Below are 144179 nucleotides of genomic sequence, written 5' to 3' on the forward strand. Positions count from 1 at the left end.
CTTGAGCCTCAGTTTCCTCATCTATAAACTGGGGGGTACCAAGAGTACCTACCTGGTAGAGTTACTGTGAGGTTGAAATGGGTTAGTTTCTATCAACATAAAGAATTTGGAACTTGCTAGGTACTGCCATTTTCTATTATGATTACAAGGCAACCGATACATTTCTATCTTATTTGAACTTCTTAAGAGATAGGCAACACCTGAACACGCCCATGCCCCTGAAATCTCCTTGAGCCATAGCTCTTGCTGTTTGCCTCTCTGACCCTTGCTTATCAGGATCCTTTGTGAGACCATTTTTCCTGCTTATCCCTTAAATGTGGGCGTTTCCCTAGGTATGGCATCAGCCCCCTGTTTTCCTCATGGGGGACACTCCATCGGGGTGACCTTATCCAAACCCTTGGCCGCCGCCACTTCCCTATGGCCAGGACCCATGCTGAGCTCCAGGACTGCACGTCTAGCTTACACAGCATCCATGAGCACCTCACACCCACCAGGCCAGACTCCACATCTTTCACGTTCCATTATAAGCCTGCTTTTGTGTCTTGCTGAAGGGAAGCACATTGGAACTGACATCAGAAATCCGTCCCTCTTTCCATTCCCCTTTCACAGCACAGTTGGGGAATCAAGGTCTAAGGTCAGCTCAGTGTCTCTTTTTCACCCTTTCTCACCATTCTCACCTCCATTAACTTAATCCAGTTCACCACTCTTATGATCACCACATTAGGCTCCCGACTATTTTATCAAGTTTTGGCTCCTTTTCATTTACCCTTCACTGAGTCTTCCCACTATCTTTCCAAAATGTAAATCTTAATCACATCTGGCCCCAGAGTAGTCCTGTAGTGACTCTTCATAGTTTCATTCTTCATCAGAGGATGAAGTTCATGGTTTTTGGCAGGAACGACTCTTGTTTATCTCTGTGGTCTTCCATTCCTGTGAGGCCTTGATTCCCTAGCTGTGCTGCACTACACACCCTTCCCTAGCTGTGCTGTGTTGAACAACAGCGTGGTTCATCTGCTTCATGCTGGTTCCTGCCTCTAGCCCTTTGCATGCCTGCTTTTTCCCTCCCCCTCTTGGTCCTCCTCTCTTCTGCATGCCTCAGAATCTGCCAAGTCTTTGCGGAAGCTTCATGAGGCCATTGTACAGTATGATCAAGGGTCTCCTCTGCATTCAAACATCACCCTGTGCAGACTTCTGTTAGAGCACATATGATGATTTTATCTTTGACCCCCTGATGTGTCCCTCTTTCTCTGCAGATCCCATGAGGACAGCATCTGTGTCTTGTCCAACTCCATATTCCTAGCACCAAATAGAGCACACTTGGCACATAGTAGGTGTTCAACAAATACTGCATGAAAGCTTGTACTAAGAGCACACATCATCTTCTTTTGTCCTCACTAACTGTGAGCATTATCACTAAAACAGAGTCTACCAATAAAGGTCATATACTCATTTCTCCCACTTGATGGACTTTCAAATCATCACTGGAAAAATAGTGACTATCAAGGAGCAAACTTGAAAATGATTGTCCCCTCAGTGTAGTAATTCCATCTATAGGAATCTATCCTAAATAAGTGATCAGAGGCAGGGACATTTTATTCACCAAGATCATCACCAAGTAATTTATGACAGGAAAAAAACTGGAAAAAAGAGAGGAATGATGAAACACCCAGAATTATGGTACATATATAGGGTGGACTGAACATTATGTTACCATTATATGGTATGTTTCCAAATAATTGATAATGATTTGGGACAATGCTTATGTTATGATTAGTGAAAAAGCTAGATAGAAACCTACCAAATATTGTAAAATCTTAAATCATATAATGAAAAAAAAAGTTAGAATAAACAGAGAAGAAAGAAAAGAAACATAACAAAATGAACTCTTTGGTAATTATACCTTGGGTGATTGTTGTTTTGTTTTATTCATTATAATTTGGGGTATTTTCTAAATTTTCTACAATAAGCATCTTTACTTTTACAATCAGAAATATAAAAGTTTCAAATTACAGATTTGGGCTGTGTGAGGCTATAGTGAACCTTTCTGATTCTCTTTGTGCAGCAACATTCCTCCTCAGTTTTCCTTTGAGAACACAGTCCTCCACATTCTGAAGCCTTGTGATATGGATGAAGTGGGCCCCCAACCCTGGCTCCAGGGATAGGCATGTGACCCAGGCCTGGGCATGTGACCCAGGCCTGGCTGATCCTTATGTTCCATCTGTCTGGTTTCAGAGACTGGTTCTAGATGAGCATGTGACTCAAGGCAAGTCAGCACTTTCGTAGGAGATGTTCCTGAGGGCAGAAAAGCTCTGCTTGCATCTGCAATGAGCTGTAAGTCTAGACCTGCATATGAAGTCAGGAAAGCAATACAGGGAAGCACTGCTAGAGGATGGAGACGAAGGAGAATGCATGTGTGTGTGCACATGCATGTATGCATACACACACACATCTTCAAGTCCTGATGACTGAGCTCTGAGACCTAGGAAAGTCTGGAACATCATAATCCCTGGACTCTCCAGTTATCTGAGCTAATAGGTTTTATGTTTTTTTTGTTTGTATAAGTCAGTTTGAGTTGTTTCTACAACTTGCAATCAAGAGCCCTCACTAATACAATTATGAAAACAATAAAAATATATAAAGTATAACTCATGAAAGGGTGCAAGGGCTATCACAAAATAGTACAGAACTGGTCCCATACATTATTACCTGAGATATAAAATATTTCCATTATTGTAAATGATTCTACTGGACACAATCTAAAACACAGTGCATTCCACTGGCATTTCACTCATAGCACCTTCTACCTGCCTCCTTTTAGGACAGAGCTAGCAGAGGATATTGTGAAAAATAGTTAATAAACCTAAAGGCACTAGGACTGGTGGTTCTCTGCCATGCCTGGTATTAAACCTTTAATTGCTATATCTGGGGAGATTTGGGGTGTTCTTAAGGGGAGTTGGGATGAGAAGGTGTTTAGGGAAGTAGTTTTTTGTTTTTCTCAATGAGTACAGAAAGATTTCAATATTCTCCCAACCAATATGGCCACCCTGGGTACATACAGGCTGAACATGGCCCCTGTTAACAAATATTATAGTTTCTTATTGGGGTATCTGTTTTCCCTCCTGGAATGAAAATCCTCTAGGCAGAGACTCCATCTTATTGGTTTTTGTAGCATATGCTTACCTAGATGCTCATAGGTGTTTTTGAATGGAGAACATGAATGATAGTCCAGCATTGTATAATTCTCTATTTTTTTTTTTCTGGATAGAAGTTTCCTGCCTAGAATTAAATTGCAGTATGGTCTCTTTTCATCCAGTCTTCTGAAGACTTGTTATCCTCTCCAATATCAGTTGACTGAAGAAGAAAATTGTAAATTTTCTCTCTCAGGCATAATGTTGATATTTTAACACATAGTGATTTTTCTCCCTACTATGAAATGATTTTAGAAATAAATCAAGATCCCAGAAACTTACTGCTCTGAGTGGTACCTTATCTCTGTCATTTTCAGAAAGAGATGTGGTCTGATGGCCCTGAGTACGGTACCCCTTGAATTTCAGTCATCCCATAGCTGTGTGACTTGAACCTTTTGCTAGGTCATTGGACTGTGGGTTCCCACAATTGACTCTAAGGATTGTGGCAGGGTGCCCACACCTAAGAACAATGATCCTCCCAGTGCCTAGCTCCTCCTTGCTCTCCGTAGACACTTAAGTGCTTACTGAATGAATATATTTAAAGAGAGGTGATCATATATCCATATTGATCGAGTAGTGATAATTTTTAAGTGATTAGCTAACTTTGAAAGTTACATTTCTTAAACCAGTTTAGGCCCTACAAACATGGAACAAGGGAGCTTTCAGTATGAAATACAGGGGAGGAGGAGAACTGGTTAATGATAAATTTTGGCTGCTACTTTAGAGAAGAGTCTAAATGCATCTAAATTATTCCACAGCTCTTTCTTATGGGCACTTCCCATTTATTTTCCATTCTGAAGAGAATGGAGAGGTGTCTTACTGATTTATTAGAATGCAGAGGGAAGACTCATCATACCTGGAGTCAATCTTATAATGGCTGGGTCTCCCCTCTTTTAACTGTGTGATCTTAGGCCACTTTTAGAACTGAAATAATAAACCTACCTACCTGACAAAGCTGTTATTGTGAGCATGAAATAACATTCAGCATAAGGAGGAACTATAAAACTCTACACAGATACTGTTGTTTTCTTGGGTAAAGCACTTTCTAGGCCGTGAAAAACTTGGCTTAAGAGGATCATTTACTATTGTTCTGCTCTTGGTACAGGCTAGGGCAGCTAAGAGGAATACAAGAATCCCCACCCTTGTAACTACCTTCTGATAGGCACAGAAACAGTACAACGGGGGGGAAAAAATAGACGCTCAGAGGGCCTTTAGTACAAGAACTTTGGCGCAAATGGGCTTAAAAACTCGAGCTCGCAGAGTAAACTTCACAAGGCCCCTCCCTACCCCAAAGCCCCGGTCTCCAGAAAGGTCTCAGCAGAGGCCAAGCCGACCAATAGAAACCAACTGTGCTCTTACAGGTTGAGGAGCAGGTGCAGAAACTGAGCATTAAAAATTACCTACGCCTGGGCTCAGCCTTCTACCGCAGCTCCTGGCGCCACGCTTGGTCCCCCTCGAACAACAGGAATACAGAAGAATGTCGGGGCCCAATTTCGCTCCCCCCAAATTCCTGTTCCCCGCGCCCCTCCACCACCAGCGGCGTCCAGCCTCTTTCCTCTGGAGCTTGCTCGAGGGGCGGTGGCGGACCTTTATTGTCTGGGGAGCATCTGCCAGGTGGCGGGCCGATCCCCTGATGTGCGCGCGGTGCCCAGCTTCACAAAGCGCGCGGCGGGCAACACCACTCTCGTCCGGGAACATCACCGGGGAGGAGAGGTGGAGAGATGTATGGGCTCTGGGGTCGTGAGCGCGGGGCGAGGGCCGACGTGCTCAATCATTCCCCGCGGGCTCAGTCCCCGGGGATCAGCACCTCGAAAGAACAGGGGTCAGACACCGCCACCAGGGAGCTAGACCCAGACCAAGGCGAGGAGGGGCGCGCAGAAGGGGCGTGGCCGTCGCGCAGGGGGAGGGCGCTGGGAGGAGCGGCCGCGGCTTGGCGCTCGCGGCTCTGGGGGCTCGGCTTTGCCGCGCTCCCGGCACTCGGGCTAGAGCCGGAACGTGGAACAGAGCTCCGGTCCCAGCGCAGCCACCGCGATGAGAGGCGCTCGCGGCGCCTGGGATTTCCTCTTCGTTCTGCTGCTCCTGCTCCTCGTCCAGACAGGTGGGAGGGCGCTGCGGGTACTCGGACCGCGCCTCCCCATCCCCCCGGCGCAGCCTGTGCCCCGTTAGGGTCCGAATACGTTGGGGTGGCTGGGGAGAGGTGGCTGCCGGTGGCGTTTCAGTTTCGGGAAGATTCGGGGCGGCCCCAGGACTCTACTGCGCCCTGCCCTGCTCACCTGCGCCGGGAGCCCTCCTCAGCCGGTGGTGGGGGCGCTGAGCTGCTAGTCTTTCAGGAAGGCGGGCGGCGAGGGGCTTACGCTGAGGGCAGCGGGTTGTGTGTGAGTTTAGGGCTGCTTTTGTGAGGAGGGCGAGCTGAGCGGGGTCAGAGGCGGGCGGCGACGGAGTTCTCACGCAGCGCGTTATCTCCGCCGGCTGAGGCGCGGCGGTTGCGTCCTTTTGTTAAAAGTTGTGCGTGAGAACCGGCCCGCAGGTTCTCAGCCGCGCCGAGGGCGAAGTTGTAGGAGAGCCTTTTCTTTGCTCTGCAGCGGCTGCCTTCCAAACCGCGGCGCTCTTTGTGCCCCAGAGCCGGGGACGCACCCGCTGCCTCGTCTGTTCCAGGCGCCACGCTGGACCGGAGTCGAAGGCTGCGGCGTCCTCGGGTTCCCGGGTTACGCTTTTAGCAGGGGGGAGCTTGCGGCTCTGTGGCCGCGAACCTGGAGGTGCGGCTCCGGAGACAACTTGGGCAGGGGTGTGGAAAGCAGCCGCTAGGTTGCAGACTTTGCTTTTGTATATCCCGTGCCCGAGGCTCGCCCCTTTCTGCCGCGTGCCGTTTCTTTCCTGCAACGCGCCTCGGAGCGGCTGGTGGCTGCGTTTGCTGCCTGCTCCCGGGGGAGACAGGGATGGCGCGCCTAGACATTGCGGTCCCCGACCCCAGCCGCCGCCCGCGCCAGGCCAGGTTGACGGGGCTCTGCCAGCCCCTTCGGTGTCTGCGACCTCTAATCCCAGGTCCCTGTTTTCTTTGGGAATATTGAGAATCGCAACACAGCCTCTCGCGTGATTTACTCAACGGCTGCCCGAGGTGGGGGGTGGGAGATGGAGTGGAACTTTGAGCAAATCTTACTTAAATCTTAAAGCTGTTGTGAAAATCGGTTATATCTGCGCGGGAACTTGGGTCTTCAGGTGGAGAGGAGGATTTGTAGATTCCTGGAAGCCCTCAATCACATTCCTGCCCCCTCTCCCTTTTTCTGGGTGTCTCTGGTGCGCAAGCGAGTGCAAGTCGCCCAGCTAACCCCCTGAAGCTCTACTATTTCCCACGTCATTTTTTTTTTAACCCTTAAGGCTAACTTGATGATGTTAGGATAGAAAGTGAGTCTGAACTGGAATTCAAGGGCTCCAGAGGAAGCATCGCTATGAACTATTGTGGAACTGTCTCGTCAGTTTTCTTTCTGCTGGTCAGTTTTCCCATAAAATCTTAAGGCATTGTGAGGGCTTTCCTGTTGGGGAAAAGAGGTAGGAAGGATCATGACGAGTGGCCGGGTTCCGGTGGCTTGTTTGACTGCCTAAGCTTCAAATGAGATGTTTAGTCCCTTACGTCCTGGTGCCTTGATATTTTAATTTCATTTAAGACATGTGCACTGGACCTGAGGGGGGAACAAGAACCACCACACAGACTGTTTCCCATTTTTTAGAAAATTAAATGAATAGCTTCCTTCTTCCTCAGAATTAGCCTGCGCCATCCTAGAGAATTTTTTGGCAGAGGGGATTTTAAGGTCTGGCTCACGGGGGGCAGTGTGGTCTAGTGACAAAGGCTCGTGCTGCCTTTCTGGTTCTTTCTCAGCTTTTATTGGCTGCCTGCCATTGTGCCAGTCCCTTAAACTCAGGGGAGCACAGGGTCCTCCACAGGGTAGTGAGGGATCTGCACCATGAAGGATCCTTTGGGTCCCAAATTCTCCTCTTTCAGTGTCGTGAGCATAGACTCTCTACTTCTGAGCTCTTTCCCTGAATCCTTCCTGCCTCCTTGAAATTCCGCTGCCTCTCCTGGTCACGGAGACTCCTTGGTGGTACCCTACTCGCCTGCCTCTGGTTAAAGCAGCGAGGTGTGTGTTCTCTCACATGCTTGCCTACAGTTTCCCTTTGAGGGCTAGGAGGTGCCCACTCTGCAGGATCCTCCATTTCCAGCACCCCCCACCCCCGCAGTGTTTACAGCTCCTGTACCCAGCAGGATGAACCTGCAAGGAATAGTGAATCATACCCTGCCCTCGCTCCTGCAGGTGTGAGGCTAGAGTCATTCTCAGCAGCTGGACACAGAACATTCTGGATTATTATCCTGCTGGAAATAACATGACGGTTTCATACAGGAAACCCAGATAATTCATTTAATGCCCTCTCTGGTTTCTCCCACCCATCCACACATTTTTTTTTCCCTCAAGACTTTATAAATCACTCATGCTGTGTTATTGCAACACGTTTTTCTAGTGTGCCTTAAATTTCACATTAGTGCCAGGTCCTGTGTTGGGTTCCATTGCCTGAAATTTCCAGTCCCCTCGATAAGCCTTGGAGGTAGTCCTGTTACCATCCCTACCAAATCTGGAGAAACTGGCTGAGAATAACCCAGGGTTCCCACAATAATCAGTGGTGAAGCCTGAGATTGGCCCCATCTGCCCAGGTGTATATCCATTCACATGATTTCTCAATCAGTTGTAAAGTGAGATTTATTTGAAACTATTATATGTCATATGCTAGGCATTGTTGGAGGTTCTGGGAATATAGGCTGGTCAAGATTATTACCTTCCCAATGTTGGTGAAAAAAGACCTTGAATTGCCTGTCGCAGGGTGTCTGAGTTAGAGTTCTCAATTTGAGGGAAGTTTCATCGAAGGGGGAGTTATTCAGTGATAGCTCCCCAGGGCTATGTATGATATGTATGTATGATAGCTCCCCTTTTGACGCTGGGTATGAGGGCACCCACTTCAGTGTTCTTGCCTGGAGAGTCCCATGAACAGAGTAGCCTGGTGGGCTACAGTCCATGGGGTCGAGAAGAGCTGGACATGGCTGAAGGGACTTAGCACAGCATGAGGGTTTTAGGTGTGAACTGTCCTGTTCCAGTTAGAATCCCTCCAAAATGAAGATGCGCTGTCTCTAAAATGATGATGCATGTTAGTTGAAATGTTTTTTCCATCCCCACTGTATAAAAAAAAAAAGTGGTCTTTGCATTGTATAATTGTGGTGAACTTGTGAGAGAGAAAACCCCTAGTGGTGGATAACACCATTGGCCGTTTACCCTGGATGAGCACCATGAGTTATAATGCAGTTAGTTTACCACTCAAAACCTTTCTCTCCCCCAAACAAATGGTGTGCCAGATTATTCTGTGGGCTTCCCTTGGAGCACGTTTATGTACAGATGTTGTTGTGATGGATTTTGCTGCTGTTGTTGACGGCCACTAAAAGTTGCCCTTAGGATTTTGACTCATTTCCTCAAGTCTCCACAGCTGATTAAAGGATACCAGGAAATGAGCCATGGTGTCCTGAGCAGAGTTCTTGAAGCTGAACTGCAGTGCGGGAACCCCTCAAGGCAATAGTCAAGGCTGCAGCGGTATTTTCCAGAATGAATTTAGTTTAACAGCTGACAGGCTAGGGAAGTGCTAAATGTTGCTGTGTTCATGTTTGGTGTCTTTTTAAAAACAGGCACCGAAAGACATTTGAAGAAATCTTAGGCATGCAAAATTTCACACGTGGTCACTGTAACTTGAATAGGTATTTTTATGGCTGCAAATCCAGAGTGAAGAGGGCCTACAAGGGAGTTAAAGTTTGAATATAGGGTGAATTCAGTGTAAATCATTGTTGAAAGCAGAGAGGACTTTTGAATAAGCCTGGCTTAGCAGCTCTGGTTTCTGACATTTTGGACCTGAGACAGCCCATCTTTTGACTTCAGACACTTAATTGTAAACTGATAGCCCTTACTTGGATGTGTTTTATTTGGCTCACATAATACTTTTTTAGAAAATACTGGGGAAGTATTTAAAATATGGAGAATTTGTATCAAAATCTAGATTTCTCAATTCTCTTGAAGAGTTGGAAATTGCCTCTTTACATGGGACCTAGACAATCCCTCTCCACTGCCAGTCAGGCTTTTAGGCGTTTAGCCTTGGGCTCCAGTGAGCACAGGTGGGATATTGCAGGTACCTTGTGGAAGGAGCACAGGCCTAAGCAATGAAGACAGCCGTGTCTTAGTCTGCTGACTCCATGACTGACAGCTTTGTGACCTTGGAACAAATTACTTACTGTTGCTTAGCTTCCCTCTTTCATCCTAGTTTTAGCTGTGTGACGTTGGGAAAATTACTTAACCTCTCTGTGTCAGTAAGTGTGTGGCTACATACAAAGTTTTTAGCATGGTGCTGCCTGGCACACTCATGGTACAAACTCAATACATGTCAAGTTTAATACGTAATTATCTATAAATTAGAAATTATTGATATCCCTAAAATGGGATTAATGCCTTCTCTAATATGATTACTTTAAAGATTAGAAACAAATTATTGTAAAAATACTTGGCGCAGGGTATGGGATGGGATAGCCACCTAACAAATGAAGAAACTTCATAAATGTGTAGAATTTGACTATTTCTCTTTATAATCCTTGCATGCAGATACCAACATTTTGACAACTTTTAAAATGAAATAAACTTTAATTTTTGTCTTGAATTTTATATAGCTTTTGACATAACAGTTGGGAATCACTAGTCTTAGAGATTGAACAGATCTTGGACTTTTTTTTACTCAGGAGGAAAAAAACCCCAGATTTCTCCAGTGAAAATATTTATCCCTCCTAATTTTTTCCATTCATCTTATGCTTACCTTTTAGTTATGAAATTATTTTGCTAGATATCTTTGGCTGTATACCTTTCTGACAGCTATGTTTTTAAGGCGTTTGCGAACTATAAAGTTTATGCAAAATTGCTATTCAGGGTATATGGCATCCCAGTTAAGAGCTTGGGCTCTGAAATTGACAAGCTGGGTTTTTATTCAGTTCCACCTCTGTGGCCTGGGATGAGACCCTTCTCGCTCAAGCTTCATTTCCTCACCTGTAAAATGGGAATGATGGCATAGGGCTACTAAAAGGAGAAAATTAGATTATGCAGAAAACACATTTTGCATAGCGTCCCTTACAGGGAAAGCATGGGAACACCACCACCAGGCTGATTTTAATGTTTCTTTTTCAGCTTTGTCTCTTAGGAAAGAAATTCAGAAATGGTTTAAACCCAAGTTATATAGAGGGGTTTGTCTTAGTATTAATCAAGACAAGTTATTAATCAAGTCGGGTCCAACTCTTTGCGACCCCATGGTCTGTAGCCCACCAGGCTCCTCTGTCCATGGAATTCTCCAGAAATACTGGAATGGGGCAGGAATACTGAAGTGGGTTGCCATTCCTTTCTCCAAGGAATCTTCCGGACCCAGGATTGAACCCGAGTCTCCTGCATTGCAGGCAAATTCTTTACCATCTGAGTCACCAGGGAAGCCCAGATCAAGATGAAGTTTATCCATTTACTGTTATTTTTTTACTTTTATATGTATATTTTAGACCTCATGGAGAGGTATGTGGGATCTTAATTCCCTGACCGGAGATGGAACCTGCACCCGCTGCAGTGAAAGCATGGAGTCTTCACCACTGGGCCACCAGGGACGTCCTGAAGCTTATCCATTTAATGTCTTGGGTTTAAAAAAAAATTTTTTTTAAAGATTCAGTTAGCATTGTGCGTAGTTCCCTCCCTGATTCTGTTTAACCTTATTCATAGCTGCTTTCTATAAAAGGGGGTGCAGCTTTCTGGATAAAAGTTTAGGAGGGGAAAGTTCTGTAGATAGCCGTTTTCTCAATGTGAATAAGTAAGTATAGCTCACAGAGGGTCCCTGAATCCTGTGCCTTGTAAAGTGGCATTGAGAGAAAGCCTTGAGAGGGAGAGGCTCCTCTGCGACTGTAAGAGTTTCTTCTCTGGCCGTTGAAGGACCAAGCTGGGCTTGTCCGTTGCCCCCAGTACTGGACACACAGCAGTGCTGAGTCAATACTAGTTTGAACTCTCGCCTGTTCTCCAGCACTTGTATAGAGCTTTGCTCAGTCAACATTTCAGATTCAGTTTGGCAAAGGATGATCAATCCCTATGCTTTGGTCCTTGCAGGTACTGTACGTGTGGACTCCTGGGCTGCGGAGGAATAAAGTGAGAGCAGAACCATCAATTCAAAGTAGAATTTGGTGTCATGAGTGCAGAGTAGCCAGGCAATATTTCAAAGGAGAGGAGTTTACATCTTGGTGGGCATGTGATAGATCAGGGATCAATAAAAGTGTCCATATGGGAGATAATATTTGACATTAAGTTCTACACTTTAAAGGAGGGCAGAGTGTCTGAGGCTTGTGTTGGAAAAAAAAAACTGCTGAAAGAGGGAGCAAGAGATTAAGATCTTATTTGAAGATTCAGTTCCTGTTAGGACTAGGGGGAAGGAATTGGCGGGAAGAGGCTGGAAAGGTGGACTTTGGTTAGCCTCAAGGATCATTGGTGGGGGAGGGTCATTTTAGTGTTGGGTTTGGTCCGGATTCTGCAAATACTTTTGTAGTCAGGGCTACGGTAGACTTGACCCAGTAGTGGCCCTCCCAGCTTTGCTCACTAGTCCAGGGCCGTTTGCTCCACCATTTTGTCCTAATGCACACTCCTCAGCCAGCTCCAAAAACTTGGGCACCCCCTTGCTGTGGGCAGCTGAAACTAAGGAGTGTGTGTGTGTGTGTGTGTGTGTGTGTGTGTGTGTGTGTAAGTTTTAGTAAAATACACTTAAAGTTTACCATCGTAAACATTTTTTGATGTACAGCTCAGTGGTATTATCTTCACATTGTTATTTAAGATAGAACACTGTCATCTTACAAAAACCTAGCGCTCTCAACCCATGAAACAGTCCGCCAGCCCCTGGCACCCATCATTCTACTTTCTGTCTGTACGACTGTGACGCTCCATGGACCTCAAATAGGAGAAATCATTCAGTACTTGTCTTTGTGACTGGCTTATTTCACTTAGCATACTGTCTTCAAGGTTCAGGGCTTCCCTCATAGCTCAGTCCAGTAAAGAATTTGCCTTGTTCGATTCCTGGGTTGCGAAGATCCCCTGCAGAAGGAAATGGCAACCCACTCCAGTATTCTTACCTGGAGAATTCCATGGACAGAGGGGCCTGGTGGGCTACAGTCCATGGGGTTGCAGAGTCAGACACGACTTGGTGACTACACCACCACCATGTGGTCGTGCATGTCGGAATTTCCTTCCTTTTTAAGGAAGGCAGTGCATGTACATGGACGTGTCTACCACAGTTTATCCATTCATCCATCAGTGAACACTTGGCTTCCCCCTTTTGGCAATTGTGAAGAATGCTGTTATGAACATGGGTGTACAAATACCTAAGGGAGAGTTTCTGAGCCTCTGTTAGAGTGGAGTTAAGCCTTTGAGCGTTATATGTTAGTGGGGAGCTGGGCAGGGGTCCATCAGTCACACGCTTTAGATGATTAGATGGTCTTTGGATGAAGAACTGAGCACTTGGGTGTTAGAGTGCATGCTCTGGAGAGAAAGAGAAACACTTTAGAAATAAGAGGAAGATAAAGGTGGCAGACTTGGTTAATTCACTTGGCCAATTTACAGGCATCTCGGATTTGCCAGTCACTGATGAGATAGTGAGGAGGGGGAAGAGGAGTTGCTGTGGGTGTGGTAACAGCACTGGGGGTGCTATGGAATTCACAGAAATAAAGCTAAGAGGATGAGCCCTTTTGAAAGAGGGCATGTGATGCTATGTTGTTCTTTGGTTACTTACAGACTGCATTTTCTTGAAGGCCAATTTCACAGAAACTACGACAGATATAAATGAAATTCTTCTTAGGGTCAGGTCCAAGTGAAAAACAAAACTTAAGCTCCAAAGGTCAACAAAACATGGCTCTGTAATGTTACAGTAGGTTTTGGGGATTAGAAAGAATTGTGTGTTGTGTACCAGTCAGTCATGTAATGAAAAGTAAATTTTTCTGAAAAGAAATCGATGACAGGAAGATAATTCTGCATTTATTCTCTGCATTAGACCATTTAAAAAGTATGTTTATTGGTTTTCTCAGAGAATAAAATGGATGTTTTAGGTATAGAAGAGGATATAGAGTTGATTAAAGCTTTGGGAAATAGGCCCTTTGAAAGCAACTTAAAGAAATTGGATTTATTAAGCCTGAAGAAGATAAGGTGAAGGGAGGTTTAGTGAATGACAGTCTTCAAATATTTGCAGAATATGAGTGAAGAATGGGACTAAATAAGACTAGTTTAAATTGCCCCAGAAGGGAAGTCAGGTTTTTTGTTTTGTGTGTGTGTGTGTGTGTGTGTATGTGTGTGTGTGTGTGGAAAATCCTTTGATTGGAAAGGTTGGAAAGACTTTATTGTGTTACCAGAACTAGTTATAGGGTCTTGGCTGCAGGTATGACAAAAGCCAAGTAAGTAATTTTTGTCTTTAAATGGTTACGTCCTGCACCCCTCAGTTGGTATGATGACTTTTTAGGGGCCTACCTGAAATCTTTGCTAAATAAAATAACCAGCCCCTTCACTGCCGTGGCTGTGGAGGGTTTCTCATCCATTCTGAGTAGACTAACAGGATCTTCACAATTTTTGCTAATGTTGAAGGTAGCTAATAAAGAACTTGCACCTAAAATTGGGTTATTGATTGATGTATTGGAGGTGGGGGTGGTGAAAATAACCACAGAATGAATTGTACAGTGCTATAGCTTAAGCTGAGGGCCAGAATAAAAACAAGGAAGTCTGAGGTCTAAAGTAATCTATAATCAGCTGTAATTAGCCCTGACCTAAGAATGGCTGTGCTCTGTGATTGCTCCACCGACTGGTGATTCTGAGACACAGTCAGCCATGCTGCACACAGGCTGAGGTCTGTAAGGATGAAGGAGCCCTTTCCCCTTGATTACTCAGGGATGGACTATTTGCTCTGGGGCTGGCCCAGCATTCTCACTTCCCTTCGCATCTGCCTCTTCCCTTTGGTCATTTGGTGTTCATGGTTCAGTGGCAGTTGTTAAATCAGCCGACCATCCAGCAGGGGAATGTGGTATGGAACTGCAAGTCAGCAGTCTCTCGTTGATTACATCATTGCACCTGTCATGTCGTCATGCATGAAGATTTCTGAGATGTGATTTCCTGCCTTGAAGGAGCCGGGAATCTATGGAAACAGAAGTGCGAGATAGATGCTAATGTAGTAAAATTTATAATAAGACTTTAACAGTTGGGGTCTAGAAGCTAAGTAAGACACATAATGTATAGCATTGGGCTGAAGGACTAGGTTTCACTTTTCAGGTAGAATAGCTGATTGCAAGGAAGATTTGGAATCCAAGTTAAACCTTGAAGAGTGGGGCGATTGGTCAGGATGTGAACAATAGACGCAGAGGGTGACAGCTGACAGACTCCTGTAGAAAACAATCTCTGTGGGGACTAACAGAATACGAGATAGGATAAGTTTTAGGGCACCTGGGTTTTTCTTCAGTAATTGCAGTATTTCCTATAATGCCATATGTGATGAGATTTTTTATAAGTGTCATCTGGTCAAGTAGGTGCTTACTCAGAGAAGTAATTTTAGGAAGAGTGTAGATCTCACTTTTGCATGGTATTACATATATTGTGGGCTTGCTAGGTGGCGCTAGTAGTAAAGAACCTGCCTGCCAGTGCCGGAGGGTGAAGAGACTTGGGTTCAATCCTTGCGTTGGGAAGATCCCCTGCAGGAGGAAATGGCAACTCACTCCAGTATTCTTCTCTGGAGAATCCCATGGACAGAGGGGCCTGGAGTTGCAGAGAGTTAGACACGACTGAGCGACTAACACACACATCTACACTATGCGCAGTGTATGCACGTGCGCGTGTGCACGCACGCACACACACACACATACACACACACACACACACAGTATGCACGGTGCGCATCCAGAGTAGGTCCACGGATATGTACTTGGAGTTGCTTTTAAGTCCAGGGCTAATTACCCTCCTCTACCTTCCTACCTACCCACCTCTGCCCCCAGCCAAGATCACAGATTTTGTATGCTCAACATCTGATAGTAGCAAGAGATAATCTTTGAGTCTTAGCTTATTAACAAATTTTCAATATTTATTATAATGGTAACTCAAGTATGTAACATAAATTTGTGCATAAATATGCATAAATTCATTTGTTTAACAAACAAACAAACGCAGCAGCAAGTAAAACCCTCAATCCTTGAAAAGAATTCTCATCTGCTCTGGATTCCCTAGCCCTGCATTAGAAGGTAATTAAAAGGTAATGAGAGGTGCTGGTTACTGCCCTTTGCAAAGCACTGATCCTCGGGGAGGAGGTAGCTGTTTGTGAGAGGTGGAAATCTATTATTTGAGCTAAACATGTGAATGATGGTATTTTCCAGGGAATTCCTTGTACTTGACCTAATGGATTAAAAAATAATAGGGTAAATGAAAAGAGGAGAAATCCTTACTTTTTCCTTTGCATCTCTTAAAAAAACATTTGGTTTTACCCCAGGTGACTCAGATAATTTCAAAGGACGTTTTAAAATTCTTGAAAACAATCAGGGCTGCCAGTAAGTTAAATATAATGGCCTATGCAGATTTAGCAGAGGAATCGCTTTGCAGGGTTTGAACAAAGGAGGCGTTAGTTACCAGGTTTGCTAATTGTTTGGTGTCTCTTTTTTATTGGAGGGGAAGTATTTATACAAACGGATCTAATGTAGATTTGACTTCTGGGGAAAATATTAGTGGTTTTGTATAGCCTTTGGCTGTTTTTCTACTTGGCTAGGATATGTTTTAAAGAAAACAAGACTAAGTGGTTTAAAAAATTGGGAATTATTCTACTTGGAAAGACTATGGCTCCTTTTAAAGCATGTTTTATAGTTTGTAAAATGTTAAAAATGTGTTTCCATCATGTTCTTCACAATGTAGATTTCTTTTTCAATGGCTGATGGAAGATTTTCATCTCAAGAAACAGCCTGGTAAAACCGCACAGGCTTTAGGCTTTTCGTCATTAGTTAAATTAAACTAGGGTCCTTTCTCTAAAAATACGTCATTAGAATCGCCACTTGAAAACAGTTAATTGGGATGTTTAAGTGGTTTTCTTGTTATTTTAGTATAGTATATTTACTACAGGGAAATTGTAGGCAAGTTTCTAGCTCACTTTCATGAAAAAGAACCCTTCTTTCCAGTCTTTTAAAATAAACTAGCATATGTAGAAGGGTTTATGAATTTTTTAAGGAGATCTGAATGCGTAGCCTAATTTCCATTCCAGCATTTTCAAGGGATATTATTTTAAATGATCACTTTAGTTTCAGAATGAGTGCCTTCTAAGGAGAGGCTAGCCAGGATGCCGAAAGTGCTACGGTAGTGAGCAGCCTGCCGTCGGCAGGTGAGCACAATCCAGGCAGGTGAGCATAATCCAGGCAGGTGAGCATAATCCAGGCAGGTGAGCACAATCCAGGCAGGTGAGCATAATCCAGGCAGGTGAGCACAATCCAGGCAGGTGAGCACAATCCAGGCAGGTGAGCACAATCCAGGCAGGTGCAGGTGGCTTCTCTCTCCATGTGGAAATCTTGGAACAGCACCTCTGGGCATAAAGCTGTAGTGCTTAAGGTTTACAGCTTCATTCTCTTCGTCCCTTCAGTATCTTTTCAGTGGACCCTACATCTACCAGGAATTTGTAGATTTGTTTACAAATAATTATTGATATGCTTGAGGGGCATAGCCATGAACAGGCAAATAGCCTTGTCCTTTTGGGGCTTATGTTCTAGTGAATTCTTTTCCTTTCATGAGCCCAGGTTTACAAAGAGCCCAGAAGAAAGAAAAGGTCTAGGGTCTCTCTGCGAGAAAGCAGCTTTATTTAGATTTATTTCAGTTTTGCATTAGGGTCAATTGAAAAAGGAAGTAAAGAAAGGCAAGATTTCTCAGAGGGTTGGGGGTCACAGGGAAGGAGGGGCCAGAGGAGGCAAAATGGAGAGAGATGGGAGTGTGGGAAGGGAACCGGGTTGCGACAACTCAGGAGGAGCTTTGTGAGATGTTTGTCTCCTGAGCCCTGTCTGCCTCTGTGGTGGCCCACATACCAGTCTCCCAGCTTGTTATGGCTCTAGTCTTTGTAACTTCAGCCTCTAGCAGGTATGAGACTGTACTGATGAAGGAGGTACCAGAGTGGGTGACAGAAGTGTCCACAATGCCAGGGAATGTCTTCACTTCTCAGGAGTCTGCAGAGCCTTGAATGTGCCAAAAGTCCGTCATCCGTCTGTAGGTTTGGAACCATTTTTTCCTCCGAATGGACCAGAATGGTTTTTCACAGCTGAGAGAGATGCTTCAGGGATGCAGGCTGAATGCTCTCCAGTCTGTCTCCAAGGACGGGAGGCTCTGTACCTCCTTTTCACCTTCTTTCTTTTTTTTTTTTTTGTTGTTGAAATTGACCATCTTCAGTTTCTAATGATACCTGTATTTAGCAGTTTGAGTCTGACAAAGCGCGCAGGTCGTGGAGAAGCTAAAACACAGTTCAGCCACTGTCTTGTCATGCTGGGTGTGGTGTATCCACTCCACTGTTAACTGCAGTAGCGTGGATGAGAGGACAGGATGACTTTTTTGCCTTTTAGCCTTAGGATGAACTTTCAGAGGTCCATGAAGTGATAAGCCCTCCCGTTTCAAATCAAGGACTCCCCCCAGTGAGAATGGAGACTCTGGGTACACAGGACAGGAAAGCTCCTCCTCTGTCCGCTCTTGGGCACGGAGTAGGACTCGGGCTGCCTTTGGTGGCGGTGGTGCCCATCCTCAGAAAAGAATCCAAGATGAAGACTGGGGACGGCGAGTGGTACCCCCAGGAGTTGTGTGTGGCAGAGAAGGCCTCCCCCCTGACTACAGCTGTGGTTAATGACAGCATTAAGGTGGGTACTCACGTGCTTGGAACAGTGTCAGTTAACCATTCTGGTGAAACTGACCGCCTTAGGCATACAAGTGCGGGTGCTTAAGTAATGATGAAATCAGTTGCTTTAAAGCGCTTCGTCTAGATTTGACGGAAGACTAGTGTTTCTAAGCTGAGAATAGAAATGAAATAAAAATCCAGTGTCGTCATCATTCATTAGCACCTGTTGTTTTGGGTGAGAACATCAGGGCCTAAATATAATACACTTTAAGTTTGCTCTCAGTTGACTAGGGAAGGGTTGAAGAAAACAAGAGAGGGGCCTGTGACTTCTCAGCTATTTCCTGGGTTATTTGAAAACTTATTAGCAGCCATTTTATTTCAAGATGGAGGAATTGGATCTCACAATAACTTTAAAGACTATATAAATATATACCTTTAAAATACACAGAAATTTAAGTGTGTATATATATGTGTGTGTTTGTATGTATGTATATATATATACTGGGGCTTCACAGGTAGTGCTAGTGGTAAAGAACCTACCTGCCAATATAGCAGATGTTAAGAGATGTGGGTTCTATCCCTGGGTCGGGAAGATCCCCTGGAGGGCATGGCAACCCACTGTAGAACTCTTGCCTGGAGAATTCTTCGGACAGAGGAGCCTGGTTGGCTACATTCCGTAGGGTCACAAAGAGTCAGACATGACTGAGTTGACATAGCCTGTACACAGGCATGTTTATAATTATGGGACCATCTCACACCTGGAGACAAATGGAACGAACCCTCATCTACCCATCCATCCAGCTTCAGCAGTTGGATCAGTAGCAGTCTTCTTTTTCATTTTGTCCTCCCATTTTGTTTTTCCTTTTTGGCTGCGCCATGTGTCTTGTGGGATCTTAAGTTCCCTGGCTAGGAATCGAACCCGGGTCTACGGTAGTGAAAGCCTGTGTCCTAACCACTGGACTGCCAGGGAATCCATCCCACCTTGTCCTCCCATTATTTTAAAGCATATCTCAAGCATTGTAGAAATTCATTTGTGAATGTTTCCAGTATGTAGTTCTAAAATAGATTCCCTTCTCTGGACATAACGATGGCGGTGTCACAGCCTTCAAAGTCAGTGAAGTTCCACAATGTCATTGAGTATCCAGGATTTACGTTTCCCTTATTGAAAATAAGTATGAAAGCATATGTGGTGAACATATAAAGTTTTGCTAGAATCCCCACAAGAGCCACGTTGTCAATTGGTTGATAACGGCCTTTTCAGTCATTTCTAATTTGTAGGCTTTATTCCCCAGTGTTTGTTGAAGAAACTGAGGGTTTGTCCCGTGCAGTTTTCCACAGTCCAAATGCTGCTGCTGCCTGCATTCCTGTGGTGCTGTTTAACATGTTCTGTTCCCTGAATTTCCTGTAAACTTGTCATATCGAGGTATGATCAGACTCAAGTTTGATTTCTTTTTTACCAAGATAACATCAGTAGATGGTATGTTCCTCTATAATTGTATTTTCTTTCTCTGTTTTGGATATACTGTTGAGTACTTGCAAAGTTTTTGGCTTTTGTTCTAATGGTTGCCTTTACACTGACACCTTTATATAATACTCTTGGTTCACTCTTTCTGGGCCCACTTTCCTACTGGTTGCCTTGTGTGAGCAACATTTAAATTAGTTACTAGTCTGTTCTTTCCCTTTTCTCTCCTAGCTTGGGATTTGAAGAGATACTTTTGTACTCCTAGTTACTGTCTATAAGGCAATCGGCAAGCATATTCTGCTTTGCAGATACTCCTCTATCCCCTAACTTTTCTGAAACTACACCGAAATTACTTTATCACAATGTATAGCAGTCACATATTCTGCTATCTCCTTTTTTAATCGTCATTTAATCTTAGTTCTGCAAGTAAATGTATATTTAATGCTTGCCACCACGGCTTATGTCTTGTCTTTCCTGACATTTTGGTTTTCTATAGCTCATTCTCTCAAGTACCTCAGAAAGCACTCATGGGAAGTAGTTCCTGAATTATGTTCACAGGAGCTTGTCTGTAGCCTTTGCTTTTTATGCTTAAAAGTCAGGTTGTTTGATGTAAATCCTTGGCTCATCTTTTCTTTGCTCAAGGATCTTTAATATTTTACTGTATTGTCTTTTGCCATAAAGTGTTGTCAAAGTCTGCTGGCAATCTGATTTTCTTTCCCTCATATTTAGCTTGATATGTTTGTCTAGATACCCAAAGGACTGTTTTTTTACCTTTATTCTTTGAAGTCTATAGTTCTGTAGTGTTAGATGCTCTGGGTTGATTTCCCGCCCGCCCCCACCCCGGGACATAATGTGCTATTTCCCTGGTAGCTCAGCTGGTAAAGAATCCACTGACAATGCAGGGGACCTGGGCTCAGACTATAAATTTAAATTGCTTACAGTGCAGCTTTTGCTCTTGGTTCTATTTTTCCTCTTGGCTTTTAGAGCTCCCATTGTGTGCATGTTAGATCTTCTTTGCCCATCTTTTATTTTGACCTTTTTCTCTCAAACCCTTTTAATATCTTCATAATTTGATAGAATTAAAACATTTTCCTCCTTCTCTTCTACTTCTTTTGAGGCATTATTCATTTTATTTGCTCTTGTGTTCTTTTTATTTACCCTTTATTTCTAAAATGATTTTTTTCTTTCATTTTTCTTAGTTTTTTATCTCCATTTTTCTAATCTTTTCTCCAGTCAGCTCATTTTTTTTTCTTTTTTATTTAATTGAAGTATAGCTGATTTACAATGTTGTGTCAATTTCTGGTATACAACAAAGTGATTCAGTTACATATATATATATATATATATATATATATATATATTTAATCAACCAGCTCATTTATGACTAAAATTCCTATTTAGTCTATTTTTTATAACTTTTAAAATTTCTTTTAGCTCATTTTTGAAGTATTATAGTTTTCCTATGTGTTTTTCTGGCATGATTTTATCGTCTATACTAGGGATGTGATTCTGTCCCTTACTCTTTCTTTAAATAAAACATTTGGAATTCAATTGTGATTCTTTTCTGTTGTTCACTATGAGTTTTAGTTTTCGTATACTCTTAGTAGAACCATTATAGCTCTTCTTGCTTCACAGTTCTAAAGAACCCACTTACATTGTTTTAATGAAGTGGTTTAAAAAAATGGACTTGACTTTTCCACTTCTAAGATCTTAACTTTTTGGTCTCTGTCCCCAGCTCTTACCTGACTGAATCTTTCCTTTGCCCCAATTTACTCACCTTGGATTCATCCTTAGCAGTTTCTCCGCAGCGTGGAGCTTTGGCTTAGTTTGTTAGTTCATAGGAATTAGACCTCCCTCACGCCCAGAGCATCCTCGCACATTAGAAATACATGGGACACAATCCCTCTACACTTCCTAGGGAAGTTGGAACCTGCAGAGTACTCTGCCAGCTTCTGTGGGTGTTCCAGAATGGGGACTTGGAGCTTTCCAGTGAGCACCTGGTGGCTGTTCCTCAAGCTCCTGGTGGTCTGTCCCATTTCCTTCATACACAGGGTTCCTGGGGACACCTTATCACTTGGGTTTGTTGTAGCTCCTATCTATGGGTTTTTGGTGCTGCTCTATTTGTCCGTTTTTATGGTTAGGATGAATTGGGGAGATTCAATGAATTATGCTCCCACCACCATCTTGCCAGAATATCTATGGGCTTTTTAACATGAAATTGATAACCTTTGGGTCTGCTAGCAAAATAGCAAAGTCTTAAAACATTAAATCACTAATAATAGCTGCCTTATTTAAAAGTAATTTTCTTTCAAAATATAAGAATGTGTGATAGAAAAGTTAGTGCTTCTAACTATCTGCAAACTGGTCACTTTATGGGCTACGTAAGCCATATTCTAAACTTAGTGTTACAAAATGTAATGGTTGGAATTATCTGAGGACCAGGAAGTCATCTCTGGGCTGTTGTTTCTGAGGAAAAGGTGTAAAGAGCCACCCACTTTTGCCATTATTTGTTTGGGTTGATATTCCTTGAGTTCTAAAGGAGACAATTCTATTTTATAGTTTTAAAAGGATTAAACCACATTTGCACTTTTAATGCCATCTAATAAAGATAAAATCATTACTTAATTAGGTGCATTTTTCTCTTTGAGCTTTTTTTCCCCCCAGTGAAGAATTTGCATATCTCTAATTATAGTCATTTGAAAAAAATGCTGCCAGGATTTGACATAATATTAATTTAGATTTCCAAAAATACAAAATTTCCTTCCTCCAATTTGAGTTTCCTCCAGTTGGCCATTGATTTAAATTACATGCTAAAAGGTGACAATTTAGAATTGGCCCCCTTTTCCTCCTGTATTTAGGGACAACCATTATTCTAAAGCCATTGAAAGAAGTAAAACTTACTCAATGGGCGTAGTAGAGACTTTTTTTTTAAATTCTGGAAAATAGAGCAAGATCATTTTCAGACATTTCCTTCTGGTTTTCTATGAAGAGATTGAGAAGAAATCATTTCAAAATGGAGCTGGTCTTTAAGAATCCTTTGCAAAGGGTAGCAGGCTTAATGTATAGCTCTAATTGAATGTCACCCAAGAAAAATTAAGGGAAAAGTCAATACTCATTAAGCAGATTGACCAGCCAAGTGTTTTGATACATGTTGCAACAAATTTGAATAAACTAATTTTGTCCATTAATGTGCTTTTAGACCAATGTGATTGTTTTGGTCTAATTATTTTTTATTTTGTGTGTTCAAATGTAGACTGGCTGCAGAATTAATGATTGCAGTAATTATCTGATTAGCAATTTAGAAAATTGGTGAGTGGTATCTGACTACTCACCAAGCAGTGCCTGGCATTTCACAGGACTTTGTGCAGGAGCACACACAGTTTAAGGACAGGCTTGGGCTGTTGTCTGTCTTTGACCCACTGCAGGTGGGGGCCCTGAGGTCGTCACTGGTTAGCCTGGGCTGTGGATGTGGGCTCTTGCATGCCATGCACCAGATTGAGGTCTGGTGTGCTGCAGAAGTTGTATTTGCCACCCTGTGTCACTCTTCCGGAGTCCTGTAGCTGTGACTGGTGAATTCTGCAATATTTCCCACTTCTAAAGCTTGGGGATTCGAGAAATCTGTGCCCGAGTGGCTGCCAAAGCTTGTCAGGGGGACCCAGCACGAGGCCGATTTCTAGGTGTAAAAGCCAGGCAGATTTGCTCACTCAAGAAAATCTGTTTTTGCAGGTTTGCTTTAAATTCCAAGATACAGATCCAGATTAATGCTGGTTAAAAAGGATTTTGTTTTTTTTTGTTGCACTAAAGCCATAGGTTTCTCCTGGTAACTGACTGCCTTGTCGGGGAGGGGATGGTTGGTTCTCCAAGTGTGGTCCTAGACCTGCAGTAGCAGCAGCATCACCTGGGGCTTTTCAGGGGTGTGCAGACTCCCTTCCCACCCCAGACCCACCAAATTTGGAAACTCTGGGGATGGGGCCCAGTGGTCCCTTTTACCAAGCTCTCCAGCTGTATCTGGTGTAGGGTAAAGTTTTAAAACCACCAATCCTGAGTATAAAAATGACTGAGCTTTGTTACAGTGTTGGGCTGAGATAGTTAAAATAAATTGAAGCTAATGTAGCCTCTTGCATATTAGAACAGTGTGCAATTCTCTGTTCTCTTTCTGTTGCACTGAAAAGATAGATAGGCCTTTCAGTTGCTCCAAATAGGAAAGCAGACAATTGCAGTTCTGAGGGACAATGCCCCTGGTAGAGGCTGCAAAAAAGTCGTTCATGGAAGTGGGAGTGGGGAAATGGTGATAGAAAGGCCCCTCTGGATTGTATTTTAAAGGAATAAATGTGATTGTGTTCCTCTCTGATTCAAACCTTTCAGAGACTTCTCAGTGTTCTTGGAGTAAAGTCTGTCCATGTAGATCCCATCCAAGACTTCCGGTGGCTCCACTTGATCTCCACTTTGCACACAGTACCTGCCGCATCTTCTGTTCTCAGGGCTTGCTTCACTCCTTTTCCCTCCTTGAAGCTGTCCTTGCTCCTTGGGGCTCCCTGCCCCTCTGCCCCTGCCAGGGGCACCAGTTCTCCTTGCTTCCTGGTGCCCTTCAGACCCCAGCGAGTGTGTTTCTTTTCTGACCCCCTAGGGTAGGTCAGGTCAGGGCACCTTGTATGATGCATGTCTCCCCACTCTGCACACTGTAATTGTGTGATTGGACAATTACTGGTTGACCGGTGCAGCTAAATATAAATTCCGTGAGAGGGAGAGAGACCCTGCCTTTTTCACTGCTGCCCAAGGGTCCAGCCTATAGCAAACATTCAAGAAAAGTTTTTGGATGAATGAATGAAAGGTAGGGAGAAGTAGTCCCATTTTTATCCCTAGGACATGTGGAATGGTTAATGTATGCAATTTTGATGGTGTGTCACCTAGTGAGTTTTATTTGTAAGACCAGTTGCCACCATCATCTAATCCTGCTGGAAGGGGGAGTCCCTTGCACAGGGGAGCAGAATCTCATGATTTCTAGTTTGGAATCTGGCTTATGGGACGCCCAAGAGAGGTTCTTGAGTATTATGCATTCAGGAATGTGGGAGAGGGGGGAAATCCTCTGATCACGGAGATATTCATAATACACAGGCCAGTAGCCCGAGTGGTAAAGGTGGCACCTGGGGGGGGGGGGGTTCAGGGAAATGACTGTTGTCCTCTGTTCCCTCAGGGCTTCCAGGAAAACCTGCTCACTCTGCTCACAGAATTGATATTGGGGTACCATCTTTCTCCCCACCCACTTTCAGATCTGTTTGATAGAATTCACACGCACTCCTTTGCCTCATTTTGATCAATTTGTCTTGGCCTAGATAAAGCTAGGATTTTTCATTCCTATTGTAGAAGGTGACAACATGCGAGTTACCTCCCAGAGGTGATAGCTTCAAAGTGGGAGCATTTTGCCTCAAATCAGAAACTAAGTAAGCCTTGGTAACAATCAGTGGAAGGGTTGGCAATAGCATCTATGGATATAATTTATTAAAAATACACATATTTAGAGGAGGGCTCATTTGTTTTTGGGGGGTGCTGCACAGGGGATCTTAGTTCCCCGACCAGGGATTGAACTGGTGCACCCTGTAGTGGGAGCAGAGAGTCTTAACCACTGGACAGCCAGGGAAGTAACTTAAATCCTCTAAAGATGGTGGTTTCAATATCTAGAGTGGCTTGTTGGCACTCTTGATTTTGATACAGGAAGCTGATAATCTGCTCTCTGTATTTGCCAAGGCAATGGCACCCCTCTCCAGTACGCTTGCCTGGAAAATCCCATGGACAGAGGAGCCTGGTAGGCTGCAGCCCATGGGGTCGCTAAGAGTCGGACACCACTGAGCAACTTAACCCACTTCACTTTTGTGTTTATTTTACATCTGGGATTCAGCATACTCTCATACCCAATGTAAACTCCCGATAGATAAAGTGAAATGGAATAAACACAGTAAGTTTTGGAACAAACACCGTAAACACTATTTCTCATTGGCAGCCATTTATTGACCATAAGGTGGGTATAGGATTTAGAGATAATGTCTAAATCCTGATGTAGCTCACTACTGATTTATAGATGTTGGAACTCTGAAGCTTGGAGAGGTCAGATAACTTCCCCAAGTTTCACATCACTCAACTTGGAATCTCTAAAACCCATACCTTTTCCATTTTATTCCTGTGGCCTGCCTTGCTCATCCAAGCTCAGAAAAGCAGAGTCATCTCCAGTCTCTGAATTGGATTCTAGACTTTAAAATACTGTTGAATAAAGTTACAGAAGTTGCAAGATGAATGCAAAGGACTTGACGATACCCTTCACCTAGATTCACATATTAACATTTCGCCACATTTGCTTTGTCATGTATATACATATTAGTTTTTTTTTGACTCTTTTGAGAGTTAAGTTGCTAATATGCCTCCCTGAAAACCCATCTGAGCCTCAGCCTTGGGCTTATGAGAATATGGAGGCCACCCAGGATGAGTTCCTTTTCTGGCCCCAATCCATATGGTTCTACCCTCTCCACCGCCCCCCCCCCGCCCACCCGCCCCAAGCAGGGAGCCTCAGCTCACTCTTGCCCTCAGCCTTAGTCCCAGTCCTTTAATTTAGATCCTAAAACCCATGCAACTGCCTTTTTGAAAATGGGCTGTCTTCAGCAAATAACCAACAAACCTTCTTCTATGGCACCTAGTATAGGCAAATAAAAAGGGGTTCCTCATGTTTCCACTTACTTTGTGAAAAAGGGGGAGAATGGGGTTTCATTCTACCTTGTTCAGGGCTGCAGATAAACTATTTGACCCCTTCCCTTTGACTTCTGTTTTCAAGAGAGTTGGGGCTTCCCTTGTGGCTCAGCTAGTAAAGAATCTGCTGGAAGTGCGGGAGACCTGGGTTCGATCCCTGGGTTGGGAAAATCCCCTGGAGGAGGGGACAGCTCCCCACTCTAGTATTTTGGCCTGGAGAACTCCATGGACTCTATTTTATAGTCCATGGGGTCGCAAAGGATTGGACACAACCAATGCTGGTTACCTTTTCTCTGGCAAGTGCTTCAGATAAAATTCCTTTTTTTTTTAAAATCAATAATTTTGTTTTTATTTCCTCTGTTTTAAACCAGCTATAAAATGACATTTTGAAAGTGGAAACAAAAGGAAAAAGTTCTGTCCTCCTAGTGTTTGGGATAGAGGGGAAGGTGCAATTTCCCTTGTCTGACAGGTCTGTTAAAAGCAGAATTCAGAGTATAATCACTAATTAAATGTATTGACTTACCCATTATGGTGAAAATTAGCTTAAACATCTATTTAAGCCATGTATTATTCCAAGCATTTTTCTGAGCTAGAAAAGCTTTCAAAAATATAGATCACATTTGAAGACAGAGTTTAAAAAGCGCCTCAGGAAAACAACCCAAATATCAGGATAAATGGAGAAACTAAAATGTAATGTAATACGCACAGTGAAATATTATTCAGCCTTAAAAAAGAAATTCTAACACACACTAACAACGTAGGAGAACCTTGGAGACCCTGTGCTGAGTTAAGTGAGACACAGAAGGACAAGTATTGTATGGGTCCACTTACGTGTGATCCCTAGAGATGGCAAGTAACACAGCGGTCACCAGGGGCTGGGGTGTGGGAGTGATGGTATAATGGAGAGTTATTCCTGAATGGGTGCAGACTTTGACTTGGGAATGATGAAGAAGCTCTGGAAATGGGTAGTGGTGGTGGTCACATGACATTGTAAATATATTTACTGCCATTCCATTGTTTAATTAAAAATGGTTAAAGTGATAGATTTTATGTTCCATATATTTTGCCAACAAAAAAATGTTCTAAATACCCCCATTGGCATATATTTCCGTTATATATAACAGTCCTTTGTTTATTGGTAACAGTTTGATGTCATTAGAATGAGATGCTGTAGAATTAAAACTAGAACTTCTACGTGTCACATTTTTATTTTGTATAAGCTTTCATTTGCTTTTAACTCTGCCTCATTTCCCCATTTGAGCCTGGGAATTGGCATTTCGAGGAATTGTCAGTTTCCTGGCTGGTGGACAAGGTGTGGTGATTAGGTTAGAACTCTATGCCCACACTCACTCTCAACCGCACATGTCCAGGACAGCGCTGGCGTGAAGTCAGTTTCTGTCTGACAGGTCCTTCAGCAGGTCCCTTCAAGAGTCTGGCTGTCCTGCCCTCTGTGAAGCTAGGGGGGTCTATTTAGAAGTGAGATGCCTGCATGGCAGTTTTCCGTGGCCCTGGGTAGGTCTGGGGTGAAGCTGGCCTAGGGGGGTCTATTTAGAAGTGAGATGCCTGCATGGCAGTTTTCCATGGCCCTGGGTAGGTCTGGGGTGAAGCTGGCCTTTGACCGGCATGGCCGACCTTCCATGCCCTTCTTGCCCTGTTCCTTTTCACTTTGCCATTAGAAGAAGCGACATCTGTCAGAGCTCTTCTCAGGTTGGAGATGATGAGCAAAGTTATTAATTGTGTCTGCTAAGATATTTAATATTTGTTCTTTAAGTCGAGGAAGTTAACATTGAAAGAAATCAAGAGCTCCCCCACCTCCACCCCCAACCACAGACGTCACAGATGGTAAGGGTCTTGTTCTGGTGTTTATTGATTTGAGTCCTTCTGCTGCTTATGTGGTGCTTCTTTCTGAAATTGCTTTCCAGAACTCAAAACATGGACATCTACATATTTACAACAAGAGCTGCACTAGGCTGTTGGGGAAAACCCACTGGAAATGAGGAAGTTCCTCTTTTCTGCTGCCCGGGTGGATCCTGATACATCGTGCTTGTCAAGTCCAGACCTTATCTGACTCCCCCAAGACACACTTCATAATGGCCTTGCAGATCTTTGTCTAAGATCAGAAGGGGAAGTTCTGCTTCCTCAAACAATCAGGTTGTATTTTCCTTAGGATAAGTGAGTAGGAAATATATTAAGTAGCCTTGTGAAAGCCTTTGCTGTGGAGGATGTGTGTGTATCTGGAAGAGATTTTGCAGGATAATAAGATGAGAAGGATCCTCCTTTCTGAATGACACATGCTTACTGTTCACTTTGTAAGATGTAAGACCTAGGAACTGAATTCCATGTTTAGGCCCTTATTCTAATTCTGTGTTCAAACAGTAGTTTAAAAACAAAGCAGGCAATTAATTGTATTACTTACATAATAAGAGAATCGTTGCTGTTCATTATTGCCACAAATAGTTGAGTACTTTTTATGTCCAGCTACTGGATTTTTTTTAATACTTTTAAAAAAAATCATGACTCTTTTAAGGCCTAAGTATTTGATTAGGTACAGATCCTAGAGCTTTTGATGGCTTTCGATGCCCTCTTTTTAGTTTTTCAGAAGAGGAAACAGAGGCCTGTGGACTTGCTCAAGATTTAGAACCTAGAATTTCTCTATGTCCCCACCATTACATTTTTTCTTCACATCCTTCATGAACTGCTTCAGAGGAAAAATATCCGATTACACATTTCATCTAAAACATACAGATAATAAATATCTTAGCAGATACCAGCCAATTAATAACTTTGCTTGTTGCCTCCAACCTGAGAAAAGCTTTGACAGGTGTTGTATCTTTAAAAGGCATTTATTGAAAGCTCGAATCCTTGATGCTGAGTCCTCTTAGTATATTTCCTTACAGGTGTGCAGAACGTCTAACATCTCCTTGATCTTGGCTGTGCTTTTCAAACATCAGAAACAGCCCAAGGATGTCTTCTCTTGCCACCAGATGGCACACTTGTGAGTGGAGAACTGATGGAAGGAAGGAGTTGAGGGTTCAAGCACGGGGAGGCTCCCAGCTGGGGACTTGGTGGATCTGAGTGGGGACATGCTTTATAGCAGAGCACCAGGCCTGCATGATATGGCCCAGGATCATAATCACAGCCAGAAAAGCAGAAAATGGCAGCACTGCAGGAAAGGTGTGACCAACACAGGTGATTTATTAGTTCTGGGTTAGTCCATGTGGTTAAGGCAGAAAATAGAGGGGCTGACTCTGGCCCCAGGAGGAAACCACTCTCGGGAGCAGAGGCAGGAAGAGCCCAAACCACAGGTGAATCCACCCAGGCTGAAAGCCTGCAGAAGGGTGAGCCAGTGAAGGGGGTGGTGGGGATATAATCCTGCCTCCTGGAGAAGGGCACCCCCGTTCACAACGGGACATCCCTTCCTAGCATGAATGAATCACTCTTGCTCAGACGTCCATCAGAATGTGGGACCCACATGTGGCCCCATGGCTCCTTTGTGCGTGAATATTTTTCTGAAAAGAACAGGTCCAAAGAAAGAGGGGCTTAAAAATAATAGTGTTTTTACTCTGCCTCTTGCACCTCGTGGCCACATTCATCAGCCCTTGCGGTCAGGCAGTAGCTCCCCTGGTGCTTCCATCAGGTCTGCCGAGGGACCCTCTCTGCTGTCTCTCCTCTTTGTCTCTTCTTCCCGTTCCCTCCTCCTTTGCTGTTCACCCTGGCTGCCTGCTCCTGCGGATATTCATCCTCCCACCTTTTCACAGGGGCCTCCTCTACTCGCTGACTTCAGCAGTCCTCCCCCCTCATCTCCCCCACTCATCCCTCCCCTCCTGCCCCTCCTTCCCTTGCCATGCTTTCAGGGCTCCTCTTCTCCCATAGCCTATGACTGCAGTACCATCAGAGATTCTGCAGGAATTGGCGTGGTGTAGGGCTGGGAGGTTGGGGTGCTGGTGTGCAGTCAGGGGTGCGAATGAGTGGTATAAGTTCTATGACTCATCCCTCCTCCCTACTGTCAGTGATCAGTTCTGTGCTGAAGACTCTGAGACTGGTTCTCTGACCATTTCTGCTCCCGCCCCCCCGCCCCCCCCCATCAGAATCTAGCATCCTTCTAGGAGTCTCTCCTCACCATCTAGCTTGGAGTTTCCTGCTTCTTCCTTACCAATCAAGTCTTCGCCATCTCTACCCTACTCCAGCCACCTTGGGCCTTGTCACTTTCTTCTTGGCCCCTCTGTTCTTTGTAGTCTCCACTACCTTCGTGGATGGCTTCATGGACACCCCTCATACCACACCCTCTGACCACCCACTGGGTGCTGATGAGTATGTCTCTGGCCCTGATCTCCCCCACCACCCCCTCTCGGTTTGCGGGACCTTCTAGCGACCGCCGGCTGGTCCACATATCTCTAAGTCAGTTTTATCCCCCTCTAGTCTTTTGGCACCCTTTCTTCTCATAGGTGTAAGCCCCAAACTGGGCTGTCTTCTCTCCTTCCTCTTACTTCCTCACTGCTCAGATCCAGCGCATCCCAAGGCCCCGTGTTTACCCAGGAAGCCCATCTCTCCTGTCCATCCCCACGCCTGGCTTATGCTCTCATCAGCTCCGGTCTGGGTCTAGTCTCCTGGCTGTTCTTGTCTCTAGTCCTGTTCTGTCAGTACTGTCCTCCCCTGCTGCCAGAGGGGTGCCCCCGAAACATGCACCAGTAGCTCCCCATCAGGGCAGGCTCACTTCCTTAACACGACAGAGACCCTGCTGGGTCTCTGGCCTTCCACACCCTGATCCTGCAGGGATTCTGAGTAACACATGACTTCTAAGCGTGCACCTTACTGGTTCTGTGACATTAGCTCTTGTGGTCCCTGACCTGATAGACTTTCTCTGTCTGCATGCAACCTGGCCAGGTCACACACATTCTTTAATCTGAGCTCTAGGAATCCTTTCTGACCCCTCTTCTTACCATCCCCGCCCCCATCGCCCTTTTTTGCCTATGCTTGCTTCATTGTACTGTTATCTGTGTGAGTCCAGCTTCCCCACTGGGCTGCCATCCCCTGCTCTGTATTCCTGGTCCTTGGCCCCACCCAGGCGAAATAGTAGACGCTCAATTACCATTGCATCTGTGAACACACATTTCAGAAGCACTGGCTTTGTTTCTGAGCCCTTTCTCTGTGCGATTAATGACTAACACTCCAGCTTTTCTTTCTCTGCCCTTTGGTTTCTTTCTTTCAATTAATTCATAATCTTTAGACCAACATTGAAAGACACTTGAGTTGCTTAAAAAAAAAAAGCTGTGCTGCAGGAAATCTTTGTTATTTTGTGATTTTTAAACTGACTTTCAAATGACTGATCATTTTACAATGGTCTATTGCTATTACTTGAAACCCTAAACCATCTTGAACATGGAAACAGATTTTGTGTAATCCCTGAATATCCTGGACCTAAAGTAGTACCAAGACCTTGCATGCAGAGAGAAAATTTCTTTTATTTTCAAAAGCTAAGTACAAATTTGCATTATACTAAGGAAATGTTTTTTCAGTCCCCAAACATGGGAATATTACAGTGAGAGACTTAAAGGATGGTGAGGAAGTTTTGTCAGTTTTTATTCATCTCAAGTCTAAAACCAAGTAGATTTAGGCAGTGAGTTCTACTCAGTTGAGTCCTTTAAATCTCTGTGTTACAAAATTAAAGATAACTCTGAACTTTTCTCTTACCCGCCCCCTCCCCCCCAACAATCCATCGGAAACAGAACAATTGTAAATTGGAATTCATATGATCCATTTAGTAATGTTCTCAGATTTACCTGTGGGGGTGCTCTTCAAGGTTGGAGATACTCAGGATTTGGGTGATGTGTTTGGAAGTGTGTGGTTGGGATGTAGTTCAGTTTCTTTGAAAGCTCATGTTTTTTCCCCCCTGAAAAGATGCATTTGAGTTTTTTGTTTGTTTTACTGTATGTATTGTAATATAAAACAAACGTTGACAGTAACTTGTCACTGAGTGAAACTGACCTTCAAGAAGACCGTTATGCAATCTTCTAGCTGAGAAAAGCACTACTCTGTAAGGTGACGTCCTAAATTACCTTCCCCAATCCTGCACCTCTGCATTTCCTGTATGTAGTCATTCCTTCACTGTGCACTTACTGAGCACTTTCTGTATTCCTGGTACCCCGTGAGGCTTTGAGGCTAGAGATGGGTGCAAACCTTGCTTTAGATTCTGAGAGCTCGCAGTTTAGCGGGTGGGATGGGGTCTTCGTAGGATGAACTTTTCCTCAAACACACATACAAATAGACACATACAAACGCAAAGTCTTCCTGGCTCAGCTCTCACAGCGCCTCTCCGTGGAGCTTTTCATGTTCCTTTTGGGCAGAATGACAGTTGCCTCCTTTGAGTCTTGGGACCTGTTTGTCATCTTTCAGTCTTTTTGCTTCATTTGCATTGGATTTGTCTCCTTTGCAAGACTGAGTTCCCCACCAGCATCTAGTTCACTACCATGGTAATAATCCTGCGATAGATCCATGTTGACACCAGTGACTTCTTAATGGTTCTGGTGGCATGGCTTCACCACTGTGGGATGGGGGACTGTGCTAGGGTCCAGGGCAGGGCTTCCTTCAGTTTGCATGAGGATCCAGAGTGGATTCACACTCTCCCTACCACTGGGCAAGAGCATTTTTAATGACTTGTGTGGTTTTCACTGAGCTCATACCTCCCTCCCCCAGCTCTATTCTATTTCCAGTATGATCCACTTGTTTTTAAAGCCTCATGGGTGTTGTGGGCAATTACTACAATCCTTCCATCTTGATTTTTATCCAGTTTGCTCCTGTGGGAATATAAAAGTATGTCAGAAACAGTAGGATATACAAATCATTAGCTCTTTTATTACGAATTGTGGTTGAATAGTATGTGAACCAAAGAGTAGCTGAACTGCAGTAGAGCTTTGCACTTTGCCTTTACTTCCCCCCAAAACTAGAATAGCCTCTCTACGTGGGTCTTCAGTGCCATTATTTTGCCTGGTTCCTTATATTTGTGTCCAAAAAGGAGAAGGTTTTGTAATGACTTCCTTACTTTGAACTTCAGCTGTAAATCTGGTTTTGGCAGCTTTAGATATTTGTGAAGGATATGTTAGACATTTGTGAAGGAGGACAGGTGAGACTTGTTTGAATAAACAGTTGACATGGTCCAGCCACTACTGTAGATGCTTGGGGAGCCTCCTGTGCTCAAGCAAGTCACCCATACTTATGCGGGTCATTAAGAGCCTCCTCTAGAAGTCCAGTGTGGACTCTCAATGAGTCTTTGAATCCAAAGATTACAGAAAATAGCAGGTCTACCTCGAATGGGCTTATTTTGCTTAAGAAAAGTTGATAGCTTTGTTCTTTTTGATGGAGAAGCAAAACCTTTCCTGAGTTTGGGTTGACTGATGGGCATTCTCAGACCGTTCTGAGCTGCTGTCCTCCACACCCACAATTTTTAATTTTAGCTTGGAATGCAGAATCCCCCCGTGTTTGCAAATTGGAGGCCCTCTCTCACTCTTCTAGTGTTTCACCCACATTTAACTTGAAGTACTTGTGGGTTTGTTTTTTTTTTCCCCAGTCGAGCCACCCTTGTAAGAGTGTTGCTTAGTTATCAGAGAATCGACAGCTTTCCCCGCAACACATACTCATATTTCATCAGCTTTCATAACATGTGCTTAGATATAAGAGACGTGGGTTCGATCCCTGGGTTGGGAAGATTCCCTGGAGGAGGGCATGGCTACCCACTCTAGTATTAGACAGAGGGACCTGGCGGGTTACAGTCCTTAGGGTCACACAGAGTCGGATACTACTGAACGACTTAGCACACACACAATTTATATATAATATACTGTCAAGTCCAAATTCTATAAACAGGTTTGAAAATAAAACCAAGGGACTCAGATAGTGTGAGGAGAGAAGGAAAAATAGATGGAAGAAGAATCTGGTAGCCTTGGGCATTCAAGTCTCTTGGGCAGTAGTCAGTGTGATTTAAAACTCTTGGGTTATTCAGCCCAGAGAGTTAAAGAGCTTCTGCTATGAATGCCTACTTTGTATAAGGTAGTAGAAAGCTAGGAAGAAAAGGTAGTGTTCATGCCCTTAAGCACAACTATGTGGAATGAATAAAAATAATAACAGTGATTAATTTTTAGTGATGTGGATTTAAGATAAATTTGGGGGGCTCACAGAGGCTGCTACTGAAGGTCTGAGTGGTCAGATAAGAAAGAGCCAAGGAGGCTGAGAAAGTTTGAGGCTTCACCTGGGCCTTGATTTTAAATTAGATCAATTTTAATTATTATTGATTTTAAATCTAAGAATTACTGATTTTAAGTTTCTAAAAAATTGTGGCAAAATATACATAATATAAAAAGTACCATTTAGGAGTGTCTAATTCAGTGCTATTAAAGTGTGTTCATGTTTGGGAACGCATGTAAGAATTAAAGATTTTAAAATTTAAAAAATAAAAAACTAAAAAAAAAAAATTAAGTGTGTTTACAACGGTGTATCACCGTCACCATGTCCTAAAGAAAATCATCCCAAACAGACACTCTGTAGCCATTAAAAGAATAACTCTCTAATCCTTCTTCTCTTTAGCCCTTGGCAACCTCTCTCCTATTTTCTGTCTCTATGAATTTGCCTATTACTCGTACCTTGTATATGAGGACCCATACAATATTTAACCATTTGTGTCCGGCTCATTTCACTTAGCGTAATGTTTTCAAAGTTCATGTTGTAGCATGTCAGAATTTCATTCCTTTTTAACTCCTGTTTTGTGTATACACCACTTGCCCATTCATCTGTTTGATGGACAATTGCGTTATTTCCACCTTCTGGCTATTGTAAATACTGCAGCTATGAATGTTGGTGTACAGGTATCTGCATTCCTGCTTTCAATTCTTTTGGGTATGGTTAATTTTATACTGGTCAAAGAGATTATAGAGGGTACGTTGGTATTTGTTTTGAACAACTGTTAAAATCTTGCATTGTTGACTGTTCGTAAGTGCCCTTTTCCTTTCTTATTTATGCTTTTTGAGATCAGGGACTGTCTCCTAGGTCCAGCACTTACCAGGATAGCTGGAATGAATATTTTCTGAATAGATCCTGGAGTTCCTAGCCCCCAGCCATCATTCACTCTATTAGTTGGTCCTCAGAATGGTGGGTTTTGCCATCTGTCATATTTGGGGGACTCATTAATTAACATATTCAGGAAACAGAAAATAACTCAAGTGTTTTTATTAGTCAAACATCATTAGGGAAGTACATTTCAAACACAAAAAGTCCTGACATAGATAAAACCTCATTCAGCAAATGTCTGTTGAGAACTTGCTATATACAGATACATTTCAAAATGTATGATTCCAGAGCAGTTTCAAAGCTCAGTTGGACTAATTTATTGATATTGACTTTTAAATATAAAGGTATGTGTGTGTATATATATATATGTCTGTGTTTTTACACATACAGACACACATACTGTGTGTTTGTATGTATGTGTGTGGGTGTGTGTATATATATATATATACACATATATATATATTTAACATGAACCTCTAATCTTTGTGTGTGTGTATGTGTAAGAGAGAGAACATTATAACAGCACTCAAGATAGTTTGGAGAAAAGAGAATAAATAATATCCGCAGCCACGTTCTAGTATATGCTCAAGTTTGTGGGTTGAACTTACATTTTATTTTGAAAAGAAAACCCTGAATGCCTCTGGTGGTGACTGTTTTAAAAATTTATTCTTTTAACTCTGAAAGCAAAGTGTAAGCTGCTGCTGCTGCTAAGTCGCTTCAGTCGTGTCCGACTCTGTGCGACCCTATAGACGGCAGCCTACCAGGCTCCCCCGTCCCTGGGATTCTCCAGGCAAGAACACTGGAGTGGGTTGCCATTTCCTTCTCCAATGTGTGAAAGTGAAGTTGCTCAGTTGTATCCAACTCTTCGTGACAACATGGACTGCAGCCTACCAGGCTCCTCCGTCCATGGGATTTTCCAGGCTACTGGAGTGGGTTGCCATTACCTTCTCCAAAAGTGTAAGCTAGTGATCTCAAATTTGGAACCTTTTCTTTTGGTGGTACCTATGGTAATTTTAATGGATGAATCAAGCCATTACTTTTTCTTAGTAGAGCAGCAGAATAGACATTGTTCTCCTTTGGAGAAGAGGTCAGTAGACTGTTGACATCTGTTACTGGGGCTAGGTGTTTCAGAACCTGTCCTTCCACCAATCTTTTATATGGTCAGTGATTGAAGGGAACTTTTGTGTAACTGTGCTGGGGTGGAGAGGGAGTGCGATTTATGATCCTTGTTCTGAGGGCCCTAATACCCCAGAGTAGGCAGAGGTAAGGTCTAGATGTAGACCACTGTTGTACATCAGAAGCCAAATGGGTGATGGAGCTGAAGGTTTTTAATATCCATGAAGATTGGGCTTTCTTCTTGATAAGGAGGCAAAATGATGGAGTAGTTATGTCCTGGGTGCATGGACAGAGAGGTGGGCATAGCATGGAATGAGGAGCGTTCACAGGATCCTTAGGCTAAAAGGATTGGAGAGGCAGGTTGGGTCCAGAGGAAACAGCTAGAAATTAACACCATGAGAGTGCTCTGTAAGCTGTGCATAATGTCAGCGTTAGCTGCTGCTTGCCTCTGTTAGGGTTTTTGAGGCTGGTGTTGGGGCTGTTGAAAAAGTGTTTTAGGCTGACGGATCTCAGGGTTATGAAGCAGGATGATTTGGGGGTGGGGTAAGTGGAGGCTGGAGACATGGAGATCTTTCAGGAAAGGATTTTCTTTCTGGACATTGTAAATGACGTCTGGGATCAGGGCGGCAGGAGTGGAGAGACGTACAGGGATGTGTGACAGGCTCTAGGGAATGACTGGTATGATTTATTGCAAAGGAGGGAGAAGTCAGGCAGAAATCTGGGAAATGATGGGCCCAGTTACTTCCATAGGAAATGTCAGGACTGATTGGAGGGAAGATGAGACTGTTTCTAGAGTAATCGTGTCTTGTACATATTACGTGTTTTCTGCATGCCTGAGGACAGTTCTGGGTGCTTTCCATAACAGCTTTATGAATTAGGTGCTGTTACTGCCCCCACTTTCCAGATGAGGAAACCAAGGTAGAGATGCTTGGTAACTTTCTTAAGGATCACACGCTTGCATTCTGGCAGATGCAAATCTGGACAGTCATACCTCTAAATGTGATGGTACTGAGGGAAGTAAGTTAGATGGATAAACAACAAGGTCCTACTGTATAGCGCAGGGAACTATATTCAGTATTCTGTGATAAACCATAATGGAAAAGTGTAAGAAAAAGAATATATATATATAACCAAATCACTTTGTTTATAGTAGAAATTAACACATAATTGTAAATCAACTATACTTCAATAAAAAAAAATTAGAACCCTCAAAAAATAAAGAGAGTCAAGTTCTTACCTAGGATGCCTTAACTGCTTTCACTATAGTAACTAAGTGAAGAAAGAAATACTGCGGCACACTCCAGTATTCTTGCCTGGGAAATCCCGTGGACAGAGGACCCTGGTGGTCATTTCCTTCTCCAGGACATCTTCCCAGCCCAAGGACTGAACTTGCATCTCCTGCATTGGCAGCTGTGTTCTTTACCCCCGAGCCACCATGGAAGCCCAGAATGAAATATATTTGCAGTATAAATTCTTAAGAATTTTTGAATTAAATTGAAAGTACTTCATTTTTAAAGGAGATAAATACTTGAAAAACCAGCATCTTCACTTACCACTGTGCCCATTTTCATTATTTAACAGTCTGTATGACTAAAAGTCACCCCAACTACTTCATTTCCATAGTCTGGTTCCACCATTTAGAGCTTCAGTATGGGGACACACACAGTCTGGGCCATAGCACTTCTCTTACTCTTGGTGCTCGGTAACATGTGATGACTAATTCACCTTATTGTTCATGACTCAAGGCTGCCCAGAATCTTCTGATCTGGGGTGTACTTTGCATGACGTCATGGGGCTATAATTGATGGCATGGTTGGAAGGCACTCAGATGAAATACTTATCTGGATAACTAAACTGAGACTGGTGATTTATACACACCTTCAGGGGACAACTTCAGCCATTCTGTAGAGCACTTTTGGGCCGTCCCTCTCTGTGGATTCTGTTCCTGCTATCCTCAGATGTCAGCATGCCTCCTATTTTTTTTTTTTTTTGATAAACTTATAACCTTTTAACTGCTACTGAAATTTTAACTACAGATCTATTTCTGTGCTTTCTCCTGCCATAGTTCTCCAGGAAGAGGTCTACACTTGCAGGCTTAACCTTGAAGCCAACAGAAATTCCCACTCAACTGAAATTGGATTTCCTGTGGTGTCTTCCTAACCAGATCTGGGGACCTGTGTTCGCTCCCTTTGATCTTGCTCAGCATCTGCCCTGGGACCCATCTACCTTCTCTTGGAAACCTTTTGATGTGTTGCCTCCCTTGTCTTTTTTAGCCTCTCCCCCTCCTTTCTGATGGTCCCATTAAAAAAAAAAATCTGTCTTGGCTCTTTCCTACCCACTCTTAGCTGGAAAAACTCTGTGACCAGTACTCATTGTGTCCCTCTTTTTTTTTTTTTACAAAACCGTTTCCTTGGATTATTTGATCCTGTCTTATAACTTCACAGGTACTGCTCTTTCCCCACCATCTGAATTTCACATCATCAGGTGAGAAGTCCACCTGCTGGCCAGGTGTAGCACCTGGGAGCAGGTATCTCGCTTCTCCCATCTCTGTCCCTTTCTCATCATCTGAATTGGTGGTGAGAAGTCCACCTGCTGGCCAGGTATAGCACCTGGGAGCAGGTGTCCCGCTTCTCTCATCTCTGTCCCTTTCTTACCATCTGAATTGGTGGTGAGAAGTCCACCTGCTGGCCAGGTGTAGCACCTGGGAGCAGGTGTCCCGCTTCTCCCATCTCTGCCCCTTTCTCACCTTTTCTCCATCCCTGCCCTGAACGTGTGCAGAGGCTCCTGCTGTGGCTTCCTCTGGCCGCCCCTGCCTCCCACTGGCCCCTGCCGCCCACCCGCTGCTTCCTCCACTGGCTTGGATGGCTTTTGCTGCTCCTTCAGAACCCACATCAGTTCTTGTCTCTGACCTTGTATGTGTGGAGGGGAGCTTGTGCCTCTCCAAGGCACATGAACCATTTCCCCCATGATCCTGCAGAAGTGGCTGAAAGCCCCCCAAGGAGCTCTGTTATCCTGGTGCCCTCGCCCCCCTCGCCCGGATTGTACGTGAGTCAACCTTTTGTGTTTTTCACTGCGCCGTCACCACTAGTGTGCTCTTTCTCTGGCCGCCTCACATCGTCCTCTTGTCTAAATCCTTAACTGTCAGTTCTGTGGCTTCTGCTGGCCTGAGGGCCAGAACTTTTCACTGATGTCCTTGAGTCTAGTTGACCTCGGGTATCTCACTGTGCACGAGTGTCTCTGGTGTCTGTCTGTGGTATCTGTCTGTCTGCTCTTTCTCCTCTTCTGATACTGTGGAAATCCAGCCCACTTCTTTCTCTGTAGCCTGAAGTTGTCTTGAATCTATGTTTCATTATTCTGACATTGAACGCTGTGTACTTTAAGCTCTGGAGTATAAGGACTTTGTGTCCCTTCTACGTGGATTTTCTCCCAGCATCTAACACAGTGCTTTTGCAGCTCATAAGTAATGAACAGATACTTACCTCCATGCAACGGATGCATGTATGCACTTGTATGCACAATGAATGGATTGGCTGCTGTGATTTTTCTAAGGTTCCAGTTTCATATTCAGAGTCTCTAGTTTTGTATCTTCAGTCTGACACTCTCCCAACTGAGCTATTTAGGCACTCCTTTTAGTTTTTGTATCTTTAGTTTGCTATGTAGCAAATTTCTGTAGGCATTAGGTTGATCAGGCTGCAACCCAATGTCTGCTATGAAATCTCATGATCTGATCATTAAAATAAGATTTTCATTTTCTGCCTTATCATTTGAAACACAAAGATCTTCTTTTTTTTTTTAAATGACCATCACCGAATAAAGAGAAATAACTGAATTCACAAAGCTATAAGAAAAGCCAGGCTAAAATGATCCTGTAAATTTTGCCTAAAGAGTGATGGGCCGGTAGTTTTTTTGTTGTGGTGTTTAATCATGTGAGGTTTTGTTTTTGTTGTTTCTAGACTGGGTGTCAGCATGTCAGTGTCATCACAGTGGCCCATATTCAGAGTGGAAACTTGACCCTGTGTATTTAACCCAGAGAATGCCATCCAGCATGTCTTGGCTTGCATACCAAGGGTGACCCTCAGGATTAATTGAGAGTTGCTGAAAATAGCTTAATTTTCTAGATGAACTTTAGAAACTTTAAACAGAACTCTCTCACCATAAATAGCTGGGCAGCTTTGTCCTATTTTTATTGTCGAGTACACAGAAGATGGAAATCAATATTGGAAAAAATGCTTTATTTCGCCCAAGAAAAAGATCATGTTCAACACGATTTTCGTTTTTCTTGGCAGGCTCTTCTCAACCATCTGTGAGTCCAGGGGAACTGTCTCTACCATCTATCCATCCAGCAAAATCAGAGTTAATTGTCAGTGTTGGCGACGAGATTAGGCTGTTATGCACTGATCCAGGATTTGTCAAGTGGACTTTTGAGATCCTGGGTCAACTGAGTGAGAAGACAAACCCGGAATGGATCACCGAGAAAGCAGAGGCCACAAATACAGGCAATTACACGTGCACCAATAAAGGCGGCTTGAGCAGTTCCATTTATGTGTTTGTTAGAGGTAAATGCTCAGCTTTCTTTGATGCTATGCTTAGAGAACTTTATATCCTGTCCTTAATTAAGGATGACATATAGATAGCTGAGTCATGGATAAAATATGGCTGGGTCTAGAAAGCATAAAACACAATTTTCTTGGTTAGTTTTCCTGCATCTTCTGATACAGTGGCTTCGGGTCTAACTCCAGCTGAAGGTCTTGTAAGGCTGTGATGCTCTTCCTAATGAGGTTACAATATGGTTTAGCCCATTTGTCCTGGTGGTGTCAGTAAACCCTGAGAATAAATTAGGCCCTTTGGGAAGACAGCATTTTAATGCTTTGAGATCCCAGATATTCCTACTTAGTAAAAACACTTCAGGGAACTAAAGGCCTCTAAAGGCCCCAAACAGACCAAAGCTTCAAATGAATTGCCCCACTTTTAGAGAGTAAATTCCAGAAACAATTCAGTTGGTTAAGCACCCTCTGTCCTTCCTGAGTTCTTAATAGTAGTCAGTTCATTCATTTAAAAAATTGTGACCTTTGAGAAATAAAAGGAAAATGTGATGGTTGGATTTCTGTACCTCATTTCCTGTGATGAATGCAGTGATTCATCTGTGTTTGTGCTTTTAATAACCTTGTCAGAAGGAGGTTTCCTGGTGGGGCCAGGGGAAGGGGTAGGGGAGGGGTCTTTTTGTTGGTATAAAAACTAGAATACTTAAAGCTTAAGAGACATACGAAGGTTATAGGAGGAGAAATAGTTTCAGTTCTCGTCCTGGGTTTGCAACCTCGTCTATGATATTGTGGAAGAAGACCAATAAATTTGTCCTAGATTGTGAATCTGAGTAACCTCTGGAGTCACAGTTCCTCAGAGCAACACTTGGATAAGATCACCTGCTCTGTCTTCCTTATATAATTGTTTTCAGGGAGACAGAATTAATGCACATGCTAGCTCTATGGAAGGTTAGTAAAACTGACTCTGCTGTTCGCTATGAAGAAGGTCGCCATGAAACTGAAACTGCCTCTCTTTAGTTCATCTTTTACTCTTTCCTGGGTGGATAGCTGAAAAGAAATACACGTTCACAAGCCACAGCTAGCCTCTGGGTATGTTTCCATAATTGTTGAGCCACCCGTGTTCTGTTCTTTGACATTCAAGAAGGTACTCCGTAATTTCCAGGTTGTAATGAAGTGTCATTCTGCTTATTAATAGGATGGATAGACGTCTGAATAAATAGGGAAACTGCTGCATTAGCCAAATCAGTCTCACAGAGTGCTCAGGTTTTCTTTATAGGGGAAGTCATCCTCAATAACTTAGAACTATATTTAATTATTACCAGTTTAAGATGTTTAGATGCCTATATAGTTTGTCTTATGGCAGTTAAGGAAATCGGGGCATTAGCTCAAGTGACTGAGAAAAAATTAAGTGGGAAAATAACCAACTATAGCCTCAAACCCTATTTCAGCCATTATGAGATAATTTATTTGCAGAATAAATTAGTTAGGCTGGGAGGTGCATAATTCATTTAAGAAAACTCTTTGAAAATTGGTCAAAATTATATGATAAGTGGATTTCAATTATGTCATTGGTTTATGTGGAGCACTCAATTTGCATGTGGAAAGGACATTTAAAAAACATTTTAGGGACTTCCCTGGTGATCCAGTGGTTAATATTCCACACTTCCACTGTAGGGGGCACGGGTTCAATCACAGGTTGGAGAACTAAGATCCCGCATGCTGCACAGTGTGGCCAAAAGATGAAAAAACGTTTTTAAGTATAACCTGTTGGCTCAACCATGCGTCTGTATGATCATTACACAGTGTAGAGGTGGCAGCGTATTGTGTGTACAGAATGAGGTTTGTATAGAGGTCCCAGTCGGCCTAAGGCTTTCTCAGTCCATGCCAGGTATCGCAGCATAATTGCTAATTGTACCTCTTTCACATCCAAGTGTCCTGGTTTGGACAATCATGTATTTACCACAGCATTGCTGAACCTCATAAGCTTCCTTTGTGCATATCAATTTATTTGATTGCCAGAAATTCTATTTGTATGTCTCTTTCAAGGAATAGAATAGAGCACGGACCACATGTTATTTGTACTGTGTGGCCCCCTGATGGTTTTCTAGATTCTTTTCAGAAGCTGGAGGGTCCTGGAGACTGTGAACTCTGGAAAGAAGGTCACTCGGGTTAGTGGAGAACACTTTTCCCCACACTACTAGATGTCATCAGGCTGCCTGTTCTTGGCCTATGTTCTTTGCAGTGTTATCCGTTTTAGAAAGAAAGCAAATATTATATAAATATTACAAATATTTATATTCATAAATATAGTGAAACATTTATATGTATAAATATTTATATTTATAATTTAAAAATAAAATTTAAAATAAAAATAAAATTTGTAATATTTATATTTATGGATATTATAGTAAAATATTCCCAGAGTTGAAGAGCTCAGATTGTGGTATCAGTCAGACCTGGGTTTGAGTTCTTTCTAGTCATTTCTGGGCCACATCACTTAAGGAGAGTTGCTAGTTTTGAGACTTCGGTTTATCTGTAAAATAGTGATAATGATAGCGCCCATCACATTATAGGTGTTTTGAGGATTAAATGAGAAAGGTAAATGTGTAATGGTCCAATCTTAGTGCCTGACATATGGTTTAAGTGTTACCTTTTCCTTATTAGTATAGTTCAGATAAATTCTACTTTCATTTGCAAAGAATAAAGTCTGCAGCCATTTGGGCTACTGGGGATTTTTGCTGTGTGAGAGCATTTTTTTTTTTTTTAATTTTTTGGCCGAGCCACACAGCATGTGGAATCTTAATTCCCTAAAATGGCACCCCACTCCAGTGTTCTTGCCTGGAGAATCCCAGGGATGGAGGAGCCTGGTGGGCTGCCGTCTATGGGGTCACACAGAGTCGGACATGACTGAAATGACTTAGCAGCAGCAGCTGCAGCCAGGGATCAAACCTGTGCCCCCTGCAGTGGAAGCATTTGACCACAGGATTACAAAGGAAGTCCCTGAAAGGCAACATCTTAGATCTTTATAAAGTGTTTTTATTGTCACTTTGTATACGTGCTGTTTGAAATACTGATTGTCGGTTATGCTGTAGACCCTGAGAAGCTTTTCCTGATTGACCTTCCCTTGTACGGGAAAGAAGAAAACGACACGCTGGTTCGCTGTCCCCTGACAGACCCCGAGGTGACCAATTACTCTCTCACGGGGTGTGAGGGGAAACCTCTCCCCAAGGATCTGACATTTGTGGCTGACCCCAAGGCAGGCATCACAATCAGAAATGTGAAGCGCGAGTACCATCGGCTCTGTCTGCACTGCTCAGCGAATCAGAAGGGCAAGTCCATGCTGTCGAAGAAATTCACCCTGAAAGTACGGGCAGGTACAGGCCCTTGTTTGCTTTCTGCTAGGTGTCGGAACATCCATTGATTTAAAAGACTTCTCTTCTCGCTGGTCCATCTTAGTATGTTGGTCACTCAGGCGGCTGCTGTGATCTGTTCTCCCAGCCTCAAAGTAATGCCAGCTGCTTGTAAATTCTTAATTTCACATTTCTCATACTATATGACTGGCCCAAGACCCACCTCCAGCTGGGTGGGTCTACCAGGGAAGAGTAATTCAATGGTCCTGGGGACAGTCATTAAACCTGCTGACATCAGGACATCCCAAAGTTTCGTAAATGCACAGTGTTCCTTTCAAGGAAAACTTATTGGGAAGCCTTACACTGTTTGAAAAGATTAGCATACAGATTGTTCACTCCTTGATTCACTGTTGATCTATGAATTGACTTCCTCCTTAAATATTTAATTCTAATGCCTTCTTAGACTGTTCACAATATGAGAAAGAAAGTACCAGCTGACAATGGACCTTGTTATGAATTCGACATGAGGTAGAATATTTTGGTAGCTGGAGGATACCTAGAATTGTATTACAGAGAACAACTAACTCAATACCAGAGGGCATTTAGCTATTGAGTAGTTACTGTTAAGGCTTTTGAAAAGGGTTCTCTTTGGAGTTAAGGAAAGTTTGATTGTTTAAGACCTGTTATTTTAAGAAGTAATCAAGATATTAATTTTACAGTACATGGGAAAGTTGCCTGTTTGGTTAAAAGGATATAATTAGTTGTTGGTCACATCCTCATGAAAATCATCACGTGAAATAAAGATAAAGGCAGCTTCACTATGCTAGGGTTTCTACCTAGCTTTGTTCAGGATTATTATCATCTCAAAGTAGACATTCTCTCTTTTTCACTTTATATTAATTAATTTACTTGAAGGACACACAGTTTAATTCCTGATTTCTTCAGGTACACAAATAATGCAGATTGGTTAGTGCCATACTTTATATTTTACTTAAAAGACCACAGAGTGAGCTGGGCATGGCTTAGGAAAAATGGTAAGTTAAAATGTTAAGTTACAGTGCAACCAGTTGCTTGAGGGCCAATTTTCCTTTAATTCTAGCCATCAAAGCTGTGCCGGTTGTGTCTGTGTCCAAAACCAGCTATCTTCTCAGGGAGGGAGAGGAATTTGCAGTGACATGCTTGATTAAAGACGTGTCTAGTTCCGTGGACTCTATGTGGATAAAGGAAAACAGCCAGGTGAGTGGATTGTCTTCTCCGTTTTCCTCAATGTAGCATGCTGTGTGGGAGGTTTGAAGGCTTTTCTTTAAAGAAGTGTTATTTTTTTAAAAAAATGTGTTTTATTGATGTCTAGTTGATTTACCGTGTTGTGTTAATTTCTGCTGTACGGCAAAGTGATTCAGTAGTACATATATATGCATTCTTTTTCAAATTCTGAGAGAGTCTATTAATCATCCTGAGGATGGCTCAGCTGGTGTGTCTGTCAGAGGTGGAACTGTCTGGAGTGTGCTGAGATGTGTATTTCTCCATTTCATAGCACCATATGCAGGCGTGTACATTCATTATGAGTAACAAACAAATGTCATTTTATAAATTTATTTTGAGAAAATTGAAAACTGCAGACTTGTTATTACTCTATACTGTTTCTCTGAATGACTTTAGTGGGGAAAATTTTTTTAAAAATTAACAGTTCAGTGAATAGCTACCTTGATTTTTATAAAGTTATTATGGAAACTACTCAGGCCAGATTATTTAAAATACTGTGAAAAGTTGCCATTTTCCCCTTCCATATTAAGAAACATGATCTTAGATATTAACCAGGAAGCCCTTCCCTCCCCCATGAAAAGGCCTGTCCGTTTGAGAAATGGATTTCTTTGTATATGGGTCTGATTTCCTCCTTTGAGACTGCTTACCTGAGATCAGGTTGCTAATGGTTTTCTATTTGTTTTAGTTGCTATTAATAAAATGGTTGTCTTCAGTATGAAGCATTTGGACATGTTTCGGTTATCATTCATTTGACAAATTCATATTGAATGTCTACTATATGTCAGATACTGTGTTAGACATATCTTAATAAATTTTGGCTAGTTATATCTGAAGGGTTTTTTCCCTCTGAATTCACTCACATTAATAGCAAGGACTTTGAAATGTCCAGTTTCCCTAGTATTTTGCTTTTAAGATTCCCATTGACTGATTTTTCAATAATATCTGTTTGTATAATCTTGGCCATCTAGTTAATTTGCTATCATAGTAGTTTTTCTTCAGTACACACGTATGTATTACATTGGAAGGAAGAAAAATACTGTCTTTTCTTCCTCCTCTTCCTCTTCTTCCTCCTCATGCTCTGAATTGGCAATTTTATGCCTGTTTAGAGAATCCTATGCTAAATAAGTAACCGTGGCGATTAGCATAATACAAAGCATTATGATGGTGTTCCTGCAGACTTGTGATGGATGATACCTTGCTAAGTGAAGTCTGCTATTGACTAGGAGAATGGAACCAATGTCTCCGAGAAAGAAGTCCTAGTTTTCATATCATATAACCTAATAAAAACAATAGCTTACATATGGATTTTTGACTAACCCTATAGGACACAATCCCATATTAATTGCCTTTCTATGATCCTTGATTTCAGATGAGAAAACAGTTTAGACTGTGTGTGTAGCTGAGCCTCTGTATAACTTGAAAATTAGCCTTTCTGAGATGAGAAATAAATCGCCCCAGGCAGTTTTGTTCTGAACCATTTTTTCCCAGGAGCCCTGCTTGCCATTCCCAATTAATCCACTGGCACTGGTAGATAAGGCTGCAGTGTTGGGAGCTCTTTGGGGAAATCCCAGTGCGTACCTCCAAGGGTTAAGGAAAACCAAATCACGTGCGAACACTATGTAACGTGTGACTTGCAGATGGGGCTCATGGCTGAATGCCAGAGTTCATCCATGAGTCTTTTGCTGACATCCTTTGGCTTAATTTGGAATACTTGGTGCTATTATAGCACTATCAAATTATTTTAAAAATCTGTAGAATTTGATTTGAATCATTTAGGATAAGTTTAACTCACAATGAAATTTAGGGTGAATTGAGTGTTGGAGAGTTTTTGCAATTGTTTGTTTTTAAAATGTAAGAGAATCTTGGAGTTTATTCAACACTATAAATCTTGGTTAGCTTTTCTAAGGCTTATAAACTCTCATCTTTTAACTGCTTTTAATCATGGTCTCTGATAGTATCCTAAATTATGGCCTCCAGGTTTGGATGTTGATATTGTATCAATTATTGACAAACTATTCCTTCCAGCACCAGTGTATTCATTGTCCTGTTTAGCTCCCTAACAATGGACTCTTGGGCTCTTGCAGAAACTAGAGGGAAGATTTGGTAAATGTAGAATATAGTATGTGACCTGTCCATCGTCCTCTGCCTTTACAGAGGAGAAGTCTGTAACATGATGGACTAGGAGAGGCCAGAGAAAAATGTCGTTTCCCCTTCGTCTCTTCTTAACAATTGCTGTTAGGCAGCAAAAATGTCAGATTTCTGCCGATTATTAGAAGAATCTCTTAGAAGGGAGTATCTTCAAATCAACACAGTGCTCCCAGACTAGAAAGGCCTTTAAAGACTTTTGTTCTCTTATTCATTTTTGGGAATAAAATTTGAGACCATAGTGGCATCCTTGACTTGGCCAAGATCTCACAGTTAGTTAAGCAAGCAGGTTTCTCTTCTTTTTATTTCAAAACATTTAGCTTTGGCAGTCAGCTTTTATGTGTGCTTATTTTAGTGTAAAAAAAAATTTCTAAAAATATAATAACATGAGAAAAAAGAGAAATAGCTATAATTCTGCCACTGTACATTAGCAGCACTGTGCAATAAAAATAGAATGTGAGCCTCCAATGTAATTTAAAATTTTCTAGTAGGCACATGACACTAAAACAAAGTAGAATCAATTTTTAATGTATTTAGTCCAATGTATCCAAAGTATTTTATCATGCAATCAACATAATTATTAATGGGCTATTTTATACTACTTTCTTTCATATTAAGTCTTTAAAGTCTGGGACACATTTTATATTTACAACACCCTTCAGTTTGCATTTCAAGTGCTTGCAGTCTCGTGTGGTTAGTCCTTATAAATGCTATATTGCCCACATTTTTCCCATGTTTCTTTTCTCTCTGTCCCCATGCATATGTATGAACACATGGTTACTGAGGTATACTCATTCTACCCTTTCTACATAAAATAAGCATTTTTAATTTTCATGTATTCATAGTCTTTTTGATACCTGGTACACACTAGGTCATCTCTAGTTTTTCACTTCAGCAAATATCTTGAAGCTTTTGTTTCCTGTTGAGTTGTTTCTTTGAGATAAATTTGCTGGAGTTGATCAGGGCTCTGAACATGCTTCCTAGTTGCTTTCCAGAAGGATTGTTCTGCTTTACAGTGCTGTCAAAATGGTCTAATGCTAATAGGTCCACCATAGCCTGTACAGGGAGTCACCCTTGATCTTGTTCCAGGTCAATATCCGCTGTTGTTTTGGGTTTTTTTAGTTGTTTTCCCTCTCCCTTCTACCCCTCCCCATAGTAATAGGAATGTGTAAAAAAAAAAAAATTGGAAGATGCAGAAAACTCTATGCTATTCCGTTTCATTTTTTCAGAGAATGGTTGTAGTTTATATTACGGTTTTTTTCCCCATGAGGTTTCCATACAAGAACTCTCTCCATGTCTTATGTGCAGACAGATATTAACAGTAGGATGGTGATATCACAAGAGTAAATACACAACCTTTTTTCTTCAGCTCATGTGTAAATAATTTGGGGTTTGGTCTTACATGTCTTGTGTATTTCTGAATGCTCTTTAATAGTTGCCAAAATTCTGCTGGATAAGAACAATAGGATGAATTTTCAAGTTAATCTTACACATTGTAAATTTACTTTTATTAATGAAAATAATATAAATGTTAATAAAATAGAACATGATTGTTAGTAGTGATGTGTTTTCTTTCAATCACTGGGCTATAGAATAGAAAATACATAAATTCCAGGCAAGAGTACTGGAGTGGGGTGCCATTGCCTTCTCCAAATATGTATATAAAACAGGAAATATTGATAGGATGCAGGTATGCTGACTTGTAAAATATCAGTATCCTGTAGTATTTCTTATATACTAGCTTTTAAAATTTGGCACTGTTTTTTAAGAAAATGTTTAGCACTGCAGAGAATTTGGAATTATGTATGCTGTGATTATTAAGAAATGAATTTTCATGTTTTTCCCAATTATTAATAATGACTATCTTTCAATATAATCCTGTAATATGAAGTGTTCCAGTGACAGACTTGTCATGATGTTTTATTATTCTTACTTAAGTAGTGGATAATGAATGCTAATATGGAGAAGTTAATTGCTGCTATTTTTAATTTATCTAGGAAAGATCCTGAATATAAATTGTATGGTAATCTTTGATTTCTTTCTTCCCCTCCCCTTCTGAGAGCAGCAGAGTAAAGCACAGACGAAGAAGAATAGCTGGCATCAGGGTGACTTCAGTTATCTCCGTCAGGAAAGGCTGACTATCAGCTCAGCAAGAGTGAATGATTCCGGTGTGTTCATGTGTTACGCCAATAATACTTTTGGATCAGCAAATGTCACAACAACCTTAGAAGTAGTAGGTAAATATCTCTGGGAATGGGTAAATTACTTGGCATAGTGAATGAAGAAATTACCTAATAGTTTCCTTTTTACATTAATGGAATGTTAACAGATTCTTAGGGATTTTAGTATCACTGAATGAAAGAATGAATGAATACATTAAAAAAAAAAAGTCTTCCAACCAGAGCACAAAAGCAAATCCTACCCATTTAATAGAGGCAAGTGAAAAGCTGTAACTGTGAAGGTGTTTGAACATGTCATTCTCTGCTTAACCCCCCTACCCCAACAAATGTAGGTTGAGCTTTTCCTAAAATTTTACTCCTTGCTGAATGACCTGAGTTTGGAAATGGATGGAGACTTTTTTCTTTGGAGAAAGATGTATGCTTAGACCTCAGTGTATTTCTCTGGATCTTTTGGTGAGGTTCTTTGGCCTTTTGGTTTATTGTTTTACAGTTCATGGGCTCTAATCACTTGGCAGCAGAAAGGGCTGAACTGACTTTTCCTTCTCAGTATGCCCCTCACCTTACCCTGTCCTCTGACCCTACAGGCTATAACATAAACCTTCAGGAAGGCAGCCCACTGGGCATGGCTCCTTGTTTCTACAGAGCATAAACAAACATGTTAACCTGTACCCTAACCTATATCATAAGTGGTATACACAACTGGTTTAATTTTCCCTGATCTAGCAATCTTATTAAATACTTATTTTCCTAGCATCTACTTAATGAGAGCAGATTGGTAAAGTACATGATGTTTTTGAGTTACTGGAAAGTATAGTAATTTTATAATTATTTCTTTTACACTTTTTGGGCTCTCAGTATTGTTTGCATTTAATCTATTTTCTTGGTGTTTTTTTTGGGGGGGATGCCACCGTATTTTCATTGCTTGATTTTGATTAAGTACTTGTAGAGTGGTGAAATTCTTCCTCATAATTTTATCAATAATAAAATTATATATTTGTTTTCATTTCTCTCTTTCCCATATTCAATAATTTATGTAGCAGTGTTAGAGGTTTGCAATTTATCCTACAATTATCTCATATGAGTTAGGTGTTTCTGCTCATGTTGTAATGGAAAGTGTCTCACCAAAATGAACGTGAAAAAGATGCTTTATTTGCAATTACAGAGCTAGCCCAGAGAAAGGGTACTATTCTGTCCCTAAATATGATTGTGAACCATTTATTAATTTGAATAAAAGGCTGTGCTTTTAAAATATTAAACTCCATAAGTGCTAATTTGCTAAGTTGATTAGGGAGCATGCTGATATATCAGCTTCAGCTCCAGAAAGCAATTAGTAAGGATGTTTTGAGCATATTGTTGTATGTAATCAGATTTTTAAAATCCATTCATCAATTTCCAAGAATATAACTGTATAACTGGAAAGACTTGGGGCCATGTAATCTGAATCTGTACTGTTTCGGGAGAGAGTTGGAATGGGACAAGAGCAGGAAGAGACAGAGAAAAGTGATCTTTAGGGGCTGGGAGCAGAATTTGGACACAGAGTGGAGTGATGTGCAGCACAAGACTTTAGGATGACCCCTACCTAGTTTTGAACTGGGGCTCTACCACTTAAATTTCAAATGCACCCCACTTTAACTCTGCCTCTCTTTTCTCTTACGAGACACACAACCTCTAACTCCCAAGGCTGTAGAAGGGAGAAAAGCAACAGATTTTATAGATGTGCCTGGTATAGTGTTTGTACTTGATTAACTGTTAATGTCTCATCAGTTTCTTAAACCATCCTTTATAACAAGCCAGATAGGATTTTTTGATTCTAACAATTCTTACACTTCATGAATTTGAAACTCCGTTCTATTATAGGACATAAAACCATATTGACCAGACTAGACTGTAGAAAACTCTGGAGGAACTAGTATTTTATTCATGATGATTGTGACAGAAATCAGTGCAAATAATATTGCCTGTGATATTTCTATATTTTGCATTGTGTTTTATCTTTGAATTTATGACCTTGAGCACCTGAAAATTTAATGTAGCTTTCAGATAAAACATTTATTTCCTCAAAACTAACTTAAATTAGCTTAAAGAATGACAGAGGGGCACCATTTATGATTCAGGTATTAGAACAAGCTGTTGGTTTCCAACTTGATTTCATTTGGATGTTTTTAAAATTTCACCTGAAAAGTGTTTCTCCATTGATACAAAGGACAGTTGGATACCATTTTTTTTTTTAAATTCTGAATCTGTAGGAAACTAAACAGTAAATATTCTAATGGCAACCTCCTGTGGGGTACCAATTGCATGTTAGATGCTCTCCGGAGGATATCTACTCAGTAGGTGGTGGTGGTTTAGTCCCAAAGTTGTGTCCAAATTCTGTGACCTCATGGACTAGCCCACCAAGTTCCTTTATCCGTGGAGTTTTCCAGGCAAGAATACTGGAATGGGTTGTCATTTCCTTCTCCAGGAGATCGTCCCCTCCCAGGGATTAAATCTGTGTGTCCTGCATTGCAGGTGGATTCTTTACCGACAGAGACAGTAGGGAAGCCTGGGGTGTAAATATTTTTGACTAAATAGTACCAGAGATAGTGAATGACAGTCTTACATGTTATAATTCCATCTTAAATTTTGAAAAAGAAATAAAACAATAAGATTAAAACTCCTTCATAATTCCACTAACTTGCTATAACCATTTTTAGGGTTTGGTATGTGGTTTATGGACTTCCCTGGTGGCTCAGATGGTAAAGCGTCTGCCTACAATGTGAGAGACCTGGGTTCGATCTCTGGGTTGGGAAGATCCCCTGGAGAAGAATCCACTCCGGTACTGTTGCCTGGAAAATCATCTCCTTGCAGTCCAAGGGACTCTCGAGTCTTCTCCAGCTGCAACAGGATTTTAATTATACATGTAATCTTAGGTTCTCTTTCTCACTTAAAGTATGTGGAGGCTCTAGGGTATGCTACAGTAAGAAGCCAGCCTTGGCCTCTCACTGTGTATCTTCACGTTTAGTTTCTGCCTTTGGGTAGCCAGCTATATGGCTTTCCAGGACTTGGTTTCTTTTCTCATCTATAAATTAAGGGTTACAAGGTTCTCTTTCAGTATTGCTGTAAGATTAAATATTTGTCATAATTATTAAATAAAATATGCTAAAGAACTTAATGCAGTTCTTAGAACATAGTAAACATTTCATAAAAGGAGGTTATAAATATAATATTGGCAATTATTTTATTATGGTCTTTTTCAAGTTCTTCATTGTATTATTATATAACCATTTCTAAGGGCTGCTTTATTTACTTAACCAGTTCTCCCTTTTCTCATTTTTAAGATTATTATGACTAGGGTAAATAGCACTTCTATTTTGCATGTAGCTATCTACCTCACTAAGAAGAGTTCTCTGTGTTAAACTGAAAAATAGATAATTTTTTATCTAGAAATGCTTTCTAAAGGAGTTGTGCCAAATTACAATGTGTAATTCAGCATGCTGCTTTAATTACACTTGCAAACTTATTATGTTTATTTCAAATTAGCTTTGCTAGTTTTCCATAGAATGGATATACATTATTTTTAACAGCTCTATTGAAGTTTTAATATGTGAAAAGGGATCCCCTATTTAAATTACTAGCTTATTTTTCCTTCTATATTTTCATGTCTTCTTTTTCCTATTACCTTAATTAATTTTTCTATATGTAGACATTTGAAAACGTTTATGTATTCAGATTTGTCTTTTATAAGTTTTATTTTTTTGATTGCTTCTGAAAAGCCTAGAAAACTGCCCCACCCCCACCTCCACCCCCAGCTTGGTCAAAGTTTAATAGAAGTCAATTTTGTTGTTTAGTTAAAAATAAGGCTTAATTGTTAAAATGTTATTCTGAATCATCTGTGATGTATGATATAAGAGATCTAAGTTTAGTTTTCTTTAAATACTAAATTACATTCTTCCAATATTTTTATTGAACATTGAGGCTATCTTCCCCTCCTTGATTTATGACATCTTCTTATCACATACAATTATATTGGGTCTAGGAATAGGCTACATAGTCCGAATAATTTTTCGCATAATATGCATCAGGACTAGTAGTTCTAAAAGACTTATTCCATGGTGATAGATCTTTAACAGAGTTGCTTAAGAGATAAAAATAAGAGAGTAAACATTTCCAATGTGTGTTCTTTCTCATTTATGACTGTGGTTCTCCAAGAGCAAAACAAAATGTAAAATGGCTAGTTAAAATTCTTACTTGGAGTGCTAAGGGTGTGCTAGGTCACTTCAGTCTTGTCCAACTCTTCGTGATCCCATGGACTGTACCCCGCCAGGCTCCTCTCTCCATTGGATTCTCCAGGCAAGAATATTGGAGTGGGTTGCCATTTCTTTCTCCAGGGGATCTTCCCAACTCAGGGATTGAACCCAGGTCTCCCGCATTGCCGGCAGATTCTTTACCATCTGAACCACCTGGGAAGCCCAAGAATACTGGAGTGGGTAGCCTATCCCTTCCCTAGGGGATGTTTCCAACCCAGGAATCAAACCAGGGTCTCCTGCATTGCAGGGGGATTCTTTACCAGCCTACTTGGCACTACCAGTTAATACTGGAAATCAGTCAGTTACCTTTATAATCCAAAAATGAAGCTGTGTTATTAAGATTTTTGCGGTAACAGTTTCTTTCTGTTTCGTTCTGCTGTGGTTAGATAAAGGATTCATTAATATCTTCCCTATGATGAACACAACAGTGTTTGTAAATGATGGAGAGAATGTGGATCTGGTTGTTGAGTATGAGGCATATCCCAAACCTGAACACCGACAGTGGATATATATGAACAGGACCTCCACTGATAAGTGGGACGATTATCCCAAGTCTGAGAATGAAAGTAACATCAGGTAAGAAAAGGGCCTTTTACTGGCAATTATGCAGTTCTGCCTTTCCCCTTCACTTGTTGTTTCATCACTAACTCATGTCCGAATTTTTTTTTTTGACCCTATGGCCTTGTAGCCCCGCTAGGTTCCTCTGACCGTGGGATTTCCCAGGCAAGAATAATGGAGTGGGTTGCCATTCCCTTCTCCAGGGGATCTTCCTGACCCAGGGATTGAAATCCCATCTCCTGCAGTGTAGGTGGATTCTTAACTGCTACCTCATCCTATTTCTGTAACCGTCAATGTATGAGGAAACAGCTGATACAGAAGGAAGTTTGGGGCGGCTCCCTGTGTCGTCATTTCATTTTGCCATGTGTTTAGAGCGCACAGAAAATTCCATGCCTCGGCTGTCTCATTTGTAAATTAGAGGAGAGTCCGGTCCTAGAGTTCTGAGGATAGTTCAGAGCAGTGACTAGCATGCACTAGGGCCACAGTAAATAATTCTTTTCAGAGAAAGAGGCATGTTAGTGCCTTTAGTTACATTTTTAAAGCTAGAAGGAAACTAAGAATTGTTAAGCATCTTTGGGCCAAGCATTGAACCCAAGTTTCTTTTACATCAGACTTCTCATTCGATTCTCAAATAAGTTGTATGTGCTTGTTTCTGGCCATACGCTGTTCTCATTCCCTTATGTACATTAACTCAATAATTTTAGTCCTCACAAATGCTAGGAGGAGGCACGCTTACTTCCCTCCTTTCTTTAGAAGATGAATTTGAGACTTCGATGAGTTAAGTAATCTCATCAAGAGCCAGTGGCTTATAAGAGGTTGGTGCCTAGTTACAATTGGTGTTTTTTTCCCCCTAGTTGGGAGCTCTTGGCTGTTGTAAAAATATGGGTGAGAGAGAATATTGTCCTGGACCAAAGTCTAAGGGCTGGAGGGAAGAGGATGGATTGGGTGCTGTCCAGGCTTCGTCCTTAAAGGACTCGGTGACTGAAGGGGCAGGGAAGAGGGAGGAGTCTGGCTGGGGCAGCCAGATTGGATGATAAGAGGTGATGCCGTTCCAGTGGGAGGGAGAGGGGCAAATCCAGTGACCTGAGTTTGGAGTTTGTTGAATTTGAACTTGCCTGTGGGATCTTGAGTGGAGATACTCAGGTAGGATGTTTTGTAGGTCAGGTTCCCTGGATGCAGCTCCTGAGAGTGGGATTCACAGGCAAGGGCTTCATTAAGAAGAGAGAGACCAGGCAGAGAGTTGGGGAGGTAGGGTGGGGAGGGGGAAAGGAGGGAAAGAGGATGCGGGTGAGCTGTGGTCCCATCCTAGGGGCTCTTTGGACTGGGGGCCGTGAACATAGGTCTGGAGAGGAAAGAGGCGTAGGACAGGGAGGTTGGACTAGAGGTCAGGATTTGAACATTGTAAGCAACAGTAAGTAGTTCAGGGGAGCGTGAATGCCCAGGGAATGTATGCAGTGTGACAGGAGCCTGAACAAGCCACCCCCCGTGCAGAGTTGGTTGTGGCCCTTGGGGGTCTAGGGCCACCCAGAGTGCTCCGTCCACACTGGAGCCCATGTCAGTAACTCCCTGATGGTGGTGCTGAACACAGCCACCTGTGATAACCTTGGTGTAAAACAGAAGCCCAGGTAGCACATGCTCCCGGGGACACTTGGAAGAAGCAGCAGGGGTAGGAGGAGAACCAGGAGATGCTGGTGTCAGAATGAAGGTGAGTGCCATGGTGTTGACCTTGCTGCATGGCCCTGAAGTGTCTGCTTTGAGACACCTTGATGGGGATGCCTGCCAGTCTGGGGTTTTGCTAGGCAGGTACTGTTAAAGTAGGGCAGGTGAGTTCAGGACACTGGTGAGAGGGAGGCTGAAAAGAGGACCAGGGCGGGGAAGGATGCTGGCCATAAGGACAGCACAGGATGAGGGTGAGGTTGCCTTATGGCAAGAAAGCCTTTCCCGACTCTGTTCTCATATACCAGGCATTTGTCTCAATGAAATATGTGTGTGTGTTTGCATTTGTTAACGTGGATTTTGTTAACACTGAATTACATGGGATGTAGTTTTCTAAAACAGGCATGGATTTCAGATGGAAACTGTGAAAAAGCCACACATTTCGAGGTAGGTGATCCGCAGGTGACTGATGGGTTGTTCTTTTTTTGTAGATACGTAAATGAACTTCATCTAACCAGATTAAAAGGGACTGAAGGAGGCACTTACACATTTCACGTGTCCAATTCTGATGTCAATTCTTCCGTGACATTTAATGTTTACGTGAACAGTGAGTAGAACAAATGGTTCCTTATCTTTTTATTTTTTATTCTTTTAAGTTGTGGCTGGTGTTTGCAACAGCTGCCGCCCTGAGTTCATTGTGTACTGGGTCAATAATGTTTCATGATAATTTTGACCTTAACAAAGACCTCGTGGTTTGGTGGTTGGAAGGATGTGTACAAAAACCAATTCCTTGTCCTACAATTCGCTGACCACATGACCTTGAGCTGGTGCTCAGATGGTGGGTGCTGCCCTTTGAAGTCAACAGAAGAGACATAGAAGTTAAAAATAACAACAGTTCGAGGAAGAATGTATTATTATTGATTGCTGAGATGGGGAGCTGGAGGTTGAATAGGAGCTGGATTATGGTATTAGGTGGGAAAGAGGTGCTATCAAGCCCCGACAAATGATTTCTTTGTTACAGCACCTTTTCTTTCAGGGTTAGGGTATTATTTTGTGTGAAATGAACGCAGTATTGATCAGCTCAGAGTGTCCCTGCTGTGTACCATGCATGGACTGGGGGAGAAGGGAGCAAGCAGGTGGTTTAAGGTGGGAGGATGGCCATGGACACCTGAACACCTGAGCCCTGTGTGGTCCATGTCCCACAACGTCTCTGTACAAAGGTTGAGCCGCAGGGGCTGTCCTCACCAGCTGGGGCTTTTCTCAAGTGCATGACCTGCTCTTGGCTCTACTGTGGGGTCACCTGCATTTCCCAGAAAGAGGGGCAGGTGCCTGCCACACCATACCAGCAGGGGACCAAAGGCTGGAGGCCTCCAAAGACATGGGATTCCAAGGGACTGTCCACAAAATGACCAGCAGAATTAGCTATCCGGGGTGTGTGGGGGGGCGGTGGTGAGATGACAACCTGGAACGTTCCCTGGAAAACAGCTCAGTAATGGCTGAGCCCTTCATATGTGTTGCGCTGCAGGAGGGGAGCCAGTTCCCCATCTTCCAGGAGCTTCCTACTTGCTGTGTGGAGTGATTCTCCATCGTTAACTCCCTGATGGTGCCGCTCACCAGCATGGTGGGGTGGGAAGCATGATCCCCTTACAAATGGAAACAGCTAGCGAGTGATACTCAAGACAGGTTTTTGGTTGCTAATCTGGAGTCTTTTGTCTGTTCCAGAATTTCTAAAATTGTATTTCCTGAAAAAAAGGTGTTAACGTGTATTTAGATAAAGAGCATCATATCCACATACAGATTTTTCTGAGCTACAGACTTTCTCAGCATCCTTAATATGCTAATGTATGTTTTGCCTGCTCAGAAGGAGGCGTGGGATTGAGCATATATCTCAAATTTGTATGACCACAAAACTGCTTTTCCAAGGGAAACTTGTTAATTAACATCTCAGTTCTTCAGAACAGTTTTGATTACATGGTATTCTCATTGGCCTGCAATTCAGGTATCTCTAGATTAATTCAGATGTTAATCAGAGATTAGTGTATTACGCATGGGCAAAATTGCCTGCTTCTGAGAAATCTTCATGTTCAAGTAATTGAAGAGATGATTGCAGGTGAATCAATATCCTTGCAAACATCATATGCATTACTGTCTATACAAAACCTTATTTTAGGCGTCTAGTGCAGTGCTTCTCAACCTATTCCCAAGGACCTTGTGTATTTGTAGTTTCCAATTTGTTCTGAATCAATACTCCTTAACAAAATACAGAAAGAACCAGTCACTAGAATAGAGAGATGGAAAAGAACAAAGATATATAAAATCCCAGAATGGATCTTTTTTTTTTATTACTAGACTCAACAGATATAATTAAGTGAAGTTGCTCCTTCTCAATGCTTAGTCTTGGCTTCTGTGCTTACATACTGTGCACCAGAATTAGTAGATTGTGGCCGTGGTCTATTTGACAGGCCTCCCTTTGAGAAGCTTAGTTGTTGGGAATTTTCTAACATTGTGTCATTTGTATCCATCTCTCTTTCCCTGGCTTCAAGGTCAAGGGCTCATTAAAATCTCTCTCCCCCTTTTTCCTGCTTCCATTTGCCAGTATGTGGCCTGCCGGTCAGTCATGAGTCATTGACCTTAGAAAGACATCTCTGAAGTCACCCTTACTTTTCTCTGGGTGACAAAATTGCTACGTTTTTACTTACCAGCCTAACTTGCCATCCAACAGGATCCATATTGATCATCTCTGCTGGTGAACTCATGCTTATTTGAGGCTAGAGAGGAAATGGCCTGAACCTTCCCAAATGATCCTTTCTTGGATTCCCTATAATTCTGGGGCCTGGGTCACAAATACTTTCCAGCATGTGCTGAGCTCCTGCTTCAAGCACTGGGCACAAGGATGATGGTGTGCAGTGTCTCCTCTCGTTGGCTAAGCTCTTCAGGGGTCTATTCATTGAAGTCGCTTCAGACACTAAGCTGACTAAAGGCATTTACTTCACTTTACCTAACACATTGGAGTTCTTGATCTCTAGATGCTTTGACAGAGGTAGCATTTTTGTGTGAATACTTCATCTGTTTCTTGGGAACTGTGTCCCAGTTGCCCTTCACAGATATAATTAGCTAATTTCTTTGCTGACTTTTTATTTTTTTGGATTGAAAAAAAAAAACAAAACTAGTTGATGCTATCATGGGGAAAGATTTTTTTATGTTAAATTTAAAATCAAAAGCTAAAAATAATTTTAAAATTTAAAGTTGGACCAGTTGTGTCCATTTTGACGTATTATTTTAGCGAGCCAAATGCATATGTAGGTCTGCTGCATGGTTTATTCTGTAAATAAGCTGAGCCCCAAGGGTGAAAGGAACTGTGCTCTGCAGAAACTAGAATGAATAAAAATCAGAATAATAAATGCATGCTGTTAGTGTAGAAATTCAGGCTACTTTTAGTGACAGGGATGCATAATTGCTTAATAGATTCAGCCATGAGAAATGCTCAAGGAAATCCTTGATTTTGAGTAGTTAAATATTTGGTAGTTGAAGACTTCATTTGCTTTGAAAATTTGAGAATATTGTACTTGTGTGTGTTTGTGTTTTAATCACTTATGTTAAGAGAAAGCTATATACATTTAAACTTTAAAATGTTTTAGTACTATTTTTAGCTTCTCTAACAAGGCATGATTTGCATGGGTCTGTTGACTCAGTGACCTTAAAGGTGGTTTGTAATGGCCAAAAAATGAAACAAAAAAATCGGTGATTCTTTGCCTTGAACTTGCATTGCTATAATTATTCTTGAATTGCTTATTGAAGATGTATATAGAAGTCAGATTCTTAATTCTAAAAGGAAGTTTCATATCTTTGATGAAAACGGCCATTTGTTTCCATTTCAGATCAAAATTTGGTGAAAAATAGGGTTTTAGGAACTATAAAACTACCCCAAAGTGTTTTCTTAATACGCATTACCCTTTCCAAGATTCCTGCAGGTGTTAGAAAAAGTGCTAACACCAAGATTCTGTAGGTTAGGTAGCCTGTGATGGTTGACTAGAAATCTGTGGTCTGTTTGGTGACTCATAGACTGGCAGAATGAATTTAATGGTTGCTGGAGAGAAGGGATAGTTAGGGAGTTTGGGATGGACATATATACTCTGCTATACTTAAAATATATAACCAGCAAGGACCTACTGTGTAGCACATGCAGCTCTGCTCAATGTTATGTGGCAGCCCGGATGGGAGGAGAGTTTGGAGGAGAATGGGTACATATGTTGGAGAAGGGAATGGCAATCCACTCCAGTATTCTTGCCTGGAGAATCCCATGGACAGAGGAACCTGGTGGGCTACAGTTCATAGGGTCCCACAGAGTGAGACACGACTGAAGCGACTTAACATGGCATGGATACATGTAAATACAAGGCTGAGTCCCTTCACTGTTCACCTGAAACTATCACAATATTGTTAATCGAGTATACCCCAATAGAAAATAAAAAGGTTAAATTTTTTTAAAATGCAAAAAAATATAATTATAGAAATCTTACAAATTAGCAAAAAAAAAAAAAAACAGTTGGGAGGGAAGAGAAACTTATCTCTTTGGTAATAATAAATGTCAAATAAATGTCATACAATAAAGGTTTTTACCAAATCTAGGACAAATGAAAGGCCAAACATGTATTTTAACCCTAATTAATCCTGACTCTCTAATTTCTGTCTCTCTCTTACACACACACACCACATTTTCTTTATTCATTCATCCACTGAAGGAGATTTGCATTGCTTTCATACTTTGATTGTTGTAAAAATTACTGTGGTGAATGTGGGAGTACAGATATTCTAGATAAGAAAAAGTTCTGCGTTTTCCATAATGGCTATAGCAATTTATGTTCCCACCTTCCTGTTATGTTAAGGAACCAGGAGTTTTATTTTCTCTGCATTTTTGCCTATACTTGTTATCTTTTGGTTTTTTTTTTTTTTGATGATAAATAGGTTGACAGATTTGAGGTGATAGCTCATTGTAGTTTTGATTTACCAGTAACCTAGAATGACACTGGTAGCATTACATCAATAAAATGTTATCTGGTAGCATTTCCAGATCCACATTATGAATTTAAAATTTGTAGCAAATGGTATTTGGAGATTCCTCTTCAATCTCAAAGATCTGTCCTTTAATGACAGACCTACTTCAGCTTCCCTGGTGGCTCAGACAGTAAAGAATCTGCCTGCAATGTAAGAGACCCGTGTTTGATCCCAGGGTCAGGAAGATCCCCTGGAGAAGGGAATGGCAACCCACTCCAGTATTCTTGCCTGGAGAATCCCATGGACAGAGGAGCCTGGCGGGTTACAGTCCGTGGGGTTGCAAAAAGTCGGACACAACTGAGTGACCTAACACTTTCACTAGTTGAGTAAAAGAATGGTGGTACTCAGGCGGTGGTGCAGAATGGCCAGCAGGACAAGAAAAGTCTGGAGAATGAAAGGGCTTGCCTTTCATCTTTGGGCTTATATGGAACACAAATGATGTTAAGCTCAATTGGATATCCACATGACTGCTGAACACCAAATTCTCAGAATCACTGGTTTCCCTTCATTTATGGCAAAGTGTTAACAGAGGGGTTGAAACAATTTAAGGAAATGCTAACTAATGTATTATTCCTAAACCACTGCATCACATAATTAACATCCTGTCTGGTGTAAGCGATTATTTATAGATCATACAGTATATTCAAATCAGTCAAAGTAATAAATCATTCAGAATGAGGCCTTCGATGGGAATGTTCCCTTTGACCACATCTGCAGAATCTGGGCTGCTTTTTATATATTTGTGGTCATTGTTATTATTTAGTCGCTAAGTCGTGTCTGACTCTTGAAACCCCATGGACTCTAGCCCAACAGGCTCCTCTGTCCATGGGATTTCTCAGGCAAGAATACTGGAGTGGGTTGCCGTTCCATTCTCCAGGGGATCTTCCCAACCCAGGGACTGAACCCACGTCTCCTGTGTTTCCTGCATTAGCAGGCAGATTATTTTGCCACTGAGCCACCTGGGAAGCCACCTTCTCCCAGGGATCTTGTCAAACCCACGTGTCTTGCAGATTCTTAACCACTGAGCCACCAGGGAAGCCCATTTGTGGTCATAGTTAAATCCAGTTATGGATGGCTAGACCATCCTTCCAGGGAGAAGCTCCCCAATGTGGAATACCCTGCAACAACTTGGGCAGCCCACCATTTGGCACAGGTGAGTGTAGAGCTGTCATGACAGCCTTGTAGCTAGATGGCTTTGGATAGCCTGCTTGCCAGCCATCTGAGTCACCCACCTGGCTGCAAGTCTCAGTGATTATATTTAGGGTAAAAGTAATGCTATCAGGTTTGGGGCACCTTTCCAGATCTTCATGAGTCAAGAGAGCAGAGTCACTAGGACTTTGCCTTTTTGGATAATGGACATGTTTCCAACCGCTTAACCGTTTTTAAAAGTGATAGGACCTTCCAAACACTTGAGTGTCCAAACCTTACTTGTGTTAGAGGCTAAAATTTTGAGACTTAATGTTAACACACTTATCAGGTTTTGCTTGAGAGGCTTTGCTTTTTAGTATTTTTCTTTTCTTTTTTCTGGTTGCTGCTGCTGCTGCCAAATCGCTTCAGTCGTGTCTGACTCTGTGCGACCCCATAGACGGCGGCCCACCAGGCTCCCCCGTCCCTGGGATTCTCCAGGCAAGAATACTGGAGTGGGTTGCCATTGCCTTCTCCGTTTTTTCTGGTTAGGTGGATTTTATTCGACCTACTTATGTATTAAATTATTGGAGTTCTTCAACATTAAATAAAGCTAGTGCTACAAAGATAAGTGCTAAATAAATCAGAACTCCTTTCTGATTTATTTACTTGCTTTTCAGAGTTTGCTGTAAGACTACCACAGTATACCCGGAATGAGGCCTGGTTTGTGCCTCATTATACACTTATACACATTTGTTTTTAGGTTAAAACAATATTTTCATATTAGAAAATTGTTATATGACAGGTATGATAACTTGAAATTATAAGTAGGCAAAAAGAAGAATGAAATAAGTTTAATTCTTCCTTTTAAAGTTGATTTACATTTTATGGATTACCAGTGCTAATATATCTTCACAGACCACTTAAAAAAACTTTTTTTGGGGGGGAATGACAAAAATGAAGTTCTTTTGCATCACCTTGCGTTTTGGTGCTGAACAGTGAATTCATTGTGAGCCGTTTTCCGTGCCGTAATATTTCTTCTACAGTGCTGTGCTTAGTTGCTCAGTCATATCTGACTCTGTGATCCCAGGGCTATAGCCCACCAGGCTCCTCTGTCCATGAGGATTCTCCAGGCAAGGATACTGGAGTGGGTTGCCATGCCCTCCTCCAGGGGATCTTCCCAACCCAGGGATTGAACCCAGGTCTCCTGCATTGCAGGCAGATTCTTTACCATCTGAGCCACCCAGGAGGCCCAAATATCACTTTGCTATCTCCTTGCATGGATATTTCATGATTTCCTTAACCAGTATGTGATACCATTTTGAGACATTGTGGTGTTATATCGTGAAACTCTGAAATAATGTGAATGAATTTTAAAAGAAATCTATTAAATGATTATTTAAAGTTTATAATTATTTAATCTCAAATGAGCAACCTTACTCTAGTGGCAGGAAGTCACTTATCATGAGCTTATCATCTGTCATTGTCTTTCATGCTCCTATATCTTGAACATATGTCTAGGAAGATAGGCTGCGTTGACTTGCAGGACAGTTCCAAATTAAGGAATAACATTAGTATGGGTAGCTAATCTACGTAAAAATAGTTTCTTGTCTTTCTACATTAATTTTTTTATAGGTAATTTGAGATACTTGACAGTATCTGAAGTCTGTTTTTATTTTCTTTTCCTGAACTTGAAATGAGTTTTTGTTCTTAAATTGCTTGGGAGTTATGAGTGTTGTTTTTGATGTGACACTTTAATATTTCCTCCTTATGAAGAGGATCTTTCTCGATGCAAGAATTGCTATAGACATTTAAACTGGAAGAATAAGGGAATATCGTGGCAACCTACTTTTAAAGCAGAGTTTGAGTCTCATATTTTGAAAAAATTTAGGTGTGTTGGCATGATTTTTCTTTCATGTCTCCTAAGAAAGTTGGTGGTCTGGCTGGGTGTGTAGCTAATTTGGGGGATCTATTCAATCACTGAACTGATTGGAGAACAGGGTAACCTATCTAGATCGTTAGCTCTTTGTTAGTATGATTGGCCATTATTTCATGTGTGTGGTGTGAAAGCAGAAGAGGTGTAACTGCCTACTTCAGTATTCCTGGGCCTTCCCTGGTGGCTCACACAGTAAAGAATCGACCTGCAATGCAGGAGACCGGGTTCATTCCCTAGGTCTGGAAAATCTCCTGGAGAAGGGAATGGCCACCCACTTGCCTAGAGAATTCCATGAACCTGGTGGGCTACAGTCCATGGGGTCAAAGTCTGACCCGACTGAGACACTTTCACTTTTTCATTTTCAAACTTCAGCTAGAATTGACCCTGGCCCTGGGACATACTTTTCTAAAAATAGCCTGAATAGTCCCTTTCATATGAGTGGAACTGCTGCTCTGTGGAAATTTCCTTTCCAGTTGAGCCCCACGTGTTTTTACATCAAATTAGTCTCCTTCGGTTACAGATGTATACATGGTCACCTATAATGTATAGTGGAAATTTAAATTAATCCAAGAATAGGTATGTAATTTTTCCATGGGCATTGTGTTAACCCTTCTCTTCCACTTCTAAATGTGTGAAAATGAATCCACTACTTATACAGAATAGAACGATAGCGCTTTATCACATGTCTGCACTCCTAGGCAGCAGTTGGGCTGCATTGTAACATGTGTACACATCCCCCACCCCAACCCCTGGGTCACTGATGATGGTGCTCTTGTAAATTGAGCACAGTGATTCTGGCTAAGGAAGGCTTTCTCCAAGTAGTTTCATCATTTTTTGTAAAGCTAACTTCCAAGATAGGGAGATCTTTTTAATGGCTGTTTAGAATAAGGATTGACAAACTAGAGCCTTTTGGCCAGATTTGACAAGTATCCTGTTTCTGAATGGCTCATAATCTAAGAATTTTTTTATTTCTTTGGGATGGGTGGGATGTAGGAATGATTTAAAAAAACAAGATTTGTGAGATGTGAAAAAATGATTAAAAAAAATAAGATTTGTGAGATGTGAAAAAATTTCAGTGCGTGTGAATAAAATTTTAGTGGAACACAGCTTTGCACATTTGCATACATGTCTGTGGCTACATTGAGTGTATGTAAGAGAGACTCATAACCCCTAAAATGTAAAATATTTAGTTTTACCTTTCACATGAAAAGTTAGCATACTTTTTATTTAAGACATCATTTTATTAGGAGAATGATTTTTTTTTAATGATAGAGATTCTGCAAAACGTAACTGGATGCAGAAGACTGTAGTTGAAGTTTTGTTTAGTTAAATGAAATTCTGTTAAAGTACTCACACACCAGTTTCTAGATGTCTTTAAGAATGTGTAAAACAAAATGTAATTTCTTTAATTTTTTTATTAAAATGTGGTTGATATACAGTGTTGTATTAGTTTCTGGTGTACAGCAAAGTGTTTCAGTTCTCTGTGTGTGTGTGTGTATGTATTCTTTTTCATATTCTTTTCCATTATGATTTATTGCAGGATATTGAATATAATTCCCTATGTTATACAATAGGGTCTTATAGTTTATATTGTATATATTAGTATCCAAAATGTACTTTCAAAATATCTGTTTTGAAGATTTTTTTTTAAGTATAATACTCCTTTTATAGGTAAACGTTAACCCAAGTTTTTAAATACTTTTTTAGTTGATTTAAATTCCTATATTATAATGATATTATGGCAGGAATGTGGATGTGACCCAGATCCAAATCAGGATAGTGACAAATTGCTACAAAGCATCACTGTGTTGCTGATAAATATCATCAGACCTACAATTGTAAAAACAAATTCATCCTTGTGATTCCTCTTCATTTAGTGTTTTGTTATATGGACACTTGGGCTTCCCAGGTGGTTCAGTGGTAAAGAATCCACCTGCCAATGCAGGAGATGTAGGTTTGATCCCTGGGTCAGAAAGATCCCCTGGAGAGGGACATGGCAACCCACTGCAATATTCTTGCCTGGAAAATCCCATGGACAGAGGAGCCTGGTGGGCTACAGTCCCTGGTATTGCAGAGTTGGACACATGCATGTACATACACACACACACACACACACACGGACACTAAAGTCTGAGTTCTTTGCTGATTAGAGAGTGTGGGCAGATGTGTGTTTGTAGCAAGATTTGGTGGAGTCAGTTGCTGCTGCTGCTGCTGCTGCGTCGCTTTAGTCGTGTCCGACTCTGTGCGACCCCATAGACAGCAGCCCAGCAGGCTCCCCCGTCCCTGGGATTCTCCAGGCAAGAATACTGGAGTGGGTTGCCATTTCCTTCTCCAATGCATGAAAGTGAAAAGTGAAAGTGAGTCACTCAGTTGTATCCGAGTCGGTTAGGGCAAGCCAAAAACTATGCTCATCTCTTTCCCACCAGTTACTTGTATACTTCCTCCCACCCCCAGCTCCTATTATCTGTGCTGTGTTCTTTAAAATTCAACTTGTTCTTGCCTTCCTTATGGACCTGATGGTGGTGAAAAGGAATTTTTTTTTTTAAGATCGTATATCTGTGGGATAAATCAGCAAATGGTTGGGGTTTTTAATTGCATGAGCAGTAAATTCTCAGAAGAGTTACAAGCACTGAAATCTGCCTACGAGCTGATCAGTGTTGTCGGAGATGCCAGATGACTCAGGTCCACAGTGCTTTGAAAGGAGACAAGGCTATTTTTTTATCTCTACAGGAAATACATAACTTATACACCTCTTAGGCTTATCTAAACCTCCAACTTGGGAGGATTTAGGGAATGTGTCATTTGGTATACTGCTGATTGCAGAATATCTAAGAAAACACAGCTCAGATTTAACCTGGCGAATTGCAGGGAGTTATGTATCTTTAAAAGCAAAATGCATATTTAATGACTTAGACGGTGCGTTGAGGCACTTACAAAATGCAGATGAGCCCAGATTTTCATTTTTAGGAATCAGAATTATACCTAGCTCATTCTTTATGCATTAAACATGTTCCTTGTGCAACTTGCCATGTATAGCCCCAGCTGTACTCGTGTAATTTAGCGCTCTCAGAATGAAGTCTCTTGTCACCAGCATTAGGGACAGGGCTGGAATTAGGATGAGGCAAGAGAGATGCCTAGGGTGCAGAATTTAAGGAGGTGCTCACTCTTGGTGTCTACCTGAATCTGCAGGACCTGGAGGATGAGAGCCTTCTTAAATTCCTCACCTTAGGTGTTTTTCTTGCCACATCCTTGTCCTGGCCCTGATGGGGTCCCTTGAAGATTTTCTAAAATAACCCCATTCTGGGTCAGATTCTCAAATTACTTAATCTTGGGGGAGGTGAGGTGGGCCAGGAATGTGCTTTTTAACCTCATCTCTCTGTGCTTCAAATGCACCTTGAAGTTTGAGGGGCCCTCTGAGCTTGGTTGGCCAGCCTACGAGCCAACAGGACAAAAGCTGCTTGGCTTGCCTCAGGTTATAGTTGGGATAGTAGCTTAAAAATGTGCCTGATTAACCAGCACACAGGAACAAGTAGGCCAGCCAGACCACACTGTTTGCCAGCCCTGGCCATTGTATAGCTGCTACCAGGTGTCGCGCTGGAAGGCTTGGATCTTAGGGCACTTGTAACCAAAGCTAAATGTAATTGATTATGTAATTTTCAACTGTTCCAATGTTTTATAAGTTTATTATTAGCTGTGTTCATTGTAAAAAAAAAATTAGAAAATAAGTCAAAAGAATGAAACAGATATTGAGGTATAACTCTACTACCCAGATACAACAACTATAAATCTAATGCACCCTTTCAGCCCCCTCTTTTTTTTTTCCTACTGAGTAATAGTTAATTCCACTAAAAATCCAGGAACAATGAATGACAAGAGGAAGGTTGTTATGAGGAAATCTGTCTTATGAACTTGATTCCCATTTGAATTCTGTCCAGTTGGATTCTATCCAGTTATCTTTGCTATCTGTGTGTGGACCTTCTCTCATCGTTAATCTCAGTATGGAAGAAAAAATCCACATGGCCAGGTTTATGTGCCGATTTCTTATCTCGTGGCCCACTATTGCAAAAATGGTGTAACAGGAAAGTCACCATAGGCTGATATTCCAGGTCCCTTCTTGTGACACTGAATTCCTTTGGAATTTGAAGGACTTTTTTTTTTTGGGAGGACTTAATAATTAACAGCTCTTACTGTGTGTCTGCCACAGGTCAGACTCTGCTAGGAGTCAGAAGTACAGTCCGTAAGACATGGTCCTTGCCCTTGAGAACAGTCGGATGGAGGCAGACCAGGATATTATAGAAGTGCGTCAGGTGCTCTAAAGTGCTTCGGGAGTAGGGAAGCGAGACCAACCAACTTGGCTTTGGAGAGTTGAGGATGGCTAGGAAAAGGAGATGACACTTGAATTCAGTCCAGAGAGACCTGCTGTATGGCGCCTGCCGTCTTCAGCAAATAGCATTCTCCTCAAGTTCCACTATTTTCTGTGTTATGTCCTACTTTTCAGCCTGGTCACACAGTTGCCCATGATAATTAAATGAAACTTGCCAGATGGACGCTTTCGCAAGACGATGGCTTGTCTTCTTGCTCTATTTGTGAAAGCTGGCGTTGGATCCAAACTCTCAAGGATGCCCCTACCTTGAGATTGCTTTTGGAGTGTTGCTCTTTTGTGTGTATTAGCCAAATGGCCTGCCCATCAGCAGGGCCAGGTTGAATGACAGGTGGGTGTGCCATGCATGCAGACACTTTGATCCCTGCCAAGCCATTTTGCCTGCAAGGAGATGAGGTGCTGAGAGGTTGTTCTACAAAGATGTCATTTATCAGCATTACCTTCCTTCGAAGAAATTAGTTTCTGACCTGTTGGCCTTTTCCTCTGACCAAATATATTTATTTTTCCTATCAGTTGCAATGTAATCAATGTCAAATTCCCAGTTCTTTGGGTTAAAACACATACATGTTATCATGCTGTGTTAAGCAGTTTCTCTTCAATATCTAATATCTTTATATATTGAAAAGAATATGTAGAGTGACCAATACAGTTAACTTAATTGGTACCAAACTTGATTAACCTAAGAGGGTGGGTACTCTAAGGAGAAAAAATAATAAATGAGTAGTAATAAAGTGGTAATTAATACTTAAAATTTTTTTTGAAAATTTATTTACTGGCTATTCTGGGTCTTAAGTCAAGGCATGTGGGATCTTCAGTTGCAGCATGTGGGATCTAGTTCCCTGACCAAAGATCGAACCCAGGCCCCCTGCACTGGGACATAGGGTCTTAGTCACTGAAGCACCAGGGAAGTCCCATTAATTAATGCTTTTACTGTTTGATTTCTGTGAATCATTCTTGATTCTTTGTCAAGAATCATTTCACTTCATTGTCACAACATCACTATGAAGAATTCCTGTTGTTTCTGTTGTTATTCCCATTGGATACCCGGAGACTTGGTGGACAGCAGAGAGCCACCAAAAGCCAGAGCTTGGGTACAGTTCTGTCCACCACACACAGGGCCACCCACAGCTCTGTGCACAGGCTTGGGGGCGGCACCCGCGATGCTGTGCCAGGGATGCAGGATGAACTCATCACTGTCCCTGCCGTCAGATGCTTCCAGTGTAGTTTAGTTTACTCATTCTCAGAGGGTTCACATCCTTCAAGTGTATTACCAGTAGAACAGCTGAATGTAAGTTCTTTTCCCGTTCACTAATCTCAAGAATTTGCAGGGTACCTTTGATTGAATATCAGTTGATTATTATAGTTACACAGAAATGTCAAATTAGAGCATTCCTGCTGATACAGTTTACTTTTTGAGTGATTGTACTCAGGTTTAGACATATGTATGAGTAAAACTCTTGGGCTGGTTTCCTCTTCTAATTTTCTATTCCTATTTTGCATTTGAAATAAAAGTTTGGAGTTAAAAGCCCATATTGTGTTTTACTCTGATGTTTTGGCTTCTCTATAAAGGGGTGATTCAGCTGCTCGTCTACACCATCCCTTCCACACCCCCATCAAAAAAAGGAGGAGGGAAATTTTCGAGGGGGGGCGGATCTTATCTCTTCCCGTAACTCCTCCTAATTTCTTCTAGTTCTTGCAATAACTTGAAATTCCAATGAGATTCTGATGGCAGGAATACTTTAATAAACAGTGTTGTTGTTAAGTCACATCTGACTCTTTGCAACCTCATGCACACCAGGCTTCCCTGTCCCTCACTATCTCCTGGGGTTTGCCCAAGTTCATGTTCATTGAGTCGGTGATGCCATCCATTCCATCTCATTCTCTGCCACCCTCTTCTCCTCCTGCCCTCAATCTTTCCCAGCATCAGGGTATATTCGAATGAGTCAGCTTTTTGCATCAGGTGGCCAAGAGTATTGGAGCTTCAGCATTTTCACCTGTTAGACAGTTGGGAACCCTAGAATCCTGATTAGAACCCATCTTCCAGGTTCCCCATCCCTGGGAACAGAAACCTTGCCAGGTGGTCCTGCAACCTCAGTCATCCCTGAGGCAGGGAGAGCTCAGAGACCCCCACATCCACAGGATGAACAGTCCACACGGGGGCTGGGTAGCTTTAACCAGGAAAGCCTTTTTCGTGGTCAGACCTTCACATCCTCCTACCTGTACCTTCCATTCACTGGTTCACATTCTCCCCTTTGAGCAACATGCTCCCTCAGGGTCCCTTTCATCCTTGAGAAAGTTTTTAAAAATTCAGAAATTGTGGAGGGAGCCTTGGTGAGGTTTTCTAGCAGTCTGACATATGGCCGCTTCTCTCTTCCTCCAGCAAAACCAGAAATTCTGACGCATGACAGGCTGGTGAATGGCATGCTACAGTGCGTGGCCGCAGGGTTCCCGGAGCCAACCATTGATTGGTACTTTTGTCCAGGAACCGAGCAGAGGTGAGATGATTATTTTGGATACCACTTAACACTCATCAGGAAGACTGCAATTCAGTTGAATTTCAAATATGTTTTCAAAGTATTATTATTTTTTTAAAACTTTGTTTTGATTAATTTTTTTCTATCCATGTGGCTTTTTAGAGAGCATAATTGCTATATTTTTCTTGGTAGACATTAATTTTGTTTGTTGAAACATGATTACTGAACGACATCTTTATTTTGGTGGTTATCTTTTGGATTTATCATGCAATTTCCAGCCTGCAGGTAGATAAAGCAATTTCCCAGGACAGAGTAATTAGATTTCCAGTATATACACAGAAGGTAATATGTGTGGGAAATGTGACTGTAGTTATCATGAAAAAAATTACCTCAGAAGTTAATTGCCAAGTTACCAAAAAAGTAATGATCGCACAATTACCATACATACGGCGCTGGGGAGCTACATGTCTTAAAAAGGTTTTCTCCTTGATGAGGTGCCTAGCCCCTGAGCAGAGCGCATCTGGAATTGTACTTCCTCTCTTTCACAATCCACACTTAAGCCTTAAATTGTCCTTTCGCATTACCTGAAGATGAAAATGGGGTCAGCTTCACTGTTTTTATCCATCAAATGCTATTTTACGCTCAGGCTTTAAAGCCCAGTGTAACATCACAATTGAGTAGTTACAGTAATAATAGAAATTTCATTTTTCACAGAACAGCTCTTTTTTAAAAAAATAAACAGCAAGTTGGAGAGGTTATGTAAGACTTGTTCTCAGCTGGGTTTTAGTTGAGTGTTTTCTTTGGGGGAGAAGTAGGGAGGTTCAAGACCCCTGGAAAGCTTGCCCGCAGGGGACACAGCCCCAGTAGTTGTAGACATTCGCTGAGAAAATGTTTATGGAATGCCAACTATATGCTGGACATGGGTCTAGTGAACAAAACACACCTGAGTCCCATTAGTGAGTTTATATTCTAGTGAGGAGAGACGGATAGAAGATTGACAACTACCATATGCAGGTGTTACGAGCCAAGGGAGAAAGTAAAACCAGGTATGGGAACAAAATTGCTAGGCATGTGGGGGGGATAATTTAAAATAGAGTCATCTGAGTCCGGTTCCTGGTGATCTTTGCCACCTGGAGTTCATTCAGCCCAGCAGGCACTGTCTCCATCTCCCTCCATGGCACTTCGAGCCAGAGCATCCTCACTTCCAGGGTGTGGGGGTGGCCCTATCTTCATCCTTATAGACTTTATTGCTTTCCTCCTCCACCGTCTTCCTTTTCAACCCTGCATACATCTGTTCACAACTACTTGATTTATAAATGGCTGCTGTGTGCAGGGATGGGAGCCAGCGGTCTTACTGAATTCATCTCTAATCCTTTCAGTAACCCTCCAAGATGGGTATTACTACCCCAGTTTTACAGCTGTAGGAACTGAGTCTTGGAGACTTAAGTACTACTCACAAGTCAACAGAGTAGGTGTTTGAGTCTGGATTTCAAACCCACATCTCACCTCAAAACCTCTTCTCTTTCTCCTCTTCCAAGTGCTTTTCTTGCTCTCGGTGGCACAGACATGTTCATTTGTCATCACACTTCCACTTGTAAAAGGGAATATCTGATTATGAATCTCTGACTTGGTTTTAAAAGTATGCCGTATCCAATGCATTCAGTTGATCTTCTCTGAGAGTAAGTCTGGGCTGCTGTTTCTCCCACCTAGGTGTTCTGTTCCTGTTGGGCCAGTGGATGTACAGATCCAAAACTCATCTGTCTCACCATTTGGAAAACTAGTGGTTTATAGCACCATTGATGACAGCACATTCAAACACAATGGGACGGTGGAATGCAGGGCTTACAACGATGTGGGCAAGAGTTCTGCCTCTTTTAACTTTGCATTTAAAGGTAACAGCAAAGGTATATTTCTTTTTAATCCAATTTAAGGGGATGTTTAGACTCTGCCTGCCATGTCAATCATGACTTTTAAGTCCATTCCATCACTGGCATGTCATTTCCGGTAATATCTACATTACGCATGTGATTGTCATCAAACGTACTAAGTTTCATTCTGTGCTAGTTTGTTAATAAAGTGTGTGCAGTAACCATGCACTTTATGTGTTTTATGTATTTTATGCGTGTGTGCACATATGTATGCCTGTGTGTATGCATGCGTGTGTGTATATGTATAAAATTAATCATGTATTTCCAACTGTTTCCATTAGAAAAGGGTAGAGAAATAAAATAGGGGAAGTAGATTTACCTTATACCCAAACAGAAACAGAATTAGGACAATTAAATTTAAATTCAATTAAAAATCATTTACATTGTTACTTAAAATCAGTTATTTTAACACATCGCCAGATACCTTGTTAGAAAGTTAACATTACCTTTTGTGAAATCATGTTAAGGAGCTATTTTCTTTTAACATCTTTAAAATCTGATTCATGAATGACTAGCTCTCCCAACATAAGTTAAATGATCCTGTAGACAAATTGATGAATTGGTATGAAGTTGGAAGACAAAAGAACTGGGTGCATACATTGTAGGATTCGGTTTTTGTTTTCTTCAGTTGGCAGAGACAAGTGCCAAAAAGTAGTATTTGTTCGGTATTTGAGTGATGAGGAGAAGAGTCTTATATTGTTCTTCATCATGGATTTTTTTTTTTTCCAGGCAGGGCAATGAAAAGAACACTTTAAAAAATGTTTTTCTCAGTTGTGAAAGACACTCAATGCTCCATGTAGAAAATTTGGGAAATACAGGAAAGCATAAAGAATAAAGTAATAAAACATCCATAAAGGAAACATCTTAAAGTTCAAGGCAGGAATTTGAAGTACAAAGTTCACTCAGATGTCACTTTTTACTGGAAAACTGCCTAACGTTATTCTTGTGCTGTGGAAATCTCAACTTCTTTCCCACAGTTTTCTGGTTGAAAGTGCTTATGTTAAAAGATTCCTAGAGTAAGATAATAGCCAAGGCAGGGAGCTCAGATGCACCTGGTTTGACTCCTGCTGTGATGGGTGGTAGGTAGTGTGGGAGGTGGGTGAGTTGGAGGTGAGAGGTGTTGTGTGAAGATCTGATGCAGCTAATAGGTTGTGATTCCACATCCCTCTTTGATTTTAGAACAAATCCATGCTCACACCCTGTTCACGCCGTTGCTGATTGGTTTTGTGATCGCAGCTGGTTTAATGTGTATCTTCGTGATGATTCTTACGTACAAATATTTGCAGGTAACCATTTATTTGTTCTCTCCCTCAAATGCTGTAATGGCAGAACCATTAACCATTAAAAGATGACTCCTCTTTCCCTTTCTCTCTCCACCAGAAGCCCATGTATGAAGTACAGTGGAAAGTTGTCGAGGAGATAAATGGGAACAATTATGTTTACATAGACCCAACACAACTTCCTTATGATCACAAATGGGAGTTTCCCAGGAACAGGCTGAGTTTTGGTCAGTATGCTACAGGGGTTTTCCATGACACCTTTTTGTTTTCACATAGCAGTGCCTTTAGGGAATCCCAATAGCTTTCTTTATTTTATTTCACCTGAAACAATAAGGTTTTTCCTGCAATTTCGCTGCCTTTGGTAGATTTAGTATCAGGTACACTTTAGGGAAGTGTATCTTGACACATTTGTCCCTAATTCCCTTATTGGTTTTGAAATGACACAAATGTTTCTTCAGTTCCACCACCACCACTCACTCCCTTGCCTTCCTTCCTACAGGGAAAACCTTGGGTGCTGGCGCCTTTGGGAAAGTCGTTGAGGCCACTGCTTACGGCTTAATTAAATCGGATGCAGCCATGACTGTTGCTGTCAAGATGCTCAAACGTAAGTTCCTGCAGGCTGTTATGGGTGCTCACCGTCAGTGTCCCAGGTTTGCTTTTTTCTAAAATAAGATGTTTTTAATTTTAGCAAGCGCCCATTTAACAGAACGAGAAGCCCTAATGTCTGAACTCAAAGTCTTGAGTTACCTCGGTAATCATATGAATATTGTGAATCTTCTGGGAGCATGCACCATTGGAGGTAAGGACATGGCCAACCTGCCTCTTGTAATTGGTCAAATTATCAAAAGGTGGGAGATTTTGATATGATTTTTGACAATGCTTGATTATAAGCTCATTGCAGGATTTTGACCCAAATGTTTAACCTTTTGCTGGATTCCCCCCAACCCCATTGAATGTTAAGAATGTATATTTTAATGTTTATAAGAATATATGGGGCTTCTCTGGTGGCTCAGACAATAAAGAATCTGCCTGCAGTGTAGGAGACCCAGGTTCATGTGTCTTGTTCTTAAGAATTATATTTTGTGTTTATCATCATGGGGTAGAACACCCAGGAGGACGTACCTAGTTACTGTCGTGTATATCACACCAACATTGACCTCTTGAATATCTTGAGAATGTCTCATCTCCTCCAGAAAGCTTTTCTTTTATTTTGCGAGCTTTTATTTAGGCTGGATGACTCTTTAGCCACTAAAGAGTTAATGTTCATGTGCATGCTATCATTGAAAATAGGCCTCTAAGCCTACCAGCCCTCAAATCTACACCAAAAGAGCAAAGACTTCACTTCGATAAAAAAAGAAATTTCCAGTTTTGAAGCATTCATTAGTCCTCCCATCAAGACTTTCTACGATGTTTCCAGAAAACATTTTGGTCCAAAGGAACAAAGATGTATTAAAATGAGCCATTCCTCAAGATCTGGAGAGATCCACGGTCAAGTTGACAGCTTTCTGTAATTTCTTAAAACAGCCCCCATAAATGTTGCTTCACTGACATCATGAATTGTTCATGAGAGATTTTTGCCCAAGTTAGTTAGTTGTTAAATAACTTCAGAGCTATAGTGTTTTAGGCTTTTACAACAGGGAAAGAAAACAGAAGTTCAACTGATAGGGCCCCGAACACACGTGATGGCCCTCCTTTTCAGGGTTTCTCCGCACCTTCCAGTCTCAGCTGGTGGTTCCAGTGGTTGGTTTTCCTATTATGCTGCCGTTTGTGCTTATGCTCATCATCATTTCCATAATGACATTACAAAAGGCGTGAAGCCCTCTCTGTAAACAGAAGTGAATCAGAGGACTCACATAGGAAGCTTGATAACTAATGATGAAGGCTATAACTCCTGTCTAAAACCAGCAGTCATGCCTGACCCCTAATCAGGCAGAAATTCAGGTTACAAAGGTTGTTTGGTTTTACTCCACAGAATCCCGAGTTCTGCTAAGCAATGTTCATAGATAGGATTGTACTCGTACTTGGTAGGCTTAGCATTGACCCTGAATGTGAATGACTGATCGCCCTTGAGTATTTTTATGGAAGACTGGATGGTCTGTATATTTCACCTCCCTCTAATTTTCTCTTAAATGCTCATAGGGCCCACCCTGGTCATTACAGAATATTGTTGCTATGGTGATCTTCTGAATTTTTTGAGAAGAAAACGTGATTCATTTATTTGCTCAAAGCAGGAAGATCATGCTGAAGTGGCACTTTATAAGAACCTTCTTCATTCAAAGGAGTCTTCCTGGTAAGACTGATTGACATAAATAGCTGTTGACAGGTAGTTCATGGGGTCATAAGGGTTTGCAATCAAGGCTGATTCTTTAAAAAAGTGAACTGAGGTACTTTGGGGTGCAAAATCAGAATTATTAAATCATTTAAATGTGATTAATGGTTTAGAAAGTTCAAACTTTTTAGAGATTCAAATAGTCTTGAACTTAAATTTTTGTTGCTTTTTAAAAATGTATCTTTAGTGTTCTCTGAACTTTAGTTCTGTTTAGTTGAATGAATTCTGTACCTGTTTCTCTTAGAATGGTTCTTTCCTGTTGGTCATTCTCTTTATACTGTTGAGCCAGGGTCCTATATAATTTCTGTACCTGTTTCTCTTACCGTGGTTCTTTCTTGTGTGATTCTCTTTATACTATACGATAGGGTCCTATATGCATCTTTAGAGTGAGACACACTGTTTATAGGGAACATGGGGAAGGCTGCCAAGTTGTCACAGTGAATTCCTTTAAAACCTTTAACAGAATGGCAGAGAGCTCCAAATAGCTCTCTGCACCAAGGTTTCTCACCATCTACCTCCGAATTATTTCTGTATTCCTTGCCCTCTTTTTCCTTAACTTAGGTTATCAAGAGGCATAACTACTGTAGCATATTTTTTTTTAATTCTGCACCTTATTTTCATCTCTTTTATCCTTGATACCATTCTGAATTTGAATATGTCAAGAGTTTCAAGTTCCTTTAAGAAGTTGCGTAGTTTACAATCAGAATAGAATTCTCTGCCATCTTTGCCTTTTCTTTCCAAGTGTTTAAGATCCACCATTTAAGATTTTCTAGATTTATGCAGCCCTACAGAATCATAGTCATCATGTCTAATCCCTTATACATTTTATCTCTGCAGTTGTGTGATGGGTTTCCTCTTTCCTTTTTATTTACCATATCCCCTATATTTTGAGAAGGCAAGACTTTGTCTCCTGAACTTAACCCCAGGCCCTGAAGGAGACCTCTTTAAATATGGTTGATGGGCAATTACCTCATAAAAGTGTTTTTCTGTACCTCTGGCTGAAGTTTTAAACCCTAGATGAAGCTTTTTATTTTTTTTCAATCCTGTAAACTTTGAGTGGTGTCAAGTGGCAGTAAAATACAATATAAACCAAACCACCTTTGGTTGTTTCTCTAGCACATATGCTCTTTATATGAATAAATGAACCACTTTGCCTTATTTCTAAAACCTTGGCCCCACACATATTTTTTGATTTTCTGAAATAATGGCCTAAATAGTTCAATCCTGTGTAGTGTTTTTTGTGCTTTGGGATCCCATATGGGATTGGAACCACCAGCACGCTCTGAAGGAGATTGTTGTCATGGTGTTTCTATGCTAATCAGAAGCAGGAAGTACTAGAAATCTTGAAGACTCTCCAGCCAAATGTTACAGATTCAAGAGGTCCAGATGGTTCAGAAAATCATCCAAATTATTGGTGTTTATCTGAACCAAACTTGGTTTTTTTAAACTATCTTCCATCAGTCGCTATATGTTAACGATCCCTGTCTTCCCCCACTAATAACACATCTCAGGAGCGCCGGTTCTTTGTCTCTTTCATTTTATCTCTCTTGAGGCTAATTTAGAGAGTTAGAAGTGATGTGGGATAATGGTTTTGGTTCTCTGTTTCTCATTAAATCCCTGGTGTCGAGAGATAGGACATTTCTAACCAGAGTCCCCTCTACAGTTGAATACAAAAAAAAAAGGCCATCTAATTCTTAGGGATTAGACCCCAATGTTGAATATTAAAAACTCATATCTTACTGAACAAGATTTTCTTCATTCAAACTTGGCAATACTTTCTTTAAATAAATCAGCCTCTTATGTAAAAAAGGGAGTGGAGAGATAGCCTGCCTCTCACATGCTCCCCCATCTCCCATTTTATTTACTCGTGGTTTGATGGATGTTTCATTTCTCCCAGCAATGATAGTACTAATGAGTACATGGACATGAAACCTGGAGTTTCTTATGTTGTACCAACCAAGGCGGCAGACAAGAGGAGATCTGCAAGAATAGGTGGGTACCTATCAAACAATAAGAACAACCTCATTGACTCAGAGTTTCTCATACCACCGTGGAATCTAACATGATTCCTGGTAGTAACCGGTTCTTCTTTACAATAGGCTCAGGGTAAGCAGGTATTTGGAGTCAGAGCCTGTGTTATTGTATCTGAGCATCTTGTTGCATATATGATAACATATGAATATCAAAATACATCAGATACATATAAAAAATATGAGACTTTTGTGTTCATCCACCATTCTTCTTCCTTAAAGATTTTGTAACTTAGCCCAGGATTGGGAATATTAACTTTGTGATTCTGCACCTTCCTATCCTTAACACTGGGGAGAGGATTTGCCTGCAAGTTCACATCAGTTCCCTGATTACCAGCCCTTGGTGTTGTTGTCACTGTCTTTTACTCTCCTTGTCTTAAAGATTTTAATTGCTAAGAAAATCCTTCTTCTCCTAACAGGTTCATACATAGAAAGAGACGTGACTCCTGCTATCATGGAAGATGATGAGCTGGCCCTGGACCTGGAGGACTTGCTGAGCTTTTCTTACCAGGTGGCAAAGGGCATGGCGTTCCTTGCCTCAAAGAATGTAAGTGGGGGTGATTCTCAGAAGGGTCCTGTCCCTGCCCCCATGCCCCCAAGGAGTATTTAGAGCCATACTCAGAATGCAGAGTGTCGCTTGAAGTGTGGTAACCAAAAGCAGAGGAAATATAGTTTCTTCATGTTCCAACTGCTGTCTCTTTGAAATTCCTGTTCTCATAAGTTTTAAAGTGCAAGCCTGTCTAAATGAGCTTTCTATGAATATATTTTTTATATGCAATGAATTCATTTAGAATTTGGCTTTTAGGATGTAGGAGCTGCTCTTAGAAAATAAAGAGATAGTTATTTTATCAGCCAAAGGAAAGGGTATCTCTTGTAGTCGCAGTGCTTGATGAAGCATGTACTTGAGTCTTTTTGAAGTTAGACTTCAAATATTGCATGTATGGTTTACCAAGTGCTGGGGAAGTAAGGAATCAAGAGAGAGTAATAAACATTTGATCAGAAGGTTGAGGGTAGGAAGAGAACGAAGGAACCAAAACAAGAAACATGGTCTCTAGAAGGGTGAGAGGAATTTCTTACGAAACCAGGCTAACAGAATAGGATGAGGTTACAGATCCTACCCTTAAGTGTCATTGGTGACATTTCCAAACAATTACCAAACTAAAAGAGGATACAGGATGGCTGAAATAAAGAGCCTCTTCCCTTTGTCCTTTGGAGGGGTCAAATTCAAGTTGCAGACATTTTAGAAACTCTTTTTAAAAGGACATAGTCAAAGAGAAGCATGTAAAATTAAAGCAGTCCTAAGGGGGGAAAAAAGCATTTATTCAAGCTGGTTTTGAAAGCAATTATAGTAATTAAAGTCCTAACAATGTAAAACACAAATTTGAACATCGTTCAAAGCGTAATCTAGATATTTATTTTTGGTGCACCGAATAGTTTAAATGTAAAGCAAAACTATTGGCTCTATATAACATAAGCGGCATTCTAGCATTAAATATAGCTTTCACTCTTTAAAAAGTTTAAAATAAATTTAAATGGTTTTCTTTGTCTCCTACTCTTCTAATAGTGTATTCATAGAGACTTGGCAGCCAGAAATATCCTCCTTACTCATGGTCGAATCACAAAGATTTGTGATTTTGGTCTAGCCAGAGACATCAAGAATGATTCTAATTATGTGGTCAAAGGAAACGTGAGTACCCACTCTCTCTTGACAGTCCAGCAAAAGATTTTTGTTTCAATTTTTAAAAAATATTGTCTTTTTATGATTTTTGTAATGCAAATCCTACCTTTGCGATATCATGCATTTTAGCAGTCAAATTAAATATACTTTAGCAAAATTCCAATAATAGGATTCCTAATTCTAATTGTGTAATTATAGGGCATGTGAAGGAAACAGAAATAGCCTTAATTTTCATTATAGCTTGAGAATAGCAATGAACTCGATTTTGTTCAAGTGAAACAAATGGGGACCTGAAGGTCACAGCAGGAGAATTTTATTTTGAGATTGACAGGCTATGTGAAAAAGATTAAAATCTAAGATAATGTTCAGAGTTAGGTATATAGAATCTTGGATCTTATAATCAAGAGAGCTTATTAAAGACGTTCTTAAGGAATAATTGGCTTATGGGACATAGTGATTTTATTTCAAAGTGCTTTATTTCATTGCCAATTTTCATTGTATCGACAGGGCAACCCCTTGGCATTAGAATGCAGCGTCTTCACATTTTAAAAGTTGGGGAAACTAAAAGCACAGTGTATTTTAGTGATATTTATCTGAGATGACACGGATCAGTAGAGGCTGAAACCAGAGCCTATGATTCCCAGAGCAATATCCCATTAGTATGGGAAGCCAGTAGTCCTGAACGTATATTTTTCTCCATCTATTTTCCCAGGCTCATATCTCCAGTCCAGAGCTATTCCTAGAGGTAGCTATTTGTGTGCCTACACATAATGTAATATTTCCTTCTCCATCACTAAGGCGTCTCTGTGGGTGGGCTGTACTAGACTTGGTTTTTGTAGAAATGTTGCTGGGTTTACTTTCTGATGACAGTATGTGTTTCTATAATAATAACTCGCTAAGGCTAGGAGTGTTAATAACACCAAGTCCCCACCATCCTGGTGCACTACTAGAGGGAAGAATGAAAGGTGGTTCTCTATCCAGGCCTTTGAATATTGACAAAAGGCTAATGGGTTCCGGGCCCAGTCTTGCGGAGTTCGAACCTGGTTCTGTCATTTAGTGAGTGTGTTGTATTTGGTAAAGATGACCCCAGCACCTCTGATTTCTTTTATTAATAGATCCCAAGTTAAGAGCCCCTATAAGAACTTTAGCATAAAATCTGGGAGGGGATACTAGAAAGCATTTTTATTTTTTTCCTACTGACTAAAATAACTTTAAGACCAGAAAAAAATTGTCTTCCCAGTTTTGGGTCCTAAATGGATTATGGGAAGGGTTGATTTAGCTTTCTGTGGTAAATTAAGATCCAAGAATCCAGAAATGTCTCTAAGAGGAATAGTCACAGAAAGTTTGGCTCGATGTTAGCGGAAGGAGTTCAGGATGTGAAGTTCAACTGTTGAATTTAAAACTCTGAATCTGCCACTCACCACCTTGGAATAGTCATAGTCAGCATAAGCCACTGCTGTCTTTATCAAGTGGTTGGTTATACAGGGCAATTTTCCAGATCCTAGTGAATCAGCCATACCGAACTAAGCACTGGTACCCACATTATCTCATTTAATCCACAAGACAACTCATGGAATTTGAGGTTTGATTTTTGCTTTACAGAAGAATATCCTGAGGCTTCTATTACAGATGTATGTGATGTTCCCAGTGTGTTAGTAAGGGATAACTGTGGCTGTATTTGACAGAACACCCAAAAGGAAAGTAAAATAAGTATAGGAGTTGCAGGCCAGGCCTGGTATGGAGGTTCTGTACCAGGGAACAAATTCCTCAACCTTTCCATTTTATACCATCCCTGGTGTGGGCCTTAGCTTCATGGTCCAAGATGGCCTCAAGAAAGCCAGCCAACATATCCAGAAGGCAAGACAGTGGAGGAGGAGACAAGAAGGAAAAGGCCACAGGACACATGCCAACTTCATATTAAGGAAGTTTTCCAAAAGCTGTCATACAATACTTAGTGGCCAAAACCAAGCCACATGGCTGCACACAGCTATGAAGGAGCTGGGCAATGTAGTCCTTACTCTGGGAAGCCACATTTCTATTAAAGGATAAGGGTAACTAACCTTCTTTGGTAACTAACCTCTGTGTTACACAAGGCCAGTGGTGGAGCCCAGGTTAGAACCCAAGTATCTGTCTCTGACAACTATGTTCCTAACCACCAGGCTGTACAGACTCAGTGACCCCCATGTTGAAAATGAAGATAGTACTGGGGCTTCCCTAGTGGCTCAGACAGTAAAGAATCTGCCTGCAGTACAGGAGACCAAGGTTTGATCCTGGGTTGGGAGCATCCCCTGGAGAAGGAAGTGGCAACCCACTCCAGAAGACAATATTACAGTTGACCATTGCACAAGGCAGCGGTGAATCTCAGTATAAATGAAAGCCAGAACTCCATATCCATGGTTCCTCCACGTCCTTGGATTCGACCAAGCATGGATCATGTAGCATTTATTATTGAAAAATATTCTTGTATAAATGGACCCATGCAGTTCAGACCCTCATTGTTCAGGGGTCAGCTGTACTCGTGATCCACATATTTCAGAGGTAGTCAGAAAAAAAGTAAAAAGTCATAATTCACAAGAGTTCCCTGCTGGTCCCCTGGTTAGGATTCTGGGCTTTCACTGACAAGGCCTGGGTTCAGCCCCTGGTCAGGGCACTGAGGTCCTGCCCACTGCTTGGCATGCATACCCCACTCCACCCCACAAAAGTAAAACCACCCCAAACTAAAAAAATCACACATAACATAATTCTCAGACGTAATCAGGGTCCTCTGAGGTCATATGGGTAGAAGGTCTTTGTGAGGTGCCCATCAAGTTCTCACCCCACCTCTCTATAGGAATATTTTCTATTCAGTTTTTTATTTTTTTTGATTTTTTAATCACAATGTGATTAACATTGTTGGATCTTCCATGCTTCCATTGCAGGCTCGACTCCCTGTGAAGTGGATGGCACCGGAGAGTATTTTCAACTGTGTGTACACATTTGAAAGTGATGTCTGGTCCTATGGGATTTTTCTGTGGGAGCTGTTCTCTTTAGGTAAAGTGAGCCTTGCCAAAGGCACCTTAATCACACTCAGAGCTACCAGTGCTCTCCTTGCTTATTGTCATGCTGATTTGCAAACTGTTTGTGCCTCAGGAAGCAGCCCCTACCCTGGAATGCCAGTCGATTCTAAGTTCTACAAGATGATCAAGGAAGGTTTCCGAATGCTCAGCCCCGAGCATGCACCTGCGGAAATGTAAGGGCCCAGATGTCCTTCCTTCAGATAACGTTTCCTCTTTTGTTTTCCTTTTTTAAAGACAGAAACCCGTATGTTGAGGGTTTTCACTAAGCATAGCTTGAAATGTCATTTGGTTCCTTGTAATGACATCCTGGGCAAATGTTATTTCTGTCGCTGAGTTTCATAAAGCTCACTACCAAATGAAGTGTTGGCGGAGTCTCAGTGCACACAGTTTTATTTTATACCCATGTCATTCAGTATGTCCAGTTGTGGAACCCTGGAATTAAGTTTGAAATTGTTGAATGGCATATATCTGCTGATCAGTTAAGGGCATTGCGGAGTGATAATTGGCCCTGGTCTTGCAGGTATGACATCATGAAGACCTGCTGGGATGCAGATCCCTTGAAAAGGCCAACATTTAAGCAGATTGTGCAGCTGATTGAGAAGCAGATCTCAGAGAGCACCAATCATGTGAGTATACTCTAGCCAGGCATAGGACCTCCATTTTCTCGGTTCCAAAGCATGTCCTCCTCCTCAGGTTCTGGGGGTGAGGACTAAGCTACCCACCCTTTCTCTCCTTCACTTAGGCTATAAATTGAGTAGGAAAGTGACGCAATGGAAACAAGTTCTTTTTGCCTAGCCCCCTACTCTGAGCCAAGGGATATGAGATGAAGAGGGGAAAGAGTAGAGGGCTTGATGCTCAGAAGTGTGGGCATAGACGTTTCCATAACGATTTGCCACTTTTCCTTCTTCACCCCAAGTGTTGGTCATGGGAGTTTGCATCTTTTCTGTCTCACGTGTCAGGCCATTCAGCCTTTGGAGGGTTGCGGTAGGGCACGTAGAAAAAACAGCTTGTTTCCTGCAGTAAAATAAATCTTCTGCTCAAGTAAGTATAACCACAATATAGCAGATAGCTTTCATGGCCGCAAACCGTAAAGAATGAAGAGTTGCTTGAAGTTGAGGGATCCCTCCCAGTGATTTGAGAAGCGGGGAGTTCAAAACTCAAATTCATGATTTCTTTTGCTTTTAAGGAAGAATGAGTGATCCTTACTTCGACTCAGATTTTTTTTTAACCTGCTTTTTTCTTCTGGATTGTGCTTGGAGCTATCTTTTCTTAAGATTATACCATTGATACTTTCAGGTTGAAGTTCGCTCTTCTGGGTGTCAAAGCACATTTCAAATTAGACAGCATTTCACACCCAAGTGCCTGGTTCTCAATGGAAGAACCACCAATTTCTTAATAAGTGACATCAGCCATTAGATGGGAATTGGCTACAGAAATTTATGCACCTTTTAAAAAAAGTTAGGTCGTTCTCATTCCTAGATGCATCCCAGCAGAAAAGCACATTTTGGACTATCACTTCTTATGTAATCAGACCATGGGAAAATGAGGGATAAAACAAAGCTTATCCTTGGTCAGTGTGGTTCAGTTCTTGGCTGTAAGGTCTTGTCAACCTCCTGGCTGTAAGAATCTTCCTAAGTTATTTGCAGTTCCTAAGCTGCACATGTGCCCCTTTGTTCCTTGTGGGGAACTGGCGTATTGACTGTGGATTTATTTTCCTCAGATTTATTCCAACTTAGCAAACTGCAGCCCCCACCGGGAGAACCCCGCGGTGGACCATTCTGTGCGCATCAACTCTGTGGGCAGCAGCGCCTCCTCCACGCAGCCTCTGCTTGTCCACGAAGATGTCTGAAGCAGAGTCTGCATCCAGGGGTCTCCTGACAACCCCGGCCCCCCTCTCTTTTGGTTTTTACAATGGTTCCTTTGTTTTCCTTCGACTCGAATCCTACTCAAGGGTAGTGGACACCCTGTCTTAATGAGCACCCTTTAGTGGCTGATGATTTTTGTCATCAGCTACCATCGAGCTGCCTATGTTCCTAATAGCACACTAGCCCCTGCTAACGAGGAAACTTCAGACTTGGAGAAAGGGTGGGTGGGATGGACTGGACACACTGAGTCCTTCCCAAGGTTTCTCCAATTTCTATCCGAAAAATGTAGTTGATAGTTTTGAGTACATAGCAGTAGTCACCTTCATTCCTCATAATCACCCATGATGGTATGATGATGCAGCAAGGCTAGAAGCTGAAACCTTATCCTTTGATGTGGGAAATAGAATGTTATTCAAAGGCCAGAAGCCTATGAATATCTGGGCTCAAGAAATCTAGTATTTCATGCTGGGAGTAAGACATAGGCCATGGAAAAATGCTCTCTGCTCCTGAATAAAGACTGCTGGGCATGAGCCTTTGTGCTTCTGACCTGGTTTCTAAGTCAAATTCACTAATAGTAGCTGAATTGGAGAGATGGCCTCCCAGCCCACATTTTGTATATACTCATCTATAAATTGTACACATTCACATATTGAGGGGGGGGGAACCCACAAGGTGTAGTTTCTGAATACAATTCTGGCTTGAGTCTGCTGTGTATAGGAATAACTGATGAGCCAGAACAAGTTTGAAGGAAACAGTGCTTTAAAAAAAAAATTATTGCCAAGCACAGTCTTAACAAAAATCTCCTTTTGTAGCCGATGAACTTGCTCTAGAGATTGTCCAGAACAAGCCGACCAGCTTCAGAATGTCATCGTGTTCAGTGGATTTGATGCCTTTTGCAAAAGTGATTTATTGCATGACTCTGGCAGGAGTGACAACCAGTGCTATCTTAGTTTGGATTCTTCTGTAGCCAAAAATAAACTTTAGATTCAGCCTCCATCACAGGCATGTCCTGGACACCTGGCCAGTATCTATATAAGTGTGTATGTGTGCGTGTGTATGTATGCTTGTAGACAAAATATTGTGGGAGTAGTCTTGCCTTGAGCCCAGGAGGGTCCTTCAGCACCCAAGAAGTAGCCTGGCTTTCAGCAGCAGCCCAGCTTTTGTTTCACTTCACCTTGCTGTGTAGAGAAGCTTACCAAAAGCTTACATAGAGGCGTGCTTAAGTCCATATTTATTTGCAATCCACCTGCACTTAAGGCACTCTGTTACTTACACTCAACATACTGTACCTGTTCCTTAGACCTTATTAATGCTACTCTCCTACTGAAACATTTCAATTCTACCCTTTAGGCTGTAGCCTGGATATTATTCTTAGTGTTACCTGTTTTTTTGTTTTGTTTTGCCTCTACCCAATTATAAGAGTCCATGGGTACATGGCAGGGTTTGTGTGTTGTCTCGCAAGATTCAGGTATGCTGCCCTCGTGGTTTTCCCCTCCTAGGTCTCTCTGCTTTCATTTAGAGAACTGTGGCCATTTATCTGAAAGTAACCATTTGCACTGGAGTTCTATGCTCTCGCACCTTTCCAAAGGTAACAGGTTGGGGCGTTTTGTTGCTAATGTAAGACGTTTTTGCTGTTTGCCACACTTTGTCTGAAAATTTCCTTTGCGTTTCTATTGACTTTGGTTATAGTAAGAAAAGTGGTTGTTAATTGTAGATGTCTAGGTACTTCAGGGGCACTTCACTGAGAGTTTTGTCTTGGATATTCTTGAAAGTTTATATTTTTATAATTTTTTTTTTACATCTGATGTTTCTTTGCAGTAGCTTAATGTTTGAAATTATTTTGTGGCATTTTTTTTTTGTAAATATTGAAATGTAGCAATAATGTCTTTTGAATATATTCCCAAGCCCATGAGTCCTTGAAAATATTTTTTATATATACAGTAACTTTATGTGTAAATATGTAAGCGGTGCAAGTTTAAAGGATGTTGATGTTCTATGTGTTTTTTCCTGATATGTTGTCCAATTGTTCACAGTTCTAAAGAATTCTAATAAAAGTGTAAATATAAAGTCAAATGGAATTTTTATTTTATTATTTCAGAGTCAGTGAAATTAAACTTGAAAGTGTTAAAAGTGTTAAAGTGCATTCACCCTGACATTAGAATGGTTTGGACCTAGTATGTGTAAGGTGAGGTTTCCCAGATGGCTCATAGGTAAAGAACCCACCTGCCAATGCAGGAGACTTGGGTTCGATCCCTGGGTCAGGAAGATCCCCTGGAGAAGGAAATGGCAACCCACTCCAATATTCTTGCCTGAAAAATCCCGTGGACAGAGGAGCCTGGTGGTCTGTAGTCCATTGGTCACAAAAAGTCAGACATGACCTTGCGACTGAGCACAGGCACATGTGTGCGTGTAAGATACATGCAAGGCTATCAGATCACTAGGATTTGTATACTTAAAGATTCAATAAACATTTATTAAGAATTTGTATGTGCTGTTTTCTCATTTTATTTTTACAACCCAAGATCTCCATTTAAATTAAAAAGTAATATAGAAAACATTGCTAAGATGATTATTAAGTTGATTCATTCGGAAATGACCCATCTTGGTTAGCAGCAATTTTATGTGGTTCAATCTGATATAACTAGCTTGTTTCCTCCTAAAAGAGATTGTCTAAAAATTAATATGAACAGTGAAGTAATTCACAAGGTTGACATGAGGAATCCTGAGAAAATGGTTTGTGTTCTTGTTGGCTTAGATTTTGAACATCCGTCCTGAGATGTTCTCGCTCCACCTTTTAGTCTTTATTCTCACTTGTTTCTGGGACAAAATTCTATCATTTGCTTGGAGGGAGGTGACTTGTATTACTTAATTCAGTATGTTTTGTGACTGACGCATCCTCTGTATTCAGGAGGGCTGTCCAGACCAGTGAACCCTGCATAGAGCCTAAGAGTTATTCCAGCTTAAAATAAAGACTCACCCTGAACCACAGAATGCTATTAAAGATGAGGTAAGCACACTAGACGCCATCAGTTTTTATTTTCTTTGCTGTCATGGCATCTACTCCTGCAGAAGTAACTCCTGAAAGGTGAGGGAAGAGGGGTTAAAGGTGACCTGTAATGAAGAGGAATCCTTTTAAAGTCTTGAGGTGAAATGGTGTGACCAGAAACATATCAATAATCAATGAAAAATAGACCCTCATTTCAGTTAAGCATTTTCCATTATTTTATTACAGATAAGAATGAATGCTAATTGACCACAAAACAAGAAAATCCTTTATACATATTTTCAGTGTCATTTAGACTTTTTCATGTATGTGCACTCTCGAGTTAGAAGCAGTCCAGAGCCCGCGTTCTATTAGTCTAGGTGTTTCCTTCACTGACCAGCTTTAATCAAGGCGATGCTTGGTGTCAACATTCTGGGTTCAGAGGTGCCAGCCTTGTCCCAACCTCTTACTGCTCTGTGACACTGAACAGATGAGCTCTTGAAATCTCATCTCCCGTAACAGTGGTGACTGCCTCATTATACTCAACTGAAGTCTGTTCATGTGCCTATTACATAAATAGCACTCAAAAATGGTAACTTTTGTCATGACTGATTAGGCTCCTTAAGAAGGAAGAAGATGCTCCTGTACCAACTACCAACGTACCCCATGTAGAACTCTGTGGTCAAAAATGTGCTTCCAGCTACTGTCTTCCTCTAAAATGCAAACAAAACTGTATTAGTTTGCCATGAAACTTGACTTTGCTAGAGAGATGTCTCTGTTTTATATTAAAATCATCAGGAATTCAAGGCTCTTATTTTTGCTCCAGTATTCCCTCCATTCTTCTCTCATGTTACCATAGACTCACAAACATGCCCCACACTTCTGTTTCCATTCATTCCGACTTCATGTTGCCTCCTCTCCCAGCAAGCCCCCAGCTTTCCAGGCTGGGCAAATAAATAATCTCATTGGAAGTTGCCTCTGAATCCCCATGACACTTGATACCCGTCCTTTTTTATTACTCTTACAATCGATTCTGCCTGGTACTATAATTATTTTGATTCTTGTGTTAGCTCCTCCCCACCTGTACTATATTCAGTGTTAGAATTAGCAGACCTATATGGGCTAAGTTCTCTGATTTCACAGGTTATCATTCACTTGTTAAAGTATTTAATTAGACACTCCAGAGGTTAAATTGCTTGAGAAGTTGCTAGGAGTGAAGACTAGCCCAAGTTCACTCAGTGGTCTGTGGAGTCTCTGTACCTGCATGGTGACAAGTACCTGGTCTTACCATGCTGGCGTCTCCCCATCTGTGCTCGTGTAGTCACCCCTGTTCTATCACAGCACTCTGTCCCACGGAGATGCCTTAGTCTCAGCTTCTCTGGAAGCCTGTACTTGTCAGTGGGAGTTAGCCTAAGGAGAGATTCACCCGTCACCCTTAAATGATCACCACGTTTCAAGATTTCTTGAGAAACAGGTGTTCTCAGATGCTCCTGAGGCTTCCAGCACAATGTTTCATGAGTGATTAATTAATCTGTTTTGAATGAATAATTAAACATTCCATCAGCACAGAGTAAGGGAGAGCCGTCTGGGAGGAAATAGGTCTTGGAAAGACAGGAAATGTACAAAGTTTACCCAGAGCAACACCTTGGAAAGGCAGCTTCATTTCATCCTAGGGCTGAGGCTTTGGGGAGAAGAGGGAAGGGGAACTAAGAACTTTCTGGCAGCCTCACTGAGGAACACCCAGCTGCCTTGTGGGAAAGAGGAGAAGAGAAGTAGAGAAAAGGAGGGCTTAGGTAGCTGGGGCAGGGTTGGGGAGGAAGGGAAAGAGAAGTTCTCTCATGCAGTGTGGAGGCTACAAGGAGCCTCTTGTGCATCCCAGGAGGCTGGGCTGGAGGTACAGAAGACAGGAGACCTACACCCTAGACTTGAACTTGGGAGGTCCCAGCAGGGCCAGCATCTCCATGAAGAAACACCCTGCACACCTACTCCCAGGAGGGGCCTTGGGACCAGCCTGACTAGTACCAGCTGGGCAGCCTTCCAGTGGATACCTGTAAAGGAAAGTGTATTAGTCTGTTAGGCCTGCCGTAATGATGTATCACAAAGTGGGAGGCTGAAACAACAGGTATCCATTGTCTTCTAGAGGCTAGAAGTCCTAGATCAGGGTGTTGGCAGGGTCGGGCCGATTCCTTCTGAAGGTTGTCAGTCTGTTTCTTGCCTGTCACCTGGCTCCCTGTGGTTCGCTAGCCATTTTTGGTGTTCCTTGTCTTGTAGATCTCTATTTTCTTTGTGCGGTGTTCTCCCTGTGCGTGTGTGTGTCCAATTTCCTCTTTCTTTGAGAATGGCAGTCATGTTGGGACAGCCAACTCTATTCTGGTATGACCTCATCTTAACTAATTATGTCCGCAATGGTCTTATTTCCAGTAAGGTCAATATTGACATCCTGGAAGTCACTGTTAAGACTTCAATATGAATTGGTGGGATACCAATTCAGTCCATAGCAGAAGTGTCTCAAAAATCATCTGTACTGTAGCAGGTGACCTGATCCTCACTAGCGTACTGAAATTGGCTCTCTGAAAAACTAAGAAAATGATCTCCAAAATGCCAATTTCAGAGCACACTTTTCAATTATTTTATTATTTAGAACAGTGCCTGGTCTGTAGAAGACACTCAATACTTCTTGAATGAAGGAAACTTTACGCTCCTCCTTGGAACTTGCCCCCCTCATCTTCCTCCTCTGTTTTCCTCCATCACCCCTTCAACCGTCAGAATTGTACAAGATCTGGTCCTTAATGTCTTCTCTCATCTGATATGCTCCCATCAACCCCTGACCTATTTCATATCATCTCTGGGATATGGCTCTCATGGTAAGATGATTCCAACTCTGTCTGAAATTTCTCTCCCTGTATAGACTAGGGTTGTGAGACAGAATAGAAGACACCCAGTTAAATGTCCCATGCAATATTGGGGACATAGATACTAAAGAAGTATTTGTTTATCTGAAATCCAAATGTAATGGTGTCCCTATATGTTGTTTGCTAAATCTGATAACCCTTGTCTAGATTTGAGGAATCAAACTCCAGCACGTGGAAGAAATGAAGAGTTTTGATGACTGTAAAAAACCAGAGGAGGAACGCTACTTTAGTGAAGATCTATAGATGTCAGGTCTCCTTGGGTTTGCTGTCTAAAGGTGATGTCTTCACCTTCATTCTTGAAAAAATTTTTCACTGGATATAAAACTCAAGAATGGCAGTTAAATTTTTCAGCATCCTTATTTCCATTCCCTCTTCTGATTTCTGTTGTCATTGTTGAAAAGTCAGATCAATATATTGTTCTTTTGAAGAGAGTTATCTTTTTTCTTTATTGCTTCTAACCCTGTCTTTGATTTCACTATGAAATGTCTAAGCTCTGATTGATACAAATGAACTTACAAAACAGAAACAGCCAGAGATCAAATTTCTTTCTGTTTCTTAGAGATTTTTTTGGACTCTGAATCTATGGATTGATGTTTTTCATGGATACCGGGTATTTCTTAGCTCTTTTAAAATTGACTCTGCCCATCCTGTTTCTCTTCTCCATCTAGAATTCCAATTCGCTGCATCTTAGAGCATCTCACTCTACCCTCCATGTCACTAAATCTTTCATCATATTTCCCTTCTTTTTGTCTTTTTACACTATTTACAAGGTAATTTTTATTCTTCTTGTTGTCTAAATCCCCCTTCAGCTACTGCCCAAGGAGAACTTTTTTTTTAAACACCATTATTGAAGTATAATTAGCATACCATAAAATCTACTCATTGTAAGTATACAATTCAGTGATTTTATTAAATTTATAGTTATGCAACCATCCCCATGATATAGTTTTAGAACATTTTCTCCAAAATTTATCTCATGCTTGTTTGCACTTAATGAGTATTCAAATAATTTTAATGAATTGATTTTTGATTACTCTTGCCTTGTAAGGTGACACCACATATTTGACTCCCATAGAATGCACTCAGTTATTTAGATCGCTGGGATCTCTATGTTTTGATCAAATAACAGTGATAATTGATAGGTTGCCTTGTTTGGATATTATCAGTGATGATGCAGACAATGGTGATGATGGTAATGATAGCTACCATTTGTTGAATGCCTACTATGTACCTGGGTCTATATTGGATGCTATGGCTGGTTAACATAACTGACACCATGTTGGACCCACACAGTTCCTCCTGTCCTTCCACTGTTCCTACCCAGGACTGTGCTCTGTGGTAAATCCCTTCTTTGTTGCTAACAGCTTTGTAGTTAATAGATATTTCTTATAACCATTACAACCAGGTGGCCTCTATGCTCTGATAGTCTCCAAACAATGACAAAGGCCTTTGTTGACGTATTCCTAGTACCCACAAGACCAGCTGCTGCTAAGTCACTTCAGTTGTGTCCAACTCTGTGCGACCCCGTAGATGGCAGTCCACTAGGCTCCCCCGTCCCTGGGATTCTCCAGGCAAGAACACTGGAGTGGGTTACCATTTCCTTCTCCAATGCATAAAAGTGAAAAGTGAAAGTGAAGTCGCTCAATCGTGCTTGACTCTTAGCGACCCCATGGACTGGAGCCTATCAGGCTCCTCTGTCCATGGGATTTTCCAGGCAAGAGTACTGGAGTGGGGTGCCATTGCCTTCTCTGCGAGACTAGTTACCCTTTCATAAATCTTGACTTAGGAATGCACTCTCTGATGCCAAGCAAGTACCCCCATACCCTAGGTTATGTATAAAATTGTCCCAGTGGCCCCTCAGCAGTGTGGGGTGCACTGCAAATGCTCCCAGATCTTTGTCTGGTCAATCCATCCTGTGGTGCTAAGTTGCTAAGTCGCTTCAGTTGTGTCCGACTCTGTGCGACCCCATAGACGGCAGCCCACCAGGCTCCCCCGTCCCTGGGATTCTCCAGGCAAGAACACTGGAGTGGGTTGCCATTTCCTCCTCCAACGCGTGAAAGTGAAGTTGCTCAGTTGTGTCCGACTCTTTGGGACCTCATGGACTGCAGCCTACCAGGCTCCTCCATCCATGGGATTTTCCAGGCAAGAGTACTGGAGTGGGATGCCATTGCCTTCTCCAAAACCTAGCTAGTATATGGCAAATATCCTTTTCACGCATTATCTTTAAGCATATATTCACTTTGTAGTGGTGGATGATTTAGTCGCTAAGTTGTGTCTGACTCTTGTGATCCCATGGACTGTAGCCTGCCAGGCTCCTATGTACATGGTGTTTTCCAGGCAAGATTACTGGAGTAGGTTTCCATTTCCTTCTCCAATCCATCCTGTAAATTACTCTATAATAAACTGGTTCATTGATTAAATGGAGCTGCCTGACTCATTTTTTGGTCTCAGGATAACTTCTTAGTTCATAGGTATTTTTTATTCTCCCTGTCCTTCAACAGATGTTTTACACAGATTACCTTATTTAAACCTCAAAATAACACTAGGAGGTAGGGATGATTTATCTCCAGCTAAAGATCAGAAAACTGCCTCTGAGAAGCTTGCTGTCTTGCCTTAAACCCCACAGCTAGGAGCGGTCGAGTTGAGAGGCAAGCTCTAGTTCGTTTGATCTCTGAATTTTAAACAGCAATGTCACTATAAACTAGTTTGTTATATAGACAGGCAAGCTCCGTGTATCCTCTGCGCTTTGGATGAGGTTTTAGCCATTTCATTTCACCTTCAATTTTGCAAAGAAAGAGAAAGTGAATCAACCATTTTGCTCCCTATTGTTAATACCATCTCCTCTGAATGTCGGTGAGAATGGTGGTTGAAGTCAAACTTAATGTGAGGCTCCAGAATCAACCACTGACTTCCCAGGTTCACAGTCTACGCTGTCACCTGTGTACCATGTGACCCTCCTCGAATCCTTCAAGGACATTTTCCCCTTTGTATTTAAAAGAACAGTCTTGTTCATTCCAGCCTTGTGAGAAAAACATAATAGTGTTTGCAGCAGGGGCTTGGAGTCTGAAATGCAGAGAAGCATTGGAGAAAGAGGGCAAATCAGGAATTGCAGATCAGTGAAAGTGGGGGTGAAAATACCACCTTTCCTTTGCTCCAACAGTTGTTATTGTTGCTTATAAATTAACAAGCTGTCGCCCATATGTCTCCTCCACTGTCGATTCCACTTTTGTTGGATAAGTGCAGCTTTCATGATGTAGATTTGACGGGGTTGTGGGGGGAGGTGGTGTTAACCTCTCAAGGGCTGGGTCCTTAGGGTTAAAGGCTCCTAATTGAAATGCATGTTCTCAAGTGGCTCTTCTACGTATCTCTGTCCACCGTTGGCTTTGAAGTGTGCGTGCTTTTTCAAGCACATCAGCAAGACCCTGGTGTATTGTATGAGGCTGACCTTTTTCTCTGTGGTCTGTGGCTTAGCAGCTGCTTTTGTTCTATAGCTAATGAAGAATGAGGACAGGCAAGCACTTTTGTAGTGGTTATTTGTCTCAGGATGTGAATAGATATTCTAGGGCAGCTGAAAACATTTATGTTGAGATGACAAGTCAGCAGACCTGAGTGCCAAACCTTCCTTATATGGCATCATTTGCTCTAATCAAGGTGTGCTTTACTCTTGAGAGGGGTGGGTGGTTTAAAAAACTGGTACGGGTAAACTGACTTTCTTTACTGCTTACATCCAGTTGATATGATATTAGTCTGTGAAAATGGTTTTCATTCAGTGACCTAATCTATCAATAACTTCTTCAAGTGGCTTTCTCGAGAAGGATACTAGAACCTCAAACAGGTTCAGTGAAAAAGAATACTGCTGTCGATTAGTGATGTCTGCCTGGACATGGGTATGGGGAATGCTGTTTATTTGTTAACCCACATAACACCTTTATATAGCTCTTATTATGTTCTAAGTGCTTTACATACATTAACTAATATGATCCTCTCAATGACCATGTTTAATATTTTATAGATGAGGAAACTGAAGCATAGAGAGGTCAAGTAACTTGACATAGTAAGTTGCCAAGGCAGAATTTGAATGCAGGGAGTCTGGCTTTGGAGTTTGGTTCTAAAGCACTGTGTCAGACTGCCTCTATTGTCCTGTTTCAATCAAGACAGACGACATGGGTTAGCCTCATTCAGTAAAAGCCTCACATGTTTTCCCTTGGCCTCAGATACAAGAAGGTATCTATTCATGAGTCACAGCGGAGGTGGAAGTCCCCAGGATAAGAAGGAGGAATTTCCCAGGTGCTCAACATGTGTGGGTATAAACCACAAGTCCAGGCTAACTCAGGTCTCTGAAATGCATAATGTTTAAAGCTGACAGGGAAAGTTGAAGCTAATGATACTGTGAAAGGTATTCCAAGCCCATCACTTGCCCTACCTGTGGTTCTGTTTATAGCTCAAGTGAACTTTTTTTCTTTTAGACAACCATTTATTAAGTGCTAAGCTCTTTACTTGCATTATTTCGTCTTTTTCTTTCCCCCTTTGGCTGTGCCAGGTCTTAATTGTGGCACTTGGGATCTAGTTCCCTGATCAGGGATCAAACCTGGGCCCCCTGCACTGGGAGCATAGCGTCTTAGCCACTGGACCACCAGGGAAGTCCTGCATTGTTTCATTGTATCCTCACAACAGTCCTAGGAGGTAGGACTTTGTCTCCATTACACAAATGAGGAAACTAAGATCCAGGGAATTTAAGCAAATTTTGTTTGGCTCCAAAGTCTCTCTCAATGGAATCAGAAATTTTCTACTTCTTTTGCTGTGTTGCTGCTGAATCCCCAGTTAAAAGGAAATTCTAGGAAGCAAAACATTCCATGGCAATGGGGTCCCAGAGGTGTGCCTGGCAGACTCTTATTCCCCTTCTCTACAGTCACCCCTGACTAGTCCATCACAGACCACATTTGGGAAACCGTAGAAGTTCCCTACAGTTCAGTAGCTTAAAATTCTGTCGCATTTCCACGTGCTTGACTAGCTGATAGCTCCTCTTACTAGAAGGTTTCCTGTCTGGGGGCATTTGGGTAGCATTTCTCAGCCATTAAATAGACACTCTTTTGACTCAACAGGAAGATAAAGGAGGAAGTACAGCCTCCTTGTCTGCAAGTTTTCCAGTCCTCTCCAGCACCAAGGCTGTTGCTTTCAAATTAATTGTTAATCCCTCTTAGGTCAACTCTGATATGATTCCTTCCATAGCTTTTTATTTTATACAAATATATATCTTTACCTCTATCATCTGTCTAGCTCTCTTCGCATATATATTTATATACGTATTTCTTGTTCTTTAAAGAAATGGGAAATTATATATTCTTCAACTTATGTTTTTAACTTATACTGTATCATGATTATCACTCTAGATCACCACATGTAAATGAAGCTTAAAATTTTGCATTGCATGGACGTACCAAAACCTGACGTTTTCAGATAAGAAATATCACTTTAGCTACCGAAAGTTTATAGACCTTATATTTTGGGGCCTACCTCTAACAAATGTAGAAGCTGATATGCATTTGTTTGTTTGGGTTAAAACCAGAGTTGGGGAAGTATGTGATAATAGATTTTAGTCAATTTATTAGATAAGGATGATCCATATGAGAAGGCCTAGAGCAATGCCAGGTAAGGTGTGTGTGTTCATTAAAGGTTAATTAAATCTGAAAGTATAATATCCTTTAGTAAGTAAAAAGAGGCTGAGAAAGTAGAAGGTACATTAGTGTGCCTGGATTGATTTTTATTCAGTGAATTTTAAAAGGAAGATTATTAGCTTTTCTTAGATGTCTAAAGGAAATTGAAAGAAAAGAAGGTATTTTCCAATCATACACATGCATCTACAGTTCAGCTGCCCATGATTAAAATAAAGCCAGACCACACCAGGGTTGCATTAGATATTCACTGCTCAGATAGCAATGAGGTATCACTTCCTCCTTGAACTGTTCTCCAATGATTGCAGTTCCCCTACTCATAAGAATGTCAATCCTTACCCCTGTTTGGGCTGATTAGTTAAGCATTAGCCTGCTTATAACCAACGATCAAAATATAATAGCTGCACACCAATAGCTGTCAAGCCGTATAACCTCCAACTCCCTGACATTCCGAATCCATCAGAAGACTAGTTGTTGGAAACAGTGCTTATGCACAATCATCTAAAGGATAATAAGTTCATCTCTTCTCTCCTACGAAAGGTAAGTTCTCTCCACGAACATAAGAAAGTTGTTTGCATGGACAGGCTATATTGAACCATAACCCCAGAAATATTTTTGCCGAATTATACTTCGGAGTATTCCATCAGCTTCTACCTTAGATTAAGAAAATTGTAAAAAGAACATTATAGTGATGAATGTTTGGAGTCAAGAAGACCTGAATTTTAATCTCAGCTCTGCCATTTGTTAACTTTAAGACTTCAGGTGAGTCATGTAATTTCTCTGAGCCTTGGCTGCCTCATTTATTAAATAGAAATAAGAACAGCTTCTAGCTCTTTGGCTGTTTGTAAAATTAAATAAGATAATCCAGGCTAAGTGTTAGCAGGCCGGTACTCAATTCCTGATCTTGGCTGAGGGTCTAGATACTTAGGGGCCAGGCTTTCCATTTCCTACACCCTTTGAGTCTCCAGCAGTCTCCCCAGTTACATCCCCAGCCTCCCTGGCAGGTCCCCACTTGCCTCCTCATTCATTCTAGGAAAAGCTAGCATAATGACTTCTATGAACCTAGGCTTTAAAAAATGAAGGCTCCAAAAGGGAGGGAATGTTGTCTTCTGGCAGCTCCTGCCTGTCACACAAATTAATCTTCCAACAAATTATACTGCCACATCTGAAAAAGAGTTTGTCGATCTGCCAACAAGTCGACAAGTGCACTGAGTATAACTCAGGGATTCGTTATTTGTCTAAAAAGTCTCTTGACATCCCAGTGAGCAGCAGCATTTCAGCCTTGGGCTCCGAAAGAGTGCCCTGCAAACCACATGCTGGACAGCACAGGGTACCATCCTCATCGTTGTTTTTAGTGCGCTTGTATCTATTACAAAAGAAGCAGAAGGACATAATGGAGGAAACTTCTTCAGATCTGTTGAACCCCACGCATAGGCTGTTCGGCACCAAGGTGACTTCAGATGGTGTCATTTAAGTTCTGTGGGGTTGGACTCAACCATTTTTGAAATGAGATGGTCATGATATATCAGTGGTTTTTGAAATACTCAGTAAACATGGGGATGGGAGTGGGTGGGACTTTGAGTCCCCACCCTTGATTTACCCAGAGCTATCTGATGTTTATCTGATCTATATATCTGGTTAGAAGAAAGGTCTGCTACCCAAAGTAAGAAAAAGGTTGTAAAAACCACTGGATTGGTTGATCTCTAGGGCCTGCAATTCAGATTCTCAGAATTAGCTGAGAACAGGTGATGACCTTTCTCTTGTGTGTCATTCCACCCAGGCCCTTTCCTAGATGTAAGCAAATAATAGGTGCAGTCCCAGCCCTGACTCAGAACCCAGACACACCACATCAGAACTGAACCCTTCTGGGATGTGCACAATTCCTTAGGAATTGTGGCAAAATGCCTCCTACCCTGGTTTTCAAGATCACTCTTCCTTGCTTCCCCCTCCCCCACCCCAATCTTGCCTTGGGCTGCACCCCTTTGCTGCAGATGAATCAGGACTCAGACAGGCACATATATGCTTTCTCTTTTGTCTGCCTTAGCTGCTGTTTTGCCATTTTCCCTACCTGAAGCCTGCAATTCTAGAATTCGGGGGCAACTATTTCCAAAGTCATACCAAATAATATTGATCAATCAATCACTGAATCCCACTTATGCAACAACTATTTTCTCAGTACCTGCTCTGTAGAAAGCAGAGGACTGGGTGAAAAACAAGCCATGGATGGTGACTTCAGGAAATGTCTGGGTTCCTGGGGGTGGCAAATCGCCTATGTACAACTTATTACTGTGGGATCAGGGTACACACAGTGTCTTGGGAGCAAAGAGACGGGAACAGTTAGCTTTGCCTGGAGGACTGGAAGAGACTTAATAGTGCTTGGAATATAGTATCTCCTCAATAAATATGTAGTGAATGAGTGGATATTTGAGAAGGTGGACTCCAGAGGTAGCTGCTTAGAATTGAACCCCAGCTCCTTCACTTCATTAGTTGTGTGAACTTTGGCAAGTTAGGTAACCCCCTCTGTGTTTCAGTTTTCCCATCTGAAAAAATGGGGCTAACAGTACTGAACTTACCTCGTTAGGGTTGCTTTGAGGATTAAGAGTCAACACAGATTTTTAGCCAATGCCAACTATTATATACAGGATATTTTATTTTATTATTTTTTTAATTTTATTTTTACTTTATTTTACTTTACAATACTGTATTGGTTTTGCCATACATTGACATGAATCCACCACGGGTGTATACGAGCTCCCAATCCTGAATCCCTCTCCCACCTCCCACCACATATCATCTCTCTGGATCATCCCCATGCACCAACCCCTATATATAGGATAGATAAACAGCAAGGTCTTGCTGTATAGCAGAGGGCAATATATTCAGTATCTTGTGATAAATCATAATGGAAAGTAATATGAAAAAATGTATATATGTGTATAACGGAGTCACTTTGCTGTGCAGCAGAAAAAGGCACAACATTGTCAATCAGTTATACTTCAATAAAGTTTTTTCAAAAATGAGTCAACACATGTAAATCAATATTTGGTGCAAGGTCGGTGGGTCAGTGCAGTACATGGGCCTGTTGGTTACCATGGGTACTGAACAGGAGTGGTGGCTCAGATGGTAAAGAACTTGCCTGCAATGTGGGAGGCCCAGGTTTGATCTCTGGGTTGGGAAGATCCCCTGGAGAAGTGAATGGCAACCCACTCCAGTATTCTTGCCTGGAGAATTCCATGAACTGAGGAGCCTGGTGGGCTACAGTCCATGGGGTTGCAAAGAGTCAGACATGACTGAGCAATTTTCACTTCACTGGAAGGAGTAGAGAAAGGAGGGGAAGATGGGATCCAGATTAAAAGCACAGGTGTTCCTTTCAGTAACTCCCAGATGGAACTTGCTCTTATCAGCATTTAAGAAAAAACAAAAACAAAGTAAAAACCTGGCCTGGGATCCACAGTCCCCGGAATTTGCCTTCCCTTCCCCAGCATCATGTTCTTCCCCACCTCTCCTTTTCATTTCCTTTCCTCCCCTTTTCCCTTCTCCATCCTTTCCTACTTCCCTCTGTTTCCTTGTCCTTTCTGCTCCCTCCTCTCATTCCCTCCAGCTCCCTTCAGTCCCCTGAGGTCTGTTCTTTTCATCCACCCTTTCTCTCCCCTCCTCCTTTCCCTGTAACCTTCGTCTTCCACCCTCTGCCCATGTCAGCCAAGATGGCCCTATAGACATTGCTCCAAAGCCTGGAAAACCAGACCCTCCTCTGCTCTTTGTTCCCCTTCCTCTTCGTGCCCCTTCCTATGCAAAAGGCATAGGAAGAGATGAAGACAGACCAGAGCAAAGAAATAAATCTTTTGTTGTTATTGTTGCTTCTCAGTGAAAAGTACCCCCGGGTGCCCTTTCTTGACAACACAGCCAGGGCTCTCTTGATGACATTTGTAGCTTGGGGTGATTGCAGCTTTTGGCCTGCTAACTTTTTACTGTCAAACACTCTAGCAGTTTTCAGGGTTTAAATGGCAGCAATCCACATGGACAGAACCACCCCCTGCTGACACCCTGAGGGGGCAAAGCTTGGATCCTCAGAAAGACAAAATTCATGAGTTTACTGCACTTAGAAATCAATGCTCAAGCATGAAGAGCGATCCCTTCCCTCTGAGAAGTCTGGCCACCATGGCTCTCCTTCAAGGGGCCTCCCTTTTCTCTCTTTTGCAAATGATTCCTGCAGGTTGGTTATGTGCCTGACACCACTCCATGTTCTGCAGCGGCAGCATTGACAGGACAGAAGGAGTCCCTGCTCCACTGGGATAAATTCTAATGGGCGAGATAGACCATAAACAAGTAAAAGCATGACTAATAAACTTGCAGGTAGTTACTAGTGCAATAAAGAAAACAAAGTAATCAGTAAATGCACTTTGATGAAGAAGGATTTGCCTGAAGTCACACAGTCAGGAAAGTTCTCCCTGAAAGAGATACACTGAGGTGAATCTTTAATAACAAGAAGGAGCCTCTACGTATACCCAGGGAAGACCCAAGAATCAAGATGAGAAGAGTTTGGAGAAAAAGACTCCAAGGGATGGAGTGTAGGGACTGAGTAGGGAGGTGGTATATGATGAAACTAGAGAAGGAGGCAGTGACCAGCTTTCATTAGCCACATTTATAAACCCTTCTGTAAGTAACAGTAAGTAATAGAGAATGATTGGATAATTATATCAGAAAAGGAATTTACTGGAAGGAACTTAGATAGCCCACAGGATTGTCAGGGACAGGTGTAGAAAAGTGGCAAGAACAAGGGACGGCAGCTGGACACTGACATGGTGCTCCTGCCATCATCCCTGTCACCGGATGCTCTGCTGGATGGCAGCCAATGCCGCCGCTGCTGCTATCTGCATTGAGTCCCTGTAGTCACCAAAGCTTGCGTCAAATGGTGGGTACGTGGGCATATTAGGGTTCTCCAGAGAAACAGAGCCAACAAGATGAGAGTTGTCTGTCTATCTACCAATCATCTGTTCTATCATAAAGAATTGAGTCACATGATTATAGAGCTGAGAAGTGCCAAGATCTGTAGTTGGCAAGCTGGAGAACCAAGAGGGCAGATGACATAAATTTCAGTCTAAGCCTGAAGGCAGAAGACCAGTATTCTGCAAGACAGTGTCTAAGCTTGAAGACAGGCAGAGAAAAGGAATTCTTCCTTTCTCAGCCAATTGGTCAAGTAAAGTTTTTGGTGATGGAATGAAGTCTAGGGGGCTTCCCAGGTTGTGCAGTGGTAAAGAATCTACCTACAAATGCAGGAGACACAAGAGACCTGGGTTTGATCCCTGGGTTCGGGAAGATCCCCTGGAGAGGAAATGGCAACTCACTCCAGTATTCTTGCCTGGAAAATTCCATGGACAGAGGACCCTGGCTGGCTACAGTCCATGAGGTCACAGAGTTGGACATGACTAAACGACTTAGCATGCACAGTGGGAAGAGCAATCTGCTTTATTCCTACAGATTCAGATGCTAGTCTCATCCAGAAACACCCTCACAGACACGCCCAGAATAATGGTTCACCAAATACCCGGGCATCCTATGGCCCAGTCAAGTTGACAAATAAAGATAACCATCATGGCGGACAAGGAGAGCTGATTGGTTAAGTGGTCACTTACTCACTTCACAAAAGAGTCTGAAAGTGAGTATCTGATGCATTCTTGAGTGGGATGTAAAACCTATCACACATCAAAACCCAAAAGTCAGGGAATTTCTCTAATGTGCAAAGTAGGATAGGATTCTGGATAACCAGAGAAATGACTGATGCCTACCTCTGTCATGTCATGCAAGAGTTAGCTTTTTAAGTGCAACGGAAAGTCATTGAGGGACTTTCAGTAGGAAGTGACTTGATCTGCTTTACATTATTAAAAGGTCATCCTGGCTGCTAGGTGGATGGTTAGGGGGCAAGAGGGGAAAGCAGGAGGCTGCTGTAGGAGCAGTGCTGACTTGAGTGTGCTTACAGTGAAGGTGGTACATGAGGTCTAGATTCAGGATGTAGTTTGGAGACAAAGTGAACAGGACTTGCTGATGAATTAGCATTACGGGATTAGGGAATGAAAGTAATCAACAGCAACTGTAGTTATTCATTGAGAAAATCTGGTGTATGGTGATAAAGTTACTAACAGAGGACTCTGGGGGTAAAGAGGGAGGGGGAACATCAAGAATTCATTTTGGACATGCTCATTTTGACATGGAAGAGGTGCCTAGAGATGGCCATCATCATGCAGGTGACAATATAAAACAGACATCTGTATATTCCAGGTATACTCAGGAGAGTAGTTAAGGCTGGAGATACAAACTGGTAGGATGAGCTTTGGAACCAGACAGCTTTGCCTGGACTTTTGAGTTTGCTAATTACTAGTTGTATGATTCTGAGCAAATTTCATAAGATCTTTGAGCTCCAGTGTCCTCAATTACCAGTTCAGTTCAATCACTCAGTTGTGTCCAACTCTTTGCAATCCCATGGACTGCAGCACACCAGGCTTCCCTGTCCATCATCAACACCCTGAGTTTACTCAAACTCATGTCCATCGAGTTGGTGATGCCATCCAACCATCTCATCCTCTGTCATCCCCTTCTCCTCTTGCCTTCAATCTTTCCCAGCAACAGGGTCTTTTCCAATGAGTCAGTTCTTTGCATCAGGTGGCCAAAGTGTTAGAGCTTCAGCATCAGTCCTTCCAATGAACATTCAGGACTGATTTCCTTTAGGATCAGTTGGATCTCCTTGCAGTCCAAGGGACTCTCCAGAGTCTTCTCCAATACCACAGTTCAAAAACATCAATTCTTCAGCTTTCTTTATGGTCCAACTCTCACATCCATACATGACTACTGGAAAAACCATAGCTTTGACTATATGGCAAAGTAATGTCTCTTTCTTTTTAATATGCTGTCTAGGTTGGTCATAGCTTTTCTTCCAAAGAGCAAGCATCTTTTAATTTCATGGTTGCAGTCACCATCTGCAATTTTGGAGCCCAAGAAAATAAAGTCTGTCACTGTTTCTGCTGTTTCCCCATCTATTTGCCATGAAGTTATGGGGCTGGATGTCATGATCTTCGTTTTTTGAACATTGAGTTTTAAGCCAGCTTTTTCACTCTATTCTTCCACTTTCATCAAGAAGCTCTTTAGTTTCTCTTCACTTTCTGCCATAAGGGTGGTGTCATCTGCATATCTGAAGTTATTGATATTTCTCCTGGCAATCCTTTTAAAACTATTTATTTTTTAAATGAAAGATAATTGCTTTACAGACTTTTGTTGTTTTCTGTCAAACCTCAACATGAATCAGCCATGTAAGTAAGTAAGTAAGTGAAGTCGCTCAGTCGTGTCCAACTCTGCGACCCCGTGGACGATAGCCTACCAGGCCCCTCTGTCCATGGGATTCTCCCGGCAAGAATACTGGAGTGGGTTGCCATTTCGGTATACATATATCCCCTCCCTTTTGAACCTCCCTCCTCCCATCTCCCTCCCCATCCCACCCCTCTAGGTTGATACAGAGACCCTGTTTGAGTTTCCTGAGTCATGCAGCAAATTCCCATTGGCTATCTATTTTACATATGGTAATGTAAGTTTCCATTTTATTCTTTCCATACATCTCATCCTCTCCTCCCCTCTTCCCCATGTCCATAAGTCTATTCTCTATATCTGTTTGTCCATTGCTTCCCTGTAAATAAATTCTTCAGTGCCATTTTTCTAGATTCTGTATATATGCATTAGAATATGATATTTATCTTTTTCTTTCTGACTTACTTCACTGTATATAATGGGTTCTAGATTCATCCAACTATTTAGAACTGACTCAAATGTGTTCCTTTCTATGGCTGAGTAATATTCCATTGTGTATATGTACCACACCTTCTTTATCCATTCATCTGTCGATGGACATCTACGTTGCTTTCATGTTCTAGCTGTTGTAAATAGTGCTACAATGAACAATGGGATACATATGTCTTTTTCAATTTTGGTTTCCTCAGTGTATATGCCTAGGAGTGGGATTACTGGGTCATATGCTGGTTTTATTCCTAGTTTTTTAAGGAATCTCCATACCGTCGTCAATAGTGGCTGTATTAATTTATATTCCCATCAACAGTGCAAGAGCATTCCCTTTTCTCCACAGTCTCTCCAGCATTTACTGTTTGTAGACTTTTTGATGATGTCCATTCTGACTGGTGTGAAGTGATATCTGAGTGAGGTTTTGATTTGCATTTTTCTAATAATAGGCAATGCTGAGCATTTTCCATGTGTTTGTTAGCCATCTGTATGTCTTCTTCAGAGAAATGTCTATTTAGGTCTTTTCCCCCCTTTTGGATTAGGTTGTTTGTTTTTCTAGCATTGAGTTGTATGAGCTGCTTGTATATTTTGGAAATTAATCCTTTGTCAGTAGCTTCATTTGCTATTATCTTCTCCAGTTCTGAGGGTTGTCTTTTCACCTTGCTTACAGTTTCCTTTGCCGTGCAAAAGCTTTTAAGTTTAATCAGGTCCCACTTGTTTACTTTTGTTTTTATTTCTATTACTCTAGGAGGTGGGTCATAGAGGATCTTGCTTTGATTTATGTCATCAAGTGTTCTGCCTATGTTTTCCTCTAAGAGTTCTGTAGTTTCTGGTCTTACATTTAGGTCTTTAACCCATTTTGAGTTCATCTTTGTATATGGTGTTAGGCAGTGTTCTAATTTCATTCTTTTACATGTAGCTGTTCAGTTTTCCCAGCACCATTTATTGAAGAGACTGTCTTTTCCGTATTGTGTATTCTTGCCTCCTTTGTCAAAAATAAGGTACCCATAGGTGCATGGGTTTATTTCTGGGTTTTCTATCTTGTTCCATTGGTCTATACTTCTGATTTTGTGCCAGTACCATGCTGTCTTGGCAACTGTAGCTTTGTAGTATAATCTGAAGTCAGGAAGGTTGATTCCTCCAGCTCCATTCTTTCTCAAGACTGCTTTGGCTATTCAGGGTCTTTTGTGTTTCCATATGAATTGTGAGATTTTTTTGTTCTGGCTCTGTGAAAAATGCCATTGGTAATTTGATAGGGGCCACATTCAATTTGTAGATTGTGTTTGGTAGTATAGTCATTTTCATAATATTGATTCTTTCTACCCAGGAGCATGGAATATCACTCCATCTGTTTTGTCATCTTTGATTTCTTTCTTTAGTGTCTTATAATTTTCTGTGTACAGTTCTTTTGTCTCCTTAGGTAAGTTTATGCCTAGATATTTTATTCTTTTTATGAATAAGAATGGTGAATGGGATTGATATCTTAATTTATCTTTCTGATTTTTTATTGTTTGTATATAGAGGTGCAAGTGATTTCTGTGTATTGATTTTGTATCTTGCAACTTTGCTAAATTCACTGATTAGCTCTAGTAATTTTTTGATACTATCTTTAGGGTTTTATATGTTCAGTATCATGTCATCTGCCAATAGTGAGTTTTACTTCTTTCTGATTTGGATTCCTTTTATTTCTTTTTCTTCTCTGATTGCTGTAGCGAGGACTTCCAGAACTATCTTGAATAATAGCAGTGAAAGTGGACACCCTTGGCTTGTTCCTGAACTTAGGGGGCATGCTTTCAGTTTTCACTATTGAGAATAATGTTTGCTGTATGCTTATCATATATGGCCTTTACTATGTTGAGGTAGGTTCCTTCTATGACTATTTCCTGAATCAGTTCAGTTGCTCAATTGTGTCCGAATCTCTGTGACCCCATGAATCACAGCATGCCAGGCTTCCCTGTCCATCACCAACTCCCAGAGTTTACTCAAACTCATGTCCATCGAGTAAGTGATGCCATCCAACCATCTCATCCTCTGTCATCCCCTTCTCCTCCTGCCTCCAATCCCTCCCAGCATCAGAGTCTTTTCCAGTGAGTCAACTGTTCGCATGAGGTAGCCAAAGTACTGGAGTTTCAGCTTTAGCATCAGTCCTTCCAATGAACACCCAAGACTGATCTCCTTTAGAATGGACTGGTTGGATATCCTTGCAGTCCAAGGGACTCTCAAGAGTCTTCTCCAACACCACAGTTCAAAAGCATCAATTCTTTGGTGCTCAGCTTTCTTCACAGTCCAACTCTCACCTCCATACATGACCACTGGAAAAACCATAGCCTTGACTAGATGGACCTTTGTTGGCAAAGTAATGTCTCTGCTTTTCAATATGCTATCTAAGTTGGTCATGACTTTCCTTCCAAGGAGTAAGCGTCTTTTAATTTCATGGCTGCAATCACCATCTGCAGTGATTTTGGATCCCCCCCTCAAAAAGTCTGACACTGCTTCCACTGTTTCGTCATCTATTTCCCATAAAGTGATGGAACTAGATGCCATGATTTTACTTTTCTGAATGTTGAGCTTTAAGCCAACCTTTTTACTCTTCTCTTTCACTTTCATCAAGAGGCTCTTTAGCTCCTCTTCACTTTCTGCCATAAAGGTGGTGTCATCTGCATATCTGAGATTATTGATATTTCCCCTGGCAAGCTTGATTCCAGCTTGCGCCTCTTCCAGCCCAGCGTTTCTCATGATGTACTCTGCATATAAGTTAAATAAGCAGAGTGACAATATACAGCCTTGACGTACTCCTTTTCCTATTTGGAACCAGTCTGTTGTTCCATGTCCAGTTCTAACTGTTGCTTCCTGACCTGCATATAGAAGAGGCAGTCAGGTTGTCTTGTATTCCCATCTCTTTCAGAATGTTCCACAGTTTATTGTAATACACACTGTCAAAGGCTTAGTTTTAATCACAAATGGGTGCTTTTGTGGGTGAATAAATGGGTGCATAAATGAGTGAATTTTGTCAAAGGCTTTTCCTGCGTCTATTGAGATTATCATATGGTTTTTATCTTTCAATTTGTTAATATGGTGTATCACATTGATTGATTTGCATATATTGAAGAATCTTTGCATCCCTGGAATAAACCCAACTTGATCATGGTGTATGAGCTTTTTGATGTGTTGCTGAATTCTATTTGCTAAAATTTTATTGAGGATTTTTGCATCTATGTTCATCAGTGGTATTGGCCTGTGGTCTTCTTTTTTTGTGTTGTCTTTGATTTTGGTATTAGGGTGATGGTGGCCTCATAGAATGAGTTTGGGAGTATTCCTTCCTCTGCAGTTTTTTGAAAGAGTTTTAGAAGGATAGGCATTAGCTCTTCTCTAAATGTTTGATAGAATTCTCCTGTGAAGCCATCTGGTCCTGGGCTTTTGTTTTTGGGGAGATTTTTATCAGAGCTTCAATTTCAGTCCTTGTAACTGGGTTGTTCATAATTGCTATTTCTTCCTGGTTCAGTCTTGGAAAATTGAGCTTTTCTAAGAATCTATCCATTTCTTCCTGGTTATCCATTTTGTTGCTATATAGTTGTTCATAATAGTCTCTTATAATCCTTTATATTTTTATATTGTCTGTTATAACCTTTCCTTTTCATTCAAATTTTGTTGACTTGATTATTCTCTGTTTTTCTTGATGAATCTGGCTAAAGGTTTGACAATTTTGTTTATCTTCTCAAAGAACCAGCTTTTAGTTTTATTATCTTTACTATTGTTTCTTTCATTTCCTGCTTGTTTATTTCTGCTCAGATCTTTATGATTTCTTTCCTTCTACTAATTTTGGGTGTTTTTGTTCTTCTTTTCCCAGTTGTTTTAGGTGTAAAGTTAGATTGTTTATTCAATTTTTTTAAAATTTCTTGAGGTAGGATTGTATTGCTATACACTTCCCTCTTAGAACTGCTTTTGCTGCATCCCATAGGCTTTGAGTTGTCATGTTTTCATTGTCATTTGTTTATAGAAATTTTCTGATTCCCCTTTTGATTTCTTCAGTAACCTGTTGGTTATTTAGAAATGCATTGTTTAATCTCCATGTGTTTGTATATTTTCACATTTTTTTTCTTGTAATTGATATCTAGTCTCACAGCATTGTGGTCAGAGAAGATGCCTGATATGATTTCAATTTTCTTAAATTTACTGAGGTTTGATTTGTGACCCAGGATGCAGTCTATCCTGGAGAATGTTCCATGTGCATTGAGAAAGTGTAGTCTTCTGCATAAGGTGCATTGAGAAGGTGTAGTCTTCTGTAGTCTTCTGTAGTCCTGAAGATATCAATGAGACCCATCTCATCTAATGTATCATTTAAGACTTGTGCTTCCCTATTAATTTTCTGTTTTGATGATCTGTCTATTGGTGTGAGTAGGGTGTTAAAGTCTGCTATTATTGTGTTGCTCTCAATTTCTCCTTTAATGTCTGTTAGTGTTTGTCTTATGTATTAAGGTGTTCCTATATTGGGTGCATAGATACTTACAACTGTTATGTCTTCCTCTTAGTTTGATACCTTGATCATTATGTGTCCTTCCTTATCTCTTATAATCTTCTTTATTTTAAGGTCTATTTTGTCTGATATGAGGATTGCTACTCCAGCTTTCTTTTGCTTCCCATTTGCATGGAATATATTTTTCCATCTTCTCACTTTCAGTTTATATGTGTCTTAAGGTCTGAAGTGGGTTTCTTGTAGACAGCATATATATAGGTCTTGTTTTTGAATCCATTCAGCCAGTCTATGTCTTTTGGTTGGAGCATTTAATACATTTACATTTAAAATAATTATTGATATATATGTTCCTATTGCCATTTTCTTAATTGTTTGGGGTTGATTTTGTAGATTTTTTTTTTCTTCTCCTGTATTTCTTAACTATATAAATCCCTTCAACATTTGTTGTAAAACTGGTTTGGTGGTACTGAATTATCTTAACTTGTCAGAAAAGCCTTTTATTTCTCTGTCAATTTTGAATGAGATCCTTTGAATTTGAATGAGTAATCTTGGTTGTAAATTTTTCCCTTTCAGTACTTTAAACGTATCCTGTCAGTCCCTTCTGGTCTGCAAAATTTCTGCTGAAATATCAGCTGTTAAGTGCTTGGGGTTTCCCTTGTATGTTACTTGTCGCTTTTTCCTTGCTGCTTTTAATATTCTTTCTTTGTGTTTAGTCTTTGTTAGTTTGAGTAGTATGTGTCTTGGCATGTTTCTCCTTGGGTTTATCCTGTACGGGGCTCTTTGTCCCTCTTGGACTTGATTGACTATTTCCTTTTTCATGTTGGGGAAATTTCAACTATAATCTTTTCAAAAAATTTCTCATACCCTTTCTTTTTCTCTTCTTCTTCTGAGACCCCTATAATTCAAATGTTGGTGTGTTTGATATTGTCCCAGAGGTCTGTGAGACTATCCTTAGTTCTTTTCATTCTCTTTACTTTATTCTGCTCTTCAGAAGTTATTTCCACCATTTTATCTTCCAGCTCACTGATTTGTTCTTCTGCTTCAGATATTCGGCTGATTCCTTCCAGAGTAATACAGTTTCAGTAATTGTATTGTTTGTCTTCGTATGTTTATTCTTTAATTCTTCAAGGTCTTTGTTAATTGATTCTTACATTTTCTCTATTTTGTTTTCAAGGTTTTTGATCATCTTCACTATCATTATTCTGAATTCTTTTTCAGGTAGTTTGCCTATTTCCTCTTTGTTTATTTGGACTTCTGTGTTTCTAATTTGTTCCTTCATTTGTGTAGTATTTCTCTGCCTTCTCATTATTTTTTTAGCTTATTGTGTTTGAGGTCTTCTTTTCCCAGGCTTCAGGGTTGAATTCTTTCTTCCTTTTGGTTTCTGCCCTCCTAAGGTTGGTCCAGTGGTTTGTGTAAGCTTCATATAGGGTGAGATTTGTGCTGAATTTTTTTGTTTATTTGATTTTTCTTATGAGCAAGGCTGAGTGAGGTGGTAATCCTGTCTGCTGATGATTGGTTTTGTATTTTTGTTTTGTTTATTGTTTAGAAGAGGCATCCTGCATAGAGTGCTACTGGTGGTTAGGTGATGCTGGGTCTTGAATTCAAGTGGTTTCCTTTGTGTGAATTCTCACTATGTGATACTCCTTAGGGTTAGTTCTCTGGTAGTCTGGGGTCTCAGAGTCAGTGCCCCCACTCCAGAGGCTCAGGTCTTGATCTCTGGTCAGGAATGATGATTCCACAAGTGGTTTGTTATGGCATTAAGTGAGATTAAAACAAATACCCAAAAATGAGAAACCAAAGATGAACCCCAGACAAATGGCAGTAACAAAATCAGGCAAATAATAATTCAAATAATGGAATACACACATATACATCCATAAGCAAAGTCAAAACAGTCCAACTAAAAGCACAGTAGACTGACCTGGTGAACAAAGAAAATAAAAAATTATATTTACCAATTAAGAACAAAACTAACTAAAGCACAAACTAGAAAACAAAACTAAAGCAAGGTGCCAATTGGGGAATAAAGCAATGAGAACAAAACTAACAAATATGTTGAGAGGAAAGGAAAGAAATAAAGAAGAGATGTGCAAAGTTAAATAGAGGTAGATAAAGAATATTTATATACATTAAAGAATATATATACATTATATACATTAAAATGTATTTATACACATTTATATACAAGGGGAGAAAAACAGTAGGAAAAGCAAGCAAAGGAATAAAGGTAGAAAAAATAATAACAGGTTTAAAAAATTAAAATTAAAAAAAGATTAAAGAAAAAAAAAAAAAAGAAAACTCCACCAAACTGCAAAACCCAACATAGAGGCAGAGGTTTATAACAACAATAAAAAGTGTGACTGAATATACACATATACACCCATAAGCAAAATCAAAACAGTCCAACAAACATAAAGTACAATAGACTGACCCAACAAACAAAGGAAGCCAAAATTTTTATCTACCAGTTAGAACAAAACTAACTAAAGCACAAACTGGAAAACAAAACTAACACAAGGTGCCAAATGGGGAATAAAGCAATGAAAATAAAACTAACAAATATGTTGAGAGGAAAGGAAAGAAAGAAGAGATATGCAAAGTTACATAGAGGTAGATAACGAAGATTTATATACATTAAAGATTAACTGAAAGGAGAAAAGAAGAGTAGGAAAAGCAAACCAAGGAATAAATGTAGAAAAAATAATAATAGGTTTAGAAAATTAAAAATTGAAATTTAAAAGAAAAAAAAAAAGAGGAGAACTCCACAGAACTGCTAAAGTCCAATTCAGAGGCAGAGGTTTCTAACAACAATAAAAAATGAGACTGAGGGAAAAAAAAAGTACAAAAGAATCTGTGGACCAAGTCAAAACATAAGAATAATAAATGTTTTTCTGCTGTCACTGCTGTCAGAGTCCTTTCCCTCGTGGGGAGTCACAGTCCACCTCGCCTCCCTAGGATGCCCTCCAACTCTGTGCTGATCTCTGGACCTGTTGTGTGGGCAGCTAGATTCTAATCTGGTCCTGTTCCTGTGTGTTCTTGCCTTCAATGTCCATAGCTATCAGAACTAGTGCCTTTTCTTTTGTGGGAGCGCTCAATATCCTTTTATATATTCCATAGATACAGAGTCTGCCTAATTGATGGTATGGATTTAATCTGCAGTTTGTACAACTGGTGGGAAGGTTTTGAGTCTTCTTCCTTAGCCACACTGCCCCTGGGTTTCAGTTGTGGTTTTATTTCCACCTTTGTATGTGGGCCGTCCACTGGGGTTTGCTCCTGAAGCTGCCCTGGAGGACTTGGGTTTGCCCCTGTGAGGGCCAGGTGTGGAGGTGGTAGAGCTGCTTGGGTAGCAGGGGTTCTGGAAGCACCAGGTATTGGGCAATACACTCCAGGATTCTTGCTTGGAGAACCCCCCTCCCTGACAGAGAAGCCTGGCAGGCCACCGTCTTTAGGGTTCCAAAGAGCTGGACATGATCGAAGTGACCTTGCATGAACAGACACAAGACGTTTTTTTGCCTGTGGCAGCTGTGCCCCAGTGAGAGTTGGGCGTGAAGGTGGCACAGATGCTTGGCTTGCAGGGACCCTGGCTGTGCCAAGTGTGCCAAGGACACGGACTTCCTCTACCGCAGGAGTTAAGGCCCTTTCAGAGTCTTTTTTCAAGCCTCTTGGAGCTGGCAATCAGAAGCCCTCTTTGGCCAGTTTTTCTCCATACCTCTGCTGGTTCAGGCACTTAGAGGGCTCCTTTGCCTGGGGTCCTTCTCTGTTGTTTGGCATGCCAGGCACATGGAGGGCCCTCCCCCGCCCCCGCCGCCCCCGCCAGCTGGGGTCCTACCCTGTAGTTTGGCAGATCGGAAACTTAAAGGAGCAGCTCGTGTGGGGCCCTGTTCTGTGATTCATTGTGTCAGGTGTTTGATGGGCCAGCCTCTCTATTGTTCAGCTGCTGATGCTGGTGTGTGGGGTGAAAGAGGCTGTGGTGATGTCTCCACCCACTATGTGCAACTCAACAGTATCACCTTGCTTCCATGGCTGCCTGGCTTTCCTCCACCAGCATTTCCCACCACAATCTCCTCCCTCATATCCCCTTGATCCGTCTCTCCACAGTCAACAGCAGCCCTCGCCCTGGGATTGCTCCACAATCCCTAAACTCCAGCTCCCAGCTGCTGCCCCTTCCAGGGGACCTGTGCGTGTCCAGGGTATGTATGGCTGTGGCAAGGACTGTCATTCTCATTCCATTTAGGCCGCCACAGATCAGCTGTTTTACTCTCAGCCTTTAATGTTTCTCCTCTGACTCAGACAATCGCCCTGATGTGGGGATCAGACCCCTGCTTCCGTTCCCCCACCCACCGAGGGCAGGTCCAGTCCTACTAACACTCCTGTTTTCCCCCCTAGTTCCTTCGTCCTGCCAAGTTTTACATGTTTTATATGTTCCTTTCCGCTGGTCAGGTACTCCTGTCTGCTGTCAGCTGGCGTTCTGCATGCACTTCTGTGTCTGAAGGTATATTCCTGATGTATCTGTGGGAGAGATGTACTCTACATCCACCTACTCCTCCACCATCTTGTCCTCCCTGTTACATTCTTAAGTTCCCTTTTTGAGTTCAGGAAGCATATATGTTCTCTATTTTTCAGCACTAGCCTTGGTGCCTAATACCAGGGTCAGCTCATGCATAGGACTTTCTCAGTGATTGAACTGATAAATGGTGTTGAAAATTTCTCAAGTGTCCCAGACATTACATTTTTTCCAGACTTAAGGGATATTAAAAGGGACTTGCAAGTTGTTGCTAATTCTCCTGGCAGGAGTCTAACAGGGTCACTGTGGATATATATATATATATTTTAAGAAATCTGGTTGTACCATTAGAATTGGTACATGTCTCAGCAACACAGAATGGAATAGAATGGGCTGTGCAGGTTGCTTAATTGTTGATTTATTCATAACACTTGTAACTTCAGTATCCATGTCAACTAGTGTCAGTGCAATGAAGTTGTCCAATAAGTCAATGTATTTTGAAAATTCTTATTTCAAAACAAATTTAGAGAAAATATGCAAGAATAAGAATAGTATGTAAAACACAATTAACAGTCCTGACCTGGATTCACCTGTTGTTAATATTGGCCCCATTTGCCTTCTATGGCCTCTTTCTCTCTCTCCATATACATATATACACACACTATACATATATAAAATTTTTATTGAACTAGTTAAGTAATTTGTGTTCATTATGACTCTTTATACCTAAACACTTTCATACAGCTTTCATGAGAATACTACCATCTGTTTTTCAATTATTAGTTCCTTTGACCTCATGCTTTTCACAGTTGTACTCCTCTTGCATAGAATTAGGAATTGCATTTAGACAGGGAAGCCTGGAAGGCTGAAGTCTATGGGGTTGCAGAGTTGGACACGACTGAGCAACTGAACTGAACTGAACTTATTGTGACTCATTGGTCTCCTTTGATCTGGAACGTTTCCACAAAGCCCTTCTTTGTCTTGCCTGACTCTGATGTTGATGAATACTATTATCTCCCCTCCTGTTTTTTAGTAGGTTATTCCTCATTTGGGATTTGAGTGATGTTTCCCAAAGGTTGGGTTTATAATTGCATTCCATACTGGACTGCTACTGAGTGATGATGTGCTCATCTCAGGACCCACATCTGAAGGCACAGGAAGGCCATCTGTCCCACGCTGGCAAAGTAAAAGTCACTCAGTCGTGTCCAACTCTTTGCAGCCTCATGAACTACAGCCCACCAGGCTCTTCTGTCCACAGAATTCTCCAGACAGGAATACTGTAGTGGGTAGCCACTCTCTTCTCTAAGGGATCTTCCTGAACCCAGAGATAGAACCCAAGTCTCTTGCATTGTAGGTGAATTCTTAACCATCTTAGCTCAATTTTAAGTTTCATCAGCATTATTGATGTAGTGCCTTCATTCTTACTGCTGTAAAATATTCCATATACAAATGCAACCACAATATATCCATTTTATAATTGATTGACATTTGAGTTGGTAGTTTGGGACTATTAACAATAAGCACAGTCATGAACAGGTTTGAACAAAAGTATGCACCTCTGTTGGGCATACTCCCAGGAGTGAAATTTCTGTATCAGAGTCTTTGAGTATGTTCAACTTAAGTAAATTTTGCCAAATATTTTTGCAAAGTGGTTATATTAATTTCACTCACACCAGGAGTATGTGAGAGCTCCCATTGTTCCACATATCACCTAAAACTTATAATTTACTGACTATAATTTAAAGATTTGACCAATCTGGTGCATTAATAACACAGTCTCATTATGGATTCAATATGCATCTTTCCTATTGAGGACATTTCCTTAGTCCTATTGGCTATTTGGCCTTCCACTTTTGTAACATTTCTGTTTAAGTCTTTTGGTATTGTTCTATTGTTTTTTTCTGAGATTTTCTTATTGATAGGTAGGAGGACTATGCTTATTTTGGACTAAGTTATTTGTCAGTTTTCTATATTGTAAATATCTTCTATTCTGTTGCTTGCCTCTTTATTCCCTTAACGGTATCTTTTGATGAATCAGAGATTCAATACAATCTATACAGTAACTGTTTTCTTTATGATTATTACTCTTTGTGTTCTGTTTAAAGCATTTTTTCTCTTTCAAGGCCATGAAAAATTTTCATATTTTATCTTCTAAAAATTTTACCTTTCATGTTAAAACTAGAATTCACCTGGAAATGATACTTATGTGAGGTAAGAGTCAAGTATTAATAGCATTTTTTTTGAATGGATATTTCATTGGCTAGGGTCCATTTACGGAAAGGAACTTGCCTTTCCCCTCTGCTCTACTTAGCCAATTTTATTATCAGTAAAGTATTCATATATGTATAGATCTACTTCTGTGCTCTCAATTATGTTCCTTTGGTTTATTTGTATATCCTTGTGCAAATATTACATAGTCTTTACTACCAGAGCTTATAGTAAGTCTAGATGCCTGATAATCCATGTTTTCTAAATTTGATCTTCTTTACAATTTTTCAAGGGGCTGTTCATGATCTTTAGTATTTTCATATAAAATTTAGAATTGGCTTGTCAATTTTAATGAGATGACCTATTGGAATTTAGAGTGACATTGCATTGAATTTGTAGATCAACTTGTGGAGATTTACATCATTACAATATTGATCTTCTGGTTCATGAAAATTGGCATATGCTTCAATTTTTGAGAATGTCTTTAATTTCTCTCAGGAAATTTTTATAATTTTCAGGATGTATATCTTGAGCAGTTTTTATTTATACCTAGGTATTTGTTCTGATCCTTTTGTAAATGATCTTTGAAAAAAATTCATTTGCTAACTGTGACTGGTATATAAAAATACAAATAATTGTTTATGTTGACCTTTTATTTTTTAATCTTACTCAATTTTTAACTTATTATTTATAATAATTTACATGGAGATTTCTTGGGTAAGAATACAAATCACATCATCTATAAATACTGACAGTTCTATTTCTTGACTTTCAATCCTTTTACCTTTTATTTCATTTTATTACATTATTGCATTCATTATATGATATTGGCTAGAATCTTCAATATAATGTTGAATCAAAGTAATAAAGTGAGCATTTTTTCTTTCCCTTGATTTCAAGATATATTTTCTGTAGGATTTTTATAGATAACTTCACTAAATTATGGAAGTGTACTTTTGTTTGTAGTTTGCAAAGGTTTTTATTATGCATGACTGTTAAATTTTGTGAAATGCCTTTTCTGCTTCTATTCAGATAATTCATATTATTTCTTTCTTTGTTCTATTAATGTGGTAAATTGCATCTATTGATTTTCAAATATTAAGTCAATTTTGCATTCTTGGAATGTACCCAGCTTGGTCCTGATGTATTTTCTTTCTTATATTCAATTTGCTAATAACCTTCTTTGGATTTTGTGTCCATATTTATGAAACACTCTGGCCTGTACTGTAATGTGCTTATTAGGATTTACTATCAAAGCTGTGTTGGTCTAATGAGACAAGTTGGGAAGTGCTTCCTTTTTTCCCCCTATTCTCAGGAAGAGTTTAAATTTGATGTTGTTTCTTCCTTAAATATCTTAAATATTTGTAAGCATTTACTGAAGACACCATCTAGAAGGTTTTTCTACAGAATCAGTGATTTTAACAGATACAGAATTGTTAACATGTTCTCTTTATTCCAGGATCAGTTTTGGTAGGTTTTGTTTTTCTAGTTGCTTGTCTAATTTATCTGAATTTTTGAACTCATTGGCAAAAAATTGATCATAATATCCTTTTATTATATTTTCAGTGTCTGTAAAGTGTAAGGGACATCATGTTTTCATTCTTGATATTATTTGTTTGAACATCATCTCTTGTTTCTTAATCAGTCATCAAGAAGTTTATAAAATTTTTTAGTCTTTTCAAAGATTCAACTTTTAATCTCTTGTATATTATATTATTTCTCTTTCATTGATTTCTGTTCTTATCTTTATCATTTTCTTTCTTCTACTTTCTTGAGGGGCATGGCAACCCACTCCAGTATTGTTGCCTGGAGAATCCCCATGGATAGAAGAGCCTGACAGCCTACAGTCCATGGGATCATAAAGAGTTGGATACGACTGAGCAACTAAGCGCAATACAGCACATATTTATAAATTAGGTTAGTTTTATTAGTGGCATTGTTAATCTTTTTATATGTTTATATTTGCCTACTCATTTTGTCAATAACTAGGAAGATGTGTTAAAAGCTTTCCCTGTGTTTGTGAATCTTTCTGTTTCCTCTTTCAGTTGTATCAGATTTTGCATTATATATTTTGAAGGTTTGCCTTTGCTTCTGCAAGCAGTTAGATTAGGGTTGGATCACCTTAATCCAATGCGCTGATTTGAAACTAGGTCTTTGTGCTGCTGTTGCTGCTAAGTTGCTTCAGTTGTGTCCGACTCTGTGCAACCCCATAGACGGCAGCCCACCAGGCTCCCCCATCCCTGGGATTCTCTAGGCAAGAATACTGGAGTGGGTTGCCATTTGTGAGCGTTAGGCTATTCCCATTTTTGAATCATTCATACGCTCATTTGGCAAAAGCTCTTGCATGTCTACTGTGTATTAGATACTACAGTAGGTGCTGAATCTTCTGTATTCTTCTAGAGTTAAGAACAGAATATTTTTCAGAAGGAAATCTCCAACAGCTAGGTAGTTATTTCTTATTTGGTCTCTTCGTTTCTCAGCGTTTTTCATCCTGCTTTCTACTTCCAAATGAGTTTCTATGAAGCATCTCTTTCTTCTCACCATTTACACACAAAAAAAATTTTCCTTTGTTTCCCAGTGCTCAAAAAATAAAAGTCTTTTTGTTTTTTTTTTTTCCAGCTGGGAGGAGCTGTGAGGGACTACCTTATATCTTCCTGAGAGTCATAACAAAAAGTCTTACCCCATGTTTCATCTGAATTTACCCTGAGGCCATTTTTAACTGGCAGTAACTTGGATTTGATCTTTGCTTGAGAACATTTTTTAATTTCTCGGAACCTTTTTCAGTTTGAAAAAAACTGTTTTGGGATCTCTGTTTCCTCTAAATTCCGCATGAAAACTGCACGATTCCTTCTTCAGTTAAACTCTCTCTTCTTATGTTATCATAGGCAGCTAGATAAAACAAGCTGACACTTTTTAACATTCTGCCTGGAAATTTCCTTGACCACCTACTAATTAATTACATACCCTTCCTGTCTTCCCTGTGACAGTGGGTAACAGTTTCACCAACATTTCTACAACTAATTAACACAGTTCACCTTTTCTTTAGGCTCTAATAAAAAACCCTCTTAGTGTCCACACAGCCTTTACTAAAAGTATTCTCAAAGTGCTTCTAGTATCAACCTGCCATTTGGTTTCAAAGCCATGTATTTCAGGCTTTTGTTATGGAGCATCTCATTCCCAGTAGCAATTTCTATTTCTGATATCTATTGATGTTTAACAGACACCTTCACAAATTGAAGGTTAACAGCAACAACAATTTTTTATTTCTCATGATTATGGGACCTGACTTGGCAGTTTTTCTGCTTCACATATGGTGTCAGCTGTGCCTATAGTCCTGAGGGGTTGGTAGACTGACATCTCCAGCCTCGGTCTCTCACGTTTTTGGTAACTTGGTAGGGATGGCAGGAAGACTGGGCTCAGCTGAAATGCTGGGATGACTGGGCCTTTGTCTCACTCTTCATGTAGTTTCAGGATCTCTCCCTCTGCACATGATCTTTGCAGCAGAGTAGCTGGACTAGTTACAATTGGCTCAGTTACAAATGACACTTTTTCTCATGGCCCACAGATGCCTTATGAAGGCTTTATTGGGTCCCAGGTCATTTGGTCATCAACGAAAAAAGTAACAGGAGAGAAAAATGCAGTTAGCTTTTCTAACCTCTGGTTGGAAATTAATTTTACAGTTATTAGAGGATTACTTGGGACATTCCTGGCTGCTCTTAGTTGAGACATTTTCTAAAAGTTTTTCTCTCTCCTAAAGGTGAATGAACAAAGAAATAGAGGGAAGGGAAATGGGAATCCGCTGAAATGGATTTGCTTGCAACTCTAAGCAAAGGTTTGGTAAAATAGAGTAGCTATTAACTAATTGATGTTTTGGTATTTGCTCTGGATTTTAAAATACCCTGTATTTATATGTCTTATTTTCAAGCTAGCAAAGCGCTTTATCTTTAGCCTTTTAACATCTCCAAAAGCATAAAGAATATGTGTCGATTTTAATTTCTTTTACAATGTTTTGTTAGTTTCAGGTGTATAGCAACGTGATTCAGTTATGTGTGTGTATATATATATATATCCTTTTTCAGATTCTTTTCTATTATAGGTTATTACAAGATATTGAGCATAGTTCCCTGTGCTAAAAGTAGATCTTTGTTGTTTTTTCTGTTAAATTTTACACATCTGGTAGAAGATGGAGATAAGCTAAACAATTTCCCAGCATTATCCAGATAGTAAAATCATCCATCTATCTATCTAATAATCAATTAATTTTCTAAAAAATAATTCATTCTTTCAACATATACTAATTGATTACCACTATTTATCAATAATCAATTTCAACTTATATTTCTTGATTACCCCGCTCCTGGGTAAACTCTAGTAAGAGACCACTCATGAAGCTTCTTATTGTAGTACATAAGCAGAAGTTAATCAAATAATCATGCATATTCAAATTATATTATGACATGTAACACATAAAAGGAACCATAAATGCATATTTTTAGGGGTATATTATCTATCTCAGGGGGTCAGGAAAAGCTTTCCCAAGAGGGGACATTGTGGTAGATGTAGATGGAGGACTACATGCAGAAGATAGATTGTGCATAAATTTCCAAGGCAGGAGACAACTGTATCCCATTGAGAACTGGAGTGAAAGTCTCTGTGGCTGGACGTTTGACAGCACAGGCCTGGGGGCTATGGATGTGGCAGATGGGACATCAGGAGACCACATCCTGGGGCCCATAAGTTACATGGTCCTAGGGAAGTCCCTTGACCTTCCGAGGTCTCAGTTTCCTTAAAATGAAGATGATTTTCAATATACTAAAGCTCCAGCCTTGACCTCTCCTCTGGGCTCTAAGTCATTCAGAGTAATTTGACATGTTCATTTAGAAGTCCAACAGGCACTGCAACTCATTTTCAAAACAGAATGGTTGATTGCTGCATCTTTGTTCCTGACACTGCCTCTTCATCTATCTTCCCATATTTTAGGGACTACCTTCATCATCCACCCAGTTGCTCAGATCAAAATCTCAGAAGTTAGTCTTCATTTGTCACCTTCCCTCATTTTCCACATAAACTGAGTCTTCTTGAGTCGATGCCAAAATAGATTCCAAATCTAGCCACTTCTCACCATCTCCCCATTCTCATTGTAATTGAAGCACATTTTTTTTTGTTATTTTTGGTCTTATCTGTATGATTGCAATAGCCTCCTAGCTGTCTCCCTGTTTACTCTTGCTCTTACATAATCTATTATCCACTCAGCAGCCAGAATGTTCTTTTAAAATGTATATTTCCATGTCATCACTCTACTTGAATGCTCATGTAGTTTCTCACTGCATGAAAAACAAAATACAAACTCCTTCTATGACAAATTTGCAGATGAGCTAGTCCCTGCCGGTCCCTCCACTGCTATCCTAGACCACTTTGCTCTCTATGTTTCAGGCACATTGGCCTCTATTTCTCTTACATGGCAAGCTTGCTGCCTGGATGTCTCTGGATGCTTCCCATCATTTTGTCTCCAGCTAAAAAAAAAGTCACTTTCTCAAAATCAGCCTTCTATTCCATTTAAATCAGGCCCTCTCCAGCCTCCTACTGGGTAATAACTGTCCCATTACCTTTTTTAGTTTCTCAGTAGCTACCATTCTCTGAAATTATCATATCTGTTTACTTATCTCTTGCTACTTCCAAGTATAACCTCCAAGGGAGCAGGACCTTGTCCATCTAATCCTCACCAATACACAATACAGTGGGAGCAATTTGTTGGCCAAATGAATGAATATATGAATGAAACCACCTCACAGGGGTGTCACTCAGCCCAAGAACCAGAGTCATTTTGTCTGGACTCTATGGTCTGGTTTCATGGCTGGGACACACTGAAAGCTGCTGGTTCTTGGGTCACAGCGAGCATTTTATTATCATAGACTCAATTTCAGTTTTGAAGGCCTCAAATCTATTGCCTTTAGTATGATTCAGGGACTGTTGTCAACATCATAGTTTATTTCGGTAAACTCATCAGAGATCAGATATTTCATCTTGATGTGTGAGTTCCATAAAAATGGTTCCATACCCATGATCAACTTTTTATGTGTAGTTCAGTTTAAAAACAACATAAAAGGCCTCAGGAAAACCGTTTCCCATGGAAGGGCATAAACTTTCAAATGGTGGCTTAAAATGTCCATTGATTGCCCAATGGATGATTTGTAACTACAGATTACACATTTGGTTAATAGGTCTTCGTGGGCCCTTTGAAACTTGTTTCATTGGGCTAACAGATAATTAGGGGTTTTGCCGTAACCACTCCTTTGGAGCAATTAGAGTTTGTGGGATGGAGGTCTGGCCCTGCTCTTTCGCTGATGCATCCCTCCAGCTCCTATTACAGCAGGTCCGAGTAGCAGGGAGAGGCCCAGCTGGTACTTAAGGAGGGAACTGTTTTGCAGTCAGGTATATCCTAGTAGCAGCAGCTGCCTGGGTAAAGGGAAGGAGGGAGGAGAGAGTTGGTTCTGCATTCCCGGAGGCCACCCCAGCCTGGCACAGCTAGCCTTGGGCCCAGTATGAACTGCTGCTGCTTGCCCTGCATGTGCACTGCGTACCTGAGCTGAATCAGCCTCAGAGCATTCTTCTCCAGGCAGGATGCACTGTTTTGCAGATTTCAGATCCAAGTAACTCTTCCCAAGCTGGTGCTGTGTCAACACCATCTTTTGTTTTTTTAATATTTAAAAAAATTTTAATTTTTAATTTTAAAAAAATTTAAAAAAAATTAATTTTAATTTTGTTTTTTTATATTTAAAACAATTTTTAATTTTTGTATTTAAAAAAATGTGGAAAATTGCTTCACAATATTGTGTTGATTTCTTCCATACAACAACCTTTTCCTTTTTCCATGATACTCATCCCCAAATTCCTCTCATTATACCGGCTCACATCCTGGATTAGAGCCCGCACTCTGGACTCAGACAATTCTGGGTTTGTAACCTGGCTCTGGCATTTACTAGCTGTGTGAACTTGGGAGAGCTACTTAAACTCTCTGTAGACCCAGAAGAAGAATATTAGTAGTAGCCAACTTTCAATGGACCCTTGCTTAGTTAGTGCCAGGCACCTTGCTATTTACATGTAGTCTTCTCTCATAATATACATGATCAGCATTGACTTATTTTACACTTATCGTCTTCTGTATAAAGATGATGGCAATGCCTTGGGCATTAAATAACTCACCCAAAGCCCTAAACATTACACATGAAAGAGGCAGTTTGAACCAAGGTCTGGCTTATGTGTTTAAACCATTATGTTCCCTTGCCTCCTGATAGCATCCTTCTCATTGGATTGTTATGTAAATTTGGTAATATTCCTAAAGCACTTCAGTTCAGTTCAGTTCAGTCGCTCAGTCGTGTCTGACTCTTTGTGACCCCATGGACTATAGCACGCCAAGCTTCCCTGTCCATCGCCAACTCCCGGAGCTTACTCAAACTCATGGCCATTGAGTTGGTGATGACATCCAACCATCTCATCCTCTGTTGTCCCCTTTTCCTCCTGCCTTCAATCTTTCCCAGCATCAGGGTTTTTTCAAATGAGTCAGTTCTTTGGATCAGGTGGCGAAAATATTGGAGTTTCAGCTTCAACATCAGTCCTTCCAATGAATATTCAGGACTGATTTCCTTTAGGATGGACTGGTTGTATCTCCTTGCAGTCCAAGGGACTCTCAAGAGTCTTTTCCAACACCACAGTTCAAAAGCATCAAAGCACTTAGCACAGAGCTAAGGAAATGTTCGATAAAAACAAACTATTATCATTTGTATTCTTCTGCTTATAGTTTCCTTCTGATGGAAACTTTCCTTGACTCTTCTTTGACCAACTTAGTGGCCCCTTCCTCTGGGTTCCTGTCATTTTGTACCTGTTTCCCTCAATCACATTTGGACTCTTAATTAACTTGTTTACTCACCTATCTGCCCTACTGGACTGCGATCTCCTCAGGCAGGAATTTTGGTTTATTCATTAGCATTATCAAAGACAGTACTAGGCACAGTGTCAGGGCTCAGGGAAAATATTGGGAATAAACAACAGTGAGAAGATGGACTTTGTAATTCATGGACAATAGCATGTATGAAAACCCAGAGTCCTGAGAGAGAACCTGGCCAGTTTGGGACCTACTGGCAGAGAAAAATGGCTGGCAATTGAGGTGGGCAGATGTGGTGGGGGTGGGGGGTGGTGATTGAAGAGAAGAATTACAAGAGCTGATGCTGGTGAAGTAGTCAGGCCTCGAAGGCCAAGTGATGCCATGGATTCTACCTCAAAGGCAATGGGCCACTGCAGAGGTGCTTGAAGCAGAAGAGCCACCTGCAGGATTGGGTCATGTCAGAAAGGTCACTCTCGGTGAAAAGTGGAGAATGGATGGGGGAGGGTAGAGTAGGGCCACACCAGAGGCAGGGAGCCCTCTTTGGAGTCTGTTACAGTGGCCCAGGCAAGAGACGACAGGGTCCTGGGTCAGGAACAGTCCTGGGATGGGGTTGCAAGGTGGTGGAAAGGAAAGAGTGCATTCCCAGTGGCCAGTAGACACTGGGGTTCCTCATAAGGTTGAAAAAATACCTTTCCCCCTTTAATATCAGTTCAGTTCAGTTCAGTCACTCAGTTGTGTCCAACTCTTTGTGACTCCATGGACTGCAGCACGCCAGGCTTCTCTGTCCATTGCCAGCTCCCGGAGCTTACTCGAACTCGTGGCCATTGAGTGAGTGATGACATCCAACCATCTCATCCTCTGTCATCCCCTTCTCCTCCCACCCTCAATCTTTCCCATCATTGGGATCTTTACAAATGAGTCAGCTCTCTGCATCAGGTGGCCAAAGTATTGGAGTTTCAGCTTCAGCATCAGTCCTTCCAATGAACATTCAGGACTGATTTCCTTTAGGATGGACTGGTTAGATCTCCTTCCAGTCCAAGGGACTCTCAAGAGTCTTTTCCAACACCACAGTTCAAAAGCATCAATTCTTTGGCACTCAACTTTCTTTATAATCCAACTCTCACATCCATACATGACTACTGGAAAAACCATAGCTTTGACTAGACGAAACTTGGTTGGCAAAGTAATCTCTCTGCTTTTTAATATGCTGTCTAGGTTGGTCATAACTTTTCTTCCAAGGAGTAAGCATCTTTTCATTCCATGGCTTCAGTCACCATCTGCAGTGATTTTGGAGCCCCCAAAAATAAAGTCTGACACTATTTCCACTGTTTCCCCATCTATTTCCCATGAAGTGATGGGACCAGATGCCATGATCTTCGTTTTCTGAATGTTGAGCTTTAGGCCAACTTTTTCACTCTCCTCTTTCACTTTCATCAAGAGGCTTTTTAGTTCCTCTTCACTTTCTGCCATAAGGGTGGTATCATCTGCATATCTGAGATTATTGATATTTCTCCCGGCAATCTTTATTCCAGTTTGTGCTTCATCCAGTCCAGCATGTCTCATGATGTACCCTGCCTATAAGTTAAATAAGCAGGGTGACAATGTACAGCCTTGACATACTTCTTTCTCAATTTGGAACTAGTCTGTTGTTCCATGTCCAGTTCTAACTTTGCTTCTTGACCAGCATACAGATTTCTTAAGAGGCAGGTCAGGTGGTCTGGTATTCCCATCTCTTTCAGAATTTTTCACAGTTTGTTGTGGTCCATACAGTCAAAGGCTTTGGCATAGTCAATAAAGCCAAAGTAGATGGTTTTTTTGAACTCTCTTTCTTTTTTGATGATCCAACAGATGTTGGCAATTTGATCTCTGATTCCTCTGCCTTTTCGAAATCCAGCTTGACATCTGTAAGTTCACAGTTCACATACTATTGAAGCCTGGCTTGGAGAATTTTGAGCATTACTTTATTAGTGTGTGAGACAAGTGCAATTGTGTGGTAGATTGAGCATTCTTTGGCACTGCCTTTCTTTGGGATTGGAATGAAAACTGATCTTTTCCAATTCTGTGGCCACTGCTGAGTTTTCCAAATTCACTGGCATATTGAGTGCAGCACTTTCACAGCATCATCTTTCAGGATTTCAAATAGCTCAAGTGGAATTCCATCACCTCCATTAGCATTATTCAGAGTGATGCTTCCTAAGGCCCACTTGACTTCATATTCCAGGATGTCTGGCTCTAGGTGAGTGATCACACCATCGTGGTTATCTGGGTCATGAAGATCTTTTTTGTGGAGTTCTTCTGTGTATTCTTGCCACCTCTTCTTAATATCTTCTGCTTCTGTTAGGTGCATACCATTTCTGTCCTTTATCGAGCCCATCTTTGCATGAAATGCTCCCTTGGTATCCCTAATTTTCTTGAAGAGATCTCTAGTCTTTCCCATTCTATTGTTTTCCTCTATTTCTTTGCATTGATCACTGAGGGAGGCTTTCTTATCTCTCCTTGCTAGTCTTTGGAACTCTACATTCAAATGGGTATATCTTTCCTTTTCTCCTTTGCCTTTCTCTTCTCTTCTTTTCTCAGCTATTTGTAAGGCCTCCTCAGACAACCCTCTTGCCTTTTTGCATTTCTTTTTCTTGGAGATGGTCTTTTTTTTTTTTTCTTTTTTATTTTATTTATTTTTTTTTAATTTTAAAATCTTTAATTCTTACATGCATTCCCAAACATGAACCCCCCTCCCTCTTAGAGATGGTCTTGATCACTGTGTCCTGTACAATGTCATAAACCTCTGTCCATAGTTCTTCAGGCACTCTATCAGATCGAATCCCTTGAATCTATTTGTCACTACCACTGTATAATTGGAAGGGATTTGATTTAGGTCCTACCTGAATCGTCTACTGGTTTTCCCAACTTTCTTCAATATAAGTCTGAATTTGGTAATAAAGAGTCATGATCTGAGCCATATTCAGCTCCCAGTCTTTTTTTTTAGAGCTTCCCCATTTGGCTGCAAAGAATATAGTCAATCTGATTTTTGTATTGACCATCTGATGATGTCCATGTGCAGAGTCTTCTCTTGAGTTGTTGGAAGAGGGTGTTTACTATGACCAGTGTGTTCTCTTGGCAAAACTCTGTTAGCCTTTGCCCTGCTTCATTCTGTACTCAAAAGCCACATTTGCCTGTTACTCCAGGTGTTTCTTGACTTCTTACTTTTGCATTCCAGTCCCCTATAATGAAAAAGACATCTTTTTGGGGGGTTAGTTCTAGAAGGTCTTGTAGGTCTTCATAGAACTGTTCAGCTTCAGCTTCCTCAGCATTATTGGTCGGGGCATAGACTTGGATTACCGTGATACTGAATGGTGTGCCTTGGAAACGAACAGAGATCATTCTGTCATTTTTGAGATTGCATCCAAGTACTGCATTTTGGACACTTTTGTTGACCATGATGGCTACTCCATTTCTTTTAACGGATTCTTGCCCACAGTAGTAGATATAATGGTCATCTGAGTTAAATTCATCCATTCCAGTCCATTTTAGTTCACTGTTTCCTAAAATGTCGATGTTCACTCTTGCCATTTCCTATTTGACCACTTCCAATTAGCCTTGATTCATGGACCTAACATTCCAGGTTCCTATGCAATATTGCTCTTTGTAGCATCAGACTTTACTTCCATCACCAGTCACATAATACCAGTTAAGAATCCCAAATAGCTATTCGGAATACCACTTGTAATGAGGCTTATTTTCTCACCTGTTTCAGAAGACAAACCATGGGAAATGAAAGATCTCTGAATGTAGTCTGGTCTGAGACACTCTGTCTCAAAATACTAGAATAGATTAGAGAGCTTCTCAAAGGTTCCAAGGATGCTTATACCTAGGTCACTGATCTGCTCACTGCTGAGAAGAAAGAAGCCAAAGGAAGACAAATATGCTATACCTTGTGACCTCCACCTACTCTGATCCTTCCCATATAAGATGGACTCTAGCCATCCTGACCTTTCCCGTAACATAGTTACTGATACTACTGCTTTTATCAAATCTAGATCAACAAAACAGAAGAGCTTCATAAAACCCCTGGGAAAAGTTTTACCCTACACTGAACACAGCCTTTCCTTCCTTAAGCATTTAAGAGAGTGATGTCTATCTTAAGCACAGGTGAGAACCATATGCGTTATGTGCCCACAGAGCTTCTCCATTTTTCTGTCCCTTAAAATAATCACCAAGCACTCTGATCCTACAAGGGTATGTGCTCTGTCCATACACATGCCCCTGTGGGTTTCCATTTGGCTGTGTGCTTTGGAGGAGAAGTCAGTTAGGAAAGAGGACAAAAGGCCAGACAGGAGGTAGCTGAGTTTATGAAGCCCAAGTCAGCAACATGAACACACAGGCTCAGTCAAGGGACCAGTTTATTCCTTGGAGGAAGAGCTGTGTTAATTTCATTCTTTATGGAGCCTCTGAGTGCCCTGGAGCCCAGTTACAAGCCTTGTGAAAAATGCCTACGTGTTGTCCACAGCTTTCCTCCTTCTGCAAGTTTAGCGGAGTAGACTAGAGGCAATGCCCTTTGTTCCACAGAGATGGTGCTGGATCTAAAGCTTGAAATTTTATAATAAAAGTTGTAATGGTCTCCAAAACATTTTGTATATATTATCATGTACCTACTCCCTATGGATCCTGTGACAAGGTTATTACGAAATCCATCTAGCAGATGAAAAGATTGAGACTTAGAAAAGAGGTTGAATATATTTCCAAAGGTCACATAGCAATTAGGTGATTGATAAGGAATCAAACTTAGAGTTACTCAATATCAATATTTCATCAGTACCTAGCATGATACACACAAGTTCTCAGGCACTGGTGATCAAATACAATTCCATTGTATTTGAGATAAGGAATTTTCCTTCATGAAGCTTATAGCCCAATTGTGGAGACACTCATTTGATACAGAAGTACTAAAAAAATGATAAATATGAATAAGAGGTATGAAGGAAAAACACAGGGTATTAGGAGAAAATGTAGCAAGGATGAAATTTCGATGTGGTGTGTGTCTGTGGATGGTGGTGGGGAGGGGTGTATGTATCACTGAAGACTTACTATAACATTTGAGTCCTGAGAAACAGGAGGGAGGAGTTGGAAAAATGAGCAGGGATGAGTGGTTTCAGTAGGAGGTGGCAGCCTGTATAAAGACCCTTAGGCAGGACAAACTCGGTGTATCTGAAGATCTGAAAAAGGCTGAGTGTGTCAAGCTGAAATGGAGTGTGCCAGGAAGACAGGGATGTTAAGATGAGATCAGATTATTGCTTGGCTTGGATGGATCATGGAGAGCATTTAACCATGGGTTTTATTCCAAATATGATGAGAAACCATTTGGGGAATTTGAAGCAGGGAACTTGACTTGGTTTTGCATATTAAGGTGATTATTCTGGATACTCAATCAGTATTAGGTTATAGGGGACAAGCGTAGAAGCAGAGAGACCAATTAAGAGGAGAACATCACAACAATCCAGGGGAAAGGTAAAGGCCCTATATCTTGAAATCCTGGAATTTTTGGCTACAGTACATTTTGTAGTTGTAATTCTAGAGACTTGGCTGACAGTTGAGAAGAGGTGTCATTTACAATATTTTTAATCACCCTTGAGTTTTCTCTACTTGCTAGGTGTCAAGGGACAACAGAACTCTTGACACATTCAAGGATCAGCAAAGATTGCAGCCACACAGTTCTAGGATTAAGGAAAACATCTCTTCATGATCTAAGAGGCTGCATAAAATGCGATTCAGATGACAAGTGGAAAGGAAACCGACCACCAGAACTTTTGCTAACTAATCCTCACCCACTAACGACACACGGTCATTTTCACTAGCTTCATGACAATGAACAAATTACTTAACCTCCTGAACCTAAATTACATTATCTGTGAAAGAAGGATAAAAGTAGTGCTTTTCTCAAAGATCATACTGAAATGACATTTAGATCTATATGAAGATTAAATGAGATAATGCATGTAAAATATTTAACACAAGCATTCTCCTTTCAATAAATAATAGCTATCATAATTATTAATAATGATACTTTTATAGTATAAATGAAATAAAATTAGGTACCAACATTACTTCCATGGAATAATTAATTTCTGTCCCCAGGCAAAGTATTGACATATGTAGCTTAAGTTATGAAGCATTACATTTCCCATCACCCCAAACTATTTTAAAATGCTTTGAAATTCTTGGATGAAAGAAATCATAAAACATAAAATATTATTATTCCAAAGAGAAAGTTTATTCTACAGAGCGAGACTTTCCCTAATGACTATAAGCCATCTTTAGAGTAGCTTGTTTTATTATCAAACTGAACAGTCGGCAGTTTTGAACACAGTTACTGATTCTGCTTTAAAAACCAAACATTAATTGGATTTCCAAATGCCATTTGAACTACAGAGAGAGACACAATTCTCCTTTTGCCTCTAAAACCTACTTCCTTTCAGCATAGCATGGGAGTTTGACATCTCTGATGTCTCCTGATGACTTCAGGTAAGTTAGAACTAAAGCATTAACTTCTCAGTGGAAGAAGAATTATCAAATATCAAATGCACAGGCTGCCATTTATCTCTTTCTTATTCTGCTGAAATGACTGCCCTTTGAAAAATCTGATGAGAGAGTACAGTAGGGGAAATTCCTGCAAATATCATTCTTTCTAAACCTCAGTGGTTTAAACTTAATTCAGAGACAACTCAGAAGTTTCTATATTTCTATGAACTCTGGTATGCAAACTGTATGGCTCTTTGACCCACCTGTCTCAGCTTCTAGGGAGACTTTTATTCAAGAATTTATAGATCAAACAGCTGAAAGTAATCAAGAAGGAACCCAGTTTCTAAACTGCATCTCTTTTTTAAAAAAGGTTATGAGGATCCAACTTGTAACTTAGCGACACTACTCGTCTCCCCTTTTTTCTCCACCTGAGTCTCTGCACCCCGTATTACTCTGATTGCCCAGTCACCAACAGCCTCTCTGCCCATAAAATGCTTCTTCATCTCATTTAGCTTTTTGTCTTCCCTCACTTTTTTTTAGAGTAACTTGGTTTCTCTCTGCTTTCTTTCCTATAACCTCCAATTTGTGATTTTCTTTCTCTTTGCCATTATCCAGTTCTGTATTGTGGATATCAAAGGATTCCATCGGCAGAGGCCAGTTCTCCATGGGGAACAACAATGCTCCATCCTAATAAGGGCATGCTATTTGATCCTGTGACCTGCTGATATTGTACTAGAATATAGTGCATTGTGGCTGTGGGGCTTAGATTGTTAAGTTCTTTGCAGATTGTATTCAGTCCCAGTTTGTACACAGTCCTCTTGTCCTCCATGATGAGGAACTGGAATGGGACAGGGAAGGAAGAGGAGGAGGGAAACAGGAGTGAAACAGACTGTGTCAATCCCAGTGGAAGCTTTGAAGTATAAAAAATGGAGGTGTGCTGAGGAAGGGAAAATGGAGAGGAAGGAAAGAAGTAGGCGAGAAAAGGAATGATAAAGATTGTAGAGGGTTCTGGGAGTAAGGCAAGAAGGGGAGAAGAGAAGAAATCATATGCAAAGAGAGGTGAGGGACCCTTCCAGAAAATACACAGTGAGCAACTTCATTGCTTTTGACAGTAGTCACTTGATTCATGATCCAGGGAATTGAAAGCATTACAGCAGTGTAGGTGACATGCCAGGAGCAGGTTTCTGATGGGAGACTTGAGACTGTGATAAAAGAGGTTTCTTGGCTGTGAATAGTTGAATCAGCCTCCTAGGAATATGGCCCCAGATAATGAGCAGGATGACAGACTTCTCTGTTATCCACACCCATTTGATTATGCTTCAGAAACATGCCAGGATCTCTGCCCCAACTCCTGAGACACCCAACACCAGAATACCTGCTTCTATATACTCTATTAGTATACTAGGCTGAGTTTACTTAGACATTGTTTCTCATTCCAAAGGTGGTCAAGACTCTGCAACCAATATTTTTGAATGGACTGCCTGCCCTTTTTTCTTTGAGGTTGGAAGAAACTTTGGAGAGCTTACTAAAAAATTTCCTCCTCAGGAATTCCCTGGCAGTTCAGCAGTTAGGACTCCATGCTTTCACTACCAGGTCTCAGGTTTGATCCCTGGTTGGAGAACTAAGATCCCACAAGTTGCACAGCACAGTCAAAAAAGATTTTTTTTTCCTCCTTTCACAAATGAGAAAATGAGGTACAGAATGATAACATTTTTAAAAATTGACTTCAACTTCTACGGCTACATCCATAGTTTCACATCTCTGGAAGAGGCCAAAATGAATCCTCAGGGTGGATTACAAGGAAAGGATTAAGGGCAAGTAACAGAGGGCAGAGTACTTTCATTTCAACCTCCAGAACAATGCATTGATAAGAACCAATGGGGCAGACCCATTTTACAGATGAGAAAACTGAGTTCAGACTGTTGGATATGCACAGATAATAGGGAGAGAGACTTCTTCTTCAGATACTATATACTAGGTGAAATGTGGATGTCACCCTAACAGGCTGCTTCCTTCTTGTGTGAATGGTTTTCTTCACCCGAGTTCCAATCTCTGCAGTGCTGCTAATGTTGAATAGTTCAAAGTGGAGCTGTTTGACTCTTCAGTGCTTAGTTTTAATATTGACCACACAGAGGCCTTCACAGTGTGCACCATCAAGTGAAAGTCACTCAGTCACGTCTGACTCTTTGTGACCCCATGGACTATGCAGTCCATGGGATTCTCCAGGCCCGAATACTAAGGTAGCCTTTCCCTTCTCCAGGGGATCTTCCCAACTCAAGGATCAAACCCAGGTCTCCTGCATTGCAGGCGGATTCTTTACCAGCTGAGTCACAAAGGAAGCCCGAAGTGAAAGTCACTCAGTCATGTCTGACTCTTTGTGACCCCGTGGACTATACAGTCCATGGAATTCTCCAGGCCACAATACTGGAGTGGACACCATAAGTCCACTCAGCGGCAAATTGAGTCACAAGTCACTCAAAGGCAAATTGCACAGTAGAGGGGCCCTTCAAGAGCCAGGGAGAGGGTGTGGGTAGAATGCTGAGAAGGAAAAGAATCTTCTTCCCCTGACTGCTGCTTCATACCTTTGGTTGCTCCTTCCCAGTGTGACCCTTTGAGGCCCACTTTAGTAAAGGCATCAGAAGAAAGGTGGTACAGTGTGGTGGTACCATACATTGCCCTGCTGCTGGCTGATTGATAACCAAACAGGACATGGCAAATAGCATCCTTCTCCCACCTAAACTCCTACCAAAGATCCCTCTTTAGCATGTACAGCCTAAATACCCCAGGTATGTATGAACTCCAGGAAACCTCAACAGGGGTCTGGTCTGCGTCTCCTCTGATACCATTTTCTGCACACGTGACAGGGGAAAGCCTTAACAGTACAGACACATTCCCAGCATCTCTCTTAGCATCGCCCTTCACCACGGAAAAGAATGCAGTCTTCCACCACTCAGTTTTTTCTCTCTCGCTCTCCCTGCTCAGGGGACCAGCCAGGACCCTTAACTTTACCGTCAGTTGTTCCAAAGATACCCACTGTGGCCTTTCAATAGTCACCTTTCCTGACTCCCTGATTGGCCTGTTTCTTCCCAAGCTCCCTACTTTCTGCTCCAAGTTACCACCCCTTCTTCCTTTCTAAAATCATTAGGTCAAAATTCACTTTCTTTAGTGGACATGCACAAATGAGGAAAACTTGTCAGCGTTTTCTTGTGCCCTAGCTAAACAGTTTCGTGACAGCTCAGCACCGGCAGCCCGAAGAGCCTCAGAGAAGGACCCTCATCCAATAAACCTGGGCTGCTTGTTTTTGGGTCACATGCTGTGAAGTGATTTATTGTTTGAAGTGATGAAAAACGGTGTTCAGAGACTCAGCGGAGGATTTCAGTCTGCGGGGATGCCCCCGCAGACAGTGAAAAATCTTCGGAGCCGTTCCGAGCTAGGAAATGTGGGGTTATTTTGGTAGCTGTCAGCAGGAATTGGCTAGAGTCTGTATGTTAAATAAATACAAACTGCCTATTTAATTATTGAACAACGAGAACAAACGTCCCACTGTTGGCAAGTGAAAAAGAGCCAACACTCAAACTATGTAAAATCCCATCTCGTTAGTTCCCATGATGTGATGTGACCTTGCTCACACCCACAGGGCTGCCTTCAAGCCTCCAGGGCATCTTATCTCCATTTTATTGGAGTTTGCTGGAATTGGAGCACAAGTCTCCTTAAGCGAGGAAGGGCTGGGGAGACAAGCTCAAGTTAACCCCCAAATGGGCTCCAAGGCAACCACTGTGTTGAAACTTCACGTGGGTACTACTGCCTTTTTTTTTTCTTCTTCTTCTTCTTCTTCTTTCTGCTTTTGCCAAATTGTTGGCATCCTTGCCTCCTGAAAACTGCTGAATCTGAGCAACCAGGAGCAGGAAGTCTCTCCTTCATTTAGGAATGACAGCAAGAATTCAAATTCGTTATTTTTGAGAAAATAGCTGTGATATTACGATGATTTTACTATTTGCTTAAGAAGACCCTCAAGGTTAGTTAGATAACCAGGCTAAGCTAACTAGAATTTGTGTGACCTGAAGTGGTAAACACTAGGAATTGATTCTAATCTTACCTATGCACCCTTTTATTTTACTCTCTGTGTGTGCATGTGCAAATATAAATAAAACTTGCTTTGTGTTGTATATCATTTAAAGATGTTGAAATCTAGAAGACAACTGATGAGCGTTTAATATGAACAAATGGCTATTTATAGTCAAGATGAATAGGCTAGCTGACATGAATCTGTTAATTTAAAGTGAAGAAGGAGAGAAGAGAACAGACCATATCAAAACTAGGTGAGCTCTGGGTGCCAGAACTTGTGCTTCTTGCTAGAACTTGTTCTTCTTGCAACTTTAAAGGGCAGCAAACAAGGGCCTGCCCGCAAATTTCCCTTTCTATGTTACATTCCATTCTTAGTTTTTAGCGAATTGGCAGGACTTCAACCTCATTTTCCATGAAGCCCTACCTTTTGATTTGGGGTGCTGGAGAAGACTCTTGAGAGTTCCTTGGACTGCAAGGAGATCCAACCAGTCCATCCTAAAGGTAATCAGTCCTGGGTGTTCACTGAAAGGACTGATGTTGAAGCTGAAACTCCAATATTTTGGCCACCTGATGTGAAGAGCTGACTCATTTGTAAAGACCCTGATGCTGGGAAAGATTGAGGGCAGGAGGAGAAGGGGACGACAGAGGATGAGATGGTTGGATGGCATCACCAACTCAATGGACATGAGTCTGGATGAACTCTGGGAGTTGGTGATGGACAGGGAGGCCGGGTGTGTTGTGGTTCATGGGGTCACAAAGAGTCGGACACGACTGAGTGACTGAACTGAACTGAACTGAAGACAGGATTGAGGTTTGTGAAACTGGAACTTTGTGGAGAACCTTCTGCCTTGTCTATGGTGAAACTGCAGTTGTGTTTTTTACGTCCATATCCTCAGTGGACATAGTGTAGAGACTGTAGTTAGTGACTGCTCATCCCAACATCTCAGCTCAAAGTCCTCTCCCAGAGGCTGGGCCAGACCCCTCTTCTTATACATTCTCAGGACCCCTGTGCTTTTCATTTGTAATATTTGTGCTGCGCTATGCTTAGTTGCTCAGTCATGTCTGACTCTTTTCGACCCCATGGACTGTAGGCTCGTCTGTAGGCTCTGCCAGGCTCATCTGTCCATGCGGATTCTCCAGGTAAGAATACTGGAGTGGGTTGCCATGCCCTTCTCTTGTGGTATTTACAGACTCTAATTACGTATTTAGATTACAATTATTTATGGAATGCCTTCTTCCCAGTTAAATTGCAAGTTCTACGAGAGCTGCAGCCATCCCTGTATCTCTTGGCCTAGTCAAGACAGCAGCTACTCAGGTCCTAGGACCTAGTAATTGTTCAGTAAATGTTTGTTGAATAAATGCTATGTTTCTTTATATAGACATATATGCATATATCACTATACTACAGGAGACATAAAATACAGCTGCACTTCAAACAGCATGAAGTTTAGGGGCCCCAACCACTCAAAAACCTGTGTATAACTTTTGACTCCCCCCAAACTTAATTATTAATAGTCTACTGTTGACAGGAAGCCTCACCAAAAATATGAAGAGTCAACTAACACATATTTTGTATATGTATGATAATCTGTGTTCTTAAAGTAAACTAGAGAAAATAAAATGTTATTAATAGAATCATAGGAAGAGAAAATACATCTATAGTGCTTACTGTCTTTTTGCTAGCATTTACAAGAGGAATCATCTGTCACTACCCACATCAATATTGTCTTATATCATTCAAAACAATGTAGATGTCATATGTATTATTAACACCAGACATCAAAATGAAAAGATAATATGAATAAGAAGTTCATGTCTATTTACAGGTAGAATGATTCACGCATTGATAATGAAGAAGTAGTAGTATGGTTGCTTCATGGCAGCCTGGCCTATATGCTGACAACTGAATCATAAAATTTGTATGACATACAGTATTATAGTCATATTCATACAGTCATATTTCAGTGAATTAAAAACATTGTTACACTAACCCATGCTGATAGGCTAATGTTCACCTTTCTCCAGAGAGAGAGGCATATGTACAGTAGTTTAATTATTTGAAAGCAAAGTTAAAAAACCATAAGAAAACTAGAACATTATCAATTTCATTTTAACTATCACTCATCTGGTGCCTATATAAGGACAGACTAGTATCTCGATACATGTTATGCATTCATGACATAGTTTTTTCTTTTCTTTGATCCTTCTAGGCTATGCAGTTTGTCTGTGAATTTGTTCAAATTCTTGCAAATCTCCAAAAAATGTTCCAATATATTTATTGAAAGAAAACGCATGTAAGTGGGCTTGCATAGTTCAAAATCCATGTTGTTTACAGGTCAGCTGTGTGTATAATACAGTGTATATTCCTGGGGTGTATATATAACTGTGTGCATACCCACACACACATTCACTGTTTACTTGATCTCTCTGAGCCTCATTTCCTCATTTGTGAAGTGAAAGTTAATGTGAGGCTCTTTGCAAACCCCAGGTGCTGGACCAATAGAAGGACTCAGAAACGCCTTTCATTTCAGAACCTCTGATAAATACTCCACAAATGCCTTCGACGCTTATGGAATACATTTAAGCATCTCTCAAACTTTCTCTCTCTGCTCAAGCCAGTCCATCATTCAAATTATTCTAAATTTAGGGTCATTTCCAAATATAGTGCATTTCCTGGACAGTTCCTTCCTTGAAAGACAGCCCTGGCCAGCCTGAAGTGGGGGCTAATGCTTCTTGTCAGCCCGGTTGCATTTCTGCCTCCCTCTTGGCTGCAGCGTATGAGCTGATTGGGGGCCCATGTGACTGTGTTCACGTCCAAGCTCAGGAGAATGAATTTTTCAAGCATGATTTGCAAGTCACGCTATCACATGCCTCCCGAGTCCAGCTGTGTAGCAGCTGCTGCCTCCCCTGCATCCGTTCATCCAGGACTTGGATCAAAAAGCACAAGTACATTTTCTTGAACTGATTTGGTCTCAGCCCAGCTGTGTGCTCCCCATTGTCATCAGGATGTTTATGGACCTGCTGTTCTGGCTGTTCTTGTTTCATTAACACACTTGGGTCTGAAAAGCGTTTTCCCACATGACCCCGGCGGAAGAGGCAATTTAGCTAGGTCGTCTCTGTTACTGAAATGTCTCCAAGGCATTTGTTTCAACCCTTCTGATCTAAGTATACACCTGCGTATTTCTACACTGGAAAATAGAACCCAGGCTAGGACTATCGATTTTGTGAAAGGTAGGCCAGGAGTTTCATTCTTGGCCCACCTGTCTTATCATGTGATTTTTTTTTATTACTATTCGACAAGAGGGCAATTTCAACCTAGAACACAACCAGATTAGAGGAAGAAAGTCATTCTTTCTCATCTTTCTTGGGTTAATGGGATAAACACAATTTACCTTCCCAGAAAGTTATTTTGAGTATTCCAAAAACACTGATGCCCGTCACACACCAGCAGGTATCTTATTGGCAGAATCTGTGCTGACGGAAGAATGGGCCTGGGGCAGGGGGGTGGGGGGAGGGGCGGGGTTTGGTGGTAGCATGGAAAGGAGCCTGGTGGGTCAGATCGAGGTTCAAGAGCTGGCTGATCCCCAACTATGAGAACATGTGTGAGTCATTCAGTCTCTCTGGGACTCCATTTCCTCCTATTAATAACAGGCACCATGTATTATCATATTAAAACCTATAATTAAAAATCTGCCTTAGAAATACAGATTTCCAGACTCTCCCCAAAAATCTTGTTTCAGTGTTTAAAGTGGGACCTGCATCTATACATTTGGCAGTACACAGCCCACGGCCAGTATTTCCCAGGGTCTCCCCTGCAACCACTGTGAGCCGTCTGACCCAGGACAGTTTATATTGTTAATGACGTGCTCTTTCCTGATAAAGAGCGTGGTTTTGACTTCCCAGAGCTCAAAATATTAAAAGGTGCCGCTCACGCTCCCATGAGGAGCTGACACTCCGAGATGCACTCAAGCCAGGATCACATGCAATAGTGAGGACTGGACACATGGCTGGTTGGAACTGGAATGTGCTGTAAGTATACAGATTTCAAAGATATAGAGTGAAAAAAGGAATGTAGAATATCCAATTAATGATTGTATTGACTACATGTTGACATGCTGGTATTTTGGATACGATGGGTTAAAGAAAATATATTACTCAGGTTAATTTCACCTGTTTCTTTTTTTTTTTTTTTAATGTGGCTACTATGAAATTAAAAATTCCACCAGTGACCTGCATGCTTCTATTGGACAGCATTGTTATCAAGCATAAGGCAATTTTTTGAGAACCACATGCCCATGAGGATAGACCATTAACATGTTGCTATTATTGTTCAGGTGCTAAGTCATCTCCAACTCTTTGTGACCCTATGGATTGTAGCCCACCAGGCTCCTCTGTCCATGGGATTTCCCAGGTAAGAATTCTAGAATGGGTTGCCATTTCCTCTCCAGGAAATCTTCCTGGACTAGGAATCAAACCCATATCTCCTGCATTAGCAGGCAGATTCTTTACCACTGAGCTACCAGGGAAGCCCTTGGTAGGTGCCTTATAAAACAATCCAGGGTAACTCTGTTGGTCCTGACCAAAGCTCCACTCACAGTTTCCATTCTGACTCGAGGAATTTACAAGTGAAGGCTTAAGAAGGGATTGAACAGGCAGGAAACGGGGATACACTGTTTCCTAAGTCAGTAGATGTTCTTCTTAATGCACATCTCCTGCCTGGATCCAGCTCTTTCTAAAAATAGAGAAGCTTTATCCATTCCCATTATAGAGTCAGACTTTCCCACTCTCTCAACCCATTCCTCTCATTCTCTGCTTCACCCTTTGGTAACCTAATATCAGGCTGTGCCTTGGATGGTATGACAAATATTAAATTAGGATAAAAATTTCCCCCAACAATATCCATTATAGGGAAAGGTGTAGTGAAACTGGGACACTTCTGTGTTATTGGCTGTAGCAAAAATTATAACCCCTTGGGAAACCAATGTGACATCATATTTCAAGAGCTGTATAAATGCCCTTAATCTTAGATTCAGTAAAACCACGCCAAGGAATGTCTCAGAAAGAAGCATTCTACAGAAGCAAGATAAATATATAAAGATATTCAATGCAACATAATCTATACTACAAAATTAGAAGCCATTTAAACACCTAATCATTGAGGAAGAGTTAAGAAAATTATGCTGCAACAATTCAATATAATAGTATGCATTCATTCAAATTTATAATTATGAAGACTATGTAGAAACACAGAAAAATGTTTACAAGATAATGTTAGATTTTATAAAGTAGAAGATGTAAATTTTATGTAGATTATGATTGTGTGTTAACAATTTTATGCATATGGAAGAAAACTTAAAAGAAATGTGCAAAATGAAATCTCAGTTCGAGTTATTAAAACATAAATCAGAGCAGTTTGACCAGGAGGCTAACCTTCTTATGGAATCCAGAGATGGGCTCCCACAGTGTCCATAAATCAAGTAAAAATATATAATATTTTGTGTGGCTGTGCATAAAATGATATTTTGAGAAGTTGAAGCATAATTTTCATTAGATCTCAGAGGAATTTAATGATCACTTCCATCCCAAATTAAGAACCAGTGCTTAGTGATTGTGCTATTATTTCATTGTTTGAATAATTAAAAGAAAGTGAGGCATATCCTCTCCAGGGACTACCCCAAGGTGAATTTATAAGTGGGCTTGAGGGAGAATAAGAGCCTTAGATATGAATGTGTCTAACTCTGGCAGAACTTGGGAGGAGAAATAGGAACCTTCAGGAGCCCCCGCAGTTTCCCATTTATAACTCTGATCCCACTCTCATCCAGTCTCTCCCATCTCAAAGGTCCCAATGCTTCTCCCTTTAAGGACCCCTCCCCTGCCCCTCCTTTTTCCCTACTCCCTGCTAACGTTCCAGTCAGGTCTACTTATCCAACTTCAAGTGTTTGTAGCCCGCTAACCTAAGAAACTAGGCTTCCCTGGGGGCTCAGTGGTAAAGAATCCACCTGTCAATGCAGGAGACATGAGTTTGATCCCTAGGTCAGGAAGATCCCCTCGAGAAGTACATGGCAACCCACTCCAGTATTCTTGCCTAGAAAATCCCATGGACAGAGGATGATGGTGGGCTATAGTCCATGGGGTCACAAAGGAGTCAGATACAACTTAGCAACTAAACAGCAACAACAATCTAAAAAACACTTGCCTGCTAAATGTACTGCAGGGCTAATGGGTTGTCCTTTGGGGGAATCTTTGCCTCTCAACAGGCTCTTTGGATGAACTTTAGCCCAGTGGAGGATTATCACAGGAAGGTATGAGATACTAGGACAGGACCAGAGGCAGATCCGTGTAAGGATACTGGCTGCTCTCCATCCTTCAGACCACATCAGACTGCCTATTGCACCTCCCCACCTCCCACAGCCAAATTCCTTCAGGAATTGGAAGGATTCCTGGCCTGTGAGGAATATCATTCCATAATGAATATAATTCCCAGTGTCTATTTCTCTCCTCCAATGAAAGCACACACTAGTCAGGCCCTTTTTAAAGAACCCCTTAGAGAAAGACAAATACCATACAATGTCACTTAGATGTGGAATCTAAGGTAAACTGTTAGTCGCTCAGTCATGTCCAACTCTTTGCAACCTCATGGATTGTAGCCCACTAGGCTCCTCTGTCCATGAAATTCTCCAGGCAAGAATACTGTAGTAGGTTGCTATTCCCTTCTCCAGGGGATCTTCCTGAGCCAGGAATTGACCCTAGGTCTTCTGCATTGCACTCGAGTCTTTACCATCTGAGCCCATGACACAAAAGAATTTATCTATGAAACATAAACAGACTCACAGACATAGAGAACAGAATTGTGGTTTCCAGGGGGAAGGGGAGGTGGAGAAGGGAAGGACTGAGAGTTTGGGATTAATAGATGCAAACCACTGAAACCTATATGGTGGTCAAGAAGCAACAGTTAGAACTGGACATGGAACAACAGACTGGTTCCAAATAGGAAAAGGAGTACATCAAGGCTGTATATTGTCACCCTGCTTATTTAACTTATATGCAGAGTACATCATGAGAAACGCTGGGTTGGAAGAAACACAAAGAAAACTGAGCACCGAAGGTTTGATGCTTTTGAACTGTAGCATTGGAGAAGACTCTTGAGAGTCCCTTGGACTGCAAGGAGATCCAACCAGTCCATCCTAAAGGAAATCAGCCCTGAATATTCATTGGAAGGACTGATGTTGAAGCTGAAACTCCAATACTTGGGACACCTAATGTGAAGAACTGACTCATGGAAAAGACCCTGATGCTGGGAAAGATTAAAGGTGGAAGGAAAGGGGGAGACAGAGGCTGAGATGGTTGGATGGCATCACTGACTCGATGGACACGAGTTTGAGTAAGCTCCGGGTGTTGGTGATGGACAGGGAAGCCTGGCATGCTGCAGTCCATGGGGTTGCAAGGATGTTGACTGAGCAAGACATGACTGAGCAACTGAACTGAACTGACTGAAGTTTTACAAGACAAAACAAACAGCATTAACATGAAACGAGGCTTGCAATTTGGTCACAGATTGATGATGATATCCGTTTACATCCATCCTGGGATTATAAGCAGGAACCCTGAACTGCAGTTTTTGAAGTGTCGCCCATGGAGTGGATGCACTGCCTGGGACCTTTTCCCAGTTGAGGCTCCAGATGTGCTGTGACATGGGGCTTCCCAGCGCTGATTAAGTCCGGTGGTGGTTATTGGTTTAGTCACTAAGTTGTGTCTGACTCTTGCGACCCCATGGACTGTATCCCACCAAACTTCTCTGCCCATGGGATTTCCCAGGCAAGAATATTGAAGTCGGTTACTGTTTCCTTCTCCAGGGGATCTTCCCAACCGAGGGCTCAAACCTGGTTCTCCTGCATTGTAGGAGAATTCTTTTACCAACTGAGCTAAGTTTGGATGTTGGTCTGTTTGATGATGTATACTCTGCTGTTTCTATTTCTCTTTTCTTTTAATGCTAGTATATTGAAAGTAAGCTGCTGCTGCTGCTGCTGCTGCTGCTAAGTCGCTTCAGTCGTGTTCGACTCTGTGCGACCCCATAGACGGAAGCCCACCAGATTCCCCCGTCCCTGGGATTCTCCAGGCAAGAACACTGGAGTGGGTTGCCATTGCCTTCTCCAATGCATGAAAGTGAAAAGCGAAAGGGAAGTTGCTCAGTCGTGTCATAATCTCTAATAAATATCTGTATTATTTATTTTTATACAATGAGTGGCTTGTTGTTTTTTTTTTTTTTTTTAACAAATCCTTTGAATCTGAGTCAAAAGTGGGAACTTTTGGCAAAACAGGGAGTGACACTTCTGATTGTGTACCCTGACCCTGACCTCATGGCCATTTCAACAGCACTGTTGTGATGGGAAGGAGAGGAGGAAGAGGAAGAAGGAAGGCAATGCTGACCAGAGGAAGTACACACGTGAAAGGGGGCACACTTCTCCTCAGCCTGATTCTGGACTTTCCGCAGCTGGAAATCAGATCACACCCCTCTCTGGGTTTGAACCCTCACATTGCACTGAGGATACTCTTTTGCCATGGTTCACAGGCAAAGTGACCTTCCTCTCCAGCTCCATCTCAAACTAACTCCCACTCTCAACCCTGGCTTTGGGGTGGATTTTTAAACTTGTTTTATTCATGATTATCCCAAGCTATTTCTTCCTTTAGAAACTTATTTCCTCTGCCTAGTTCTCTAACTCTGGATTTCTGCATGGTTTGTCTCCAGCTCATTAATTTTGGTCCTGACTCAGTTTTTCCTCCTTTGGGACACTTATCTAAAACAGTCTACTCCAGCTCCAAGCCCTGATCAGAAGCATCATTCCCCATTTTCTTAGCATTTGTCTTCCTGCCAAAGCTGTTTATTTTTATATATTTATTTGTTCACTTATTTACTTTCTGTCTCAGTCGTGTCTGACTTTTTGCGACCCCATGGACTGTAGCCCGCCAGGCTCCTCTGTCCATGGGATTCTCTAGGCAAAAATACTGGAGTGGGTTTGTTTCCTGAATAGAGGGATGGATGTATGGAAGGGAGGATGAATGAGTGGATGGATGGGTGGGTCGGTAGATGGGTGGGTGGATGGGGGGGTGGATGGGTGGGTGTGTAGATGAGTATGTGGATGGGTGGGTGAGTAGATGGGTGGGCGATGGGTGAATGGATGGATGGATGGTTAGAAGGATGGGTAAGCGAGTGGCTGGATGGATGGATGCATTCTTCAGAAAGCTATTCCAACTTGAACAGCACTAAACAATGGCCATGGGCAACACACATTCTCTCCTCAGCAATACGCAGTGAGGGAGTGGAATGGGTGGTTTGCTCACTTCGTAGTGAACAAACCCCATGGCCCAAAAGTCTTTGGCAGGAAGTAGCATACATGGCTGGCTGACTCCAAGTTGTTCCAATGGCAAACACCTGGAAATTGAGAAAAAGATTTCAGATATTCCTGGTATCTGTTACAGACTTTTAGGATTTCCCTTTTTATTTTGCTTAACTGACATGTTCCTAGAGAAATACATATAAATTAAGATTTTGCCCTTTTA

The 144179-nt window shown here is 41.2% G+C and overlaps 1 protein-coding gene across 2 annotated transcripts; it reads left to right on the plus strand.

The window, feature by feature from the left end:
* The first annotated feature begins 5146 nt into the window (after positions 1-5146).
* Positions 5147-87702, plus strand: KIT (KIT proto-oncogene, receptor tyrosine kinase). Of its 2 annotated transcripts, none has more exons than XM_069593098.1 (21): positions 5147-5286; positions 40800-41069; positions 44147-44428; positions 45504-45640; positions 49878-50049; positions 54665-54854; positions 56984-57099; positions 71370-71484; positions 73174-73355; positions 74571-74677; positions 74772-74898; positions 75171-75275; positions 75360-75470; positions 76811-76961; positions 78898-78992; positions 79450-79577; positions 80595-80717; positions 83627-83738; positions 83838-83937; positions 84285-84390; positions 85485-87702. In XM_069593098.1, exons 1-21 carry the CDS (start codon positions 5220-5222, stop codon positions 85611-85613), a joined length of 2925 nt encoding a protein of 974 aa, XP_069449199.1. In that variant the 5' UTR covers positions 5147-5219; the 3' UTR covers positions 85614-87702. The 2 variants fall into 2 exon arrangements, with proteins under 2 accessions (XP_069449199.1, XP_069449197.1); XM_069593096.1 differs by having other exon boundaries at positions 5150-5286; positions 73174-73367.
* Positions 87703-144179: the final 56477 nt, after the last annotated feature.

The sequence above is a fragment of the Ovis canadensis genome, chromosome 6, assembly GCF_042477335.2.
Source record: "Ovis canadensis isolate MfBH-ARS-UI-01 breed Bighorn chromosome 6, ARS-UI_OviCan_v2, whole genome shotgun sequence".
Lineage (NCBI taxonomy): Eukaryota > Metazoa > Chordata > Mammalia > Artiodactyla > Bovidae > Ovis > Ovis canadensis.

Bases quoted from the DNA above. Each gene is read 5' to 3' on its own strand.
- KIT (XM_069593096.1), top strand. From the start codon at position 5,220: ATGAGAGGCGCTCGCGGCGCCTGGGATTTCCTCTTCGTTCTGCTGCTC. The intron at 41,070-44,146 runs GTAAATGCTCAG...GTTATGCTGTAG, and splicing joins CATTTATGTGTTTGTTAGAG to ACCCTGAGAAGCTTTTCCTG. The intron at 74,678-74,771 runs GTAACCATTTAT...TCTCTCCACCAG, and splicing joins TTACGTACAAATATTTGCAG to AAGCCCATGTATGAAGTACA.